A 117,428-nucleotide genomic window follows, 5' to 3' on the forward strand; every position below is an offset into this window, starting at 1 on the left:
CACCTTTGCTGATGGGATAATTATGGAGTGTTTTGCCTTTTTTTTCTCTTTTATTTTAATTTTTGTAGGTGATCTCAATATTGCACCACAACATATGACCCTCACCAACGGTCTAGCGAATGTTTCGTACTAATCATCAAAATGTGATGATGAATTTTTCGACACTTCTTTCTCTTTCTCTCTCACTGTATTTATTTCTTTCTCTCTCTCCGTCGATGTTACGCCCTTTCCGAAGCATAATGATTGTTTCCTTTTCACCATCGATCTAAAGCATAATTAATTTCATGCCAACGCGGTTTCTACCCAACCCAAGCGCGGCGACGTGACCTCCTCATTTTGCGCCCTGCCTGATGCTGTTTGACTTTTCCATTGGGCGATTACGAAAATGTAAGCTTGTAAATAAATGCACATTTAAACCACTCGCAGGTATTACATTTTTATGCACCGCACCGGGGGTGTTTTGGGGTTGGAAGGGTAACACCCTGCCGGCTGCTTAAGGAAGTAGGTCTTTCCTTTGTGACGCGGCCAGTATCCAAACACTAAACAGCGCAGTGCAGCAAACGGGTCACCGAGCATAAGTGCGAACGATAATGTACCGGGTCGGGTTCGTCGCTTGGTTGGTCTATGGAGTCGAATTAATAATTCATGCTTTCGCGCTTGCGGTGCTCGCGTGTCGCGTGTTTTGGACGATTGCGTACGCGATGGAGATTGCGCTAGCGCGAACGTACCCGTGGCTAGGGGTTGGTAAGTAGCAACATTATCACGCTATCGCGAGCTGCGATCTTGCGAGATTTCGACAGCCCAGGTATGATTCGCTTACCCGTGCGCTATGATTAGGATTGTGTTTATCACCAGACGAACCAGTTCACATTGCGGTAAATTGTTGCAGCTTTAGAAAACTGTAAGCTGGTGACCTAAATCCTTACCCTTGTTATGTTTGTTTCTTCCCGAATGCAATTTTCAGATTTTTCCATAGTTTTTACAATGTCGTTCGTTATCATTAAGTCTAATGTGAAAACTTTAATATTAGTGTAATAATAGCAATACAGTCAGGCCGTTCTTCATGAATATAGAAAAATACTTTTATACTTTAAATAATAATAAAATTAATAATGATAAAAAAATATCTTAAATAATGTCCATGTCCAAGGTCGATAGTACAACAGCATGAACTATCAAAAATGTAAAAAACAATTAAATCCTAATGATCTTGATATCAGCTTAGAAAAATTAAGTTGATTCGTCTAACTCGTTATCAACGATGAATAAAAAAAAATGAAAGCCAACATCATACCTCCAACAAACCACTACCGTAATAGGCTGGCTAAAGTGGACAATAGGCGCACCAAACTAGCTTCCATTCGTCCACATGCCCAAAAACTCCCTTTTGCCGTTTGTTTCCTTCGGTGCCCTTTCACCCCGATTAGCACGACTGGCTCGTATGCGTACACGTGTGCACACCTTGTTCCGTGTGCACCATTAGTCTTATTTGTTAGTATTTTCTCTCCATTGTGTTTTCCTACGCTTTTGTCTTTTAGATCCATTCTTAGTGTACATCTCGCCCAAAACCCTTCCCTCCCCCTCGCACCCCCCCCCCCCTCCGGCCCTTCCATTCGTAACAACAAAATAAAGAGCTTTCCCGCAACCAGGAGACCTTCCGATTTTGGTCTCTTGTGCTGGTGCTGTGTATTACTTTTTTCCCCTGCTTCACTTCTTGTGTTTTGCGTGTTCTGAGCAGTGAACGATTGCAGCAACAACCCCCAGCCACCAGGATTGTGCAATCTGCACTCGTTCAAATGTGCAGCAGGTGCAGAAAAAAAAGGCAAACGAAACAAAACCAAAAACACAAACACACGCCGAACAATTCACCACAGATTCATTGACGACGCGAGGCGGCGACAATCGAAGAACAATCTCGCACGAAAAACGCAAATGAGGTGAACGAAACGGGAGGGGAAGGGAAAGAAGGTAGGGCAGGACGGTTGTGTGGCTTTTTCCCAAAGTGTCTCCTTGAGAGAGAGAGAGAACATAAAAAAACTCAACCAACAACTGTCTTACACAGGCAACCCCCCGCAACAACAACAACAGCAACAAAGCACGCTCTCCTTCAATTGGCAGCACAGCTTGGGCGTTTACTGTGCTTTGGAGTTTTCCTTACCCTTACCGTTTAGTTTCTTTTATTTTTTTCTTTCTTTCTTTTGTTTTTTTTTTCATTCAAAATTTTCACATCAGAGTTCTTGTTTTGGAGTTTTTTTTGTTTGTTTATTACTAGCCATTGCTGGTTTTGTTTTAGGAAGGAATTCTTCTCCTCTTTAGTGTTGTGTTGGGCAGTTAAATCGTGTGCACCATGAATGCCTAAATTTACGTCCATTGTCCATAGACACAGCCGTGTGTCATCCTGTTCTGCTTAATCTTCCTTCCCCAAAAAAAAATCCCTGGAGAGAGAGAGAGAAGAGAGAGATAAAAACGATCAATTCTTAAAGGGAAGCCGATTTAAATGTGGACCACCTTAAACCGCTCAACCCGTTCGACCGATATTCCGAACAAAACACAAATCAGTTGGGTGTGGCATGCGTGAAAATGTACTAACCAAACTATACGATCGATTCGACAGATATGTGAGGTGGATGCACGTTAAAGGAGGCTATGAGAAAAGCTATCTTACGAACAAAAAAAAAGCTCAGGATGTTTGAACAAATCACACATGCATTGCATCTCACTCACACGCCTCTTTTCCTCCAATTTCCCATCCCACACAACTGATAGGTTGGAAAATGATCGCCATCAAATTTGGCTTCATTTAAAGCGAAAAAAAAACGCAAAGAAACCCCATTTTCGATCTATTCCATTTTAATTTTGTTTTATTTTTCTCACTTCTTTTTTCGTTACTGGGTGTGGAGCGTAAGGTGTTACCTGAAGGTCAGAGCCTGACCACGCCACAATTTAATGGGATGCTGTTTATTCTTCTGCATCGTTCGGATGAATGGTCGATTATCGTTTGGTTTTGATGCCGAGGTCGAGGCTGTGTCGGGTCGTGTAATGGGCGCTAAAGCGTCAATTGTTTGGCACACAAATTGATCGACCGCTATTGACACTGGCCTGGCACATGCATATACTTAAGGTTGATTGAACTGAATCAGGCTGTTATGCGCGTGTGAAACAGGTCGTTCGATTTGGATAATGGTAATGGCCATACAACAGAAGCTTCTTTGAGCTATTACACTATTTTATACGCCTAATGTATTGTTTTTATTATTGGGTCTGAGTTAACATACAGAAAATTTATCTGATAAATATTACTTCATGACCTCTCGTATAGACCCTATAACACGTATATAATGTCAAATGTCAAATAGAAGCTGTACACTACTAACAGCGTAGCAAAACCTAAACAACCTTCTTCCAATGCTACCACCTTGCTAAAAGTTCAAAGACTCTTTGTCCACCACCACCTCCCCCCGAATACCGTCTCTACTGTTACAAACTCTCACACAACAAATCAAACTAATCTATTGTTAGCTGATCCGCAAGATCACCAGCGTCAAGGTTTGGCGCAGAAATATGAATTCATTCCAAACGATTCAAACTCCCAAAATCACACTTTTAGCCTTTGTTTTGGAAGCTGCTCGACCCTCCAGAATGATTTATCGACACACTGTTCAGGGTGACACACACACACACACACAAAAGAGTCATCCCCAATGCAAGCAAAGCGCCTCCCATGATGTGAAGGCCACATCATTCCAAGGACTCGCCCGAAATGGGACATTGTATGCAATGAGCGTGTTGCAGCTTCAATACGAACGATCTTCGCCCGGAAGGATCGCGCGAAAATGGTGGTTTACCATCAAGCAAAATGGTCACCTCGTTGTGTATATTAAATTTATTAAAGTTTCGTGTATTTTTCTTCTATTTTTTTTTTTTTGCTACATTGAAATTATGCTCTTCCGTGCTGAGATCTTCTTAACGGATCTTGCGGGAGCCAGAGCAGTGTTGGAATAAATTAAAGCATTAAACATTAACGCCGCCAAAAAAAAACAAGCTTCTGAGAACCCGCATGCCTTGACCTTAGGGTGGTTAGTTTGTGTTTAAAAATTTGATTCTTTCAATATGGCGGAGTTTTGTGGTGTGTCGGCTGCATGTAATTATCAGCATTATTATTTGTGTTCTTCCCTCCACCGGGGGGACAATATTAAAATCGTTCAAGGAAGTGAATCTACGCCCCAAAACGACACACAGCTAATGGTGTGTAAATTCCCGGACATTTAACACTGCTAAAGATAATCTGTTTGATATCAAACTTTAATTGCTATTTTCCTCATCTTAAGTTGATTACTGTTTTAACTTGGTTGCTTTGTACGCATCGCTTAAGATAAATGAAGAAATTCCATTCCCATTCAAGGTCGTAATGATCGGAGACGGTAGAAAAGCACCTTCTGCTTTGAACCGAACGGGTCTTCATATGGCAGCCCGGAAGCTGCCTTCGCAATCGCCCGCAACCCAACCAGCCGAAAAATGCATTCGCTTCATAAATAAATAACACATCATCACACGTTGCGCTAGTGTAGCTCGGCGACGAAAGCACAAACAAGCAACACAACTGGGCGGCAGATTTTCGTAAATATGCTTGCTCTATTTATTCGCCATATCTTTGTGTGCGATAACGCACGTGTGTGTGTGTGTGTGTGTGTCTGTAACGAAATTAAGAAATGATCAGATATAGCAACTTTCAACTGCTAACAAATCGGTTGCCCAATCGGGTTTAACGCCTTCGCCAGGATTATTTAATTCCTACTCGTTCGATTGGCGCCTTAATTTATGCAAGCAACCTTACGAAATGGCACCATTTAAACTTTTTTCACTTCACTCGCTGTTTCGCTGACGCGTTTCGATAACTAATTGTCACCATTAATCGTGGAAGTATTACCAATTATATCATGCGTGTAAATGTGTTTTGTGTCCGTGCCGTTGTTATTCTCGCCGTTGACAGCCTTTATGTACGGCATGTTGAGGAAAAACTGCGGAAAATGCATTCATCTTTTTTCCACTACAACCAAGACCTGTGCACATTGACAGGCTTTATCCCATACATGTAAGCTCCTGTGTTCCTTCTGCACGCTCAACGTAACACGGGGTCATACCACATTTGGCCGAAAAAATTCCCATGCCCATTCCGGACACCCGGGGTGATTTGCGTTTGGTTTGGCCGCCATGTCAAACGCTAAAACAATTCGTACCGGTACCACCCAGCGCACCGAGCCGTCTCGTCTCGTAGCAGGTGGTGGTGGCGCTGCAAAATTATTGTCGCTTTTGGGGCCAATTTTTCCACCCCTCAAGTTTCCGCGCGTTTCTTCGCCGTCGTGTTCCAGTGACTGACGTAGTGTGGCAGAACAAAAATAACCACCAATGACAGTGTGAGTCGGTAACGGTGGGTGGTGGGTGTCAGTCTTTGCAGCCAGCGGACGGTGCTACTAAGACGAAGCATGAGATCTTTCGAGTGTGAGCACCTTAGCGCGGGGGAGGGAGGTTTTCCATCCACGCCGGTGGCCTGATGCTATATAGTACACCGACGCCTACGCTGCTGGTCTCATTTGAACGGTCGCAAAGTCAGCGTGAAGCGTGCTGCCGAAGGCACGCACATTAAGTTTGTTTGGTTAGTGGTTTGTTTCTTTCGGTGCACTAAAAAAGCGATTCAGTTTTGGGAGGACATTCCCTGGACAGTGTGGTTATATCCCTGTGCTCAAGTGCTTATTCAAACAAAAAACTCCCTGTCTGCGCTTCTAACAGACGTGTGTGCACTGTTGTGTTTGGTGTGTAACGTAAAAAGGATATGTGATCGATGCCGTGCTCCTGGTTCGCTTCGTAACCAAATCCGATCATCAATCAATACCGCTCGGCTGATGAAGGAATAACAAACGCGAGCCAAGAAAAAGAAAAGACATAACGCCTTGTAACGCTTCAGTTTTTCCGGCTCACAAATAAAAAGGACTTGTGGAGCGAAGAAACAGTAAATCCTTTTCAAGGGTGCAATCAAAAGCAAAACAGTGAATCGATCAACTTGGATTTAATCCTACCGTGTGTGTATGTGTGTGTATGTGTACTGTGGTGTAACGAAAGGACAAAATATTTGCGCGCTTGCGAATCCTTTTACTTCGGTTATCAATCAATCAATCCACCTACAATCAACCAAAACTAAGTGTTTGGTACAAAAGGTGACGTGCATTGGCGGTGACGGTGGTAAACAAGTGTAACCAAAACTCTCGACCGAAAAGAAACCCTCGACATTTTGGTTGACTTGGTACTTAGAGGTGCTATGTGACAAAAGTATGTGCTTGAAGGTGAACAACAAACAGCAAAGATTCTAAAGTGTAAGCGTTTTGTAACGCTTCCTAGCCGGCACCGTACACGATTGGTGGATTTGAGGCCTTTGGAAGCACTCATTACGGTGAATTAGACCAGACGAGATCCCAAACGATGGGATACACATCGCATCCCAAGGTGAGAAAAAACCCCCCGTCACCCAACCCGAACCGACGATGGAAGATGTTGCAAATACAAATGAGATTACAAATGAGGTGCGCACCGAGTGCGAAACCAGGAATCATAAACACAATCAAGCACCAACCGCCGTAAATGGTGGGTTGAGGCAACGACTCCCCGAAAAACGACACTGCATCAGTTTGCCAGTGCTCGGCTGGGCAAAAAGAAAATGATGCAAATCGTAAAGCTCGGCGCCTAAGCAAATTGGAACGTTCTCGCGGGATGTCGGGTGCTCGGTTACCAATTACCAATTGCTCGGTTTGGTCCGTTTGCTTCGCACTGAAATTAAGCTAACGCGTTACCTCTCTTTGCGAAAGGCAGAAGCGCAATGGATAGATAACGTGTAAAGTGTCGTAATGTCTACGGTACTAGAACACTATCACAGATGGTTGGTGTACTACCTCCTTCACACATACTTATACTAGCTCATACGGTGTACATTGATCTAACAGGGTTTTTGTGAGCACCTTTCTAGGGATATAGTGTCATCTTCCCGAGTTGCCCACTGATGAAACGTTTTACTTTGTTGACTTACTGTACCATGCACAAGCTGGGCGCCGTGTCGTGCGCAACTACCTCGGGGGGGGACTGTTGAATTATTACCAAATTATACACTAATTAATTAGCGGTGTGCTGGTGAGCATTAAGGCTCCCAATCTCAAGTTTACCACCTTCGGGTCGGTCCGATTAGTGAGGTTTAGACTGCAGGCCACGCGTTGCTGCACTCAAACGCATTATTTACACCGATGGTGAACCGATGCTGCAAAAGAAGCAACAAGCAGAGAGAATGGGATCGGTAAAGGCCAAACAGCAACAAAAACTAGAGCATCGGCCCATTCATCAATTTCAGTGCTCACGTGCGTGCTGGTAAAGTGAAAAGCGCAAAACAGTGAGTATCTGTCGCATGGGCGTGAAATTTTCGCGCCCACTCCCCCCCTTTTGGGGATGGCGGCATGCGAAGAGGAGGAATGGGTTTTTCTTCTCTCTTAATCTCACACTGGATGACCCAATCGAATGCAACCTCTTCCCATGCAAATGCAGCTGTTTGAAAAAGCAGATGAAGAAAACGGTACCCGTGTGAGCACGTGGAAAACCGCTCACATCGTAAAAACCCGCCGACCAGACAAAGGGTGTTTTGGGTTTTTGGGATGGGTTTTTCGTTGGGCGGCCGGCCGGAGAGGGGTGGTTTAGGTTGTTTTTTTTTTGTTGTAATTTTTGGTTAAGAAATCCGCAAACACTACGAGAGCCCTTGGATGGGGTGGTGCGTGTTGTAGGTGTCAGCGAAACTCGTGTTTTGATGTGGTCGCAGTTTCGCAAGTCACAGTCGCAGTTGCACGGTTTTTTTTGTTGTTGTTGAGCTGAGGTAATCGGTGCGTTATCATCGGTAACAGATGCGCACTTGCGTAACAGATGAGTGCCGCAAGAGGGAGGCTGGTGATGCAGGTGGGAAAGAAAATAAAAACTAAAGTAAGGCGTGTTAATGAGGATGTGCATTACCCGAATGTAAGCTGTTAGGAACCGAATGTCAATTTCTATTTCCCAGAGTATTTTTTTTTGAGTGAAATCTGTTCAAGCAATGATCTTAAGATGTAGCGGTACGTTTTAATCCCTTTTTCTTCTCCTTTTTGTATCTCGTCTCTTTTCCCTCCAGTATTGTTTCCCGAGCAAAGGTCGAGAGAGCGCCATGATAGTAGCGTTGCTGTTTGTCGCCTGCTGCACCGTGTCATATCCGTCTGTGGCGGCGATTACGACGACGGACGCGTTAGTGGAGGCAACACACACAACGCTTCCAGTAACGCTTGGTGAGCGGGAACTGGACACGACACCGGACCATTCGGTTGATTTGAGCGAAGCGGAGACAAAGGACCCAACGCAACGGTTCGAGATCATCAAGCAGATCCGCAAGGTGAACCAAGATGGATCGTATACGGTCGGGTACGAGGCTGAGGATGGTACGTTTAAGATCGAAAGTCGGGATGTGCTCGGTAACATCAAGGGTACGTACGGGTATATTGATGCGAACGGTGACATTAAGCGTGTGTCGTACGGTGGTCAACCGACCCAAACGATCCCGATGGTATCTACGCCACCGACAACCGATGAGGAGATCGTACACATACCGCCAAGGTTTAACCGTACCCAGCATCTTCTGATGCCGACCACCCGCCGGCCACCAAACTATCATCCACCGCAGCAGCTGCAGCATCATCAGCATCTGCACCACAATCCACAGCACGCCAGCACACTCCGCCCGAGCGTCATACAGACGATACCGCGCAAACGCCACGGTTACACATCGGCCTCCACCACAGCAACACCGATGACGAGTACCGCGAGCACAACGCTAGCAATGAACGGTGGTGGTAGCAGCACATCCACAACGACCACGACAACGACCACTACGGAGAGCACGGTCACATCGGCCGCGACCGAAACTGGCGGCCATTTGGCAGCATCGTTCGGTGAACCTACGGCGGCTTCGACGCACACCTCCACACTGCACACCAAACCCGGCACGCTGCTAATAATCCGTCCAACACCACTACCGTACCAGACAGGCAAGACGGCTGAACAGCTAGCCCGTCCCGAGCGGCTCGAAGCGGCCAAGTACACGCACGCACCGCCGTCGAAAAAACCCGTCCGTGGTAACTTCCTGCGCCGACAGCTTGCACCAGCGGTGAGCGAGTCCGGCGAGCAGTATGAAGCCCAACCGCAGCAAATCATCTACGGCCAGTCGGCGGCTGACGGTGAGCTGAGCAGCATCTTTGCCGGTGGGGCGAAACCACTCTACACCACCCATCCGACACCGCGCATACCAGCCGCCGTACTGGCCGCACGTCAGCGAGCCGCCCACATCCAGAGCGTACTGCAATCACAATCCACACCCGGTGCGCTGCCCGAGCGGCTCACGACGGAGCGTGTGTACGTGAAGCAACCACCCCGACCACAGGCAGCCAACGGACACCGGCACGAACCGGCTCCGATTCTCTACGAAACCTCCACCGAACCAAGCTCGGAACACAGCTACGTTACCGATGGGCCTGCGTCTTCCTCCGTGGTGCAGATACCGGCCGCCAACCGTGTACTGGCGGCAAACGAAGCCGAAGCTCATGCCGAAGAACGGCGTCCCATTTTCCGCCCGCGTCCGATTGAGTTTCGCCCACGGGACGATAGTGTCTCTCCTGCACCGGGACGGTTCCGCACACCGTACGGACTACCGCCACCGTATGCACGATCGTTTACACCACTGCCACCACCGCAGGAATCGGCGTACGGTGGCCGCGTTGCCCCCATCCCCGATGTCGACGACAAGGATCGTGAGGCGGATGAGCCACAGCACCAACACCTAAACAGCATCCTACCCTACCGACAGCAGCGTCGCCTCAACGGTGGTCTTAACCTTTCGCCGGGAGATTCCAATTACCAGCAACAGCAGCAGCAACCGCTTGGTGCGACCCAGCAACAGCAACACTCTTACCCGGTTCCGGTACCGTACAACCCGGCACAGTATTCACCGCACGTAGGTGGGCGAATTCCTTCCAATCCGTACTATTACGACATTCCACCGGAGCGTCCGCTGACGGCGCGTGACTTCGAGCGCATACTGCAGGTGCTCATCTTCCGCCATCAGCAGCAGCAGGTTGCCCAGCAGGTCTCTCGCTATCGTCTCGGTGGCGGCTATGGTGGTTACAATGGTGGATACCCGTACAATCCTTACTTCCCGGGACCATCACCGTCACCGTACGGGCTCGGTGGACCATACCTCGGCGGTGGCTACCCACAGCAACAGATCCCACGACCACCAATTCCCTTCCCGTATGGCGGTGGACCATACGATGGGCAGGGCTATCAGAATCCACTCTACAGTCCCTCGGCACCGAGTGCAAATGTGCGCGGTGGTGCAGATGGTGGCCAACCGGATGCGGACGGTGGGTACGGCACAGTGTTGCCAGCCGCAGCCCGTCGCAACGGTCAGTACTATCAGCCAGGGCTGGATGCCAGTGCCCCATCAGGAACGCTCCGATCTGCCGACTATCTGCCGCCGGAAGTACGTGAAAGTCTACTCTACCGTATGCTGATGCTCGCTATACAAGCACCCGGCTCTGGTGAGGTACTCCCATTGTCAGCACCAACCGGTCCGTCCAACCAACAGCTACCGCTTCACCATCTCCAAGGTGCATCGTCGATGCCACGACCACAAGCGCAACCAAACCACCGGGACCACCAGACCCCGGGACAAGGTCGTCCAGATGGGCAGAGTACGGTAACGGCAGCCGCCACCATGCTACCGATGTACAGCAAAAAACCCGTACGAAGTGTACAAATTCTCGGCGAAGAGTGAAACAGGACGGCACCAAGTTCCATCCATTCATCCCACCCATGCACATCCCGTGATGTACTGTAGAGCTGTTGGTTGGTATAGTGTGTGTACAAGATTAGGCTGTTAGACTAGGGTGTCCCGAACGAGTGACTTGGGTTGTGGTACAGCCGCCGCAATATGGCTGTAACCGTCCCGTTAAAAGTTTTCTCCTTGTGTAGCATTTAGTTTTTGTTGTATTTGTTTTTTTTTTTTGCTTGATGACCTATTGGCCACACCGACACCAGTAGAATAAGATGTACCAAAGTTTATTTCTCACGTCACAAAAACCACAACCGCACGAATATTAAATTAAATGCAAGGCTGTCATTCTCATGACGTGCTGCATGCTGGTTGTATTTTGCCTTTTAAACATTCCAACAATGTCGTTTTTCTTTTGCGTTTTTTGGTAACAATGAATGAAACCAGCCGAAACGAGATGATCCTTCTGCAGTCGATAAGTATTTTCCGCGATTGTATCTGCTTCTAACGTTAGGTAAAATGTGCAATCGAAAGCAACGCTGCGCTTCAAAATTGTTACAATGTTCGAGCTGCTTTCAATCAATAAAACAAAACGATCAGATTTATGTGTAAGATTTTTTTGGTTTTCTTGTTCTATTCACGGAAAAGCTCCGGTAAGTATTCCTATTCTACAGTGAGGCAGACGAACACCTGTCAGAGCCATTGCTACTTGGGAACTTTTTTTTTGCTGGGTTAGAACGGCCTGGCCGTATCAAGACTTATTTTACCACGTAGCAGGATAGTCAGTCCATGCTACGGGGGGACGGTCCGGATGGGATTTGAACCCGGTCCTGCCGTGTGGACGGGCGCCGTTCTTCACATGCACCACCGGGCCGCCCCAACTCGGGAATTTTTTTCTCGTTTCGTAAATGCTGCGATAACTTCTTTTGGCACTTGCTTTCCCAATCGATTATCACACCGTCGGTGCCCACCTTCACCCGGTTATGCACATGCCTGATAATGGCTAACAGAACGAAGAAAGGAAGAACTTGTTTATGTAGCTTATAGGAACGACCGTACGGTCAGACGATGATGTTGTGGGTGAACATTTGCTGACAATGGCCACGAATACAATTGTTGTCCGGAGCGGTTTTGCTTAACCACCCGTAAACTATCATGCTTTTCCTCCTCCTAATTGGCCTCGTAGCTGCTGGTATGTAGGATAATTGAGACTGCATGTCGTGCGTTCGGTTTGTCACTGGTTCCTTCCAAACGATAACTGCCCGGAAGCTTCTTAACTCTGCAAAAACATACTCTTCCTGTGGTAAATGGGTGGTCTTTCAACAATGACTCCTTGGGCTAGAGATGGCAACGAAGTTAGCTTCACTGCAAAGGATTTTGCCAACTTTCCCCAAGTTCCGTTTGTGGTTTGATAGAACAGCATTATATTTTTCCTAATGACAGGTACAATCTCCACCATTCGCTGAGATGCTCCTCGTTTCGTTTCTCTCCTCACCGGGGGGTTTGTGAGTGTCTGCTCAAATGAATTTTTTATTTTGATTTCCTTTCTTTGTTGGTAGAGAAATGAAACCCCAAATCGAGGTCGATGCAGGCGTATCCATACTCAACCGAATGGTCCGTTGATAAGCGTTTGTAGCCAGCACTATCGCTACTGCTGGATTCGGTAAGGGCTGTCATTTGTTTTTGTGACACGCAAATTGTATATCGTACGCACACCTGAACATTCGGTTTACCATGGATTGGTGGTTTTTGGTGCTGTGATGCTGTTTAATTGAGTTTATAGTTGCATAAAGTGGCAAATAAGCAAACTGTCATACATGTCAGTTCTTTGATTTATGGTTACGATTGCTCTACCCAACACTGGATTACTTCCTCCACTTACTCGTTGTTTGATTATTATTATTAGAGTAAAGATAATTCCGTTCTTCTCAAACCTGTGCTGGGGTAAGAGGTGGGACTTATCATCAACATCATCCAACTGCACCGAAGGATACGAAGGATCATTTATTTACGATACAAATTTCATTATGAAACTTAAAAGCTACTATTGATTTAGAATCCAAGCTAAAGTGTTGTCCTATTTCCACTTCCATTTCACAGGATTTGATAAATTGGATTTTTACTTAGGTTTCTCATGTTTTGTGGGAGTTATCGTTATTGTGATAAACCGAATATCTGCAAATTATTTCTTACTCATTTTATTCTTCATCACATCCTCAAGGATTCTTCCGTTATTGACATAACCTGCCAAGGACTTCGTGCGATTTAAAGTAAGCTTTATAAAGTTTTCCCTGCTGTTGCGAAAAGCTTCGCGAAACTAAAGCTTCGCGAAACTTAAAAGCTGTAGATCGATCGATCGTGCGATGAAGCAAAAAAGAGCGAGAGCACACTATCGAGAGTATATGTTGCGCTTCTCACTCAATTTAAATTTTGAATTCAAAAATCTCACTTATTTGTTTTGCCGTTTTTAAACAATATTAAGCATAATACAAAGTGTTGAAATTGTTACTTCAGTAGCACAGGGTATTATTTAATTATTTTGAAAGTATTATAAAGATTTTCAAGACAAACATTAAAGCAAACGTAGTTGGAAAAGCTAACGGAGTTCAACGACATCTTTGGATCAACGTACGATCGAATGGAGTAAGCGAGAGGGAGAATATAAGCTGTGCTCAAAACTCACCTTGATTTTGTGCGAATTTTGAGCATGAGAGCGAAAGAGAAAATGATCTTCGAGAAAAGTACTCAACGATTGTAAATCAAATTTCGTTATCTTATTCATCGTATACAAACATTTGATTGAAGAATATCGATCCAACAGTTATAGAAATATCATTCTGTCGCTAAATTACCTTCCGTAGTTTCATTTGCTACGCTCGTTTCTCTATCCTACACAACAGGAATGTTAAGAGCAGAGCCCAGAGCGTGTGCCGAATTCTTTCTCTCGCTCTCTTGTTTCTTTAAGCGATCTTCCAAAGAGATCGTACCCAAGCGACAAAATGATTCAAGCTCGCTCAAATGCTTTTTAACAGCGTTCATAACGACTTGTTTTTTTTTAAATGCATATTTAAACCCTTTTTAACATAAATTATAGTATATTAAGTAAATTTAAGATAAAAATTTTGATATAGTTAATGCAACAAAGTGTACAAAGTGCATTTAATAGGAGCTTACTGTTGCCTGGTTAACAGCTTGTTTGTGTATGTGAGCAAAAAACCGTCAGCTGGGAATACTTGCGTTTCTTCGCACTGTCAAGCCGTACGCGCCGCCATCTTTAGTCAGTAAGAAACGTACATCGAAACAAACGCGTCGCCATCGAAGTTTAACGGTTATCGGTTTTTGTGCAAGTGGCTCTGGTGCGATATAAGAAACCGTTGCGAGTTTAGTTTAACATATTCAAATGTTTTCTCCATCGTATGATAACTCACTTATCAAAGCGATCAGATACATCTGAGGACTGATCTACCTGGTGTGCATTGTTGTTTGAAGGAAAGCGTGCAGGAAGAAACATACCAGAGTTTTTTTCCACTTACCGTGTTTTATTTTCGGGGAAGTGTTCCAAGTGTGAAGTGATTGTATTGTATTTGCTAGCTAAGGGTGAAAAGAAGTCAAGAGCGTGTGTGTGTGTGTTTTTCCTAACGAAAGGAAATGCAATACCATGGTGGCAAAGGCAAATAATGCCGGTTCTTAAGTGGGCATTAATTGCATACTTGTAATATTACCTCCCCTTCCGAGCAAGATTAAACGCTGGGTTCGATTTCACGTTCACGCTAATTCTGATCGGAAATCGATAATTTCCCGAACCCAGTATCCTTACCTTGTGTGTTTGGTGCGATTGTGAGCGCGCGCGTGTGTGGGTGTATTTTTGTGTTATAAAAATGTTGCTATAGTGCTGTAGTGGGTGTATGAAGTCGAGATTCATATAAAAAAGGTATCCTGAAAACCCAGCATTCAACAAAGTAAAGGCAAATTACGCACGATAATTACAATCAAATGTGGTACGAATCTTACCGTAAGAACGCACCTCAGAAGATCACCGATCAATGTAGCAGTTTTCGCCCCCAAAACCCACCCCCAACAGCGCGTTCAACCTTGGGCCGTGTGTGACACCGTCAGGACTGTGATTGCCGCATGCATAGGTAAGCAAACCCTTACATTCGGGTTAGTCCAACCCGTAAACGGTGTAAATTTGCAACCCGCCCCCAAAAAAAAACCTCCCCGCACGCTTCAAAGGGCAGACTGTAAACAACAACAACCCTTGTCGGGCACACACCCTCCACGAGGCAGAAGCGTTATGTCTTTGCGCGATAAGTTACCTCTTCCACGTGAAGAGAAGGGGGTGAAGAAAAAAAACCAGAAATCCCCCTCACCATGGTTGGCCAAAGCACCAACTCCAGAACTAACTCCGCTAATTCGATAAATGTGAAAGGTTTTGCCCTTCACTTTAGGGGTGCGCTCGTGAATGCTGACGCGCAGTGGACAATCACCAACAACAGCAAAAATGGTTGATCGAGAGGAGGCTTCGCGTTTCACCCGCAATTCACTATCAAACATGCCCGAAACAAACACACACACACACACTTACAGAATTATGCAGTAGGGTGAGGGTGTAGGCTGCGTTGCGCCCGGGGGTGAAACTGGATGTATTCCTTTTTCTCATGATTATGCTAATTTTTGTCACACAGTGTATCACAACAACAGCAACGGTTCCATGGCGTCTTCCGATGATGGGCGCTACGGTGTGTTTTGGTCCCGGATTTTGGGCTGGATTTAACAGCTTAAGCAGTCGCTGCAATACCACGGATTGCTTCTTGGAGGTGGTCTTTCTTTCGCTGTATGTGTACTTCTCTCTCTCTCTCTCTCTTCGTTACCGTCTATCTGTGTGCGAATGACGGTTATTTCTGCATTTTTTAAAACCGCGTGTGCTTCTCGGTGTGTGCTGAAACTTTGTGGGGGGGGGGAGGGTGCAATGTTTTGGCCTGGCATAAAACCTGTTTTTTTCAGCCGACCGCTTGTTTCGACGTCTGCAACATGGGGATGGTTTTTTTTTTATTTTTTGTAATGCATTCGATGGTGGGGTTAATACAGCTAAGAAAGCTAAGCTGTTTGGTTCGGCTGCCGAATCAGTTTCAATGAGCCAAATGGGGAGGGGGGGGGGGGGGGGGGAAGCTAAAGAAGTATTTGTCAACAAAGAGCGCGCGCCCTTATGCATCTTAAATGTGTTTTTTTTTCAATACACCAAGAAAGAAACACTTTCTTTGACTCTTTGTAGATGTGTGGAAAGATGATTGCATTTTTCCTTTACTAAATCAGTAATATTTAAAATATAAACAAGTTTTTTTTTATTATTATGACATTTACAAAAATGGAACATAATTATTTTAAAAAACAAAAGAAAAATGCCTTACTGCGGGTTCTAGATGAAGCAATTGGTGATGAAGAAATGTACAAGGGTCGAACCTTTCCGAAACATTTCTCCTACAGCCCAGCAGCTTCACTATTGTTTCTTCATTTCCCGTGCTGGCGTTTTATTGTTTTTTCTCATTGCTCATCTGTACGGGCGATCGTTTGTTGCCAAATCGTATTGCCCGTGCCCTGTTTGGGCCTTATTTCTTCCGCTCCTTTTCTCTCCCGTCCCGACAAAACGAGATAGGAAACGAACCTTGCCGATCATACACAGTTCGCCTTATTCTCTCTGTGGGTCGGAATGTAGCAAAACAACGAAAGTTGCAGGAAAAGTAATAAAAACGACTGTGTGTGTGTGAAACGAATCATCCATGCGAAGGGTTTTCCTCTGCTGAGTGGTTTTTAAAGTTCTTAATTATGAATTCTTCTGATCGAGAGCTATATTTTTACACCCGCATCCGGGAAATTTCAGCTAGTTGATTGGTTGATGTGGGTGAAATAAGAAAAGAAGGAAGAACGAAACTAATTCAATCGGCTTTAGCATGTGTTGCCGATTTTTTTATTTGAAAGGGCTTTAAATACGTTCAATAAACAAAGAAGAAACACATACAATTGAAAATGTATGCTGGGTCGTTTATCGTGGGTGATCCATCCATTACAGTAAGAGAGAGAGAGAGAGAGAGAGAGAAAGCGAAACGCCTTATTAACTGTTCCAGCATCCTTTAATAATGTGTGTGATACCCGATCGAGATAAGACTTAAAATATAAATAGTCTTAAAATATAACTACTTTAGGTCGAGATGGATGATGTATCGAATTTACACAAGTGACATTTAATAAAAACAAACAAAATTTTGACAGTTAATTTTTATTTTATTTCAATAATACATCATTAAAAAGTGGACTAATAAACCCTATCATTCAAGTACACTTCAAACGTAACACTTCAAAAGTGTTTATAGCAGAGAACGATCTACACGATCTTGCCACACAAACGAACCTCACCAACACCAACGCAAAGCCACACGCGATCTTGACAGCACGGTGTGATCTCGTCTGATCTCACCATTTCCGTTTTACTCTCTTTCGCTTGCATGCGGTATGCTGTGCGTTTCCTTATACGTATATGGTGGCGTATCGAATCCTGTGCTTCAATGATGTGAAGAGGCTACACCGTTCATCGTCTCCGTTCTATCTCTATAAATGGAATATTATACCCAAAATAGGAATGAAGAGCAAGAACAAGCAAAAAAGGCATTTGGGAGTGGAAATGAAAGAAGAAGAAAAAAAACAATAAAATTGTGTGCCCAAAAGTTGTTGCTCCTTTTACCTGTCTGATGTGTGTGCGTGTACGAAGAGCATAAGCATCATCTATACCTGACTGCTGTCTGCGCCATTTGTGCATCATTGTCGGTTTTTCAACAGACTCACATGTTTTCAATGTTTTCGTTTGTGTTTGTGTGGCTTGTTTTTTTTTGTTGTTGTTTTTTCCCCCGTTTCACATCGAGGTTGCCCATTTATGCTAAAAAGGGGGTAATATTTATGCTTACTGCCGCACACAGTGCTGGACACGTTTGTCGTGATCGCGGTTCCGTTTGTTTATTTTTCTTGTCTTTATTTACGTTTCCATTTCTTCTTTCGTTCGTGTCTGTCTCTCTCTCTCTCTCTCTTTCTCCCTCTATCTCACTCGTTCAGTCGGATGTTATCATTCGTTTCGTCGATGATGCGGAAACGTTGTATGCGTTGCATTTCTGTTGGTTCTAAACTATAAATTGTTATGTTTAATGTTACTCCATTCGCTTTCGTCTTTAGGGTTGAACAATACGATGGAGAAAATTGAAGAGCATCACTAAACCCTTTTCTCGAACCTCGTTAATGTGTGTTTCAACAAAAACTCGGTTCGGTTGCGGCGAATGAGAATGATAAACGGAATGAAAACTGTATTATGTTTCACTTTGTCACATATTTATCGCTTACAAACGAAAGATATGGTAGCTGTGTGAAGTGGCAGCTAACGATTGGTGTTGGAACACGTGTTACTTCCGTCGGAAAACCAAAATCTTTGCCGATGGGAATTTTGACAGTTAGGCAATAAAACAACGAGGGGAGAGAAAATGCATCATTGAATTAAAAAAACCATTCCTCAGAACACATAATTGTGTATGCAGTTTTTATTTTCCCATCCACTGAAACATCTCCGCCTTAAGATTGCTTACTAGCGTTTATAAATTTTTCGCCGCAAGATAGAAATGTTTTCCTTTTTGATGTGTTTGTTTATGGAGCGTGTGAAATGAGGAAAAAAACGAACTTTCTTGCATCATAACCAAACCGATGACAAGTTTTCCATCATCCAACATGGCCGATTTTGAACCCACGCCATGTTGATTTTATTCTTGATTTAAAGTTTTATTGGAAAGCGAAAGATGAGCTATAAAAAAAAATACTCATCGTTACAGGGTTTCTCAAGGGGTCGGATAGAACGAACAGACTGTTTTGATATATATACATATCAATTGATAAAAAAATTGGTAAACGCTTTGAATGTTCAATCTTGATCCGTGTGGCATTATTAGAGTGGTGATTAGAGAAAATCGTTGATCAATTAAAAATTCTTAAATTTTCTTCTTCTTTTCTGGCACTTCAGGCGGCGTTTCTGGCTTTCCTGGACGAATACCAGACCCAGCTGTGTAAGGCGCCGATTCGACAAAACATTTTTTAATGATTCACACACTTACACTTGCTTTTTACTTAGGCGCTGCTCTGGGATTTGTCGTATACGACGAACGAGAATCGACAAGTTTTACTGATGCTCTAGGATTTGTCGTCCAACAACCGTTTGACAGTTTTTGGGGAGACAGAGAAAGGACGTCAAATCTTAAAAAAAAGAAAAATATCATCCCATCAAACTTACAAAACCAACAATAAGGCGTGCTCAAATCTGATTTCCATTGCCTAAACTTGTTAAACTGTTCGCTTTAATTAAAATTCAGGTAAAAATGATGCACATTGGAGAAATTGCGTCCAGTTTATTTCTGCTACAACAATTTGTTCTCTTTTGACCACCAAGATGCATGTATGGAAGATGTGCTTACGACATGTTTGACGGGGATTATAGAAAAAACAACAAATTGTTTTGTATGACGACAGTTGTATGACCATCAGATATACGGCCTGGCCGTCCCTACGCTGATAAATAATAATAAGCTGTATGACCATGTTTTACAGGATTTAACAGAGCACTTTCATACAACGCCATACGTTTGTTCTTGCCGTCTGTCGTTCAAAAATGTTCAAAAAATTCTCATAACTGCCGATTCTACAGTGAAAATTTCATACAAATCGTTGCAGCCGTTTAAGAGAAGTTTGCCCACTAACACCGCGACACGAGAATTTTATATATTTTAGAAATATCTAATATTGTGCAGTCGCTAAAATTGTTTGTTGCTATAAATTTGCTTACACAAGTCAATAGAGTGTGTGTCCATTTAATTCTATCTTGTGCGAAAAACCCTGTAACAAGCATAATATGGTTCTGCCATGCGATTGGAAAAATCATTCCCGTCGGGTGCGTAGGTTGGAAAATGTGTGGAAATTCTTTTTGATATTGTGGGGACACTGTGTCTGTGTGTGTGTGTCGTCTGCACAAAACAACACCAGAATGCGTTCTAGTTTTCTATTTTCAAATGCATTCCTAGCGGTGTGCGATGTATTTTTATCCATTCTAGTGCGAACCAACCGGAACGTGTGTTCCTGTGAATCAAACTGCAACGCAGCGGTGCGTATATGCGATAGGGAGGAGAGTCAAAAAAATCCAACAAATCATTTCCCAGTAATTGATTAGTTCGATAAAATGTGTTCCTATTTTAGGATGCAATAACGAGAAGAAAGGAAAACAACTCCACTTTTAATCGATGACTGTTATCGGATGATTGTAGGGGAGATGCAGGGTCCCACCCCTCCGGGGGGGGTGATAAACTTTTCCCGAGAAAACCCACCTCAATGGTATATTTATTTGATTATATCTGTACCGCTTTTGCCGTGCTAAACGATGCGCAGCAGTAGCACCCATGATAAGCATTGGTACCTATTTAAATGAGGAAATATTCCTGGTAAGGAAATATCATAAAAAAGCAAACGTTTTCCCGGGCCACACACGCGCGCGCACTCTATGGAACTGTTCAATAATGCTTTCAATTGTAATGCCCGCGGGAAATAGCCTTGCCTGGAACATTGTATTACACTAATTTTCACAGCTTTTCACGATTTTTTGCAACAAAAAAAAGAGAGCAGAAAATGTTACGCATTTCCAATGCCGGCGATGGTTTCTCATTAGTATTTTCCTCGAATTCTATCTCATCTGGAATGTTTTTCGCGACTTACCCGGCTACTGTGCGGCTACTGCTGCGTATTATGGGGAAATGGAAATTGGAAAAATAGAATTTTTGCAAGTTTTTTTTTTCTTCTCCCCCTCTAAACGGTTGTAATCTCGTCCACTCAATTTGAGCAGTGAGGCAAGAATTTTTGCACCATCTTCCCCTGGGCCCGGGAAAAATTGAACATTTAGCAGAGTGGGAGAAAAATTGAATACAAAAAAAATTGACGTTAATCGCCGCTTTGAACCATCCTGTTGCGTGCTTTTGTATGAATATTCTTTTTGTTTTTTTTTTTCGGAAAAATCCATTCGCGATTTGATACCTTAGCGGAAGATAATAGGACGCTATCTCTTGTGTCTATTGACTCCGAAAATCTCGCATGTATGGAACAGGTGGCTATATGTAGGGAAGGGGAGAGGGGGAAGAGGGGAAGGGGAGGTATATATTGGGAAGAGATCATTTTACATGATAATGATACGCTTCCTCTCATCCACTCAGGAGCCACACCCCCCCCCCCCCCCCCCCCTCTCTCTCTCGCCGGTAAACTCCACCTGAAATACAGACAAACAAATACCACTCTGAACGCGTTTGAACCTTTATGAGCTATTTCAATTATAACACCCCCCCCCCCCCTACCCCACCCATCGACCACGACGGAAACCTAACGGACCCGGGCAGGCGCTTCGAAGGAGCATTAAAAAAAACTAGCTCAAAGAAAAAAACAAAACTGTGAAGAAGCGAATTGAACGGTGTACCTGCGAACAGCGTACATTGGAAAACACAAATTTAAGCGAACGTACGGGCAAAATAACAAGCTCAACCTTGGACCAACCTGTTGGTCTATAATGCCGTGTGTGCGTGTGTGTGTGTGTTTGCAAGTTTGTGGTGGATGCCGCAAAAGCCGGCACTCTGTGCGTAACGGTGCGAGTCGGAAAATGCGAGCCGGAAAATCAGGGTCGTTGCACAAACAGGGTAGGTGGGTCGGTTGATGGCGCTTGTGCCGGGTAGTGGGTGGGTGTGAGCGGGTGAGGAGAATTTATCTAAAACGGTACATGATAAGAAATCTTGGTGGTGAGCTGTGGGAGGGAGGGGGGAGGGAAAGGGGGAGGAGATGCAAGCAAACGGACGAACGGTGGTTGAAGTAGCCATATTGGAAATAATAACATTTATTCATACGACCGCGGCCTCATCAAAATCAAGGGTGACCGGCCGGTGGTTTATAATAGGTGGGTAGAAGGGAAGCAATGAAGCGACAGATAAGGAGGAAAAAGGTGAAGCTTTCTTTTCTTTTCTTTCTTTGTTGCAATTTAGACAAGATGCACAGATCGTACGGCACTCTTGGAAAAAGGAAAGAAAGTAGCTAAAAATATATTCCCAACAATTGAAACACACGAATTGCTGTGGGAGTAAGACATGGGCGACTTCTTCCCCCGTGTACGAGGAAGATATCCTGATCCTAGCTATCGGATCGCCTAACTCCCTTAGGCGTAAGATGTCGAGCGTTGCTTGATTGCGTCATCGAGCCGGAAGAAACGACTACACTACAAATTGGTTTCATCTCTGGACACGATGGACACGGCGAACATATTGGGACAATTTTTTTTTTTCGAACCGGACCCATCATCATGACTCCGGTCTTCCGGTCATTTACGCCAACCGATAGACGAGTTTTGTTTTGCTTCTTTTTTCCCTTCTTTTTTGTTCACTCACGAAGAAAGTCTCACAGCTGGTCCGAAAGCGCAAGTCGTTGTGCCTGGTGAATTGCTGCGGTTCGCTGCCGGTAGGGGCCATTGAATGGGAGCACCAGGGAAGGCAGACATTCAAACACCAGACGACCGGTGAGTTCACACACTATCGAGAGCAACTTTCACAAAGTATGGCAAGTCGGGGTGTGAGTATCGGTTGTTGAGGTGACCGGGGCCGGTTCGCAGCAGTACGGGCAACCCGCGCACTACCGTCATCATCCCAGCATATGTGGCGATTTCACGCCTGCTTCACACCACGATCGGCCCAAGACGCCTTTTACCGAGAGTATCGCACTAGATTGCACGTGCCTTCCAATCGCTGGTTCGGTGCTTGATCCGGTTTTTAATCGCCGATGTGTGTCTCTTTTCTTTACGTGCGCGCGCGCGCGCTTTTCGCTGCTCTGCCCAGCGGAACGGGATGAGACCAATTTTTTCCATGCTCGCAGACCTGGTGGACACTTTCTAATGAATTGTCGTTTGGCCTCAGACGATCACAATTAACCATTGGCTCTCTGGTTGATAGCGTCAAACATCATCATCCGCACGATCTCGCGTGCCGAAAGACGGCAAATTGTGTAGCAAAACTCTACGGACCGATAAGCGATTGTGTACGGAGCTGGAGGGCTGGTAGCGTTCGGACTGTACAACGGTTCGTCCGTTAAAGACTGACGCGAAGCGAATATCCCAGGGCACATTGCCCAAAGTTTGCTTGTTGAAAGTGCTATTTGCCGACTTTCCCTATGATTTGGTGTTACTTCCTAAGCAACTCATCATTGTAGCAATCAGTTTTGAAATGGAAAGTCTTATCTGGTGGCTCCCTGTGAGACGTTGCTACTGAATATCTGGAGGTCACTGACAGGTTTTGGTTGCTCCTAATTAGGGACTTTGTTCTTGCCATTTAAATGTGGAAGAAGATAAGTAAACTCTAATTCCATGGTGTATCCAGTAAAATTACTCTGCAATAAAAGTGATCTCCTTCAAAATTCTTCAAAAAGTGATTCTTCGAAGATATTCAAACGCACAGTCTGAGGTTGGGAACTTGATGCTCAAACTATCCTTAAACATAGTTTATGTCCTCAAAAATCAGTCCCTACACGTTAGCAACACTTTTATCATAATGACTTGAAAGGTACGTCTGTTTGGAGTTCAACGTTTTGATGTTCTAGATATGACAGGTTCAGTTAACATTGTTTGAAGCTTACACATCACTACTCTGACGGAAGAATATACCATCAGGCTGTGCTCTGCTACAGGTTCACCCAAGATTATTAAAGTACAGCCGTATTGCAGTTCCGCATCAGAAGCCAGTGTCCTTGAAGATGTCTAGCTCCGTACCGGTACATCAAAGTCCACTGCACCGCCTTCTTGTCATATCAAATCAAATACAAAATACGTACATGTCTCGGTATGTTTTTTTTTTACCAAAATGAGCGATACCTGCAAAGCAAAAGCAAAAGAAGCCTTTTTTTAACGCTTCGACTGGCGGTGATCGGTTTCCGGTCCACTCCCATTACTCGCCCCCTTCTGATGGGGGGTAGGGGTCCCAGTGTCTTGTTTTTTGGTCGCGATTGGGTCTTTCGAAAAGCGATTTTTTGCTTTAACCTTTCCGCATAAAAACTTTTGTCACGCTAGCGGAGCACCGCCGGCGAAGGTCATGTTCAGTGGGTCGGGCCGAGCACCTTTTTGGGATGTTTTTTTGGGGGTTTTCACCGTTTCTGTTGTTTTTTGGAGAAGCAACAGTCCTACATTTAAAATGTAACCCACCTCTAGTAAAGGCTCCCGCCAAAGCCTTCAAGCTGACCAGGGCGCTCTTGTTTCAAGCTGCACGTTTGTCTCTCCCTCTTAAGTAACACCGCGAAAGGCAGTCTTTTTCGTGAAGAAGTTCAACCCAAGAGGAAAACAAATGCACACCAAAAGTCTAAACCGTGGTGAAGCAATTACTGGGAGGTCAAGGGAAACAATCGCTTGTGGTGTGCGCGTCTTACGCGAACTCTTTTGCGCGTGTTACGTGATCACATTCGTGGTGGGAGTTGTGTTTACTACGCGCGGCAAAAACCTTTGCTGGGTGGGGTGGTAATTCATTCTTTGTTGTTTTGTGTTTTGTGCGTGTGTATTTTTTTTTTTTGGTTTTGGTAAGTGTTACACCGACCAATTTCGAGAGAATTGTTGCTGTACGGTGTAGTTGGGTGGGGTGGAGAAAAAAAGGGAAATCCGAACCGTAGAAGGGTGGGTAGTGCATTGTTATTCAGGGTTGAAAGGGTTAAGAAAGAGAGCGGGATGTTGACGCGCGCATCAAAGCATAACTTACTTACTTTGCCTCCAGTCAAAAGTAACCGGTAAAGTTTTTTTTTTGATGAAAGGACGATAAAGGATGGAGCAAACGGATATGGCTGGAATAAAAGCGTCGTCCAGCGGACAGAGCTGTCAAACACAATCTAAGAAATGGGCTGATTTGAGTTGGGATTTGTTGTCTCTTTTAAAGTATTATGTAGGGGCGGCCTGATGGCGCTCCTAGTCGGCACCGGTCCACACGGCAGGACCAGGCATCAAATCCCATCCGGACCGTCCCCCCGTACCATGGACTGACTATCCAGCTACGTGGTAAAATAAGTCTCGTAAGCCTGAAATGGCCGGCATGACCTCAGAGGTCGTTACGCCAAGAAGAAGAAGAGGAAGAAAGTGTTATGTAATGTAAATACATCTTTTTAATTTTTTGAAATATGCCGTGATACGATGCCTTCAAATGGGTTTATTCTAGATCGACATCTACCAATAATAAAACTAGTGGTGACTCCCTAGATCTGTTGGCCTGATTTAATTTTAAAAATTGAACTAATATACTAGGACACTCTTTTTTATTGTCTTTAGTCTCCTTATTGGCTTTTAACAGTCTCTTTCTCAGTCTCTCGCTCTCTTTTTCTTTTCTTCTTTTTTTGCGGTTGTACACCTCTGCCTAAGTGTGAAGGAATTAGTACCGAAAACAAAACGAATTAAATTAAACTCACACTCATCAAAGAAATAAAACAACTGCAGCCATGATCGAATGGGTAGAAGGGTAAAGGGAACTTTTATAGTCTTTTCATAGCATTGGTCTAAACTTTCGTTGGTCTAATCCCTTTTGTATGGGGGGGTTGATTTTTAATGACCAAACCAACCCTTATTTAATTTTGGTTTTTATTGAAGCTATTGTTTGCAGCTAGTAGGGGCTCAAAATAAACAACAGACGCTAAACATCTTTATTTTTCCATCCTTTGTGCGTAAGTGACAAATGTTGCAAAAGCGAAGAGAAATCAAACTAATAATTTTATTTGTTAAACACACACCTCGGGTATGCATTGCACACGTTTCGGGAAAAGCTGTTTTTTCTTCAAAAGGGTCTAAAGAAAAGAAAACAAAAACAACTTCCACGAATGAGTGCCAAATGAATTTATTTTCAGCATGAGTGATGTGTTGTTTTGTTGGCGGCCCTGCGCGTTATTTCCGTGTTGGTGCGTGTTATATTTCGCGTGCAGCACGCAACCCGTCCCCGTGTTGCAAACGCGAGACATCCGCATCCATATCGTTTTGGATAGTTTCTTTTCACCCGTGTGGTTTGGAAATTCTTTCCGCCTTCTTGCAGGAGAATGCACCAGTTTGCAATTATCGCTCTATTGCCACTCATCACAGGAGATTGCTAGTTAAAGATAGGAAAGTTTAGCTTGTCGAAGCTTTCGAATGCGTTTTTTTTGGTCGTGTTATTGCTTCCTTCTTGAAGGGTAATTTTGTTTACTAATAGGTGCGGTACAGCACGTTTTAAACTTAAAATTACTAACATGATCAAACTTTTAAGTAAACATTTCTTTGTATATATTCGACATGATTTGAAACTTGGAACTGTAATGAATTATTGCGCTAATAATAATATTTATTTACAAATGAAACGGGGGGAGGGAGGATTGTAAAGTGATTTTTTTTTTCATATAACGTCATAATAGTTAAAGCTTATTATTAACTCAATAATTCATATTTTAGGGCAGTTCATCATCTGTGTTACAAAATTACTTCATTTTTATAAAGTATTACTTTCGCAAGGGTTAACTTGCTTATAGTTGATTCCACTTCCATCGGATCGATCGTGCTTGTATTGGTGCTGGATTTGAAGTGAGATAACGCATGCCTTTTGATCGGTTTATCGCTTAAGGTGTTATTGACCCTCTCTGCACCTGCTGCTGTATTCAAATTCATGTTACTCTCGTTAGCACAGGAAAGCTTGTACTTGTTCTATACTTTTGGACGAGCGGCTTATGCTGTGCGTAGCTAAAATATGGTTTTATTTTATTTAGTACGTCGCTAGACTGTGTATTCGCCTATGAATTTATTTACTCTGTCCCAATGCGCGTTGTACTTTACATTTTCATTTGCCACAAAATTTAATGTTAAACACTATTTGTTTGTTTTTTTTATAGTGTTTCTCAATACTACCTAAGCTATATAACATTCTAATAGTTTAAGTTTATTACTAATCCTATCTATTACCTAAGCATAGAAACTAAATAATTCTTATTATATGATAAATTTGTATAGTATTCATCAGCATTTCATTCTTTTAATTTTACCATTGTAATGTGTAATTCCTCTTGAATTTTGAAAAGTATTTTCCTAAATGGGTCTAGTCTTTGTTTTGTTTGTGTTTTCGTCGTGATGTTTGGAATTACGAAAACTTCTGCATCTTCGTGTAGAGTTGGTGCTGCTTTTCTATTTCTATATATTTTCTTTTTTCTATTCTAACATTTTTATATAAGTATCGTTTCACAGTTGTTTCTAAATTTCGTGTTACTTTTAAAAACAGTCCATTGGAGCTTTGATTTGTTTGGTTAAATCTTAAGTCGTTTGGTATAAACTTAGCAGCCGATTGACGAGTTTCGTTTTATAATACTACTGTGATTCTTATCATACTTTTTTATTACATTTGTTTCATATTTGTGTTTGTTCGTGTGGTCAATTTCTGTTATCGTATTATGTATCTACTATATTTGTCCATGAGACTTTGAACATGAGGCATATTTGAAAACTGTGCATATTGATGCTATATAGTTCTTCAGTTGAGTTGATCTGAAAGTTGTTTCATGATCGGTGATTATCTCTTTTGGTATCTCGTATTGTGCAAAATAATGACTAAGCTTCCTTTGATCGGCTTTTTTGTTATATGAATAAAGTAATCGGACGATGTCTTGACTGATTGGAGAAACATTGGAGCTTCTAGATCAGACATGTCAAACATACGGCCCGCGGGCCGGATCCGGCCCGCGAGGTCTTTGAATCCGGCCCGCGAAGGAAGAACGAGAACATAGATTATTATCTGGCTTGGGTGAGGTTTAGCCTTGAAAATTGAAAAATAATGTGTATATGTTGTGCAGGCACCCTTTTACACTTAAATAACACGATCTTGACTCTTTTTGTAGTCCACACCACTGTTGAATTTAATTTCCTTCCGAGTTTTCCCTCCCCTTCCGACTTGTCTTGGCCCGCAAGATAATTTTTGTTTGCAAACCGGCCCGCAAGCCAAAATGAGTTTGACATCACTGTTCTAGATCATAACAGAATGTTTTGTGTTAACGTTCACTTCTTCATTTTGCATTTCAGTAAGGCCATCGGCTACAAAGTTTGTTTTTCCTTCTCTGTATATCACTTCATATTCATAATTCTTTAATTCCCAGTGCCAGCATGGTTGTTTTGAGTTTCTATTTGATGATTTAATGAATATTTGTGGCTTATGATCAGTAATTAGTGTATATTACCTACCGTAGAGATAGTGCTTCTATATATTATGATGATTAGATTCCTATACCAAGCTCGAAATTGCCAGCAATAAAACGAGGGTGCTTCTTACATTGCAATATGTCAAACTTCAAACTTCATCATATAGTTATATTAGTTACATAGCTATGCCATGGTACAGCTATCCAGGAAGAAATATTTACCCGAAATAAACGGTCCTTACCGGGTATATATTTAATTAAAGTAGACAAATACATCTAAATTGTCTATTATATCTTCTATTTGAGGCATGGGCTATATATCATGTATAGTTTTTTCACTTAATTTTTGGTAGTCTATAACGGCTGTTATTTTTGCTGACCTAAGGCATCTGTGTGTTTTACCGATAAGTTTTACTTTAACTTATCAGATTATTTTACCAGATTTTGTATTTCTACTCTATCTATTCTATGTACTAACTTTGTTCGTGATTTACCAGCACTTCATCAACACTAAAAGCAGTTCATCAAAAAAACACTAAAACTTTGAAAATTATTCCATTGTTTTGTTGTATTCTTTTCGCAAGGGTTAACCTGCTCTTAGTCGATCGGTTCTACCTTGTTTGTATTGGTGTAGGATTTGAAGTGAGTTAACATGAATTTTGATTGGTGTATCGCTTAAGGTGTTATTGACCCTCTCTGCACCTGCTGCTGTATTCAAAGTCGTATTACTCTCGTTAGCACAGAAAAGCATGTGCTAGTTCTATACTTCTGGACGAGCGGCTTGTGCTAGATTATATACTGTGTCCCAATGCGCGATGTACTTTGCTTTTTGATTTGTCAAAGTTTTAATGTTAAACACTATTTTTTTTTATTCCAGTAAAACGACTTATTCCCGTATGGTTAACACCGCATTTGTTGACGAAATACAAGTTTCAGAAGGCATTTCCATGGGTTGGTTGAACACTATTTGATGTTTTTTTGTATAGTGTTCCTAAGGATAATTCTTCTGAAGAATTATCTGAAATAGTCGCTTCTAATGTATTGTTTCATTAGTGCCGGTTCTAACGGAAAGCGGAGTAGGTGGTCGCGTACGGCCCTGCTGATTTGGTTAAACACGAAAAAAGAAATTAAAATTAAAAAAAAAACGAGAAAGACAACTTGAACGAAGATCAGACGGCGTTACAACTTGTCGCTCCTGTTGTACGGGAAAAGAATAAAGGTTTAAAGAGAAAAAAATTGGAGCTTTTCCGAACGAGAAAGCAAAAGATTCCATCATAATATGTTCCGAGTTTGTTGCTATTCGTCATTAGAAGCTCATAACTCTATGCGCAACACAATGCAGGAAGTAAGCAAGAACCACCCAAAAGAGCAGAGTGAGCATATGAACCAAACATCTTCATTTCCTTGTGCTGTCGGTGGCACATTTACTAATTTACAAGCCACTTCCCTGACACTATCGTAGCATTATCGAAAACCCAACGGCAATTTAAATAGAGCACACGTCCCCGTATGGCGTGGGGATGTTGTCCCCTGGGGAGAAATGTTGGAGCAGACATACAACCCCTGCACATATATGCATTATGTGTAGCGGTTCGCGATGAAACATTGATGTACGATCTGCCAGCATAAGTGTAGGAGACGCTCGAAAACCGCACGCAATCCATCCACACATCCCACCCGACCCGGAAACAAAGCGATCCTGTTCGTTTTCCACAGAGAGCAAAGCGTTCATGTACTCTGTGGGGAAAAGATTTTTGGTAGAAGATGTGTGATGCGATGTAACGAATTAAATTTGAATACAAACCACATATCGATCGTCATCCAGCGTGTGTGTGTATGTGTGGATGTGTGTGCGTTAAGGTTAACGAAGGAGGATTCTATTCCGCCACAAAACGGACAACGACATCTCAGGATCACATGTACAATGTTCTGACAGACACCCAATGTCTTACGCAAAACTACAGAATGCACAATTGTGTGTCCCCCGTATTCTGGTATCCCTTCTGCTGTACCACTTTCTCCTCCTTTTTGCCCCCTCCCGCACCAAATGCTGCCACTTATTCTCAGGACATCTTCTGTACACTATCATCAGTCGCTGTTACAGTGCGTAACACAATTATACGACAAATTGCTAAATTAAAATTAGAGAATTAACTCTACGAAGTTAGAGTTGAATGACAAGTTTTGTTTTTTTTTGATGATATTTTCATCAATTTTATTTTGTTTAAAATTTATACAAAAAATCATTTTTACATATCCATATGAAGATACAGGGTTTTCCATCCGAATCCGAATCTGACGTTTGTGCAATCATATTCGACGTGTGTGTGTGTGTGAGTAATCGACCGTTGTGGTTTTCGCAAACATATGGAACTCTATTTAAAATAGTGTCCCATTAGTGACGCTTTCACATTTCTAGAAAAGGCGTCACTGATGGAACGATCACAACTCACCAAGGAAAAGGTCACACAGGGTAGGTTCGTGGCTGCTCGTACCGTACTGCTCGTAAGCGGTAATTAAATATGTAATATGCGGCGGAAACGAACATTAGCATAAAGTGGTAACGGTTTTTGCTCAAGCGTTTTGCCGTACCATAAACGAGCCCGGTTCTATGTTCCGCGTGTGTCCTTCCTTTGGTGTCCTTTTTTCCCTTTTAAATCCGTCCGTTGTAAACGGATGATGGAGCGGCTGTTAGGGGTTTGCAGTTTGCATGGAAGATCGGGCGCGGGTATGTCATCCCGGTCACATGTGGAGAGGTGAAGGCAATGTTGTCGAATTTAAATTCCTATCCCTGGGTGTCCTTCGTGTCCTCGTATGTGTGTGTGTGTGTTTATTTTTAGTTTACTTAGTCTTTTCTATCTTTCCTCTCTAGTGGTAATTGGTTTTGCAACATCTTCGAAAGGACATTTTTCCCTTCAGAAGAGCGAACAAAAACTGGAATGGCATATCCGGAACAATTTTCGGTCCGTGCACGGTGTTACCGCTCCGTACATATCCCGTGCGCCAGATTGCTTATCCCCGCCCTTTATCCTTTCGGTGCATCTTCCTTTTTAGATGCATCCGCTATTGTGTGTCAAACGCGTTCAGAAGGGGCGTCGAGGCGATGGGAAAGGAAGAAGTTGCATTACCAGCGGGAAATGTAATAAAAATAATGCTAAAGCACCCGAGACATACCACCTTCTTCACCCTTCATTCTTTCCGGACGTGGTGCATCCATCCATTCCACCCCATGTCATGTGTGCTGGGCTGCACAAACAAAAGAATGCACCACAAACAAAAAAACACGAATGGAGCTAATTTCTCAACCTCCAACGTTCCCATATTGTGCCTTTTTTCTGGGGAGGTGATATTTTGCTTCATCGTACGATGGTTTTTTTTCTCGTTTTGTTATTATTATTTTACTTCTTCGAATACCTTAAAGATGCGAGAACGAGCAGCGGGTAACGGTAAGGGCTGTCATTTTAAAGCCGGATCTCGATTTAAAAAAAAAGTTCTCTTATCCAAAGGTAGGTTTCGTCCTGTCAGAAGGAATGCTGTGCCCGCGAGGAATTTGTTCGTTCTTTTCCTCTTTTGTTCTTTTTTTTCTGCTGTTGTTGTTGTTGCTGTGATGGCATACGTATGTGAGCTTTCGTGTGAGAAACGGTGCAGCACACACCTTTTAGCGCCATCATGTTTCGAGAATTCAGGCGGTGTACACATATTTCTACCTCAAGTGTGTATCCCTTTACCGTGTACCGTACCCGGAATTTTATGGCAAAAAGAACTCTGTCAGAAGTGATTTGTATGTCAGTGTGTTTGTGTTACCATAAAAAGGAGAAACCTTTCAACACCATGTCAAACTATGTAGCAATTTCGTATCTGTTCACTGTTGTTACTTGTACCTTTTTTTTTGGGGTTTCGATAATGTTGCTAGTGCTTGTTTTCCGACACCGAAAAGCCAGGCGCAAACCACGGAAGACATTCTTTGATCCAAGTTTGGTTGGTTAAAGGTATTGGCAGTATGTCGGTATAATAAGTCGAATTGCAGGTCGAGGACTATTTTTAGCTTTTGCCTTAATTGCATGTATACTGATTCAGAATCTTAGTACCTGTTGATTCCAACAACTCCATGAAAAGTTTGAGAATGAGTCATTCGCGATTTTGACTCTACGCTGCATTTGAAGAAAACAATAGAAATTAGAACAATCTAAGGGGGAAAAAATTGAAATAAACAGATGGACTAGCTTTTATACTCTTCAGCATAGCACTAGTATGTGAACACTTCATTGACAATCTTCTATAAACAATTAAAGATCTGGGACATCCACTGGACGGGACATGGCATCTACATCATTAGTGTACGGTTCTTGAACGTAAATGATGAAAGATTATTTCTTTGAAGTCGGAAACTCTATTTATCTTGGATACCTAAGGTTTACGAATGTGGCGAAAACCTCTTAGACATATTAGAGAGTCAAATTCTTAGAAATGTAATAGGACATAGAGTCGTAAGATGAGCTTACTATTATGGTTTGGTCACGTCATTGTAATGACACCGGACGTCCCATCCCGTAAAGTTTTTTTCTTGAGGACATCCCCATGGACAGGTGGAGTGATGGATTTCGTCAGAAATAATGCTGCTTTCGCCAGAGAGAAACGTCTAACGGACAAAGTCACTCACTCAGATGTACAGCCTTACCTTGTATCACCTTATCATCTTCAGCTTCAATACCTTAAACTACATACAGTTCATAACACTAATGACAGATAGACATCAGCAACTCCGAAACCCCAAAATGCTCTGACCCACATCACTACCTGCCGACGAGTTCCTGCCGAAAGATCCCGGCAATTCAGCAACTTTCTCTATTAGTTTAATTGAATGTTTATGGGCTTATCGCACATCGTTGCGGTTAAAAATTCACTCTCACTTCCAACAGGAGCTGTGGTGCGTACGGATTACTGATTCATTTCCTAACCTTCATTACGCGCCGCTCGCTAGAAACGCGCCCGGCCGGCGTGGTATGAAATTTAATTCCAAATGGCACATTTCTGGAGAAGAAATAAAAAAGCAAGACACACACATACGAGGGGGGAAGAAATGAACAAAATCCGGCTTAATCTTGTTGGCCATTTCATTTTGGGGGCCAGCAAAACTGTCCAACCATCTCGTGCCCATAAACTCAAAGTTATCTGTCAGTGGTGAAAAGTTATCACGGAAACTGCTCCAGATGTGCGCACGGCCATGAAGGAAACCCAACTTGAATGCGTTTTGTTTTTAATCTCTCTGTCTATTTCTTTCTATCTCTCTCTCTCTTTCTTGATTTTTATGTATTATTTTCTTTCGTTCGGGATAAAAAAAAACAACCACACCGACACGTTGTGACAGTGGGATGACTTTTTTCTGGCTTTTAGTCAAGAGTATGACAAAAAAAGCGAATCTAGCGATAAAACAGTGATTTTTGGGTGCCGCTAGTTTTTCCTCCCTTCACCCACTTTAAGAGATCACATTTCACCGCTTTCGAACTGATGATTAGAGGATGAATATAGCGGGTGTGCGCACACATACACCCACAACTTCAATTAGCCGCTGCCGATTATTCCCAGATCTTTTCCTACGCCAGCGTGAGCGGGTTTTGCCGTAATAGGGAATGGGTGGTGTGGTAAGTGCCGATCGGAGTATTGGGTGGGCAGTTTTCATTTCTTTCCCAACTCCCTCATTCGGCAGTTTGTTCCGCTCGGGTTGCGGTGGCATTATGTTTTTGTACGTTTTCGGCGAAGGTAGATAATGTAGGAGATTTTGCTACGTTTCATTTTCCCTCTTTTCTTCACTGTTGTGTTTTTTTAACACAAACACATTTGTATCACACTCTTATCTCTTGCTTTGTTTTTCTTTACCTTTGTATTTACACACCCGCACATACACACATACGAGCGCACCTTGATCTACCAAATGCCAAACCAATTTTCAATATCAATGCCGATTGGTTGGGGGGTGGCCAGATGTAGGTGTATTTTTTTTTGGGGTTGGTTTTTTTTTACTTCCGCAATTTAAAATGACGGAAAGTAATGCAGAAGCTTTCAATTTGGCAAGCGATTTTTCCGAAATTTTCACCGCTCAAGCACTTAAAGTGTAGGTAATGGGGGAGAAGGTGATGAGAGTGAGGTGAAGGAGGAAATAGCAGGTGTGGGCAGTATTCTCCCACAGACTTCTAACGGAATATTGAGCAAGAAGTGGATTTAACATTTTTTTTTCTTGTTGTTGTAATAGATTAGCCTACGGGGGCAATGGACCACACAAAACAGTGGAAAGGAAATGTAGGTAGAAAAATCAAGACGCGTTAGTAACTAATTTGTGACATTAAACACGCTCAAATAACGACTTTGGTTCTTTTTTTTTGTCTTTCCCATTACGGAGTGGTTGGGTGACAAATCGTCTCTCCAGACTTCCTGTTCCCATTATCCAATTATCGACAGTGAAAGACAGTTTTTTTTTGTTTCGGTCTCTCTGGTTTGGGAAGGGGAAAAACACAGCTGCGACTGATATATACACCTCAAAGGGTGGCCTGAAGAGTAGCGGTTTATTTTTGGTTTTCTTTCATTTGTTCGCAAGTGCACCATATAAATCCAACGCCATTTGAATGTGCTTCCCGAACGGCTGTCAGCATAGGAAAGGTGGAATTTTAATTAAACAGGAAGCTAGAAAGACCGATTGGTTGAGAAAAGGGAAATAGTTTGCTTTAAATAAAAAGTAGACGGAAATCATAAAAAAGACGCTAAGAGTGGTTCTTGTGTTAAAATTTCTTTATAAAAAACTCTGTTTTGTTAGTAAGTTCTTTTGTGAGTTAATTCTGGAAGATACTGTGTGATTGAGAGCTCAAATCAGCGCAAGTCCTCAAGAAAAGTCAATTTACTTTTCGCTAATCGTCAACCAAAAACTAATCTTGTTCACAAATAATGAAAAGGTGTTGTGGATTTTTATTTAGTTTAGAGTATACAGTCTTACGCATGTTGGTCAAGTCTCAATATACCGAAGTCAGGTTTTTATCGGAAACCATTACCACTCGACACTTCTGCTAGGTGATTGGCCTGGTACTCAAATGCGCCTCAAATGAAGCTTACCGGTAACAATTAGCGGTAGGAACTCCGGTGTGGATTCATGAATCCACTCCGACTCCGACGTTTAAAAACCGGAGTATACTCCGAAGCTATTACCCCGGATTAATCCCGAGTAACTCCGGAGCAATAACTCCGGGAGTAATTACTCCGGAGTTGACTCCAAACAAATCCGGAGTTGACTCCGAATAACTCCGGAGTTGCTACCAGAATACTCCGGAGTTAACTCCGGTGCTGCGTCCAATGTTAACTCCAGAGTAATCTCCGATGTTAACTCTGGTCCAAAATCGGTTAGTGGCCGGGCGCAATTAAGTTGTTTTTCTGATTCCGGATTACTCCGACTCCGGAAACATTGGAGATTTACTCATTACTAGTAACAATATCCATCATTTTAAGGTTTTGCTTTACTATTTTATCCGGAATCTCCTAAATGCTACAGGAAAGAATGCTCAATTCAAAGTACACAGATTTGTTCTAAAGCCTTATATTTTCTTCTATTTCTCGGTGCTCACAGGTGTGTCGAAAAGGCGTACCATAATATTTATACAAAGATGTATAATTTTTGATTTAGGTGTTTAGGTGTTCAACATTCATATTTCTTACAAAAAAATCCATCTCTTTTAAGCGCTCGCTCGCTCATTAAAACGAAGATAATTTTGGGAACAATGTTTTTAGAAGGAACTTCCCGTATGTTCTGGGAGAAAACAATCGAAGAAAATACAAACACTCCCACCATCAATAGCATGTATGGTTGTTTTTTTTCCAGCTGCTGTTTGCATCACGATTATTTTCCTCCTTTTACCTGTGTCTGCTCGCTCGAGTGCACCAGATGCTTATGCTGTGCTCTCTTCCGTCCCCTTCGTTTCCCTGCTGGACGACCTAACTTTTCTATCGATTTCCATATTTTTCCTCTACTAATTCTTCGTGCTTGGCATAATTGTCAGTGTCCGATGCCGTTAGGGATGATGCACGAATTTATTATCAAAATCCACAAAACCACAAAAACGAACAAAAATAATCCCAAAAGAAGCAAAACATAAATTGTCTACTTTAAGAAACCTACCACGAAACGGTTACGGCCGCGCATTTTAAGACCCACGATACCGGTGTATGTGTGTGTATTGCTGGTAGATATGCGGAGTTTATTATTTTTTATTATATTTATTCACCTATGCAAGTAGCGATAGACACGTTTTGTTTTAGCCAAATTTTTGTAACACTCCGTCCGTTGTCGGTTCAGACGCAACCGAAACCATCGCCGTCCTCTGCTATGCGTGGCGCGATCCCGGTCACGGCACCGGCAAATGTTTCACCTTTCGTTCGTGCGCTAATCGTACAGTAAGCGTTCGCGTTATTATCTTCATCCGCACCGACGTCGGCACTGTCACGCTTCCGGCCCCGCATACTCCAGTACGAAATCCACTTATCCTCCTCCTCCTCCATCACCCCTTCCCTACCATTCTGTTTCTCCAAGTTCACTTTCCCTTCATCCTGGGACCGGATATCGGTAACTTCCGCTGCCGCTACCACCGTAACCTCTCCTGGGCGATGCGTTACGGTTTCCTCCTCACCGTTTCTATTCGTATGAAAATTCGCACCTGCGTCCGTGCCGATGGTGGTGGGGTTTTCGAAAAGTGCCATAATCGAATCTGTCACCTGTTGATGGTCGTTCCGGTGTTTCGCATCCCCAAACAGCTGTTCCACGTTCTGCGCTGAAAGCTGATTATCGGGTACTTCCGGCGGTCCAGTCGGGTTCCGGTCCGGTACGGTTTTGGGCGGGTCCCGCAACAGGTACTTGTTCGTTTGTGACTCCTCCTCGAGGTACGACTGGAATTCACGCCGGAAGTAATCGTTAATCAGCCGCCAAATGCCGGTACTGTAACCGAGGATGACGGCAATAAAGAAAAAGCTACGAAACGCAAGCAGTAGCATGATGATAGCACACACTTCTTATACTGTTTAGTGGAATTGTTTTTTTTTCTTCTGCTTATAATTGCTCCAGAATCACCAGTGTTCACACACACACAAACATATACAAATTCACAATCACTTCTAAAGTTCGCCAGACTCTTCGTCCTCGTCGTTAAACACCATCGAGCGCAGGATGCGATAGGACTGTTGCATTTGCGGCCAGGCCATCGTTACAAACACCACAATCGTGTTAGCGATCACGAACAGTTTCATCATTTCAATCCCTGCCGGTGGTAAAATGAGATAATAGGGAAAATTATATTACATGTTTCGAAGTGACAGATACGAAGAAAAAGAAAATTCTTCAATAATAAATCCAATCCAAGCTAAGATAATTTGTTGCATTTCAATATCTGAAATGACGATGATGTTTTGATTGCTTGTTGCTAAAATATATATCTGCTATAAACAATATTGCTTCCAGAATGATCTCTAGTGTTCCCATACACCAGCTCATCACAGGAACTACCTTTAGCCTGTGTAGTTGATTACGCGCCTAAAGTTATGCAACCTTCAAAACAAAACTGTCTCACAGCTAAGACCCCCCCAAACCATGAATTTTTTGTATAGCAAATATGGGCCCTTTTGTTTGTTCTTTTACCCATTTACTAAAACTATTTCTTCCTTCGCAGCTAACAAAATGGCTGCCTTACCTCTTCATCATATTCACCATCAATCGGTCAATGCATTTTTACTGTTTAGCTTTCTTGTCGTTTGCTTCTACCCCGCTTCCCCGTGCTTTCTGAGCAAATCTTTTCCCCTCGAAGGAGTTCCATTCTTGAAGCGCTTTGATTGGATTTCTTCCCTCGAAACCTTCCGCTCCGTTTTTCAGGATCCCGTCAGGACATTCTCCCGTTCCATTCATGGTCGGTTTCGGACTTTCTTGAAGAAGTCATAGCCCGGAGCATCCTTTCACTCGCAATTGTTGTGTGATATCGTGATGACAGTAGTGTTGTTATTGTTGATGGTGGTAGTGCTGCTCGATGCGAAATCCAATCAATAGCTCCCCTTTCATTTCCCCTCAACTACTCCTCCTCCCCTCCCCTTTCCAGCCTTCTTATTTTTGTATAGCCTCTCTTCTTACTTCACCCTTCCACGCGCACACTTACCTTCCTGCGATCTTAAATACTTCCCGAAGCCGGCATTCGTGTCCTCGTCCGGGTCCTGGACCGGGGCCACCTCACCCTTTGCAGCCGGTGCCGCTTTCCCCTTGCGCTGGTGTCCTGCCGCCGTGGCATTCCCCTTACGTCCCGACGTCGCCGATGGCATAATCGCAGAAGGGAGATTTTTTGTTGTCTCGCGTTTCCAATTCAACAGGCCTCCTCGTATCTTCGCTTCTTTACGCTTTGTTTTGTTTGTGTTTGCTGTGTCGGGCTTTGCCGACCCACCACCAGCTGGTCGGTACAAACACCTTTAGGGACCTTCAGGCATTAGGCAACGATATAGATATATAAGGGCAAAACGATACGGCTAAGGACTGGAAGGTGTGTTTGCGTCCGAACAAGACCAAACAGTGGAGCGTGTTTGTGTTGTGTTTTTGCCTTTATTTGTCACTCCCTGGAGGATGTGGAAGCTGGCCTCCCTCACTCCCTTTTAGGCACATTCAGCCAAACCGTGTGGCACGCGGGGTACGAATGGGAAAACAGAAAGAAATAAAAGTAAAATTAGTATTACAAGAGGAATCGTCAGTACAGCAATAAGCCATGGCGGAGATTGAAAGTTTTCCTAGCTTCTGTTCACGGATACGGGGCCATTCCTAGTGAAGAAACTTCAGGTGAGGTCTGTCTAAAAAATCCCATTGCCCAATCATATCCTGCTGGACAGCAGACGGTTTGGAAAATAGGAAGCGTAGTTGGGAGGCGGTCGAGGAGGGTTGATATTACAGCAAAAGAAAAACAAATCCTCTCATGTTTGCGATCCATCCCGTTCGCCCAAAAATTGGCACCCGCCCATCAGAATTTTTCCGGAAACACTGTCTTCAGCCAACCGACCAAGAATGGACTTGGTCTGTTATTCTCGAAAAGGATACGACGTCAGATGCGACACCGAAATGTTGATCTCCCTATTTCCAACACTCCTTCCTACCCCTTTCCCTTCATTCGCCTTTCCTCCCTCCCTGCCCTCCCCCTTGACCCTGCTCAGTCGCACACCATCCAGTGACAATAATCGTCATCGTCGTGTGACACATCGAGAGCCTGCTTAAAGGAAGCCCTTCAAACTGTCCCCCTCAATACCTCCCCCCCCCCCCCTCGACCAACTTTCTCCCTTCCAACGCGCACCATCGAAACATCCCTTGGAGCCAAAATTTAATCAATCATTCTCCCTCCGGACACAACACCGAACGTGGTGGTGGAAAAAACAGGAGTTCTGCGGGTTGTGTGGTGACGGTGCGGTGTTGGCAAATGGCAGTAGCACACAAAAACCGAAAAAGGGGTTATGTTGAACGGCTGCTGCTGTTTGGGCAATGATAACGCACCGTTCCGAACTTCTTTGCTCTTCCTGATGGGATTTCACTTAGCACGGACGGTGAAAACAGGAATGGAAAATAGCAAAAACGCTCCCCACTCGCCCGATCTCGCCCCCTCCTCCCAACCGTCCAATCCGCCCTTCTTCCATGCCAATTCAGTAGGTTTGCATCCCCGCCGGGGGTTGCTTGTTTCGTAGCAAACAACATGTACGCGCGAGATTCCTTGCCCTGTGTGGCTGTGTTTGGCTTCTGGCTCCGGATTTCATGTTTATTTATTCACAATTGAAGCTCGAAGGGGGGGGGGGGGGGTGGCACATGCAAAACGGTACCGTCGAGTAAAAAAGGAGGGGTCTTCCAACCTTGGTTTTCCTTTCCCTCTTCGTAAGAATGAAGTGGAGAAAACAAAAGTTTTGCACACTGTAAAGGAAACAGCAGTTTGCGCTCATTTCCAACTGTCCGGCCCGTAAGTGTGTATGTGTGTGTGTCGATCTTCCGGTTCCGGTAATGGTTTTCCTGCACTCGTTATCTCGCTCTCGTTTTCACCGTTGTGAGGTAGTCGAAGGTAAGCTACATATGTGCTTGGGATATAATATCATCATCACCAGTCTCGCCATTTCCGGTTCATGTGTTATGGTGTGAACGGGAAACTTTTTAAATTAACCCGTGAGGTGCAAAGGACGTCAACCCCTGTTTGCAGTTCTTATAGGTTAGGGATGGGCTAACGTAAACTATGTTACGTGTACATATACGAGTGCATTAGTGAGGTGTGATCCGGAATGGAATCGTGGATCAACTCCGACTCCGCGTATGAAAAATTTATTCCGACTCCTAGTAAATCAGAATTGACTCCGGCGAGTCCGGTCGACTCCGAGTTCGATCGAGTCCGGATGAGTCCGAATGGGTACAGATGAGTCCGATCGAATCCGAGTTGATCGGACTAAACCAGATTCAACAGGAGTCGATCCCCCCCCCCCCCCCCCCGCTCACTTCTGCCGGAGTCATTCCGACTCCGACTCCGGCTAAATTTATAATTTACCCATCACTAGGAGCATGCATTACAAAGTTTAAAAAGAAAAAGAGTACTATAAACAAATTAGAGTTCCCAATGAAAAGATTAAGCTGAGAACAAGCAATTCAACAAGTAATTGAAAATATTTCCAAAAAAATATCCTAAAAGAATAGGTAATTTTATCTTTTTTAAAGGGACTTTTTACTTTGTTTTTATAAAATATATGTAGGAGAGAAGAAAAGAATGACGATGACACGTGGGTACGTGCTATAATTGTTATAGCACGAAACGAAAAATATAGCGCTAAGGAGATGCGCCGGAAGTCGCATTGGAGCAGCGTAACGAAGCGGTCGTAAGCTAATGAACTCAAAATAAAGCATTGAACTAACCTAACCCACCACATTCCTACATATATTCCTCTTTTTTATTTATTTTTTTATTTTATAATTGTCCTGTACTTCTTTTTTATCCTCTTGTTAAGCTTAAAAAAACTAGTACGCTTTTTTAATTATGCAAATGTTTTCTTGTTTTTTGTTACAGGTAAGCAAAATATGGTATCTATTGCTGTGAAAAATATAGCCCTCAAAAAACACTTCCACGTGAAGCATCGTTCAGCAAACACTTCAGCAACATTGTGGCACCGTGTGGCAGTGTTGTCAAACCGCGGGTGGAAAAATGTTTTACAAATTGTTGGTTGATTGTGATGTTTTTTTTAAAGATGATATGTTTCCACTACCCTCGTAAGTACTGCGTGTCGTACATGCAATTAACACGCTGCCAATGGTTACAACTCACTCGAAACTCACTTGACTTCCTTTTTTTCCAGATTATAATGGTACGGGGGTTTTGTGTCACATTGCTAGCTTTACCACACACCGCAGAACGGATGTTTTGTGAACAACACGCAGCAAAAAGGGATATTGCTGTAAGATTAAATTAAGCGATTGCGTATCACCGATCTGAAGGAAGTGAGAATGTACTTTCCGTTCCCTGAACGTCCAATCAAGATCCCGGCCGATGGTGAACTGAGCTTGGCGCGTTTTGCCACACGTTTTGCCACACGGAACTGCATCGTGTAGGTAACGACGGTATACAGGGTCCCTACGTGCACACTGCAAACCTCCTTAACGAGATGATCCAGGAGGGGTGTTGGTAGTGTGGGTGTGTGTCAAGTATGCGGGGGACACCCTACAAGTGTGGGGTGCCACAAATAGTAACATTGAATGGATGGGAAGCCATTGTAAGGTCGTTCCTTCGATTGCTTTTCTGGAAAATGGCATCCTCTAGTAGTGTCATTGCGCTAGAAGCCGAACAGGAGACTAACAATAAATATGCATCCATTGGGTAGAGACACAATCACACCCACACACACACACAAGCCGGATTGTTACGATGATTGCGGTGTACTTGAGCCGGCATTCCCATATGGTTGGGCCAGTCAAACGGGTAAAGGATCAGGTACCGATCTTTACACTGCACCGATACGGAACGAGCTTTCACTCGGCGACGACGATGACGACGTACGACATCGTCATACCTCAGCACACTTTAATCCTCTTACGTAATCGGATTACATATGTCACACCGCCGCACAGGTTCCGAGACGTTTCCAACGCATCTAGGCACTCCGGACATCTACTGGGGTTAGATGTGTGTGCGACCCTTTTTCTCAAGTACACCACCGGTCACACACTGCTACGCCGCGCCTTGTCCGACCGGGTTCGCCTTGGGGCTTCGGCAAGACATATTACATACACAGCGAGATGCCAAAAACCTTCTTCAAGACGGCTGACGTACGGGTACGGTTGAAACGTAGTACACATTTTTCTTTCATTGCTTGTCAGTGATCCTACTATCACTAGCACTTCTGTTCTGTTCACCGGGAGGAGTTTTGTTTTAACAACGATGGAAATAGCCCCACCAACACCACTCTAGTACTGCCCGCAAAGAGTGAGCCAGCAGTGGGCGGGGATGAAAACCTTCCTTTTTTTGCATAACATTATCACATCGAGGGTGAATAGTGGGCCAGCTTTTGTCCCCTATCCGCTTGCTCTATCCTCCGGTCCTTTTTGGCTGGACGACCAAGGACAGGCGCCGTGTGTCGTAATAAGACAAATTGTTGATGTGTCCCTCCGGTTAGATATGTTAAGCGAACTCAACCCACTAGGGCCCACTGTACCTGTATGATGTACGGTAAGGGTTATCAATAAAAAAAAGGTAATAAACAGGATCAAGCTACAACTTTAACTGTATTAATTACCACGAGGATATATACGCTGAGTCGGTATATTGTAAATAAACTTTTTTTCCACATTCTCGGTTGTCCTCCACGCGAGCGTTCCAAGGAGTACCTGGATTCAATTTCGCGCTAAGCCGATCTTGCCAAACGTTTCTCAAGATTAAGTGCATTTCGGTGCAGTACCTTACAAGTGCTTTAAAGCAGAAGTAACTACAGCTGGCAAAGCAAAGCAACTCACCAAATCCCACTCCCAAGCAGTTCATTCGCTCGCTGTTGTGAGCGGAACATTTGTACGGTGGGAACGGGGGAAAGTTTGCCCTGTTGAAGCAAGTAACAAGCAAAACGCGAGAGTAAACGAAGTAAGGCTGTTACTATAACTGCACCTACCCCTCTGGACGCCTCTGGATGCATCGCAGCGTACGAGTGTGTACGCCGGAAAACTTAACCGACTCACCGGCCGGAGGGCACACTGGGTGCCAGACGAAAGCGAGAGCAAGTAGTATAGTGCCATAGAGTGGGTGATGGGTGACGCTAAAAGTCCCCCAGGCGAAATCGGAAAGTACGTTTTCTTGTTACGACGATGAACTTTAGTCCGTTGTGTGCCCGTCCTGTGTGTGTGTTTGTCTGTATCAGCGGAAGGAAGGAAGCGAAAAGAAAAAAAATCGTGCAAGAACAAATTAAAGCACAAGTCGTCGAAGAGAAGCAAATTCACTTTTGCAGCGAAACAAAATAAAGAAAAGGAGAAGGGAAAAAGTTCGTTTGATTCCTTTCCTGCGGGCCAGCGATTGAAGGATATGCGCACCTTATCGCGTAGGAACTGGTTTTATTTTTTTGTTTTTGGACATTTTAAAGAAACTACAAACAAAAATAGCTTCCTTTTTCGGTTTTAGTTGTTTAAGAGCTCCCGCTAAGGCACTGCCTTGGCATTTTAACGTTCCGTGGGGCTAAATCCCGAGCTAATTCATGATCGCTGTTGGATGAGTACCACCATTTTATTTGGACTCTCCAGTTCGTTTGGGGATTGGCTTTGATTCAAAGACAGGCAGTCCTCGAGATGTACGGTTTACGGTACTATACGCAGGTTTTTGAAATTGGACAGCAATGGAAGTTTATTGTACAAAATGGATTTCTCTTGTCATTACGTATTACAGTGGAGCGCCGATTATCCGGATACCTTTTATCCGGCTGTCCCATTATCCGTGCAGCTCGGAAATGACAGGTCCAAAGGCAAATTGACATATTAACTGCAAACTGGCGATGACAAGAAATAAAAACCTCAATAAGAAATGATACAATTGTTGCAAGTTCGAGCAAATAGAACAAATTTATTTTGCAAAGTGTACCTAATAAAAATAACATCCAGCTTCAACAAAAAAAGTCTACCCATTACACACTGAACACTAATATTTATCAATAAAAAGAGTTGTGCCTATTATCCCTGATATTCGCTTATCCGGCAAGTGCTGAGTCCCGATAAGCACGGATAATCGGTGTTTCACTGTAATTGATGAATCTTTGTAATAGAAATTTAAATGTACGTCAATAAAATTTGCAGCGTTTACTCGGTAGTATCTCGGTGCTTTCCTGTATATATATAGAACCAAAGGTACACCATCGACTACAGCAAACGTTCTAAAATAGCATACAGCAAAGTTTTGCCATCCATTACACGATAGACCGCTTGTACGCCAAGTTCCTTTTCCAAACGATACAGAACCACCGCGGTGTCGGAAGTGCTCAAGTTATTAATCCATCGTTAATTGACTCTTACCTAGGCGCCAGTTTTAGCTTTCCCTTTACCACCGCACCAAGTGTGGTGCACGAGCACACGTATCCGGAACAGGCAGCACAATGAGGGTCACTTTGCAAACGGTTCTTTTTCGTTTTCGTTTTACAAATCGGTTCAGCTAGTACCTTCTCCTTTCGGGGCAACCGAGGAAGAAGCGGAAGATGGAGAACATCGCACCATCTTCAAGCTGAACATAGATTTTCATAGCAAAAATGGAACATAACGGATCGGTTTGTGTGAAACAAAGTGTGAAGTGCGCACAGCGTCCGTTCGAAATTTGCGTGCTAATTGGCTGTTGTGAGCACTATGTCGGTGGATACGTGGTGCCAGATCTATTACGAGCTATGTAACGCTAGACTACCTCCACCGGCTAGTACCCTTCACTCGTTATGAAACCCTTTACTGGGCTGGGATATTATGGGTAAGGGTGCAACACTTACGGCAGTGCATCACTTTACGGTTTTATTACACCTTAAGATGTGTGGAGCGGCATTAGTTGAAGACGTTAAACTGAAGGATGTGTGTGATGTCTCGATCAAACATGGAGCTTAAAACTCACACAATTGCTAGTTTTGTACGATAAAATGCATTAACTGAAGGCTGTTGTTTGTTCAATTACGAAACCCAACAGGGCGAGAAAATAAAGGGAATCAAATAAATATTTCTTTACATGTTTGTGCAAGGTTCGATTTTACGACGATCACACGTTGACAAGAGATTTTAGATTTCGTTGTTTTGCTACCGTTAGACATTTACGATTTCGATGATAATTTTAACACCTTTGCGTTTCTAGGTGTTAGGTGTTTGAATTTGATTATTAGGTTCATGACATAGTTTTATGTACATACATATATAAATTCTACTCGTGACTAACGCTTCGATATTGCAGTGTTGGCTTACCTCTTTTCATCAGTCAGTGTTGTCAAAATTTAATTTTCCCAATATGAGATCTCGATCATCAAACCTTGCATCGTCACTAGATTGATGTCGCTTTTTGATTGTTGTAATAATCTGAGCCTACTTCGACTTATCGAAATGTGAATGGATAAAGGGTTAAAGCGTTTGTTTTCACAATTTGAATTTCTGATTCCAGTATAGGCAAGGTCTCTTAGTCACTTTTAGTTTTGGTAACTTTATTAATGATCACATGGCTTGGCAAAACGCACATTCGATACACTCGCGACTGACTCTCTATTAGCACATTTTCGACTTACCGGTTCGGCTACTTGGGGCCGACTAACTTGATCTGATGTAAGGGAAAAGATCACGGTTCTCGAATCGAAGGTAGTCTAATGTCAGACCAAGGTTTGGTTATTATGGTGGCACCTCAAGGTCGCCACAGGGTAATTATACAATCGTTTACGGTAGGACAATGCTAAATATTTCGTAGAAAGCTGGGCGAACAAATGGTACAAGCGGCACAGTTTCGAGAATGTGTTGGCCAAGTGAAATTATTATTGTTAAGGTGCTTTTTACTACTATTATATTATTTTGAAGTAATTCCTCGAAGATTTGTATTAAAATTGCTGATTGAGAATTGCAGAATGGTAGCGGCGCCGGTATCTACACCACAGACCTCAGGCCAAGACGTCTTGAGATTGTAGTGCCTCAAAAAATGGAGGTTGACATCAATACCATGTTATGCCCGCCCAGGAGAAAAGCAATAGCTGGTGAAGATGGTGATATTAAACGGAATACATGTCATGCACTCTGAAAATATTCATTTTACGAGATCGATCCTACAATGGCACATCATAGAACGAGGATTGAAGAGACGCCCAGTGTATAACAAACGGAATTTTCTAAGGCTTCCATGAATATCTTCCGAGTTTATCACCTATTTTGGCAAATGTAGTAGAATTATTGGGCGCAATTCTCACGGAGTCAAGTCCGCTTTGCAAGTTAAAGTTTTAAATAAGTTGAAAATTTTAGATAATTAAAAGGAAGCAATTCTGAGCTAACATTGCCCATGGCCAACTATAGAATCCTCAAAAAATAGGAGCTCGCGGTAACGGCTAAGGAACCACTCGATTTGATACAAAATTGTTTCAAAGGTTATTTTTTCCTTTGGTTATAGCTGGTGAGAAACACCTCATGTGCGAAACCAATTCGCATGTTCTGCCATTCATATTAGAATGACTACACACTTAATATCGTCAATGTTTGACACTACACGAAGTATTCAAAACGCTGCTTTTGATGCTTATAGCTGATTAAGTGCTACTTGGAATACAAAGGATAGTCGTAATGTATAGCTCTCCGTTTGGGGAACGCGCTTAAGGTTAGAACCCACACTAGTGATGGATAAATCCTCAATTTTCCCGGAGTCGGAATAATCCGACTACGAGACATTTCAGAGTGTACTTCAGAATCACTCGGAGTAAAGGGAGAGGGAAGGACGGAGATTACTCCTGAGTTAACTCTAGATGCCAACACCGCAGTTAGCTCCGAAGTAATCCGGTATCAACTCCGGAGTAATTCAGAGTCAACTCCGGACTACTACGGATTTTTCCTGGAGTTGAATCCGGTTTGTATACGTCGGAGTCAGAGTGGATTCATTTATCCAATCCGGAGTTCTCACCACTAACCGAGGCGCATGCATGCCGATAACAAGTCGCTATGGTCACAGGTAATGGCGATGCAATATTTGAAAAAAGATTTTCTACTCCATAGTTTACACCTTGGAGTTTAAAACATGACAACTAAAACTGATGTCGTTATTATAACTATCGATTTTATGGCCTTTTTCCTTCTCTTTCAATGGAATCCCGATTCAGCCTAAATAATATGCTGCACCATCGACGTAGCTCACGTATCATGTGTTTTTTTTGCTTCAAGGGATTAACGTTACTTATCAACACTTCGAGCCATTGATATATAACTATCGTACACGATTGATCAAATCGCAATAATCATCCACACCACATAACCCTTCATACAGGTGTGTGTGTATCGCTCTCGTTTCGCTTTTATTGCTCGTTGGGTGGTAAAATTGCTTTTTATTTTATTTCATTATGCATACCGAAGTGCCGGCCATTATTCATAACGAATTAGGGATGCCATATAAAGCATCATACGCTCGTGAGGGAAAAAATTGATAAGTGTGAGAATGAGGATAAAAGACAACAACAACCAAGAAGCAAACGAAAAGCAAAAAAAAAAGAATGCGCATAACAAAATGGCCACAATAAAGCTACTACCCCTGTATAAAGGCGTGTGCTTCATTTACAATTCCACTCACGATGCCGTGTGTTGCGGTGCTATTTTTTTTTGCGCAAAAGATCACGCTCAAAATGGAATTCGCACTGTTAAGGATTTGCACCTGTAGGATTGGTTTTTAGAGGTTGGCGGGATCAAATTCACGCACGATAAGTTTTGCGGCCAGGTGCACAATAATCGGTGCAATAAATGGAGGATGGTTTGCCCGGTGTTGGGAACCTCCGGCGCTTCCGTCATAAGATGTGTTTACGGTGGAAAACCGATCGGGGCAAAAAAGGGCCTATCCTACTGCAGCTATTCCAATGGGCAATGGAAAATCTTTCCAGCAAACTGCTTTTAAGAAGCAAAAAAAAAACATACTTTTGCATCCCGTACACACATACGGCATTGGTAGTCTTTACCATAACTTCGTGAGTGGCATTTCAAACATTCCGATTTAGAAATATTTTCGATTCACAATTTACATTCTTCAGTTTGTTTTTTTTTTGTTGTTGTTGTGCATTGTGTGATCGGGTTGTATTTTATTCCCCCATCGCACCTTCCCGATGCGTTACGGTTCTTCCGGCACTAATCCTGCCAGCGTGATTCCACTGTTCGTGAAACGATTTCTGTTAGGCGTTGTTGGTGATTTTTTTGTTGTTCGTTTGATAGATTTTTTTCACCCTTGCCGCGTTTGTTTGTATATTGGCGAAAGGGATAATAAATGCACTGCGTGAGTGTGTGTGTCCTGTCATTTCCCAGGAGTGTATGGGCTCGTATGTTCACATCGTCCGCATACTACGAAGATCGGATCTCGGTACTCGGCACATGGGATTATTGTGCTACGTGATGGAATTACAACCGAAAATTTTTGCCTCCCCTTAGTTTTCCACCTCGGATTCTGCACCTTGGTACATACATTCAGGCGTCAACGGTCGCGCACCACCAGATGATGCCGCAAACGGGATGCATCGGAGAAGAACATCCACCAAAAAAAAAAACACCCTTTTTCATGCTTCGTGCGCTTTGGCCAGCGTCCAAAATGAAGCTTTTCGTAGACGCAGCTTTAGTGTGCCGGTGGTACAAGTGCGCATGAATGAGCTACGAAGCGCGATGCTATTTTCGGTGATTGGATTGACTCCAAAGTGTGACGGCCGCTTTCTGACAGATGGACGAGGGAAATGAGCTGTAATGAAGTGTGTGCGTGTGTGTTCATTCGAATCATGCAGAACGACTGTTCGAAAAAATTGAGCAACACTCGAAACCGGATGAACATCCCTTTTCCTTTCTTTTTGTTGCTTGCAATGTCGTAACACAGTTGACATTCGTTAGAATTAAGTTTTTGCCTTTCTTTATTTTTATACATTTGCCACCTTGTTACCGATCAATCTAGCGTGCTCCAGCGGTCAATGACTGGAGCTGGAGCAAAAAGGGCGAAAGAAGAAAGGTGGTGGCAGGTGAGGGTGGGATAAAGAGGGTGGAAAAAAGGACAAAACACAAAATGGAGATGGAACGCAAGAAGCCGAAAAAAACGAACACTGCAATAAAGCAAGTAACTTCCGCTTTGGAATCGGTTTCGAAATATCTCTCATCGTTTATTCATTGATGGTTTTTGGGATAGAAGGGAACAAATGAAGAGGAGGGAAGGGGGGGCTATCCGTTGTTCCATTCATCTGTCATCGCACCAGCAGCCATAGTGCTACAGTTCATTTCCGGCAAAGCAACAGCCGGTACGGTCACATCGAATACTTCGGTATGGCGGTTATCTAGCGCAAAACCCGAGCACGATCCGACAGCGATTTTCCCCGCGCAAGCAAGCACGGGACAGAGATGGCAAGATTGCACGCACAACGAGGTAAGAATCTGCAAATACCGAAATGCGCCGGATTGATTTTGGCTAACCCTTCCGTGTGTATGCGTGTTTGAATGAAATTACTCCTTTAGCCCAATGGACGTACGACAGCTTATCCCCAGTAACGATGCGAACGATCGAATTATGTTCGGTCCCAGCGAGGGTTTTTGACGCTGTTATCAGGAGATGAATTGCAATTTTTTTAAAAGTACGTGTGGTAAAGGAAAGAGACAGAGAGCAATTTATGTTGGAAGAAGAATTTCCCTAGCGGATAGTTCCACCGCCCCCCCCCCCCTCCTATCACCTTTTCCAAGAAAAAGATGGGAGGAGGCAAGGAGAAGGGACGGACGGAGCAACACAAATGAAACCACTTGTTAGGATTGGACAGAGAGAAGCGCCGTGCGCTTGTCGCGTCACACAAATAAACAGACGCTCATTTCGCACCGGCGTCACATCAGAATGTCTCGTCCGATTTGATGCCCGTTGCCTGTACCGGCCCGTACCGACCGGTTCTACAAAGCGCGAGAGCCCCGACGAGACAAATGCACGTGCGGTTTTCGGACTTTCAGCGGACGCACGAACGCACCCGAACGTCAGCTGATACTCGAAAAGCTCTCGCAACCACAACAAAAATCCACAGTCGGATGCTGTGTGCACACGAGAGAACAGGACTCCGTTATCTGATAACGTGGTGAAGCGCGCGCGCGCGCGCACACACTGTGCATCACAGTAAATGAGAGCAAGCGAGAAAGTCAGCAAAAGCAGTTAGAATAGTTGCTCTTTCGCACACCGGGAACGCAGTACAACGTGCAGCATCCGTGTCGCTCTCTCATTTGGAGCTTTTTGACTTCCCAAATTGTTGCCATTGAATGGGACACTCTGGCGGCACTGTGAGATCCCGGCTGGATGTATAATATTTTAGGAAAAGGAAACGATAAATCTTAAATAGCACACCTATGTGCTATTTGGTTATTAGATTTAATCGGAAATGTATGAAATAGTATAAGTAATCAAATAAATTATAAAATTAAGGTTCATATTCCAAAAGCTGGGCGGTGGTGCATGTGATAAACGGCGCCGGTTCACACGGCTGGACTGGGTTCAAATCCCATCCGGATCGTCCTCCCGTATCAAGGACTGATTTTCCGGCTACGTGGTAAAATAAGTCTAGTAAGCCAGAAATGGCCGGCGTGACCTGTAAGGTCGTTAAAGCCAAGAAGAAGTTTCAAAAAACCTGTTAGAATATAGGGTAAGTACTCTAGTTTTCGGCAGCTTAGTGCAGCTATTTTGTAAAAACCAAAAAAAAACTTTTAATATTTGCAATATTTGTGCTTGAAAGAGATGTTATTTCGGTTGGTAAATTTTAGTATCTTTAGTATCTTTCTGCATTTTAATTTTCGTGGTTTTAGTGCGTTTTATGTGCAATGTTTATGAAAATGCATACATTGGTTTTGTTCCTGTTTTCGGCAGCGTAAATAAGAAACGGCAAACGTTTTAAACGATTGAAATGATTACAAAATTGAATTTTAAACACTTTTCCACTCTTCTTTTGCTAATTTTGTTGCTTAAAAGTGGTTAAAAATGTAATTTTATGCTGCCCGTTTCGCATAAAATTTTGCAATTTTGCGATTTTGCAATTTTCATGCTTGATCTAGTAGACCACGCTATCATTGCATACAAAACCACACAGTTTTGTACTGTCAAACATCATCATCTTTCGGCATGTATTCATTTTCGGCACCCTTTAAAGTGAAAAATAAATTAATTATCGTGTTTAAAAAAAATAAATTAAACATAGCATGCATTTTAGAACCATTTGATCTTTCACAAAAGTGCTTCACTAAATTTTTTATTCACTGGTTTCTTATTTCCAGTGCTTGTCGAATTATCGACTGACAGCAAATTGGACGAAAATTTCTGGCATTTTATGAACATTGAGATATCTCAGTAAATATTTGTGTAAAGGCAGTGAATCTTCGTATTTGAAGAATATCTATTGGTATTTACGTTTTAAAATAGTTTATAAATCTTTTTATAAGTTTAATACACAAGTAAAAAAAAGGTTTAATTATACTAACTGCAATTCAAGTGATAGATAGTTAGTTGTTAGGCAAAACAAATTTTTAACTCCAAAACGGATTGCAGGATGTTATGCAGACAAAGAAATGCAATATAGATTTGTAAATGATATAATCACACAATACGCGAAAATAGTAAAACACTAACACTATTGATAACAAATCTATAAAATAACGTAAAGGGCTAAGCTTTTCCCTGTCTAGATTATAGACAACTAGTTCAACAAAGTAGTCGAAAATTTGAAATTATCTTTCTGCCTAAATTATTCCGTCTAGTCACCCATAGTGGTAGATCGACACGTCCGAGTCCGAGAACAGAAAAAGAAAGCGTGCAGACAGAAACGAGCAGGACAGCATCCGTCAGCTGTAAGCAACAGCTCGTTCGTGTGCTGCCTGCGTTCTGATTAATCCGTTCCGCTTTGGTTGCCACCGTCGCAGCGCGTCGTCAGAGCGTTTTCGCAAGCCGAGCGCCGCAGTTCGGTCACCGTCAGCGAGAAAACCAGTGCTTACGAACGCAACCATTTCTTGCCCGGCCAAATCACTGTGTGTCGGATCGCACAATTCGCACAGTTCCAGTGCCAGGTGCAGGTCGTGCTTCCGTGCTGGTTCGGTTGTAATAGGTCGCGGTTACGCGGTACTGCATTGCGTCTCTGTCGTGTATTTGCGTTCAAGTTAACCAGTTTTAGAACGGTTTGGTTTTAAATTTAATTTAATCGCTTTAAGAAGGAATGCTTCTTACGCGCGAGAAGAGGATCGTGTAAGATCAGTCAAGTTAAGGCATTTATATTATTTTATACGTTGGAATCCTTACTTTTGGCATTTAAAAAATTCAATTTTATTTGTTTTATAAAAACTATTATTAATTTATTAATTTTATTATCTTAATTACCATTTCATTTACAAAAAAAATAGCAAATGATCAAGTGACCATTATTCGCGCGTGTCTGTGGTTGAAGAAGTGTTCATCAACGAGGTGGAGATTTGGACTATAGCAAAAAAAACTATAGTAAAATATGAAAAACACATTTCGATCTTCGTCTGCCGGGTCCTGTAAAACAATATCAAAAGCTGCAACTACATGAGCAGTGTGTTACCTCCGATGGTTTGCTACAATCAACCTCTCGATCGTCTTGATACCGAAAGGGACATGTCCCGTGTTTCCTGATATCCATCGTTGAATGGTTGCGCGGCACCAAAAGCACCACCGTGTTCAGATCCATGGCCGGATGGATAGGAGTACGAACTGTCGGGAATGGTTCGTTCCTTTTTCCATCGGGATATGGTGCACGGCTCAGGAGAAGTAGAAGTCAAACACACGCACCCGTGGTCGACGAAAAAAAAAACGAGACGGACTCCTGCTGTGTGAAGAGTTGCCGACGTTCGTGATAAGAATGTTTTTTTTCTTATGTGTGTGAGAAAACACATGCTAGGGAATGGAAGTTGTGTCACAATAGAATGAAAAACTGTAGGTGGTGAAGCTGTGGGTGTGTGTGATGAAGGTGGTCGTACAGGAAGCATTCGTATCCTATTCCCAACGTAGCTGTGACGCCATTTTAAACCTACAAAATTTGCAATCTATTCTCATTTTAAAACCACAAAAAATCGTCATATTAAAAAAGGCAAATCTTGTACGGTTACCTTTTTTTTGTTAGCTTCTTTCCGTGTTAAGAACGTGGTAAAAATAGACAAAAAAATGCAAGCATAAAAAAAGGTTCCCAGGAAAAAAAAGGTACTATTGTCATGCGGATTGTATACTTTCAGGTGAATTTATCACCATAATGACAAAACACCCAAAATCATGCAATCCTCATTGACAAAATTATCCTATTAAAAGTTGATTACCAGATTGTACCGTTCCGTTCACAGGGACAGTACATAATAACCTCGAGGTTTCTTAAGCTGTCTCTGCTAGATAAAAGTTGACGAATTCTAGACGAAATATTCACCAACTCCCGCCTTCCACACGCCAGTGTGAAACGTACGTTTGCCCCAATTGTATCTGCAGCATGACTGTATCAAGCAGAGCGTGAAGAGTTTTAAGAGCTTATCAAACACTTCAAACAAAAAGCGAACTGAAGCGGTTTGTTGTTGTCGACCGTTTTTGGGACACCCACCAGAAAACGGTCAACTTGGTTTTTGTGGGGTGGGTTTTTTCCCTTCCATGTTTGAAGGAGAAAAGTTTCCTCATTAATCGCACCCGAACTAAACACGGGTATGGGACAGTTTCTTAAACGCTTTTACAATTTGAAATTCGTCCGATCGTGAATGATGCGTGTGTATGTGTGTGTGTGTGTATATGTACATTTGTGAAAATTTGTACCCTTTTTGCTACGAGTTGAACATCCACTCGGTAATGGGTTAATTTGCTTTCTGGTATTATTGTTTTGCTACCAGTATTTGCAACAACCTCATATGGTTTGTTTTGTTGTTGTTGCCAGCTGGGATGGCAAGATGACACCTTTTACGAGTACAAAAAAATTAAGTGACAGACATCTTCATCGTTTTGTCCCATCGCTTGGTATACTTTCGATCGCATCGCACAACCAAGAGATCGGTCATCACTTATGCCTTATCTGGATAATTTTCGGAAAAGCACACCATCTTGTATGAGGAGTCCCTAAACTACCCTGTTTATGTAGATGTATGTATGTGTTTGTGTAGCTGAATTTTAAAAAAAATCAATCCCAACAAAAAGTCACCATTTCGAACAGGGACTTTTAAATTATCCTCTATTTTCTCTTTTTCAACAAAAAAAAACAAAATCGTAAGCTTCATCGTAGGATCCAGTTTCCGATTGTTTCTTTACTTTCCCCGGTCAAGTTATACATTCCGTGGTGTGAAGGCACAGTGCGAGCTACTGAAGAAAAGCGAAAGCTTCCGGTTCCGGTTTTTTTTTTGAGTTTGTGGACGAAACGCGAAAATGTCGAAACGATTCCCCATTCGTGTAAAGCGACACTCTTTCGTGGTGAAACAGATGCCTCACAGCGCCGTAGATGAAGCTTCAGTTTTCGTTTGGGGGGCACAATTGAAAGGCAAAAGTTTTGCCCTTTTCGCAGTGATTTTATATCAATTCACTGCCTTTACTCTTTCTTTTTATTTCCGTTTTTAGAACGGTTTTATGGGAGAGGAAAAATAGGGCGAAAAAAAATAATTTGAAATGAATTTACTTGACTTTTGCATGTACAAGATTGCTTCCATTCCGACCGGTTACAAGATCGATGCAACTGCTTGGTTTGTGTAACATTTCCCAGCGTCACTTCAGAACAACCAACTCACCGCGTAGAGCTACGTCGAGAGAAGGATGCTATTTTGGAGGTTATAAAATTCATAAATAATTTGGTACAGATGCTTCAGTACGGTATGGCAGCCCACACTCGGTTGCAGAAGCTAAATCTAACCTAGCACAGAGCGTAATCTAGTAATCCATTTCAAGTAGTACGCCTGTGTGTAGGCTGTGCCAGTGATGGATGGATGGATGAAATGGTAAAACGAGCTCCGATTAAACAAAACAGCAGCGGGCGTCTTGTAAAGGCAAAACCGTACAGCTACTGCAGTAGCCCCAAACCGTCGCTGATGCTTCACACTTGCTCGTTACGGTTGGGTGAAACATTCCTTTGATATGGTGTGCGTCGAGTAATGCCACCGAGAAGCGGGAAACAAAGACAGGGCAGGGCGCCACAGCAAGATGCGGCTGAAAGGATTCATTTAAACCGATGATGCGTCCGTTATCCTTACATGAATGCGATTATGCTTGCGATGGTGTGTGCCAGACATAAAAGCGGGCCGAAAAAGAAAAGGAAGCACGGCAAGAAGAAGAGATAGAGAGGGGAGAGTGTGCGAATGGAAGCGGAGGAAGGATGTGCTGTTAAGAGCAAGGTTAGAATATCACATTCTACCCGAAATGAATGAAACGACTCTCATCTACGCTGCCTTCCGTCGTGTTTAATCAAATCAAATCTTAGTTGGTTTTTCCAGATCAACAAGAGTGAGTGTGAGAGGGAGATAGCTTTTTTTCCTCTTAATTCTTGGAAAGCTTTCCCCATTAATTCCCTCAGGGTACGGGAGGTAGGGTGAGCTAAATGGTGAACCAAACAATCCTATCTTTTACCAACGCCAAGGGTTGCATTTCGAGTTGGTCTAGTAGTTCGCTTCCCGGATTCGCATCGCGTGTGTAACGAAATGTAATTAAATCGCCAACACTCTGCGCACCAAAACCTTCAACCTTCTAACCTGAAGCTGCACCACAGCTTTACCGGAGAGTGTTTTTTTTTTGTTAAAGAAAAAAGCTAAAAGAAAACTTTTATTTTGCTAACAAAAATACGAAATGCACCCTTAACAAATACGTAAACTTTTTTAAAATGATAATTTTGTCATACACGTTGCATACTTTTAGGCGCTTTTTTAAAAAATACCGATCGATATAGTGCACTGTTCGCTGCATTTGAAGCAAACGCCGCAAGTTATGCAATCTGGTTTAAGGGATTGCATTTAATGCCTTGCAAATGCTCTGCTCAAGCAGCCAAACACATCGGGCACCGTACAACGTGTGCAAATGCAAAACCACCCAAGGATGCCAGTATCGCATGTGTGCAATGATGCAATTTCGATACATAATTAATTGCCATTTCACAAGCAGCGGTAGAAACTACCAACTCGCAAGGAAGATTTTGCTGTCGATAATGGGGAGAGAAAATAGGAGAATGATTGTGTGGGTCTTAAAACACGCGGTAGGTGAAAAGGGATTATCGATCAAGTTGGCTTCCGGTTTTGTGAATGATTTCCGGTTGCATTTTTTTTTCTTCTCCAGTTTTCCCGTTTTGCTGTGTTTTTTTGTTGTTGTTGTCGATGGCGTGCTGGGTAGATAGTGAAAAACCCGTGCATGGGTAGCATGGTATGCCTATTAACATGCCTATTAACAATTCTTTGCCTACATTCGGGCGCCCAATGTCAGGCCTGATATGTGGGACGAACCGTACCGACAAATCAATTCATCTCCAGCTCTTTACCATCAACATGCAGCATGAGGTTATCATACGCTTCATCCTATCCCTTATTTTCTCAGATTTTACCGCTTGCGCCCGCCATGATGATTGAGTGGTAATTAAACGGAAATTTATCCGTTTGATTCCATACGGTACGAGGGAAATGAGTTTTTCGGTACAGCACAAAAAAACACACATAAACACACATATATATGTCTGTGTGTGTAAAATGTAAGAATGAAATGTTAGCGCATACACACATGTGCGTGGTATATATGAGGACCCGCAGATTGAGCGCTCGTACCCACACCCACCATGCGCCATGTTTAATCAGCAATCATCAAGAGCCATTTGCAAAAACCATTCCCTTACCATATTCTTTACGTGTAAGCGAACCAGAGTGCAAAGGCTCTCCGGCTTCCGGCGGGTAAACAATTAGGCAACTGACACAACAGACTTGGAAGGGAACGACCGTTTGCAAACGAAAATGCGAAATTGTCTCGCAAACGTCCATCTTGGGTACGTCGCACATAAGGGTGCTTTAAAATGTTTGCCACTATGCGTAGTGGAGCAATATTGGGAAATGCGTGCGAAAGAGACTATGTGCATTCCATCTCTTTTTTTTTTTCATTCTCCGCAGGTATGGTCAACAAGATGTTTTGTCTGTATTTGCTGTTTGGTTGTGGAGAATGAAGAAAAATTGGTAACGAAAAAAACACACACACACACATACACGCTCGATCGTTTGGCGATGAAGGATTGGGTGGAGAAAAAAAACAGTTTCTACCGGCTGTCAGTACCTGATCTTGCGTCTTGAAAAGATTTAAGGAATGCATGTGTATCGAAGGTGGTGTTGTGAAGTGGTTTTTGGGGCTGCGAGATGGAGTCAGAGGTATAGGAAAAGGACACTAAATTGGATGACAAACATTCTTCCCTTCTCAAAAAAAAACAATATAATACAGTGGTGTGTCCTGCCTGACGCGTTGGATGAGCTTTTTTCAGTCACTTTATTCTACTTTATCCTCTCCGGAGCTTAAATCACTCGGTTTCTTGAGGACTTTTTCTTAGTTTGTTGTTGCTCTAAATGATAGGGCCGCGTACCTTAGGGGAAATGGAGTCTGACCCAAAACTTCCCTACTCCCGCTCCCCAACCAACCCGTAACTGATAATAGACATGGAAAATAGGGATAGAAGGAAAAAAAGAACAAAATTTAGGTACCATTGCCTTTAGTTTTTCTTTCTTTTCAATCCCCCCAGCAGTAAACTATAACCCGTATGTTATTGAATATTTATTTTTTTTGTTTGCCATCTTTTTTTTCGTTTCGTTTTTTTTTATTAACGTTCGATTTCATTCACCTTTCTACACTGGATCGATTGCGGTGGAAAGCATGTAGGCAGTTCGATTTGATGCTTTCATTTTTTTGTTTGGGGTTTTTTTTGCTTGAAAAAAAAATACCAAAAATCCCTCGACCGGACAGAATCAATCGTGCACGAAAAATGCGTATTAATGTCTTGTGCCTTTCGGTTGTGCTAAAGCAAAAGAGAGGAAAGATGGTCCATGTTAAGCCAAACGGACATTTTGGGCTCGCTTAGGTGAGATTTGCTTTGTGAGCGTATTTCGCGTGTGTTGAGCCGATGGTCTAACATAGTTTAGTGTTCTGTTTGATTTGGTTTAAAGGATTCTCCGCTTTTCATCATACAGAACACCCGTCCCGGGTGGGGGAGTAAATTCATATGAATACTTTATAACATGACCAATGTGTTGTATACATAACGCATATGAAGAGAAGTCAGCAAAGATCCGAAATATGGTAATGGATAACACCGACCAATGGTTTTCACGCAGCCAACCTCTGTCATTTGGCATGTTTTATAAAAAAAAACAACAACAACACCCATCGACGAATGGAAGGGTGGGGGGAGGGGGGTTGTACTACTGCAAGAAAAAAAATCACCTAACAAAAAAAAATCCAAAGGATACTACGATATATCATACGACCGTCCTTGCGGTTGGGTTTGATACAACAATACACTGATAGTAGGCAACGTCACAGGAAAAAGGTTGTGAAACGGTAGGACTACAAAATGAGCCATTTGATTAAAGTCAACATTTGCCGGTTTGTTGATGCGACACCCAACACAATACCAAAGAAGAAAAAAAAGGAACGGGCATCGTGAATCCCCCCAACCCCAAAAACCATGTTTATTCTCTCTTACCGGTTACAACAACAACAGAAAAAAACGATAACCCATAAGCGGTGAGCCGTTAAAAAAGGTTTGCATTAGAATGTAGGAAACGCGGCTAACGTAGGTGAGGAAGCGAAAAACAGAAACGCGAGTGGAGGAAATGCTCATCACCATTAACAAATTGTGTGAGAAATTTGAATGGGGTTTTTCACATGCCCCATAGATTCGCCACCCTTCACCCTCGCCCCACCCCGTTGCTTTCCGGCAATGTTTGATGCGATACTTTTGATTCGGGAATCCCCTTTTTTCTAATGCCACGCACTGTTTGTACGGGACGGACAATAATAGGCGGGATGGATTCGGCTTGTGCAAAAAGGGCGAACCGGAACACGACCAAACAATAGGTTATTGACATACCACGCCAAAAAACGTAATGACGTCCATAATGTAGTGTGTGTGTGTGTGGTTGTGGTACGTTTATCAGGGAGGCGTGGTTTTTGGGACAAAGAAAGCAAAGCAAAAATGACAGTTCGAAATCACATTGGCATCAACCGTAAGCCTTATTAGGTCTCATGAATGCAAAAAAAAATAATTTAATAAATTTGAAAAATACATGAAACACCAGGCGTCTCCATGGAAGACAACTCCTTAGAAACATATGGAGATGCCTGGTAGCTCATGAAGCGAGGAGATTCTGCTTCTTCGAATAACGATCTTTTAGGTTCTGCCTATCATTTCTGGTTTATAAGAGATATTGTTACCACGTAGCGGAATAGTTAGGTCTTGCTACGGGGGAACGATTCGGGTGGGATTTTGGGTGAGACCAGCATAAGAAAAACAGGACGCCCTCATATGTAATGTAATCGTATTCAATACAATTTCTTGCTATCCTACAAGTTCAGTTATTATTTTGCTGCTCCCTGTACACGCTGCTAACAACTTCTAGCTAAGCAATGTTTGATGTAGTGGAGTAATGATCTAGGTGCTGCTATCGATTCTCACCGATATGTTCATTCTATTAATTAGCAATATGGGTGTTGAAGATGATAACATGTATCGGGGTTTTTGTTCAATTTCGTAAAATGAAAACGAAATGATGTAAAATAGGACTAATGCCCTCGCACTAGCTTAGCTGTTCTCGACTCCCCTCACAAAGCATTTTTTTTAGTATGCTATATATACTTTAAATTCTGAATTTAAAAAAACTACCCTTCCTTGGATAGCATCATGGCCGACACACGAGCACGCTCTCCTTCCTTTTATTGTGTTCTCTTTGTTTCGACAAATTTTACAAACTTGGCAATTTTGTCGATTTGCATCCCTTCCTACCGGTGCTGGTCGTTTTTCCGCTACCCGGCAGAAAGGCATAAGATGCTCTGTTTGGACAGCGTGGCAAAACTGGGTAGCGATGAATATGAGAGAGTCCGCCGAACGTTTCATGTAAAATATTTCCCATCGTCTAACTGCTTCCTTCCCTCCCACACCCAAAAACCAGCACACAGCTGGCCACGGCCGGGGGTCTGCATTAACTCCCACTTATCGGCAGCACCACTCGAGAAAAAGCTCGACAAGTGCTCCAGACCCCATTATTCGAACCCATCGAACGCAGGAGAAACAATGTTGTTTCTAGCTGCGCGCGTACACGACGCCAGAACGATCAGTTTACATCAAACCTTTCCCCCCTTCCTTCTTCCCCGCATCAACCCTGCCGCTATCACTCTATTCTCGAGCCAGAAAGGTTTCGAGAGGAGGGGGGCCAGGATCCCGGAAGCGGATAATCCTGAACAGGGCGAACAAAACTCAGGTCCTACCCACACCCACGCCGCAGCAAAGATGCGAGCGACGAGATACGTGTCGTGCCGGAAAATCATGATAAAGTTAACATGTTATTTTCGTAGCCATTTTTTTTTTTTTGTTTTTTTTCTGTTGCTCTCTTCTCCTCCCTTCGAGACGGGATTTTTTTTTTCTAGGGGATTGTTTGGCTCTCATTTACGCTGTTCTAAGTTTTTTTTTTGAAAAATCATATTCAGCAAAAAGCGACGTTCAAAAATTGGTGCACAAAGCATAACAGAAAAAATAGACACACACACACAGCTTTTCCATACCTTTCTGAAACCTGTGCTGTGGAGCGGTAGTCATACACACTTTTTTCAATCCATTCTACGACACCAAGTACGGTTGAAACTTTTTTTCCACGCTCGCAAGTACAAGAGTGAGACAGACAGAGAAAAGCAGGTTTAAATGAGGTTATGTGGTTGTTTTAGCTGTACGGATTGGGAAATCCCTTTCGGGAGGGCTAGCAGCAACTGGAAACCAGGATTGAAGATAAGAGAAGAATGAATTGAAAGGATGAAGCGAGGGGGTTGGTGGTGGGTGGCAAAATATCGATAAAAACCAATCGCCAAATGAAATGGATGGTAAACGGTGGATGGGAATAGCAGGGTACCATCAGCCGTTGAGTGAGTGTAAGGGATATAATCAAAAAGGGAACCAGGGAATAGATTACGACGAAATGGATATAGACAATTGACTTTTTTACACAAAAGCGATGGTGGATGGTGCAAAACCGAGGTTACTCGAAAGGTGGAAGCATTTTCATGACTTTCCAATCCTGCCACCAACCACCGGGTGGCCACCCAATCTTCCCCAACCACCCTCCCCCACCCCTCGCCCCCTCATCTCCTCCCTCACCGGTACTACTTTTGCATTTGCTGTTTGCTGAAAAGCTATTAAACCATTCGATGATGGATGGTGGTTGATACGCTCTCTGCCGGGAGATATAGAGCAATAGGTGCCGAGGCGAAAGCATCACTAGAACGACGCCCGGTCTATCTGTGTGTATGTGTGGGCGGGGATACGTGTATGTGTGTTAAGGGAATTCGGGATTGTTTTCCCATTTACTTTATTTGTCTGCGGATTCGTCGGCAAACGGGGTGGGGTGTGGGGCGGCCGTAAGTCGGTTTTGAATATTGATGCTTCTTCTTTTTTTTTATGCATCTTCTGCGTCTTCTGGGTTGCGGGGATTTTTTCGGTTTGGTGTTAGCGAGTATAAAGTGAAATGTTACATAGCTGCTGGAATGTATAGGGTGAGGAATGTACAGTAAAGTGGGTGTGTGTAACAGATGGCAGGGAAAACCCGTTTCCATTTTGTTTTTTTTTTCTTCTCCTTTTTGCTTCTTCTTTCGCTGCTTCTCTTCTTGTTTTGTTTATTGTGAAAGCTGTCGATTTGAAATCAATTTCACTTTCGTTGCAATAAAATTTAGCATCCTCTCGATTTAGCTTACTTTTACGCTTTTTACGGAAGGATTTTATGGAAGGTGGGGGGGGGGGCGGTCCGACACAGTCTTGTGCCGAGGTAGGGGATGATGATAACAAGTTGTTAACCAACTCCATAAAGCGGTAGTTATGTAACAGGTGAATTGTACCGCCGTTTTGGGTAATTGTATTATCGAAGGCGTATTTTATATGTTTTCATCAACGAAATTGCCTAAAAGTATGCAATGTGCATGACAAAAGTATTTTATTCATCATAAATAGTTTTTAGGTTTAAATTAATCAATAAGATACAGTAAAATTTTATTTGAATTTTTTTTTACGGAGTTGTTTCCTACTCCGAGCGATTTCTGTCACACTCTTAACACTTTTAAACTAGCCCAAAGGCACGCAGCATCTTAAACGGTTACAGTTATTGGCATACTAATATTCCCTAGGCTCCCTAGACCTGGTGGATGATGTCTCACATCAAGACTCACCCAACTCTACAGAACCGACACCTACACTAACCTTTCCTCCTCAGCCCTTCATCCCCTCTCTATAATAAAGCAGATCGTCGGAAAAAGCATCTCAAATTTATCACGCTCAGTTTGCAATGGTTTTCCTTTCCACTTTCGGTAAAGTAAGTTGCTTTAGCGCGAAGTTTGGAAAGTTAAGCATCCCTACCCTCACCCGCTACTGGCAATAACGTTATTGTTCTGGCCTCCCGAAATAGGACGTTATAGTATGAGAAAATCGTGCCTCATCAACCCCTTACATCCCTACACATGTTTCACTAGCAAGGGAGATTTTTCAATTATAAAATCGCACTCTTCTTGCTGCGCCCCGCTTTCTCTACCTTGTCACCCACACACACATACACATCGACAAACCGACCACATGAATCTTTTGCTAGGGAAAATTGGCGGCTAGCAGAAGGATTAAAGTTTTCCATCCATATCCCATTCTTCACGGTTGTGGCTCGTTTCACCCCTTAAAAACTTTTCCCCTCCCTTGCTGCCGCCTCTCTCGCCCCTCCATCCACTGTTTGGTATCATTCTTAGGCGGAGTAAATTGCCATTTATTGGCGGTGCCGACGTCCATCACTGAGCGCCAACCACCCATACATGCCTCCGAGACTGAATCGATCGGAGGGGTTGGGGAGGGGGAAGCTTTCCGCGCCATCACGCTACGCTAAAGTCGTGAACTGTGTATGTGAGACACAGTGAAAGATTTGGGATTTTCTCACCGTTTAAGCATGGTTTAAGCAGTGGATGTCACTTTCCATGTTAACCCGATCCACATGAAGCTCTAGGAATCGTTCCGGCTGGTTTTGCTCATTGTTCCTTGTAACTTCCTTTACAATGGGTTTTTACCCCCATAACAGGGAGGCAATAATTCCCCCCTCCCACCCTGGTTACGGTACGGTAGTAGTTTTAATGCTAACATAATATTTGTGTTTCGTGTCTGGGAGAGTGTGTTTTTTTCTCTTTCATCCTGTCTCTCTCTCTCTCACACACACACATTCTTTTCTTCTCCGCCGATGAAAGTTTCTATGTAGAAGTTGCTTATTCTGCTTACTTTCACACTCACACACACAGATTGTCTTCCGTTTCTAGGTTAACAAAATCTTCCAAATCTTTTCCTCGTCCACTGTCTTGCTCTCTGTCTCTCAGCAACAGTCTCTAGAAAGGTTCCCGATGCCAATAATAATATAATCTAACCGGTCCCGTGTGCTTTGGTAGTAAAACGAAATGAAAACATTGGAGAGCAAAACGATGGGGGTTTGGGGGTGATAGTGGGACAAAGATGATGAAACGATTAAGCAGATTGGGAAACCATTATTTCCGGACCCGCTAATCGTTTCCCCTTTTACCAGGTGTAGGTACACAAAAACAAGGTTAAACAAAGGGAAACGGGACTGTGACAGTACGAAATCGATACGAACGACATCCGTTCAGTTTTACTCCATTTTACCTTCCCAATCTTAATGGGTTTATCAACCGATTTTCCCCCTTTTGTTGTGCATTAAACGGCACTTGTCGGTGCGTGTGTTTATTCGTTTAATTAATTTATCGTTCCGTGCAAGTGAAGAAGAAGCTAGTACGTTGTCTTCCGGTGTGCGGTGTCACAAAAGGGTCCAGCGTGCCATCCGCACGGTTCTAGGTGAATGACTTACAGCAATACATTGCCCGTTGGACAAACATTGTTTGCATATTGGTGTGTGTGCGCATGTATGTGAGAGAAAGAGTGGAGAGAAAATATACCCAACACGTAAGGACTAGGTTTGAGCTGTGTTAGTGTGTGAGTGTGTGCGTGTATAAGGAGTCCTGTAGCTCCTTCCGCCCGTTTCCCCTAAACCCCGTTCGGCTGTACCACCTTCTCAACGCTATGAAAAATCAGCTGGAACAACAATAAAGGAAAAAAAAGGAAGTAACGCAACAAGACAACAACAAGACATCAACAATAACAACAACAAAAAAAAGGAAAAACCGAAACGCAAACATAAATCCACCGGTCGTTACCGAGTGCGCCTAAAAGTATGCAGCTGATGACATTCAACTCACTGCTCATGTTTGACATCGTGTTCATCTTTTTCCTGTTCCTGGTCGGCGTCACCTGCCTGGTGTACTATCTGCCGCCCCGCGAGCTTACACCGCACGACGCGTCCACCCAGCCGCAACAGCCCTCGTCCTGTTCGGGGTTTCCTTCGCCTGCCTCGGGTGGACCCCTGGTACGTGGTTGCGCTTCCACCGCTAGGCGTATATCCGGCGAGGGCGGTACACCCATCATACTGGTCGGTGTACGAAGTGAAGCAGAACAGCAACAACAACAACATCAACAACAGCAACAACAGCAGCAACAAAACCAACAACAACAAGAATCAGAACAGGAAGACTGGTCGCCAACAGCAGGGAGGCGATACGGTCGCGTTCTGACAGCTGACAGTGTTCGAGCTGATCCCGACCTGGTGGATGCTCCCGCCACCCAGCTCTACCCTTATCCGCTCCGTATGGGAATGGGCGGCCGTACCGATAGATGCCAACTGGAGCGACCGGATGAGCAGGAGGTACTACTGTTCGACTGCACCCTGGAGGATCTCATTGCGCTGCGGCGGATGGCAACGCTCGGTGGTGAAATGCGACCAGGGTCGGGGTCGGAACCGTGCCGTAACTGCTGCTGCCAGTACCAGCCGAGCGTTGACCGATGGTCGTCGCCACCGAACGTACCGCTTCCACCGTCACCACCGCCCAGAATCATTCGGCGCGGTGAACTGCACTACCCAGTGGAGGAAGGTGATGACGAAGAGGAGGAAGACGAGGAAGAGGGTGATCGCGTTGAGTACGTACGGATCGAAATCGAACGGAGCACTAGCGGCAAATGTAATGCCACCAACGGCACCGAACCGTCGATGCCGGCCTGCTGCTACGTCCGGGCGAAGAATACCGACATCAGGGCGTGCAGTGGACCGATTCACGATGTGTAGAGGAGGTAGGTGCGTGTTTGTGTCGTGACTATTGGGTCGCATATTTAATGCCATGTGGTTGTTGGTTTTTTTTTCTTTGAGCTTGGTTAGAAATTTGCATGCATTTGAATATTATCCGTAAAAAAGAACCTCCTGTACCCGTTTGATTAGAACCATTTTGTGGTGTGATTTTTTTTTTGGGAGAGATATTCTCTTGGGTTCTGCTCCAAGTTGCGATTAATATGAGTTCTTATTTCGCTAGACTTTGAACGTTTCCATTTCGAGAAATTCGGGAATCAATTTCGGGGATAAACTCCAAGCTATGTGAAGGAGTCGTGCATTTCCTGTATTGTGGGTTCGGAGAGATTCGTAAATGTTAGTGTTGAATGGGGTGGCCCGATGGTGCATGTGATAAACGGCGCCAGTCCACACGGCCGGACCGGGTTCAAATCCCATCCGGATCGTCCCCCCGTAGCAAGGACTGACTATCCGGCTACGTGGTAAAAATAAGTCTAGTAAGCCAGAAATGGCCGGCGTGACCTGTAAGGTCGTTAAAGCCAAGAAGAGAGAGAGAGAGAGAGAGAGTGTTGAATCTTTTGAAAAGAGTCATTCATATGAATTTTCAGTGTAGAGTCATGCAAATCATGAACCGACTCCCAAAATATTAATCAATTTCCAAAAATTCAAATGAATCCACAAAGATTCATGAATCCTTATTGATTCGCTGACCGAGGGTGGAGGGGTAACCACATAAATAATTGGGCTGTCCCGAAACTCTAAAGATTCATAATTCAATGAGGATTCATGAATCTTCAGAATAGAGATTCAGAGTCATTCATTCAGCTCAAAGATTCTTTCAGATTCAAAAATCTGAATTAGATTCACTCAACACTAGTTAATTCAATAAAGGTAAACAATGTTCTTGGTTAACGGCGATACAAATGTTGCAAACCCGTAAATAGTGCTACAAGATAGCTCCGAAAATCTGAAGAAATATACGGGAAAAATTGGAAGACAAATAGCTGGAAAATATCCCTAAGAAGTTGGGAGTCAAAGACATCCAGGGTAATTCAAAAACTTCGGAGTACTCTGGAGCAGTTAGGGCCACCGAAATTTACTTTAGATTTCTCTCGAAGTCTTCTTGCTTAGAATTCGTGAAACCATTTTCAGGGTGGCCACTCAACCGGGAAATCGGGAAAACCGGGAATTAGCCGGGATTTTTTTTAAACCGGGAAAAACCGGGAAAACACCAGGAATTTCTCCGGAAAACCGGGAAAATTATTCTTTCCTAATGTTTCCAGTCCTAGTGCATGTCACTATCTTTATGTCAAACCTAGACATGTATTTTTAGATTTTTTCGATTCTTTTGATGCATAGTTCGGAACATGAGTGCCCTAAAATAGATCCAAACTCAAGGAAAGGACGGACTAGACTAACAAGCAGAGTTTTTATACGAACAGGATCATTGAATTCGTTAGTCATTTTACGAACTAAATCAAAAGTCCTATCGGTCTTACTTATTATGTTTTCATAGTGATTTCGAAAAGTAATCTTGTCATCTAACAGAACGCCAAGATCACGGACCCTATCAGCACCTTGTATCATTTACTTTCATTTAACATTTTTAGGATGTTAATGTTATACCTATTGTGTTTAGTTTTGATTAAACTTATTCAAATACTCATAATTCCCAAATTCCCATTTCTTTTAAAATGGTGTCAACTTTGAAATACCAAAACATGTAAACTGCTTATACTAACTTGAAACCAGAAGATTTTATTTAATTTTTTATTAGATTAATGCATTTATTAGATTATTAGATTAATGCATCGAAATTGAATCACGTATGAACAAGTTACAAGCCTCTAAAGTTGCAGAGAAACCCGATTGTGGTTTACACACATGAACGTAATTTCTGGAGCCCTAAGGAGAAATGAGCAATCGAAATCGGTTTGTCTACCCAAGCAGCCATTTGCATGGAATTGAGTTAAATGATATATGATAAAAAACTTCGGTATTAAACTACCGCGCAATGTGTATTTACAACCGAGAAACTAAATGTAGCGAACCGCCAAAAACCGGGAAAAACTTGGAAAAAACCGGGAGAAAACCGGGAAAAAACCGGGAATCTAAAATTCTGATTTGAGTGGCCACCCTGCATTTTGGATATCCTGTTCTTATTTCCAAGTATTCAACTACCATTAATATTTGTTTCTTTTTTATTTTATAATTTAACATATTCTCGGCTGAATAGATCCATACAAACGCTGACAGCGTTTGTAGAAAAACAACATGCAAGAAATAAATTGCGTTAATTATAATATAATTTCATGTTTTCAATTGCATTACTTTAGGCGTTTTATATTGCACACTGTTTGTCTTGTTAACAGCCACTACAAGCGCCTAAAACAATGCAATCGGAATGACAATATCATGTTGTAATGAAGTTATTAACAGCACATTTTTCATTCCTCTATCGTGACAACGGAAATTCGTCGTAAGAATGAAATTTGAAGGACACAAAATGTGTACCAAAGCGGCAAAGTGTGCCCCAAGAGCAAGGCGCACGAATTTGGTCGGATAGCATTTAATTAAAATGCCAAATTTCATTCACTGCAGGAACAAGCTATGTATTATGTTACAATGGTGCTCGCTGCAAATAAGTACCAGCGAAGTTAGAAGAGTGTGTAGAGCGAGAGAGAGACGGAGAGGGGAAGATGAGTGTCATCAACACCAGTTTCAGTTTTAGAAGTGCAACGGTTTTGGGTACATAGTCGCGTTTGTTGCTGCTCTCTATTGTTGTAGCACGTTGCGTTACTTTGGTAACAACGGAACGCGCTTTTCGCAACTAACTAGTGCGAATTACGGAGTGCGCTCATTCTCGAATGATTTCCTCCCGAGTACGAGATTAATGATGATTAATTGCAGTGGAGATAGTGAAGGGAGCGTGATGTAGAATGCAGTATCGGGCGCAACACCAACTGGCCGAACGATGTTGGCCTGTGTGAGTGTGTTTGTCCGTCGCAAGGAAAGAAGGGTGAGATATCGCGGCGAAGGAAGCGAGTGTACGGTGAACGGAAATGAAGGATCGGTAATGTGTCAGTCGGCCAGCATACAGCATTTGTCACGTGTCATCCGCAAACGGCGCGCGTCCAAGAATTGTGTGTGATGGAGACGCCCGGTGGCGCATTCAACACCGATGGAGGCGCCTGGTGCCGTTACCGTCTAGGAAGAGCAAACTGCGCGCGAAGCGCGTCATTATGGAAGTAATTAGGTTTCGCGTGGATGATGTTTTTTCCCTCGTTTTTTTGTCTCTTCCTCTTCTCTCGCTACATACTTGCTAATAGACGAACGTTTCGAACGGTAATGAAGAGTTTTTTGTGCTGCCGGGTTAGTGGAGTAGATTTTAGAAGGTTGCGAAACGAAAGTGCAGTTGCGGTGCGAGGGGATGCGAGTGGAAGTAATGTGCATGTTTTGCCACTTTACCGAACAGGTGCACACATTCTGGGTGTGCTGTGCTCCGTAAGACAACATAATGGTTTCACAACACCGAACCACTTAAGCGCAAAATGAAGGAATGGTATTATAAAACATCAACTATTGGCCGAGGTTGAAGAAAACCAGAGCTGGCAAATGGCAGCCATGGTGATAATGGGTGTTTTATTCAAACCCATTCAGGACCCCGGGCTGTGAAGGTCAGGTTCGTTGGAGAGAATATCTAACTAAATTCACATTTCCGTTTGCCGTGGGCGTGGGTGATCAGGTGGTAATGAAATCATCTGCCAACGGAAGCGATGTCAGCCATTTTTTGTTGCCTTTAATGGATCACAATGAACGGAAATGAATGTACGTGGGATGTGAAAATGCGATGCACAAGTGCACCGGAAGATTGCACAATTTACTTGTTTGCTTTCGAACCACGGCGAAGGAAGGATCGCATGATGACAAGAAACTGTGTCGCCACCGCGTTTGTTATTTTCATTATCATTATTTATAATTTCGCATTATGACGGCAAGACGTGGCAAGATGAAGCCAACCAAATGAAAGGGATTTACAGATGACATGCTGTCAGATTTTAACGTACTAAATGACGGCAAAGTGGTACTATGTTGCAGGCATCAGAAAATGCCCGAACTAAGGAAACTTGTTCACCAGTGTTAATTATTTCGTTACTACAGGTAGTAAGTGTTGCGAGAAAAAAAAACTTCGTATTATTTTTTTTGTTGCTCTTTTTTTGAGATTTTTCTTTGTTGGCAAAAACACACAAAATGGGCTTTCATATACTGATGCTGGTGAAATGAGGTTTTTCGACAAAGACAGTTGCAATCCAATTAAATCGCAAACCACACTACTGTGTGCGGGTGGACTATGCATGCAAAATGGTGCGAGCCGAAAATTTGATCACTTTGATTCAATTAAACCACAAACGTTGGAAGTAAGTGGTGCGGTTGGTGTGAGTAGTTTGATGTGGTAGTGACAAATTAATTATTTTCTTGCTGATTTTTTTTTCTGCGAAGTATGGTTCAGGCGTAGTGGTATACTATTTTTTTCTGAGGATAATAACATTAAAACGCTTCAAACGTGAAGGATAAGTGACGTTTCACTGCATTTTGTATGAAATATTATTACAGCGTTTCTCAGATGATTTTGTAACGTCATCGTCATTTTTTCGAATGGCTTTATATGAAATGGTAAACACATTTGGATGACATTGTACTGCAGTGAGTTCTACGAGCCCTACAAGTAGGGCATGTACGGTTTATTATATTGCTATCACATGATTTGACATTCGTAACTGATGAAATTGTACACAAGTTTTGCAGCGCTCCAGAAAGTGTGCAACCTGCAGGTATAAACGCTTGCAGGGATTTGCAATGTCATCCAGATTTGTTTACCTTTTCATATAAAGCCATTGGAAAAAATGTTGATGACATTACCAAATCATTTGAGACACACTGTATTTCTTTATTAAAATACAGTAGAGCGCCGATTATCCGGGTACCTTTTATCCGGCTGTCCCATTATCCGTGCAGCTCAGAAATGACAGTTCCGAAGGAGGATTGACATAAGAAATGCAAAATCGATGATGGTAAGAAATAAAAGCTTTAATAGGGAATGATATAATTTACTAAAAATTCGGAAAAAAGGACAGATTTACTTTGGAAATTGTAAATAAGAAAATTAACATCTAGCTTTATACAAAAGTCAACTCATTACACACTAGACACTAATATTTATCAATAAAAATAGTTGTGCCTATTATTCGTGATATTCGCTTATCCGGCAAGTGCTGAGTCCCGATGAGCACGGATAATCGGCCTTCCACTGTATTAATATAGTAGCGATACACTGGTGTTAGATGAATAGTCATTATGTTTAAATAAAAAAATTAAAAGCCTAATTCTCAGAAATCAATACAATGACAAGTAATGAAATTATAGTGCCGCAAGTAATCTCGTCCCCCGGTGAATTAGCTCTGGACCGAAGGAGATTATTTTATGAGGTTCAAAATTGGCATGAAAAATTATTATTTTAAGCATAAAGTATCGCTAATATTCATCATAATTTCTTCATAATTCAGCATAATTCAACATAATTAATTGAAGGTTCACTCAGACTAGTGATGGGCACTATTCCGTTTTCGGAATCGTATTTGGTCCCAGATCCGAACCGATTAGATCGGGACCGATTACCAATTCTGAATCCGATTTCGATTCCGAATCTGATTCCGATTCCTGAACCGATTCCGAATCCGATTTCGGAACCGATTCCGGAAGCAATTCCGTATCTGATTCCGAATCCGATTCCGGAAGCAATTCCGAATGCGATTGTGGAACCGATTTCGAAACCGATTCAAAATCCGATTCCGAAACCGATTTGAACCTACTATGCTGAATCGATTCCGGAAAATTTGGAGCGCTTCGGAATCGATTCCTACCAAAAAAGCCATTTTGCCCATCACTAATTTAGCCTCGTAAACAACAAAAAAACTTCATCCAACACTCAATAACTCATAATTAATGCAATATAATGTATTTAAGTTGTGCAAAAATTCCGTTTAAAATACTTACCGATATTCATTCGTTAAATTCATCATCATCTACCTCCGTACATAAGTTGTCCGACTGTAATTTTCAGCCATCATTTGTTCACACACCAAGAGCAAACAAAGAGGGTTTGCAAAAAGATCACCCCCCTTCCGGCAGTAGTAAGTCGCACACTCAATCGGATAACTCCCACGCCCACACGGCTGTGTATAAATCCTTTTTTTTGTGTGCCTCCGCGTTTTCCCGGGATTTTCGCCGCGAACACCGCACCCGGATCGTTCTCATTAATTTTAGATTAACTTTTTGAGCGTTGATTTTGTTTCGGTTTTCGATTCGATTTGTGTGCCCATTCCGAGGCTGTGTGCAGGCTTAATGGTTTGGCACGTCGTTGTATTTGTGCGTCGACATATGCGGTTAGGCGCGCTTTTCATTTCCCATCCTACCGATTCTTCCCTTCTGCTTATTGCGTTCATCCTCCTTTTCGGGTTTGGTTTGCGATGTACTAAAAGGATCAACTTCGTCCCAAGCGCTTTTTTCCTCTTCTAGTGGTCTATTGAACTCCGGATGCTTTTGACTGATCTTACCTTACTTCAATCTCTAACCTCACTTCTGTGGTGGTAGCGAACTGTCGATCGGGTATCAATTTCCAGTCCAAGTATACTCAAAGTAAAGAAATTATTTCATGTTTTTCCTGTTTTTGAGGAAATACGTTTAAAAAAATCCTAAAAAAACGTACAAGACCGAATGAAGCAATGCTTTTTTCACTCGATAGTAGAGCTTGGCTATTCTTCTATTACTAAATAAAGAAAAAAGAGCAGGAAAAAAGGTCTCAAAAGCATTAGCATTTACAAGTAAAAATGCCTTTCTGGGAACAAATAATGACAGTAGAGGGATCCCGCAGCGAGATAACCAAACCGAGCGACACAATTAATAAAGGTAATTCGGAAAGTTAAGGTCAATCGTCCGGGAGGAGCGTAAAGGTGAATTTCAAAAGAGACATGGGAGCGCAAAAAATTCTAATCAAATGTCAGATTGTACGAAACGTAGGGTACGTTAATTTGAAGCGTTGTCGGCTGTACAAACGAATCGCGTAGTTTGAAATATCTTTCCAATGTTTTCACGATTAGACGGAATTTATCTTCCGGTGGCGCATTTTTCTACTACGACCAAAAGTTTCGTCCTTAAGCAGGATTGTTTGGAATGCAAAAACGAAAAAGAAAGAAAAAACAAAACCCAACAAACCAACAATTTCTTGATTTGCTAAAGAAGCGGAATGGGATAGCAAAAACGAATGAGAAAAGCTGGCAATAGCAGACCGCTTAAAACCCCGGTGTACCAATTTGACCCTTTCCCTGTTGATCCGCCAGGTAATGAACAGGTTTAATTCGATTGCAAAACCCTTTCACCCTTTGGTTCCAGCCGGTCCGTGAACTTCATCCTTCATTCGGTCGCGTTTAACACGGTTTGATGTGTGTCTCGTTGCGTTCGAGCTCGATTAAAGCTGCCAACTTTGATTGACGTGAAATATTAAATAAAGCGACGCTTCGTACCATTTCAGTTCGGGACCGGAATAAATTTTGTGAAGTAAAGAGATGGCCAAACAAAACAATAAAAAAAAAACAGAAAATGAACATGGTTTAGTGAAAATATTCGTATCGGTATTATTTGATGCTAATTTTATTTTTTTTTCTTCTTCTATTTTTCTATTTGCCAGAATGTATACACAGCCATCGTCTCTGTTGGTGTGGTCATCGTTAGTGTCATCGTCGTCGTTATCGTCATCACCGTCGAAAGGAGCAAACCAGCTGAGCGGAGCAGCACAGCAGCATTTACACCAGAATCAAAACTATCAAGCCTCTACGGAGCCATCAGGAGCAACACCAACGGCCGGTGCATCATCGTCATCTGTCACACTGCTCTCGGTCACATTCGCAACCGGTACGACAACATCAGCAACAACGGTATCCTTTTCATCTGGTAATACGACGCTGGTGCAAGGTGAACAGTCAATTGAAACGACCAACGCATTAACATCTGCAGACAGTACGAGGGTTGCAAACAGCATGTCAACAACTGTTGCAAGTAGCAACAACAACAACAACAACAACAACAACAACAACAGCAACAATCACACTAGCAGCAACATTATACCGACCGAGAGTGATAGTAGTGATCCCGGAAACGGTCCGGAACGGGTGGAAGCGAAGGAACCAGTACAGGACGACATGCCACAAGCTGCGACGGAGCAGGCGGCGGTTGCGGAGGCAAAAGCCGACATAGCAACCGGTAGCACTCAGTCAGCAACATCAGCAGCAGCAACAGCACCACCACCAACGTATGGTGCCTACACTAACAATACTTTACCGCGGGGGCCTTATCTTCAGTATAAGTATAACAACATTAGTAGTGTTCCGTGCAACCAGGACAATAACGAACATCAACAACCGCAAACGCAGCAGCTTATACTACACCAGCATCATCATCCACTGGCTCAGCAGCATCATCCACATGCATCCGCACAACAGCAAACGCAACCGTATCGGCAACAGCATCATCATCACACTTACAGCAACCATCAACAACAATCGCAACAACAGCAGCAACAGCAACATCATCAGCAACTGTCGCAACAGCATCGGCAACCGTTGCGTAGCAGTGACGTGCTGGAAATGATTTCACGTTTTAAACGCACCCAGCCGGCCAGTGAAGTGGAGCAGCAGCAGGGAGATGCAGCAGACGATACAATGGCACGCACAAAGGATTATCAACGTGTGATGCACCGCCAACAACAGTACACTGCACGACAGCACGACTATCAACGGGCGGCTGATGCGTTGTCGTTGGTAAATCAGGACGAGCAAGGATGGGAACGGCGGGACACGCTTGCGTACAGTGGGATGAACGAACCGAACCAACGCCATCCGGTTGCTGAGGGGGGTTTTCATCAACAGCAATGGCGTCAGTCGCAGCACCATGAGCGGGATGGTAACAACGGCGGTGCTTACGCAAGCAAGGAAAGAACCATCCAGCAGCGCCATGCCAGCAACGTATCGCAGCAACAGCTGCACTACAAGGATAGTGCAACCGTTGCGCAACAGCAGCACCATCACCACCACCATCAACACCACTATCAACATCCATCAACAACGGCAACGGTCGGCCATCAACCGTCGTCGGACGGTGGTGGGAGCGAATACTTTCGCCCAGCAACACCGGCCATCGGTAGTGCGGTTTCGCTCACGAACGTAATCAGCTTGAAGCGGCCGAGCCAGGCGGAGGGATGGGCACTGCTCTGCCAATCGGTGCAAGCGCTGCAGGACCTTTTTCTTGGAGGTAAGTGAATGTCACTGTCGAAAAACGCCCACTGTGAGATGGAAACGACCCGCGCTCACCCATGCTTACTCACACATGCAGGGCACGACCCGTTTGCCGGAGTGCGCAACAAAAGGCAAAGGATATCAATTAATTAGCTACCAGATAACTTTTACCTGTTCGCCTTTACCGTACCGAAAGCTGTCGAGCGTTTTAATTGACAACGCAATGAGCTTTAAGCGTGTTTTGCTTTGTTTCGTGCCGGTTGCGCCCCCGCTCTTTGCCGGTAATTGATGCGTTTCCTGTGTATACGTGTGTGTGTGTGTACGTTCATTCACCGTACCCATGCCGATAATGAAGATGGATCTCAGGTGTCGTTATACTTGCGAGAAAACTCGGTTTGACACAAAGGATCAGGACACGGCGCACTTCAAAAACTTGTAATTAAATCAAGTGTAGCTTCAACCTGTGTCACTGCCTGTGTTGCCACCGCCCTCCCTCCCACCGCTCCGTTCGTCCCCCTCCCCCTCCTTCCGTGTATGCTAAAGCGTAGGTGTGCGCGTGTGCCTTGCTGCACCGTAAAGGAAAGCAGCTCGTGCATCCGGCTTCTCTTTGTAAATCATTAAAACATCGATCATTTTCATACCATTTTCTTCTTCGTTTTGTTTTTTGCTTGTTATGGTTGATGGCACAAAAAAGGACAAAAAGCAGCAAAAGAAAAGAAAAAACCAAATCCGCCATTAAACTGCTTCTGCCCACCTGTGTGTGTGCACTGTATCTTCCTGCCAAAAAGGGAATAGAAGGACCACCGCCGCTTAAGGTTAGATTTTTCGCTTTGGCACACATAGTACTCTTCCGCCCCCTCCGCCCTTTTTGTCCACGGTACGCCATCTTCCCCTCTTTCGAACGCATCTTGATTGACGAGGAAATGAAAATTCCAGCCTAACCATATCACACGTTCCACCATTTTGTGCTCCGTTTTGTCTAAAAGTCCCTTCCCCTCCCCCAGCCACCTCCTTAAGTCCAGACATTTGTCCTACACAATCTTGTGTCCCACTTGTGACGGATAAGAGGAAGGTAGGGAAGCCTTAACTGTGTTCGCAAATTTAATTTCTTTTCCCGAATCTCACGCAAAGGAATCCTTCCGTCTGGTCTGGAGATCGGCCTGTCTCAGTGCCTTACCGCTGAGCTTCTTATAAAGTTTTCTATATGTTTTTCTTTTTGGGACAGGTTGGTCCCATCGGTCTGCGGTCGAAGTTTGGGTTTTGTGGTTTAGGATTAGGAGTTGGGTTGGGAAATTCAAGTACTACACAATAATCGTAAAAGATAGAATACAGGGTGTACCCAAAAAAAAAAAGAAAGAAAAGAAAGCGAGAGATAGTTTTATTTTTCCGCTATATCATGTTCTCCGTTTCAACCGCGATTTATTATCACACACACCAACCCGACTAAGGTGAATTTTTTTGGGGGGAGTAGCGGCGGAGGAGCAGGCGTGAGAACCAATGACGGACGCTCCGGGCCTATTTCCACTTCGCACATCGCACTTTCTCGGACATGACCAAAAACGTTCAAACTTCTTTCTACGCTTTTGCAGGGCCGCGTGCCAAATGTTTTCCCCTCCTCGGCATTTTTTCCCAGCTTTTCCAGCTTGTGCGCTTTTCCGACGCCACTTTCCAACTTGGTACTTTGCACTGTACCATTTAGCACGTTCTGGGTGTAACGAATCTGAACCGACATGTTCCCTTCCCCGCACACCTCTCCCTTATGAATCTTTTTTTTCCCCCATTCAACTTCTGTGTTGGGTTCAAAAAAAAATGGAAACTCCCGCTAGCCCCGGTGTACTTGCGTGAAGCTGCTTGATCGAAGCAACTTTTTTCTTCATATCCGATATAAACATTCACGTGTGTTGGAGTGTGTGTATTTCTCACCGGAATTAAAGCGGGACCGCAACTTTCCATCGCTGTATGTGTGTGTGTGAGTGTGTATTTTTCTGCTTGATTTGTTTCCTCCGTGCTGGTGCCCCCATTCCATTATTTCTTAAACCTTGTGTTTTATCTGTTTCTCTCATACTTTGTTGTTTCTTTTTTGCATTATGCGCACTTAATTTGGGAGCTTGCTATCATTGTTTTTTTTTTGTTTCTTCCTTCGGTCTCCCGTTTTAGTTGTTTCAGTTTTTTTTGTGCGCGCTATATTTCCATTTCTGGTGCGGTGTGTGTTAACGTCTTTAGCGTCGTTCGCAGGCACAACCACGCGGTTTTGCTGTTACGTTCATCTGCAGCGGACAGCGAAATATTACATAATAGATTAAAGCTGAAAATTATCTCGCATTTCGCCCGTTCACTCTTTCTCCCTCCCTCCCTCTCTCTCTCTCTCTCTCTCTCTTACGCCGCTTCGTGAAGCGATACGATTTTGTGTCCGGCCTAGAATTGGCTCGAGATTGTGGAATTTCACCTAATGATGATGCCGCTTTTTGGATACGAACAAATTGGGCTGTTTGTTCGCCATTTATTCGGGTGTGTATAGCCGTGCGCGCGCGTGTGTGTTTGATTGTGGTTGGTCTGTCCTTTAGCATATCACCCAGCCGCCCACCCCCCCCCCCCCCTCTTTATTACAGGTTTTATTTCTAAAAGACGGGAAATTACGGCTGGAAGTGGGGGTCCATAAAGCATGACCACTCAAGCGGTTAATGGGCCTTTCCAGTTGCTGTTTAACCTGCCCCTGTTCACATTTCGTTTTTTTTCGGTGTATTTCTTTTTTTTTTGAGTATCTTTTAGTGTTTCCCTAGCCCAAAAAAAGAAACGCCGGTTCCTCTCACCGTACCGCCGAATGCCGGGTGGCGATGAAAACGAGATAAACACAGACCATTTAAATGAAGCAATGAGCGTGTAGCGAAGCATCCTTTTTCCTTTTCCATTTGCTTCCTCTCTGTTTTGCCAGCAATACGATCACAAAGTCGGTTCAAGTTTCGTCTAAAATTTTTTTTTTCATCTCTCCAAATCCACCACCCTTTTTGCTGCCTGCCTTTCGTGTGCAGGACTTCGCCCCGTGTTGTTTACCTTTCAGAAAATGGAATCCGTGGATTGGATTCGGTTGGTTTGCGACTTGCGCTAAGCTGCCGCCGCTTAAACCGCGTTTAATAATCCTTCCCTGCAGGGTCACCGTCACCTGTTGCAATAACACGGGTAAGGCTGTGTTTTTTTTGTTGTTGTTATTGCTTTTTCTCTAAGGTTGAGAAATAGAAATCCTTCCGCCGGTTGTTTGATCTTGTCGAATTGCCGTATCCATCTTCACGTTGGCAAACGACAAACTAAATGCGCGGAATGGTTAGGAACGTTTGGGAAAAAGGGGTATGAAAGGGCGTTGTGTTATTATTTGCTCTTGTCCTTTGCCGAATTGAAATCGAATTATGCGTAAACTCGCCGTACTGGGTGAAACCGATTGAAAGCCTAAAGTTTGCTGCGGCTACTTTTAGTAAACCACCGGGCGTCTCCATCGAACCAGTTGAAACGTACCGGGCGTCTCCATCGCCAAGTGGTCGAGCAAGCACCAGGCGCCTCCATTGCGTGAACGTGGTTTCAATTTTCGGTACCGCTTTGAAATAGCAAATGCGTCTCCTTCACCACCGTTCCTGCTTTGTGCCACGTGTCACCCGAGCCTTGTTCCGTTTCGGGTTTTGCGATTAATTTTCTCCTCTTGCCCGCGCAAAGTGAAACTCTGCTGGGAATAGTGTCGTACCCTGTAACAGTGGGGTTTTAAGGTTAAACGGTTACAAAAGGTGAAACTGGCTGGTTCGAACGGAGGGATGGCAAAGATCACGCAATACCAATCACGGGGTATACGCGTTCGTGCCGACACACCACGTACACGTTAAGTACCAGGTTAACTATACATTCCCATTCACCCGTACTGCCAGAGGACAGGACGCACAGTGTAAATAGACTAGGAGCTTGTAGATGAAACTCTTGAAGCACAAAGCGCCTCAAATGGGAGACGACATGTCACGAAGAAATCTATTGTTCGTTCTGCTGGCAGGTAGAGTAGGTAGCAAGGAATAGAGGAACAAGCAAAAAAAAAGCACTACACTCAAGGCAGCGGTAGTAATACGCTTGCTAGCTATCAGCAAAAATTGCGTCTATCGTGTCACGCGTGGGTATTATGTACACCTCGATGCGTTTGTCGTGGCGAAGGACGTTAAAGCGAAGGATCGGTTTGCGGTCACTTTTAGAAATATGATTACGTCATGATGATCCTTGATCCAACGAATCCCTCTCTCTCCCTCACGCGCGTGTAATTTTAATGTTTCGGTCAATCTTCAAATCAAATAAATCTCTTCTAACATACACACACACACACGCATACTGCACGGTCGTTTCGTCACGTGTGCTACTGTTGAGACACCTCGGAAAAACCAACGAATACCCGGTGGCTCTGACCGGGTTTGCCGGACGAATGTGTGTTTGCTTAGGTCCGTGCAGAAATTTGTTCTTCATTTGCTTCGCTTCTCCGCACGGTTCTTGAATGCCACCGGGGCAAAAATCCTCTCCCAGACCAACCTCCCCCTTCCCCACCCTCCTTGGACTTTCAATTACAAATTCCACCAACAAACGCACACATATACACGGGGCACTAGAAGGCACAGCAGTAGATCAGAAGCGCATACGGAACGTTGTAGCAGTGTTGGGTTGGTATTAATCGAAAAATAAACCACTACAAACCCCGCCTTAATCTTGCCTGCTTCTCCAGAGCTGTACGACGGTTCCGTACGCGGTTTGTGCGTGTGACGGACGCACTGGATTTGAAGGTTCATTAATCATACCGGCCACTGTTTATAGAGGAGCCGCGTCCGAGTGTGCCGACCTCCAAATGATGTGTGTGTGTCGAGTTTAAGATGGTGATGTATAGCCGAAAAATGTAATTATACATCTCGGTGTCTCAAGTTTTTTTTTTAAACACTCCATGGCACTTATCCGGTTTTTTTTTTGGTTTATTTATGAGCCAGCTAGTGTTACTATATCTTCCTAAATTTTCTTCTTTTGACACTTTTGTCCTTTTGCTGACCGGCAAAAACTTTAATCGAAACAAGCAAGACAGGTATAACTCGTTGGAAGAGTTGAATTTGGTTTGAAGACAAAACCCGGCAGCCATCAAACATAACTCACTACATACTCAACCCACAACAAACGCACCCTTTTGTGCTCGTTCACGTTCTTCCTTTTCTCTTTTTTTGGCGTATCGAAATCCTCACCGTGCGGAAAAGCAAAATTCCCAGAAGCTGAATATTTTATCCGCAGATTCGCCGCTACTGTTTCGTGCACACACTTGCGATGCCTCACCTCGGTCTCGGTTTCGCTGCGCCAGATTGTATCGACAAACCCCCGGTTAAGGGTGAAGCAACGTCTTTCATCTGGCAGCCAACGCCACACTTCCTGCCGACAGGTTAATCGATTGCAATCGTTTACCACAAACCGAACAGAAGTCGTACCCAAGGGGTCGTACCGTTTGGAAGTCAATCTAAAACCGTCGATAAACAATAACTGGGCGCCTCCATTTCACTCGGTTTCCACCATTGTGCACAATTTTTAATGAGCAAGCTGGTAACTTGTTAAACTTTGTTTCTCATTATTGTCAACTAGTAACAGTATCTCGACCGCATAGAACTAGAGAGCGAGAAAAAAGCTACATTTGCTTTGTATTGCATAACTTCAGGCGTTTTTTTCAAAACCCCTGTTCTGCTTGTTATTACAGTGCTTCAACTCATGATTATTGTGTGCCAACCAATGTACTATGCTCATTATAACGGTTACGCATTCGAAGCGTAGTTTTCTATCGATAGTTTACAGAAGAAAAACAATTATGATTGCAAATGCCGTGGCTGGTCGATCGGATAGAACGCGCCAACCACGAACAAACAAACGGACAAACAAATACTTTCACCTTGTCAGTTTCTCCATGTTGTGCTGTGTTTGTCCAGGTGTGCTGAGCAAAAATGTATTTGAAACTAAGAGCAATTGCGCACCGGGCACAATAATGAGGAACGATGCGCAATGGAGTTCAGTTTTGCAAATTTTTGCTCGTTTCCTTTCCGTAGGAAAGAAAAGCATTCAAACTAAACCGAAGGGATAGATAGGGTGAAACATGAACCCTAACCAACTTGTCATCCGTCCCTTTCCCTCCGTTTCGCCCCTTCGTTTTTCTACCAATCGATGGGAAGAAAATTACGCTCACTTCACTCATGGTAACCGGTGGCACTGTGAACGATACGGTAATGTTCATTCAGTACAAGGTGACAAGTCGCGCCCTATCGAACCCGGGGAAACAATCATTCTTCAACGCTGCTGCTGTGGACCGTTATCGACGCCACTCGTTGTCAACCTCATCATCTGCGGTACTAAACTGCAGCCCGAGAATGACACAAATGGTATGCTTTGCAACAGTGTGTTCCTTGCTCACCATGCAAATATTGTTGCAAGTATGATCACAGGGTGCATACGAACGAAGAGCGAGAAAGCGAGAAAACAGGAAAAACAAAGAAAGTAAAATATGACTGTGATCTTATGCAGCAGCTTGTGTATGGATCCTTCCAACTAGTGATGGGCGGGTCGACCCGAACCTACTGGGTTGGAGCCATCCATAAGCGATTCCGACCCGTGGGTGCAGCAGGTTCGGATAGGACTCGGATCGATGTAGGTTCAGTAGGTCCAGTAGGTGCAACGATACCGGTAGTTGCTAGTGATGTGCGCTCCGGAATGAAGCTGGTAGGTTCGTTCCGTTCCTTAAGATGAACGATCGGAGCTAGGTTCAAAATTTTGAACCTGCTAGGTTCGAAATTATGAACCTGCTAGGTTTACAGAACTTGTATAGAATAGGTGTACATTTCCGTTCCAATTACGAGTTACATCTAGAGAGCATCTAAAACTAATCCCCACCTCCAACTCCGCCCGCGCTATAAATTCAATTTCATCCGCCATTACGACCACCCCCCCCCCGTCGCGATCAATTCAATTTCATCTGCCATTAGGACTTACCAGAACCAGAAACCGATTAACCTACCAGTTCCGTTCCGTTCCGTTCCTTTTCAAAAAGAACCCAGTTCCGTTCCGTTCCTATTTGTTTCCAATTTTCCCATCACTACTAGATGCAAGTCACTCCTACCAGTGTGTGCAGAGAGTTCGGAACGGACTCGGATCAAAGTAGGTTCAGTAGGTTCAGGAGGTGCAAGCTACCATAAGCAACTCCGACCCGTGGATGCAATGAATTCGGAACGGACTCGGGTCGATGTAGATTCAGTAGGTTCAGGAGGTGCAAGCTACCATAAGTGACTCCGACCCGTGGGTGCAAAGAGTTCGGAACGGACTCGGGTCGATGTAGGTTCAGTAGGTCCAGGAGGTGCAAACTACCATAAGCGACTCCGACCTCTAGGTGCTGCGAGTTCGGGTCGGAACTATTGACCCTACTTATATTTACGGATCGGCCCGAACCGTATGACCCATTACTACTTCCAACCCATCCATCAGGATTCACCTCTTCTGCGGGATGGTCCTTGGTGGGTATCTTTATTAGTGAACGAAAAATAATTTCAACTCCAACAAAAAAAACTATTTAAAGTTTATTTCATTTGCTACATCCATTGCAAACGGTTAAGTCTAAAATACTTAGTAAACTTAGTACTGGTATCACATTTGCCTGGAGATATGCAATCGGCACAACAAAATGTGTTACATTTATTTATGTAAGAGCTTTTCTACTTCCTAAACTAAACCGTCAGAAGAACCTCGTCAAATGGGTTGCTTCACCATAAAAGAACACTACAAATGCAGCGTACACGACGTAAAAGATGTTTTATTTTTCTTCTGCTGTCATCATTTTTGAAAAAAAAAACGCACAGTGCACAACTAGCGTAGGATGTTGGCTATTCGTTTTATTCCAACCACGAATGGAAACGCGGTTATGCAAAAGCGCCAAAAACGAAAAAAAAAACATCCGTTACCGGCAATCGGGTATCGGGTATATTAAATCAACGCTTGAATTGTTTGTACAACCCAACGAGTGCGCGCGCCTTTAGCTAGCGAGAGAAGCAACGGGCAAATCAAACAATTCGGTTTTGTTATTTGACGAACACAACACCAAGCCCGGGCACGGTACCCGGCACATAAATGCGTTGGCCTCATTTTACCTCTCCCCTCCTTCTCTCCCTCGCTCCTCAAACTACCATCTCTCTGTCCTATCCTAGCGTTGCTTGTTCAACAATTTTTGTTGTTGTTGTTGTTTCAAACATTTCTCTTCAGTTCATTTTCAATCCTTCCAGGCAGATGGGAAAATGTCAACCCTCGCAATACACAGGCAAGATAGTGCATCACTATCTCTTTGCTAAACGAAAAGATGGAGGAATACAAAAAAAACGCACCCCCCCACATAGGCAGAAACAAAAAGGGGGGGATTGCGGGGGTGGGTAAATAAAATGGGAAAAGTCTTTTTCCAAGCTGCATCCTTTTGCGGTTCAATTCACGCTTGTCAGCATTCGCTGCTGGCGCAGCGTGGAATGACGCGGTTTCCGCCCCAAACTCCCCTTCCTCACGTCACCCCCTCATCATTCCCAATTTTTACTTCCTTACCATTCATCATTGTTGAAGGGAAATCTTCTGGGTGGTTGGAAGGAAAGCTTTGCACGGGTGAGAAGGAAGGGGAGGGGGAGGGAAGGGGGGGATGGGCGGACGGTACAAGGAATTGCACAACGCGCAAAAGACACACGGACGTGCACCGGCTGGCGCAAGGACGCGAACGTGCACGCCAAGGACGACAACGACGGCGATGCTGTTGTCTCTCAATCATTTCACCAAAGCCTTGCACACCGTGCACACAACAATAGTTCCAGGCAGTTTTTATGCTGATTGTGATTTCGAACCTTTATACACACAGCCACGCGCAAACGGCATAAATATAGAAGAGTAGGGAGAAAGGGGGGGCGGGGGAGAGGGTTGGGGTTGGAATGGCGGGAAAAAAAAGATGAAGTATACTACTCACTGTCACTGGCAGCAGTTACCAATTTGACGCGTAACGCTTGACGGCAGGGTAACGTTTAGAGAGTGGAGCAAAAGGTCTTAAAAACGGATACATGAAAATATGATTCCACCATCGTTAAAAGCGGGGGAGAGTGGGGGGTAGGGGGGGGAGGTTGCACCCTTTCCGCACTGTTGCACATTGTTCTCCGAAACCACACCAACACACACACACACATACATATATATAGATCCTTACAACATTCAAGCGCTAAATTACACATGTTGTGTGAAGAAGTTCCTTTCAATTTCGTCCCTAACCCCATCCTCGTGGCGGTGCGGTGTGGCTGATTTGATTTGATTATTTATTTCTCATTTTGTTAGTGTGTGTGTGTATGGGTGTGTTTTTCTTTCCTCATTTTTGCAACCGAACGCCAGCTAAGCAACAGTTGAATTTTGCTCCCTAAATTTTCCACCCACTTTCCCTCCTCCTTTCTACCCCGCTTTTGTCGTAAGTACGTGGGAATATTATTTTCCCAACCCCACCTCCCCCTCCCTCTTTTTTTTTCGTCATCGCCGCTTTTCGATTGTTCGAAGTAATTTCAATCTTTCATTCGTTTAGTATGAAAAAGCACGTGAGAAGTACTGGTACAGGATATGCCCTAGGTACTATTAAAACACTCGCCATACACACACACACAGAAAAAGAGAAACACCCACAGATACGTTTTCCCTAGACGGTGCTACCAAAGCAACAAATATTCATTATGTTAATCAAGAGGTAGCAGCCGCAACATTATCATCGCAGCAACCAACGCTTGCCCAAAATGAGACAGACAAGCGGGAAATATTTTCCGGGAAAATCAAGTACAGAGGGTTCAGTGAGGAAAAAACCCTTGATGCGAGAGGGGGGGGGGGGGGGGGGGAGGTTGTTGGAGGAACGAATTTAACGAACTTTACCGTGTCTATTGTTAAACCGTGAAGTAGCAGGAAACAGAATTATAATCCCAACCCACACCACACAAATCACCCGCCTTCCTCCCCTATTCCCCTTAACCACCAAGGGTTGGTAACCCCCTGGTCACCCTTCATCCGGATATTGGCACTTCCTTCACCGTGCTTTCCCACCTGTGCGATGTGAGTTTTCTTTTCTGTATACCGAGAGAGAGAGATAGAGAGAGGAAGAGAGAGAGAGAGAGAGAAAACCAAAACAAAAAGCTAACACCCAGAATGAAAGAGACAGGGGACCAATAATCGGGTTTCGAGATAAAGTGGAACAAAAACCGAAAAAGAAGTTTGCGCTCAAGATTTTCCACTTATTTGCCTTTTGATTCATTCCCCCTACCGCTCTCTCTTCCCTTCCTTTTTTAGCTTCTCCTCCCTTAAAAAGTCTCGTACGTTCCCATCAATAGGAAGGAAGGGACATAAGAACAACAGTAAAAATAAAAGAAAATGAGTAGACCGACATTTCATTCTCATTTCTTTTCTTACTCTCGTTACACACACAGGCACACAAACACAAAATCATGATAAATAATAATATTTGTTACACGTTTCCCTCCCCCCTTTCCAATCCACTTCGCTTTCTTCTCCGCTTGGTTTTCTTTCTCCTTCTCGCCCCCACACGCATTCTCGCCAATGCTTTTGTTGTATTTTTTTTTGCCTCTCCTTTTTCTGTCCGTGTATACCATTCGATCATTCAGGTCTTTGGCATTCATTTATCTTCTTTGTGTCCCGCATACGAAGCGAACACGACAGTTGCAAATAAAAGAATGTGAAAAATAAAAGCGCGAGGATTAAATGGAAGAAAATATCCCAAGTGCCTTATTTGCTTACGGGCACTTTCCCACCCCTCCCCCCCCCCCTCCTCATTTTGTCGAATGGCGGTGAAGCTTTTTCTCCATTTGCTTTTGTAACGTTTTGTTGCAAATCTGCTGCGCGAGGTTGATTTCTTGCATTCCTGGTTTTTTTTTCATCTCACTCGCACACTGTTATCCTTATGTTTCTTTGCTGTAAAGTTTTATGAATGTACAAATTTTTACTTCGCTTGTTTCATGGAAAAGAAGAATGGCAAAATGTCTAACTTTTCATCGCATTTCCCACTTTAAAGAACAACAATTTTCTTTCCTATTTTTTTTTTTCACATAATTCCTCTTCATGGCTTTTTCTCCTTAAAACATAAAAAGTCTCCTTTAAACAAAAAAAAATAAAAAAAACCTTTAAATTAAACCATACAGTTGCAAAAGTTTATTATACTATATAAGTCAATTTCCGGATTTCTACAAATACAAAAAGGGAAACCAGTTTCATGAATGGTTTCAATGTCTTCAAATATTTGCTTGTTAAACCGATGACGCACAAACAACAAAAGCTCAATTGCATTCGTGAGCTTAACCTCAAATGTTTGTGCAGTCGAAAAGTTTTTTTTCCTATTTGCAGGTAGCTAGAGATAAAGATAAGATAAGATCAAACGAATTCTCTTAAACCCCCCACACCAACCCCTCCTTTCCCCCCTTTTCCCTCTCTCTCGTTCAATCTCTGCAAACTTTTCGTATTGTTTGTGTTTGTGGGGAAGATTAAGAGGAAAAGCTGAACCGTTTTGCCGTTCGTGGTTCCGAACATCCTTCAGAAACCGAGAAACAGATTGAGTATTGGGAAAGGTAAATTCTACGAACACCATATATCCTTGACGGCGCAGGCCAGGCATGCGATTTTGGGCCGGGTCTAACAAGCTCATTAAGGTTCGTCGCTTGGTCCGTCGCTTACGTCCGCCAAGGGTGAGCTTTCGCTAATTAATTCAATTAATTAACGTCAAGCGCAGTGCGAGCGCAATGTGCCCCGTTCTACCCGTGTGTACCTTCCTTCCGCCCCGTTTCTGTGCCTTTAGAGCGAAACACCGACAATCGAGAAAACGCCGATACGTGCGCACACCTACCACAACCGTCTCAGGCGAGAAAATCAAGCGAAAGATCAGACACAGTACAGTTATCGCAAAGTGACGCACAGTGACTGTCCGGAAAAATTTAGACATTCTACTCTGTTTGCGAATTAAACAATTCTGGGAAAATAGTAGAAAGCAACAAGTACGAAGAAATATTAAATGACGCCATGTTTTTTTTTATTCGATGTAATTGAGGTTCCCCGCTTGTATAAAGTCGTTTATTTTTAGTGTGCTTAAATTAAATTTCCTGGCAGGTTTGTTGAAGTTTCATATGGCACAATATGAAAATGGGGATTAAGATATATTTTCACTGTTCTAACTCATTGTATTTTTAGTAGAATACAACAGCAGCATCAAATAAAAACAAAAAAGACATTTAGAAATACAAAAACACACTCACACGTGTCTGAATACCATACGGAAGCGAATATATCTTACTCAATTCTATTAATTATCATTAAGCGCCCAAGGACATCCTCCGTACGTCCTTCTCCGTGCACTGTCGGCAGCATTGTTGATAGAGCGCTGTGTTTTACGTACACCAGTAACTAAAATTGTTCGTTTACTTACCTTTGCTTTCCGTTTTTCTTCCCTACCACATCCCACAGAAACACCATCAATCAGCAAAGTTCGACCGTTGATAACACCCGCCAGTCTGCAGGTCAGCTCACGAGGCCGCGTCGTCTTTAGTATCGTGCCAGCGACAGGTGGGCAGCAGCACCAAACGCACGAAACGTCAGCGGGACAAGAGGCACCGGACGCTACCGAGGAACCTTTCCTATCGCCCGAGTACATCAATTCACTCGGCAAAACCATCCAGTTCAGTGAATCCGATGTCGAAAAGGTAAGTAACGTGGTTACGAGGATGCGGAAAAATGGGGGAGGGGGGGGGGGGGCGGGGTGGAGAAGCATGGAAATGAACGCAACACTAACCTGTTGCAGGGAAAAGCATGAGGTTGAGAGCAATTTTTTTTTATTCGCCATTTTGATGCGATGCATTTTGAAGAACAGTTCAGCAATCCATTTAAACGTAGCGCAACGGCGTAGCAGAGAACAAGGGAAGAACAAGGCGAATGAAGAGGAGGAAAACAACCCGCAATGCGCGCTGTTAGGGTGATTGTTTTCAGCGGTAAAATCTCGCTCTCATCCAATACAATAACAATAATTGCATTTCAATTCAATTCGTTTTTTTTTTGTTTTGCCTTTTTTATGCTGCTTGTCGCTTGTTTTCCATTTGCAAGCGTACCGTTCAAGGTGACAAGAGTCGCAGTGGTAGGAAAGCTGTCCAATCATGTCCGTCATCCATCATCCAGCAGGAGCATCGGCTTCGAAACGCTTTCGGTTAAAGCCAGCAATAGTAATGGACATTCGATTAAAATTTTGTCCGATTTTCTGTTTTTCTGTTTTTTACACTTTTTTTGTTGTTGTTGTGTATGATCGTCCGGTCCGAACACTAATTCGACACGATTTGACATAAGACTTGTCAAAAAAAAGTGACAGCAACGGTATTGTCCGTGCTGTCCTGCCAATAAACCAATCACTTTTCCTTAATCGAGTCACTGCGCACTGCAAGTTTGAAATTTTTATCGGAAGCTGTCTTTCAATCATGACGCTTATTCTCTTTTCTGTTACTGTCTCTCTCTCTCTCTTTGTAGATGTGGATTTACTCGCTCGGTGTGACACTGCAGCGCACTGTGTCATCGTTTGCCGTCAACCATCAGCAGCATCAGCACCGACAGCAACAGCAGCAGGAATACGATGGAGCCCTTCATCTGCAGACCGAGGATACGCTCACACCGCTCGATCACGTCGTGTTGGCGATGTGCGAAGCGAACCTATACCAACGTGCCAGCTTGATGTTTCTGCTCGATGTAAGTGCTGCCAATGAGCGGTGAACGTTACATATTTCTCCAGCTTCCATTACAAAAAAAGAATTCAACATGTTGAGAAACCCTGCAAAATGGAGACGACGCTTGACTAATTTCCTGCAGGAAGTATTCCACTTCCAGGCTTGAGCTTGATCTACCCTTATTGTTCGATTATGTTTACCCATCCGGGGGAGCGATACATTAGACCAACGGATAGAATGTGTTCCGCTGTACCGTCTCTACCGGGTATCGGGGAATACGCAAACTAATAAGCAACATTCCGCATACTCCGAGTCTGCTAATAACTTCGTACACTACACGGAAATATGCCACCTTACACTACGAAGCACTATCGCGCACAGCTTAACACGAAGCTAAACATATCCGTGGTGAGACATTCTTCCCTCGCCTGTACGTTCAAATGCACCAAAGCTGCAAACGCTGCAGCTGCAGCTTGCCAAACATCTCAACACATTCCAATGTGTTTGAGTGAAGAATGCTGTCGAAATGGTAAAATTGTTGTGTGTTTTTACCGATACCAGGATGTGCCGGAACTCGTTCGTTTGGATAGTCAACATTTTGGAGAAGGGGGGGAAAACGTTAAAGAGTTCCTTCTATCACTATCATATAGAAGACGTGGGCGAAAGATGGCAGTGGAGCAATCTTTTGGTGTTTTGATAAATGGCGGAATGTTAGCAGAGTGCAAAACATCCATATCCGGCCGAATAGCTAGTCCCGAACTGAAGATGTACCTAGTGTCTATATTTTTGGACCGTGCTCAAGAAAACGGGCTAAAAGTTAAACATGTTGCCCACTCAGTTATGCACAACTGGTTTACTAATTAATTCTTTTAGGAGCAAAAGGAGCAAATATTGAGCTTCTGTTTTTTTTTTTTTGCTATTTAAAATGCCTTCCTGACACGCCATGTAGCCTAGCGTGGGCACCATGCACCCACGTAGAAGCTGATCACAATTACAGAGTGGCTAATTTTGTGTTCGTTAAATTTCATTAAAAATTCGTCATTAGTACATGGTGGGAAATGAGCTGTTTTCGCTCATTTTCTCTCTCTTGTTTTTTTTTCTTTTTCGTCATACATTCAACAGGCCGTCCTTTCAAAAAAGGAGATCTAAAAGAAAATATTCATTTACAGTACCACCTTGCTCACATGTTACTGCAGCTAACGTTCGATTGTGAAATTTTTCGTAATCAGCATAATAATAACAACAAAATTCACAGCAATTACGGAAAAGCAAAAACATTCTCCTTCTACCCTGATCCCCACCCCCTCATCATGTCTTACCCCCGCGTCCCCGCGGTCAATGCACTTTTCAGCATCAGCAATATTAAACCGTTCCGTTTCTTTGACCGTAGGGAAGGACTCGCAGGCCGGTGTATACATTTTCGAAATTAGCCTTGTACCACATTGAACATTTCATTCACTACCTCCGTTTCTCGCCCTTTCGCGCTGCCCTTATTCAAAATTGTAAGGGAAACCAATTGTACGAGATGAGCGAAAAAGGAACGAGCGAGAAAAGGAACACATACAAATGCGCGTTGGAAACAATAAGCAAAAAATCCGCCCTCCCCCTCCTCCCCACACCCCCCCAAAATGGAGGTCATTTTGTGCCTGGGCACTGATGAATCAAATGGACGCATTTCAATGCGGTCCGCGGCCGTTAATTAAAAACTTTAATTTAGTTTCGCACTCGTTTTCGGTTTTTGGTTGTCGGCCCACACACACACACACACACACACACACACACACACACAAAATGAAGTCAAAGGCGCGATAGAAATTTCTGCATGTCAAATCCATCAAAGGATGGAGGAAAAGCGGGAAAAAGGGGAAACAAGAAAGGAGTGGGGGGTGAGACTTTTCCGTTCAGGATGATGGTTCCAATCAAATGTGTCTCCCATTTTCATTTCGATTGTTCGAGAGTTCGATTTGCTCTACTTCCTTTTTTTTATTTGAAAAAAAACACAGGAAGGGGACGTGCATGCATACAATGCAAAGTGGCATTTTTCCCGTGTATAAATTAGAAATTCGCTTGAAAATGTCAACTCATACCGAATGGAAAATATAAAACCCATAGCAAACTTAATAAAATGACACCGGTTAGAGAAAAAAAGGAAAAACAATAACATGACAAAGAGAGTTGTAAAATATACGCTGAATTGATTTTAGCTCGTTTGATGTTACTCTGTGTGTGTGTTTTTTTTTTTATTTTACCCTTCTAACATACACAACAGGGGAGGCTTTTTCATAGCAAAAAACAATGAAAAGCTATCATGGCCGACGGTATCGCCTATGTACGCAGCACACAAGGTTACAATTTTAAAACGTACGGAAACGATCGCAACGGAACGCTAAATATTACTTTTTTCCCTTCCCCGGAAAACACATGCATGACTCCATAACATGCAACACTTGTCACACGGGTTGGGAAAATTTAGTGACAGATTTATTTCCCGCTAGATCTCCTCTTTCTCTCTCTCTCTCTCTATCTCTTTCTCTCTCTTTTTTCTCTCTCTTTCTATCTATCTATCCCAACAAAACAATACGAACCCAACACTCGTTCACACTTAATCCTGTTTGAATGTAGCAAAACTTTTTTGGGAAAAATTATGCGTTTTCCGTTGAATTTTTGTTTTCTTTCGTTCTCCGGCACCCAAAATATGACTGGGAAAATGCATTTGGCATGATGATGATGATATAAAGCGCACCAGCACGGTACTTTCGGGCTGTGCCATTGTAGTCGCCATTGATAAGATATTCGTTTGGAAAATGCACCACCACCACCACGTTATCGTTGTGGGCAGGGGGAAAACCATTTTAAGCACTAAACAATAGGGCTCGCATGAAAACAAAAGAAAGCGGGAAAAATTGGTGAATTGGCCTCCATCGAATGCGTTCGATCCAGTTACCCAATCCCATGTGTGTGTGTGTGTGTGTATGTTGGAAAATTGATTCATACTTTACAAACCCTCTTCTCCCTGCCCCGTTTTCTAAAGTCTTTTTTCCATCGGAAAAAAAAGAAAAAAAGCCACATCGATTGGCCACTGGCCAGAAAAACAGAAAACAAGGCGGGCATTTTCTTCTTCTACGGGAAAACCTCGTCTGTCGTTCATACTGGCATGCACACACACACACATAAACACCCACGTATCGGAAAATCATTTTCCACTTCATAAGGTTTCACTTTTCACTTTGAGCCTGGCTGTTGTTTTTCCACCTTTTTCCTTCCCTCCCAACCGAACACCCCCTCTCTCTCCGTTGAGGTGTGGGGGTCTGTGGTTTATCGGGCTAAGCCCGAGCGAGGCAAGGTTCTCGCTTTGGTCACTTCCCCCTCCCCCCCCCTTCCCACCCCATTCGCCATCTCGCCTCCATCCCCATCCTTTCTTTACATTCCTCTCACACTCGTAACACAGCACCACTGAAACTGATTTATTGTTTCCCATGGCTTCCTAAGTTTGCGCCTCATAGGACCATGCCTCGGAACGTTTGCTTCGAATGTCAAATAGCGTTACCCAGTGTGTATGCATGTATATATATGGGTGTGTGTGTGTGTATGTGAATATAGGATCGCTTTTCCAGCAGTTACCAGCTCGATATTTCCGGACACTTCTGGAAGAGGCTGTCGAAGCATTTGAACGCTAAAAAAAGAGAGAGAGAGATAGAGAGAGAAGGATATAGCGTACAGAAGGGAAAGAAATAGTTTTCCCTGTAGTGGTGTGAGGAACGGGTGGATGTTAGAATTGTACGAAACCGGCCGAAGTATGGTGGTTCGAGGTTAGTTTCAAATATAATAAATAACTTCCAATTGAATAGGAAGTGTTCTGTGCACGAAAAATGGTACCTCTTGCAAGCTGGTGCATGAACAGGAAGGAAGGAAAGGGAGAGAATGGAGTTGCTTGAACATCGGGACGTGTTTTGCAATCATGGCCGGCAAGTATCGCCCGTTAATCCTTTGTGGGAACGGCAATTTTAGCACACACATTCCTGAACCCGCATGGTAAGAAGAGTAGTTTTCCCCCTTCTAGGACCCCCCCCCCCCCCCCCCCAATCGTTTTTCCCCTCCATTTTGGAAGAAGTTTTCGTCATTTTTTTCTCTCTTCATTTCATGCCGTTAAAGGGAAATGTGAAAGAGGTCGGTTTTTTTCCACGAACATCGTTCTCTATAACCCGGTACCGGTGTGGTTGCCCGCCAATATGTTTCTACTTCAAATGAGATGTGTTGCCGGTCCGTCGATGAATCCATTTTTCATGTGAACGATTTCTGGCCGCCTTACCTTTTTGGGACAGAGCACCCAAGTAAGGACCAATCAGCATTAAAGAGAGTGACCTTACTACCCGTCCTCCTGCTCCCTTAATACATCCTGATGGACAACCAAACATGGAAAAGCTATATCCCAACGACATCGTGCAGTTTTTTTCTTCCATTGCCACACAATCCAAAACTGACTAAAATTATGAGTCAAGTTCTCAGTCCCGCTCGGGAAACACCATTCAACAACTTATTGCTTTCCTTTTTTTTTTGCTCGATTTTCGACCACGGGTTCACTAAAATGGAAGAATAACGACCTGAACAATAACGAGAGATACAAGATGGCAAGGAAGCGAAACAAAAAAAAAAGAAGCGTTTTGTCCCCGTAATCGGGCTGCCACTCACGTGCTGGGCGTTTTCTTTGACCCTTTCCCCCCGCGCGACTGGTGCTGATCCCGCGGCATCACATTAAAAACGTTTAATTTTCCTTCCCACACACAACCATTTTTCCCATCAAATGGATGGCGAAACCATTTGCGAACCTTTGGCGCACGGCCTGCTCCATCAGCTGACAGTGCCGTGACAAATACGCGCGCTCTTCGAACGAATACAAATGGTGGTAACACGCGGCCTTTTGTGTGTGTGTATGTGTTCTGTGGAAATTGATGGCCTGTTGATGATGTAGCGCCACCCAAAACCGCACAGCACAACTCGAAGGACTAAAATGGGAGAAATTGAACAACCCCTTCTTAAACTTACAGTGCTGAAGTTGAAGTGGAATTTCCATTTATCTTACTTTTGTGCCTTTTGTGAATTAGAAAAATAACAAACAAGGACGAAGAAAGGAGAACGGTGTGAAGAAGTGAAAGAAAGTTAGGAAAACAAAATGGTCACCATGAAGTAATTCATGTTGATTGTTACTGAAAAAGTAATACGGTTTGCCTGTTGTCACATAACCCAGGGCAAGGGAAGGATGTGCGGAATGGCAGATGTGTGTGATGGAGTGGAGAGTTCAACATGTTGCTGCGTAATCTTCTAACCATCCGCAAAAGACCAATCAACCCTCACCTTCTCGCGGCAAGAGGAAGCTTTTTTTTCTTTCCCTGTACTAAGAAAAATGGAGGAAAACACAAACTGTGTTGGCTGTCACATTTTCACAGAAAATTTGACAGCTATTACCTTACGGTCCGAACCGAACGGGTCCGTTCTTTGTGTATCACTTTACTTTCCCCCAACAAATACGAAGCCACAACGCTATCCTTAAGAATGTGGGAGCAGGAGGGGGGGCGGAGGATAGAGGGTGGAATGGAAAAGGGTTATGGCTCATCTTGTTCTTGATTAATGATCGGAAAATGCAAATCACAACCCATTCAACAAAAAAAGAGAAATACAAAAACCTTTCCACAACTTTCAAAGCTTGCTTGGTTGACTGTCTACCCGGGTGGGAGAAAGAGAGCTCCTGAAGGAGACAGAGTGTGGGGTCCTTTGGTGTGGGTTCGGTTTTCCTTTCCAATTTCCCGCAGCTAATCGTAAAACGATCATCCTTTAATCTAATCCTCGTTGGCGCAACAGTTCTTCGATGGTGCAAACGAGATGAATGAAGACTTTTGAAGTGGGTGGGCCGAGCGTGAGTGAAAAGACGCATGAATAAGATATTGCTCCCCAAACATACACACAGGAGGGCGTCATCTGTCCATTTTTTCGATTGTTTTTTTTTCTTCTTTCTTTGGGCGACACACAAAGACAAAAAAACAAGAAAACGAAAAAGAAACATATTTGTCTTGAGGCATTTTGAACAAGTCTGCCGCTCGGTTTGGATGTTATTTTGGTTTGATACGCCTTTTTGAACAGTTGGAATGTGTCTAGTTTGTTACTCCTACTTTATTGTTGGTGGTGAGTAAAATTCTTACCCTATCCTTCCATTTCTAGGATGAGTAAGTTTTATTTAGGAGTACCTTCAGTTCGAACCTTAATCTTCTAGCTTCAGTTCTAGTAAAAATAGCAGGAACTCAATTTAGTATCAGAACGCGTGTGCTGGTGACAGGCTGTTACAATTTTTGCCTTCTTTTCTTACACCTGTTACACAGGTACCGTAGTCTTATTCTAGGAATTTTCTTCCCAAGTGCCTTCTAATGATGGAGAAATACTCAATTTCACCCGGAGTTGGATCATTCCGGAGTTAACTCCGAAGTAACTCCAGAGTGACTCTGGCATTATTAACGACGGGGAGGGGGTGCTGTAACGGGAATGGGGGGTGGGGGGAGTGCGCCCGCCCAGTGACCTAAGTTGAATCCGAAGTTAAAATCGGAGATTACTCCGTAGTTAACTCAGGATTCAGCTCCGGCGACAACTTCGGAGTAATTCGATATCAACTCCGGATTACTCCAGAATAAGCTCCGGATTTTTCCCGGAGTTGAATCCGAATTTAAAATCGGAGATTACTCCGGAATTAACTCTCCAGAGTTAACTCCAGAGTTCAACTCCAGAGTCAGCTTCGAAGTAATCCGGTATCAACTCCAGAGTAATTCGGAGTAAACTCCAGAATAAGCTCCGAATTTATCTTGGTGTTGAATCCGGTGTTTATACGTCGGAGTCGGAGTTCCCATCACTAGTGCCATCACAATCTGTTTTTCTTATATACGTGCATATACCTGTCACTAAGTAGTTCCTAAACAACAGGACAATTCGGTTAAGAATCATCAGCAGTAACTATCGGAAATAGGTCACCTAATGCACCGTACACATCGCCCTGTGCTTCCCGCAGTGCCTGCACAATCGTAGCCTCCGTCAGCTGTTCGAAATCGTTTACCTCGCCGACGGACACGAACCCGCACAGTTCGAGAAACGCGGCATTGAACGAACAGGCGACCTTATTAACGCACTGCTTCGACCGGGGAAACACAAACGCACGTATTTCTACACCGTGCTGCAGATGGTCCCAGGTCCAGAAAAGGTTATGTGCCATCTTACGGTCCAGCAGTGTATCGATCAGCTTCTGCAATCCGCTACAAACACGCTCAAGGTCACGGGCTGGATCACGCAGTACGAAACAATAACCTTGGGCGGGAACATGGTCCGGTAAGCGATACAGCAGCGGCATACCACGTACCGCTATCAGCTCCTGAGGATGAAGAATGGGGAAATTAGTTTAGGAATTGATGCTCTATTGCGTTTATCGTTCGGTGGTCTTATATACCGTACGCTGCACGTAGAGATCCGTATCGATGCGAAGCAGATGTAGATGGAGATGATTGACGGAGGCCTGTGCACCGGGACTGTTGTAACCGATCCGGTAGCGGCGGTCCGGCAGGCGTAGCAATAGCTCGAACGCCACACGTATCCCTTCCGGTGTGAGTAGCTGCGAATGGGAACCCTGTCGGTTCGGTACCACCAGCGAATGGTACACCGTCACCGGACTGTTGTTGATCAGTACCGTTGTCGGGAATGGACAGAACAGTTCCAGCTGTATCTCGGCTGGATCTACACGGTTAAAGTTGAACCGGGATGCGTCGAAGGGTGCATCCAGCAGAAATGCATGCGGCTGCCGACGTTCTGTCAGTCGTTCCCGGTTAAGCTGGCAGTGGCAAAGAATTATTTAGGTTCGTGGATTGAAGAAGGACCAAAAAGCGTTTAACAGCTTACCAAAATGAGAAAACCAAACTTTCCGTCAGCCACTCGCTCACGTTCGATGTTAAGATGGTAGCGAAAGCCGACACCGGCATCATGTCTTTCGGACCAGGTTGTTTCTAACAGACGCTGTAATTGGGGATCAGCACATGCATCTTCCAGTGAGCTGGACAGTGTGTATGTAGGACACGTCTTCAACATGCTATGAGTCACAGTTTAAACACACAGCTTTCGAGTAACCCTGTATGCAAAGAACGTTAGAGAATTACTGAGATACTGAGTTACTGTATTACTGAGAATAGGTTAATTTGATACTACACAAGGTTGCTATACGTTGTTGAATTTTCTTCGACATCATCATTTTTCCAATAGAAGCTTTGAAGTATTGATTATTTTTTAACACAATGCTCGTTTCAGATCATATCGGACTACTGCAAGAACCATCATCTGTACAAGCCGTTTTCCCACATGCTGATCGACCTGTTCCGTGAGGTTGTCTCATCAGCGGAACCAAATCGCCCATCGCCCATCGGACAACCTCCGGAGCTGAAAATCAAGCGTTCGATCGAGTCGTTCGAAGAGCAGAAGTACGTTGAAAGCTTTACAATGAAATCATTTTCTTTTTTCCTTCTTTTACTATAGAAGAATCGTTTAAAAATCTCATTTCACCTCCACAGAAGCGACACCGATTCGGGTCGTTCGTCTGACCATGGTGAGTTGCTGGAGGTGCACCGGAAAAAGGAACCGCCAGGTGTCCGGATGCAGCTAAACGCAGCTGGTCAACAGCAACAGCAGCAAAGCTATGGCCCAGTCGTCTGCTCCAGTGAAGATTACCGCGAGTACGGCCAAACCACGGCAGCAACACTGCTAAAGGTAAAACGGCCACCAACGGTTAACAATCCGGCCGAGCAGAGGTTCTGCTCGTTGCCGAGACCACCCTACGACAGGCATCAGCAGCAACCCGGTACGCTGGTTCCCGAACCGTATCCCAACTACCACACCATCTCCTACACCAAGAGTGTGCCGCGGCCGACTGACAGCACCGGACAGCAACCGGAACAGCAGCCCCAGGGCGTTACGGTACGGCGGCGACACAATGCGGAACTGCTGGCGGCCCGAAGAAGAGCCGACTACCGCCGGAACACCATCGACGTAACGATGGTGGAGGTAAAGATGGCGGAAGCGGCAGCAGAACGTCAACAGCATGCAGTGCACCACCAGCAATCATCCTATCTGACCGGCCCGGGCCGATTGATCCCGTCCAAGTCGATCAATCATCTGGCGAGTCTTGCCAGTGGTGGATGTGATGCATCCGCTCCACTCGACCAGAGCAGCTTCAATGCCACCTCTATGCCCAGTGAGTAGTGAGCAACAAAAACCCCCGGTACAGCAATAAAAAACTCTTTCTTTCTATTGTCCAGATCTCGGTATACCGCTGACGACGACGGTTTCGATCGCCACGCAGACCGCTCAGTGCAATAGTCGAAAGCAGCCGGAACTTACCCACACAAACGATGGTATCGAACCGGCAACAACCCACAAGGGACCGGAGTTCATTGTAAATTCCCACTCAGCACCAAAGTCTATTGATCTCACCGACGCAAAGGTACGGTTCCTCGTGTGCTTTGTTTTGTCGAAACGAAAAAGTAACCAAACACTTGTTTTTGCACCCTTTTTGATACCTTACTTATAGACACAGCATCGCAGAATTGTAACGATTCTACTGCTAAACGGTACCAAAGTGAACGTCACGTGCAATCCAACGACCACACTCGCCCGCCACATCTTTGAAGCGATTCTACGGCTGGAAGGATTGGGCGAAAACTTCTTCCTCGGACTGTGCGCCCTTATCGGTGGCGATTTCGTCTTTCTGCCGCTTGATCTTAAGATCTATAAGGTAACAGGCAAAGCAAACGGTATCAAATCCCTTCATTAACGAGCATCCTAGTTTAACAAGCAAAATCACATTTTTTGACGAATATGTCTCCGTACGCTTTACGTACATGTCGTTTCGCGTGAACAAAGACAGAGCGAGAGCAGAGAATATTTTTATTACAATATAACTTAATTTTATCAGGTTGATAAACGATTTATGTGTGGAACAGACTATTTTGTTTTTCATATAAATTGTATCGAAAAGATCCTTTCGTGCAACGACTTTATATGGACATTATATGGACGATAACAAGGTTTAAACTCGTTAAAAGAGGTTTAACTACGAGCATTCTCTCCTTCTCACTAATACTAATTTGGTTTTATTGCAGGTGGCGCCACAAATATGGATCAACACGTCCAAAAAGTCCACACCAATGGTGGAAAACGTTGTGTTTATGTTGTACGTGCGAATTAAATTTTTCCTGCCCACGTTACGTGGTGTAAGGTAAGTGAAGAAATTTTACTGTTGTTTGCAGTGAACATCAGAATCTAATTTTTCCCCCGTTACTTATCGACCGAATATTTCCGTTTACAGCTGTGTCGAGTCGCGGCATCTACTGTATCTACAGCTGCGTAAAAGCATCCTCGAGCGGCAAATACTGTGCGCCGAGGATGATCTGATCGCGCTCGGTGGGTTAGCGTTACAGTCCGAGATTGGCAGCTTCAAAGAGCACGTAAGAATCATGTTTTAACAGTGACAAAAGAAAAGCGATTATCTAATAACTGCTTCCATGTTTCTCGTCTATCAACTGTTTGTAGATGAAGTACTCGGAATATTTCACCATCTCGCACTACCTTCCGGAGGAGGTGTACCGAAAGAAACGCGAACTGGCACGCTATCTGCGCAATGCTCACTTTCACAAGCGTGGTCTACACCAGCGCGAAGCGGAACACAACTTCATCCGGTACGTGCAGGAGCTGAAGGAGTACGGGCTTCATCTGTACAGTGCGTCCTGGGCAACCGGCGAAGGTATGACGCTCGACGTGTACGTCGCCATTTCGCTCGCGGGTGTTGCCATCTTCGAGCGTAACGTGCGTTATCAGCCACGTGCCAGCCAGGAGCAGCAGGAGTGCCGTAACGGCAAGAACAGCTTCATGCGCCATCTGTACGCATTTTTCGATTGGCTCGAGATCGAAAACATTTGCTTCTCGAAGCATGCATTCTGTGTCGTGGTCCGGCGCAGCGAAACGCTCGGTTCGAAGAGTGACAAAAATCTGGTGAAGTACAAGCTGCGTATGGATGGTAGAAAGTACGTCGTAAAATCTCGTGTTTTTTTGTATTCTATCACCACAATTCCACCTAACATTCTTCTTTCTTTCACATTTTTCACTTTCGATGGTGTTTGTAGGAGCTATTTTGCCTTCAACCTAGCGTCAGAACATCACAAATTTTACATGAAGTTACGCAACTCGTTCATCTCGATAAAAACGCTTGCCAGCGAGCTGAACATCCCGATCGAGCAGCAGTCAAACGGTGGCATCGCCACAGCAACGGATGAGGATGGTCGCAAGAAGCGAACCGTAAGCGAACTGATAGACGCTAACCGTCCATCACCGGATCCGGCCGGGTTCGATGCGAAAAATATCGAAAAGATTGACAAACCATTCAAGACGACCGGATTGCGGGTACGCAATCTGAAAAAATCGATGCTCAACGATAACCGGTTGGCCCGACTACGTCAGCGCTTTCTGCTCAAGCGCTCGAAATCAACCGTCGAGCAGGGTAGTGCCGGTACGTCCGCACTGAATCTCACGGTGGAGATTACCAACCAGCAGAACCAGAACAAGGAGAATGAAAACCCATTTCTCGGCGATGAACTAGAGACAGTGGATGGTGGTGGCATTCACACAACTGTTTCTTCTCCCGGTGCTAGCGACCTGACACAATCGGGCACCACACTTCGGTCGCACCAATCGGGCAGTAGTTCATCGTACGGATACGAACAGCAACAACAGCAGCTACTATCACCGGAGGATTCACCGAAAACCACACACAGTATGAACCGCAACAAGGTAAAGATGGGCACGAAGGTGTTTTCGGCCCAGTTTTTGAACAAATCGTTCGATAATCTTGCTGCTGCCGCGGGTGGTACTGGTGCAATGCACGGCTTAACCGGTGCGGTCTCCTTCCAAAACGTGGCAAACATTAGCCGCAGCAGTAGCGGCTTTCTGCTGCACGAGGACGAAGGCGAAACGGTTGAGGGAACGCACAGCAACGCACATCAACCGCCACCATCACATCAGCTGATCGAAAGCAGTGTTGATGAGGTGCTATCGGTCAAGAGCAGTATGGGTTCGGTTTACTTTATGGAAAAGATCGACGAACAATCCGTTGGCGGAAGTGCCGAAACGTTACTCTCCCCGAAAGCGTGTGTCATACGTGAGTGCGATGGGAACGGAATGGAATACGTTTTTGTTCCAATGCAACACAATTTACAAACTTCCATTCATCTTTTCGATCATTGCAGAATCAAGCATCCGCAGTGAAAGCTGCCAGTTCGAGCTTCCGATGACGGACGAAACAATTTCCGATACGCTGCTGGAGAAGTTTAACAACATTAGCCAGTGTGGCGGTGCGTCAAACGATCGCATCCTGGCAACGGTGCTCATCGTGAAGGATGCCGTCATCGGTATGGAGCACGAGATGGGTCCCAGCCAGCGGCAGTTTTTATCGCGCAGCCAGGAATCGATTGCCCTGCCAGGCAAGTGGTCACTAACAGCGTCCAGCATCGCCAACACCACCCACGGTGATGAATTTGACGAACGTTTCCCGTACGCCACGATGGGTGTGCGGAAAAGAAACCGTGAGCAGCACGGCAACACCGCCACGAGATACACGCTCGGCATTAGCATCGTGCAAGGGAACGACAATAATGTGTACGTGAAGGATCTTGCACCCAACGGACCAGGAGCACGCAATGGTGTACGAGTGGGCGATCAGGTAACGTTAATATTTTCTTTTGCGTAATATAAGTTTTTACAAGTCAATTTTAAATGTTTATTAAATGCATTACAAACGATTTAAAGGTATAAAGTTTTTAGGCTTGGGCAATTCGGTTCTTTCTCATGAACGTGAGCGAACCAGTTCTTTCAATTAAATGAACTGAGCGTGAATCGCGATTCATTCACGACCTAGTAATACATGACGTTCTTAAATTCGACGGGTAGAGGTCGCTCATTCATTGAACGACCTATTTTGAACTGTTGAACTGAAGAACTGGCGAGAAGACCGATCTTTCGACGAAATTCGACGGACAGGTCGCTCATTGATTGAACGACCTACTGTGAACTGAAGAACTGTTATACCTTGATCAAATGAACGTAGATCGTTTGTTCTTTGCAATGAACTGAACGAACCGTACAATTCTGATTCTTTAAGAACACCTCTAGTCTTCTTCTTCTTGGCTTAACGACCATACAGGTCACGCCGGCCATTTCTGGCTTACTAGACTTATTTTACCACGTAGCCGGATAGTCAGTCCTTGCTACGGGGGAACGATCCGAATGGGATTTGAACCCGGTCCTGCCGTGTGGACCGGCGCCGTTTATCACATGCACCACCGGACCGCCCCCACACCTCTAGTACAAACATTAAAAATTGACTTTTTAAACTCTGCAAGATAGTCATCCCATACAGACATCCCCTTAAAAAGGTTTTTTTTTGTATACAGATCATTGCAGTGAACGGGAAATCATTGCTTAACCTACCGTACACCGAGTCGCTGAGCATACTGCAGCAAACAGGCCGAACGGTTGAGCTTGTACTGTCACAAATCTTTCAACGGTCACAACCATCACCACCGGTAGAGGAACAGCAGCAACAACAACTTCAACAGCCGCGTCCACCGACCGTAACCAAGTCGAACAGTCTGTACATTAAGAATGGTAGTCGATCAGCTACTAACACGCCCCTGCTGGATTCGCACCAGCAAACCTTACCACCGCCTCCGAGCTACACGAAACATTACGAGGATGGTGACCGACTGGCCAAATTTTACTCCCAACATCCCCAACAGCACACACATCAACGTAAACAGCATGTGGAAGGAATCGGTGATGGAGCCACTGTCCAACGGACCGGGGGTGACAGTGTGAGCCAGCGGTACACGAAAAACGTCGCCGATATTCTCCGTACGCGTAATCGAATTGCGCTTGCCGAACGGAGTCAGCAAACTTCCCAACAGCAACAACAACCACCTCCCGCATACGCTGGCCTCAGTGCCTCGAAAAGCATGCCCGACTTACCGAAGGTATGTGCGCTAAAGCTTAAAAGCTTTTACTTTTAAAAACTCCACACGGTTCTGATCAACCCGTTTCGACCTTTAAAATTTCGCAGATTCTTCAGGCGTACAGCAAACAACCGCCAACGTTCGGTGGTATACTGCTGCCGGCAGGTGTGGTTGGTCCGGTGCGGAACAGCACACGACTAGGATCATCGGTGAAGCTCCCGGGACACCAGTGTACAACAATGTCCCGCAAGTATACCGGCCCGACAAAGTATCCCGTGACACCGGCGAAGGACACGTTCAAAACTACCGTCGGTCCCATCCGGACGCAGCTGTCCCTCTCTAACGCTTCCGAGGACGAGCAGGTGTTCATCTAATCTTAATCCAAGTGCACAAATCCAGATGAAACATAAAGCAGACAGATAGAAGATTAGATAAATCGAGAGAGAGAGAGAGAGAGAGAGAGAGAGAGAGAAAGAGATTGAGAAAGAGAGAGAGAGAGAAAGAATGAGGAAAAGACGTAGTATGTCTTTCCCTTTCCTATTATATGAATGTCCTTAATTATGTTTATCGTTGTATTATTGTGTCGATTATTGTTTCTTCTTTCTCCCTCATTTCTCTCTATATCTCTCTCTCAATCTTGTCCGTGTGCCGTGTGTTGTGTGTGTATGTGTGTTTGCTTGTATGCTTTCGTTTAATAGATAGATACAGAAAATAAGGATAACGACACGCGCGAAAGGAACAACAACCCGCAAATAAACCAATATACCAAAATCCCCAAAACTTCTTGAAGCTCAGGGTCGCTTGCCACATTAAAGAAAGGCGTCCAAACATATATATACACGTATATGGCACAACAGCCAGCAAGTAGCTTTAGTAACCTTTCCTTTTTGCAGAAGACAGTGTTAATGTCCCACCCGGTTACTAGAAAGAAAGGCCTAGTAAATAAAAAAAATCAAACGAAGGCAAGCCAGATAGAGCATAACAAAAAAAGCAAAAGAGTATAGCGCAGTTTGAAGGCAGTTACTGTTCTGTTTTGTTACTGTAACGTTTTTGAGGTTGCGTAGCAGTAGTACGCGTCGTGTCGCATTGTGTAAGCAGCATTAGCCCGTTCTCTAGCTCGTTTCGCGTTTCCATTTGGACTTTTTTTTTGTTTTTTGTTATTGACGATAAGGCTTCTCCGTGTGCGTTTTTATGTTGTTATTGCTGTTGTTGTAGACGCCTACACACAATCAGGGTTGATCAGGGGCATTATTGTCTATAAAGCCGATAAATAGAATAGTCAGACATTGGAACAACAGCAACAATGAGCTAATACGTCAGCCAAATTTATGTTGGCTAATATTCACAATTTAATATGAGCTGCACGCTGCTGAAGCCTGCAATTACGGCTTGCCAACTATACTTACAGCGACACTCACAACATGTTTGCTATAGTTTGGTGCGCAAACAAGCAAAGTGAAAACCTCCGGAGATACCTATCATCTGTACGATTGAGATGTAGGCGCAAAAAACACGTCTTTAGTTCTTCCAGCGACCAACACCATTTACCCTGCTCCGTTCGTTCGTTCATGCGTAGCTTTAAGACCAGATGCTTCCTATTGAATTTAATGTAGCCACCAGTTAAGTTAAATCTGTGGATCTTCCAGAACTTGAAAAGGAACAAAACAAATCTAGATAGAAAAGAGAAATAATATTCATACGGTTTATCAATGTTACATGTGTTTGTGTATGTATGTGTGTGTGTATGTATGTATTTTATGTTGTTATGTCTATATGCAACCATGTTTGTTATGTCCGTTTCTAGCACTTGTCGCATTCACCTTCGAACCAGCTCATCACCTAAATTCCTCGGACCACCAGCTTTCCAGCTTTTCAGCTACGCAACTCCTCTGTTTCTCTCGACACCTGGTGATAACGTACTTTCATTAAGGCTACATATGTAGCGCACGCGCCCACGTTAATTTAATTAGGCTGTTCAAAGTTTGAGTTTCGATGCAGAACTCCACCAGTGGACGCGGGTGCGAATGGTTCCGATGTGGAGTCGGATTTCGTATCACAGTATCAAAACACACTGCACTGATGGAAGTTGAGAGAGGGGTCAAGCAAGGCGTGAAAAGTTTAGGTTCAATTAAACTATAGAACCAGTAGTGTGAGTGGACGAGAACTCCCTGGCGGACATGATCCAATCGGTATCGAATGGTTCTTGGAGGAGCACGCACGCCAACGGTATTTGAGCAATTGAACGACAGCTTTACAATATGGATTTCTTTAAAAGTAAGGGCCTTTTTCCGGTGTGTAGCTGGTGTAGTCTAGTTTTTGCTACCTACCGCTATCTCTCTGTACGATTTATGTGTCTGCACATTCTTAACCACTCTGAACAAGCATGTGTGTTAGCGTTTATGTGCGTTGTTATAACAAACACCTGCCACCGTGCGTGTCACCCTTGTATTTCAGGTGTGTTGCCACCGTTGCCGAAATTGCCCAAGTTGAAAAAACTACGCCAATGGAATGGTGGCTCACTGTTGAGTCTCAACCAGTTCCCAAATCTGCCCGCAGCATTCAATCTTGGTAGTGGTGGTGGAGGTGTTCCATCCGCATCCACCAGTACTGCAGCAGCAAACAGTGCTAGTTCGGTACCACGTGGTGATTTCGCACGCCAGCAACATCATCCTGCTCCACCGCGCAAACAGCAGCACATACGCCATTCGTCCGACATTTCGATCATCTCGGCGGCGGTAAGCAGTAGAACACCGGCCGATTACAGCCACCGGGACAATCTCGGTCTGTACGCGCTCAAGTGTGATCGTAGTGCGGCTAAGCGAGGCATTCTGTTGAATCTGCCACGGAAGATAACGCAGGCGGTCGGTGGCTCGGAACCGTCCGGTGTTCCGCCACCGGCAACAATGGTGCATGAAAAATTTTCCCCCTGCAAGCGACGTCCGGTCATCGTCGCTAGTGAGCTGCCGGTGATTAAACCACCCCCGAGAAGAAGAAAACGTCCGCCAGCAAACGAACAGCGGATGAATCAACCGAGACCAGGCCAACAGCAACCGGAGGACATGGATTTGAGCCGATGGCAGAAGAACAGCAGCGAGTTGTTTCGTATCGTGGAACGTGAGTCGGCTAGTGCGGCACGTGCTAGATCAGCTGGAGGTGTTGGTTTGATGCTGACGAAGAAACCGCATCGGGCTGTGCCACCGAAGAGAAATCCACTTTTTGACGGACCAACAACATCCAGCAGCGACGGTGCTGTGGTAGAGCTGGTGGAACAAGTGAAGGCCCAATCGGTCGACAATCTGCTGGCGATGCGATATCATCGCCGCCGCCGGGGAGCATTTGCCGAGCCGGAAAGAGCGCGGGAAGAGAGTGACAGTGAATCGGATCGACAGGCACAATCGTTGCGCATCCATCAACACCATCACCACATTCATCACCGGCGTACATCGTCGGCTGTAAATGGAAAAGTCACTCCATCCGTTGCTACTGATCAACCTATGACCCATCAACTGGTCAATGCACCGCAGCGTAACATACAACTAACGTCGGGTGCAATCTCACTACCGACAACGGCACCGGTCGGCACACCGTCACATCCCTTCCCACTGGATCGTGCGTGCGACTTTTCCATCGACAACAATTCTGACGAGATTGAGGTACGGTTCCGGAAGGGTTACAGTACGGACGAGAGTAGCGAAACGGTCACCAACGTGGCAGTGAAGCTGGATGACACAGAGCGTAGGTCTACCAATCCGGATAACTTGCCTCTACCGCCACGTGTAGTGCAATTACGGCGCACCGACACGGGATCAGCGAATCGGGCAAAAGTGGCCGGATCACCTAGCCGTATGGTGCCAAAAACCGAACCGGATGCAACCGGTGTACAAACCGATGCATCCACAGTTCGACAGTTCGTACCGCTTGCCGAGGTACTGCGGAAATCGATCGACAGTGCGGAACTAAAGCGTAAATGGATTAATGACTTTCTATCGCAAGGCAGTGAAACGAATGGTCCAGAGGAGGGACCAATGCCAAAATTCGGTGGCAGCAATGCGGTTGAACCGTTCGTACCACAGCTGGACATTGTGCAGCGTATGGACCGTCAGCTGGAAGAGCTGGAAGGAGTGGATTGCCCATCGGCGAACACCCGGCGACAGGGTTCGAACGGTAGTGTCGATATATTCCGCAAGACGAACTGTGATTTCGACGAATTTGATGAACTGTTTACATCGGCCGAACGCACGGAACAGTCCGGTGGACGAAAAACAGTGAAGCTAAGCGAACAGATCACGTACATCGATCGCAGCAGCACCACCAGCAATCTATGCTTCTCCTCCTCTTCCTTCTCGTGTGCGAGTATGGAGGATGGAAAGCCATCGTTACCATCATCAGCACCACCATCATTACCACCTCCTCCTCCTCCTCCTCCTCCTCCACCTCCGCCGCCGCTTCCACCACCACCTCATCTACCGACTCCAGCAAATGGAGGAAAGGTATGTATGGACGATGGTAGACGCGGCAAACGGCAACCTTCTGGTGAGAGAAAATCAATCGCACACAGCGAACCACCCGGACGTTGTTTAACCGGATATAAAAGTACGGTCAAAATTCAGGATTACAGCAGTAAGCATCTGCAACGTGTACGGTACCTTTCATCGCCATCACCGTCACGCAGCTCGGTAGTAGAACTGCACACCCAGGATAACCATCGGCTGACCGATTCTGGCAGCGAAACCGATCCGAACACCGATAATGGTCAGCAACGGAATGTAAACAATAATGTAGTGCTTCCTTTAAATGTCCGCAATAATGCGAATAGTTACGTACGTGCCGATGAGTTTTCTGCTTCCAATAGCAAGCGACAACAGCAAGGACATGATGTGTCATTGCGCACCGACAATGATCAGAACCGGCAGATACACTTGGTGGGTGAGCAACATGAATACAGCAACCGAACCCAGCAAGATGTGGCAAAGTCTAACGCTATTGCACCACTGCCCCATCCGGGGAGTTCGGAAAACCTGCCAGAGGTAATTGGTAGTCGCTCCTCTGTTTATCTTATCATTCTATCCTGTTTTCATTAGACTCTAACGTAACGTGGTGTCTTTCGGTTTATGTCGCATTCCAGATTAAACACTGCGCAGCCGAGCAACGTCGACCAAACCACGACGTGAAACCGGATCGTCAACCAGAGCCAACCGGCAACATTCGCATCAGAAGTGTTCTACCGGACTACAGTGAATACTATAACGAGGAGGGTGTCATTATTATATGAAATCGAACGATAAACTGCAGCGTGTACAATTAACCGAACAATTTACTCACCTATAAACCAACCGCAAAAACAAAACCGCGCGCAGTATATACAATTCATTATGCATAGAAGGCATCTTAAAACGTACTTACATTTTCCACACAGACACACAACACAGCGAAGCTAGAAACGAAAATAATAATCTATACTGATTGGTAAAAACAAATACAACAACTGATCAAATACATAGATAAGCAAAATGTAGCACTGCTGAATGTGTTTTGATGGTGAGAAATGTTTAGTTGATTTAATTTTGGTACAGGCATTGTAAAACATTTAAAATAATTCGCCAATCACCCTATATTGAGCGGAGAACAGCGGAGGATTTACATGGTATACAGCGAATTTACATGATTTACATGAACCGCTGCTGGACAGCAGAGGATTTGCATTGATATTCACATGATGATCCACCCTGTAAATATTGATATGGAGTTTTCTTTAAAAAAAAACCATAATTAAATAAGCAGTTCCAAATTCTAAACGATATAATTTTTCAACAATTTTATTCTATTCTTGCAACACAATTTACATTAAATTTTCTTAATTTTACATTACACCGTACCCAGATTGCTATAGCACATATTAAACCAAGATGACCACCTTGTGTGCGTTTCCTGCCAAACGTCAAACAGGCCGGAAACGCTCGGTGCGTTTGCCTGTCGTCGCTGCGTTTACATCGTTTCGCGCTGTCAATGTCATCAACCAACTGCCGTGCTTTCGTTCTTTCTCTTCCGGGCAGTGTACCGAACCGTATTGACACATTTCGCCAAGGTAAAAATCGACCGAATAATTCCACGAAATCTCGCATTAATTGTGCTTAATAACATGTATCCAAGCGTGCACTGTGCTTGTGCGTGTACTTTCGCTAAACTTTTTCGGCCAATTTTTCGATCGCAAGCGCGAAAAGTGGTGTTTGTTTCGTGAACAGCCTGCCACCAGTTTGGGGGAAGCGTTGAATGCTTCGGAACCGTATCGGTCGTGTGTGCGTGTTTACGTGCGTGTATCCGGTTGTTAGATTTGCTGGAGTGTCCCCGGAGTGTTTTTTTGTTGTTGGAACGCACCCGTTTGTTTGTGTTCGCAGTGAAAAATTGTCCGAAAAAGCAAGGCACACTACTATCGCTTGAACAGGTTACTCATCCTGTGTACGTTTTTTCTCTTGTTCTTCCCCTATCACTGTTCGTTGCAGATGTTCATGCCAAAAGCGCATCGCGTCGCCATCTACGAGTACCTCTTCAAGGAGGGTGTGCTGGTAGCGCAGAAAGATTTCTACGCCCCGAAGCATCCAGAGCTGGAGAACATCCCGAACCTGCATGTCATCAAGACGATGCAGTCGCTCAAGTCGAAGAACTTCGTGAAGGAGCAGTTCGCCTGGCGCCATTACTATTGGTATCTGACCAACGAGGGTATTGAGTATTTGCGTGCGTACCTGCATCTGCCGGCAGAAATCGTGCCGTCGACGCTGAAGCGAGCGGCCCGTTCGGAACCACAGCGCGCCCGCACCCAAGCTGGTCCCCGTCCGGAAGGTCCGAAGAGTGGCGAGGATCGTCAGGCGTACCGGCGCATGCAGCAGGCGGCTCCGGCCGATAAGAAGGGTGATGTCGGTGTTGGTACCGGCGAGCTAGAATACGTAAGTTTCGCTTAATTGTACTAACTACAACTCTTTACCAAGCTTTACTTACCCTCTTATACCTGTTTTGCGTTTTGTTGGCCGTTTTCAGCGTGGTGGATTCGGTCGTGGTAACCGTATGTGAATGTGCGCGGTGATCACAACACACAACACCCAACAACAATCAATCGTCGGTTAGTTCGTCTTTGCTGTAATCGCGTCGAAGGATATACTGTTTGAAACTGCTCGGTGCGCATAATGCGATTGAATGTCGAGCAGGACGTGATGGTGGCGGTTAACTAAAGCTTAACACTACCGAGAGCGTCTTATACAAGTGCACGATAATTTTTTTTTTGTTGCGATTGCAATTCATTTTGTTTTCATGTAAAGACAAACAAGAAAACGTTCTTCGATTAATAAAAGGCAAGACGAACTGGTACATCTAACTGTTCATAGTATTTTGTTCCTACGGGATCACGTTACGTTTCCTCTCTCGCACGCGAACAAGTGCCTTTTCGTTGCAAAAATGACAGGGGAATTGTCTTCCATCAAAGTCGTTGCATCTTCAATCAATCCACCACACAAATCAACTCGACTGACTGAATCTATCGGTAAATATGTATCCACCCTTACCTAAACAAAATCATCCGCGTTGAGTACTGATTCTGAACAAACTGTTCAATTGATGTGAAAATTGCATTGACTGACGTGAACACTGTGATATTGTTCTGCACTGGTCTATTCTGGTTCGTTGTTGAATATCGAATCAATTTTATCGGGGTAGAACAATACAACCAACACATTATATTATTTTATTAATCGTAAAGCGGATGAAACCGATGCATGCCCCGAACACTAATGAGCTGTACAAAGTCGCAACGCAAACTGTCAACTCCAACGCATGGGTCCGTTGGATCCTTTATTATCCGTCAAACGATCCTGGTTTTACTAATCTTAATCAATCTGCTCCTGCTCCTGTTATGTTCTTTTTATTTGTTTAAATCGATCAAGAGTATATCATCAGTTTCCTATCTTATGATATGTGGTGACGGTTTATATTTAAGAAGAAAAACCTCAGCTTCGGAGCCGCTGTCACCTCCTGCTGAAAGGAAAGATTCCTACCACAACGTTTTCATCCGGCAAACGATGCTGATTTTACTAATCCTAATCAATCTGCTCCTGCTCGTATTTGTTTTTTTTTAATTGTTTAAATCGAACAAAAGTATACCATCATAATATCAGATTCCTATCTTATGATATGTGGTGAAGGTTAATATTTATGAAGAAAATCCTCAGCTACGGAGTCGCTGTCACCCCCTGCTGAAAGGAAAGATTCCTACCACCTATTTTTATCCGGCAAACGATTAATGATGATGATGCTGGTTTTACAAATCCTAATCAGTCCGCTCGCCTTTCATATATGTTTCATATCTTGTTATATGTGGTGAAGGTTAATATTTAAAAAAAAAAACGGGGCCTCAACTTCGGAGACGCGTCATTCGGAATCGGAAGATGCCGACGATACGTACAAACGGTGCAAATCTTCGGCACATAGTGTACTCTCCGTATCGTCCGTATCAGAATCCGAATCGTCCGTATACGAATCCGAATCGTCCGTATACGAATCCGTATCGTACGTATAAGAATACGTAGAGTCCGTATAATAATCGGTATTCGTATCAGAATCGTCAGATTGCTCACCGGAAACCGACATCTACATGAAGCAGGAAAAAAATAGTAAAAAAAAAATCAGCAAATATTAACAAAGCTTTCTTACAGCAAAACTCACGTTATCCGGCTCAGCTTGAACGTGCTGCTCTTCTGGCTGGAACCGCTCATCTTCCGAATTGGAACCGCTAGATGAACTGGATGCAAATTCTTCCGGCATCCAGCTTGAAACACGGAGCCGTTTCTTTGCTGCCGCCGTAGTGCTAGCAAACACGGGCTTTTCCTTTGCCGGTACGATCTCCAAAAACACTTTGCGAAAAACAGGTTTAGCGTTTGGCGCGCTTTTACCGGGAACCAGGGAAGGATTTTCCTTCTCCTTCACAGGAGCCGTCTTAGGCTCATCTGATAATTTTATGTATGCTAACTTTTTCACCAATTCGTCTGCCGGTCGCTTGCGACCATTGCGATGTTCTCCATTACCGCTCTGATTACTGTTATCTTGCTTCGATGCCATTGCAGGTCTGTATTTTTACAAAGTAATTAAAAAGCAATGAAAAAAGGAACACAATTAATGAAAAACTACGTTCTCTAACTATTCTAAGAACCGGACGTCATTTTATTCACCACCAAACCATACACTCACCAGAGGACAAAAGCCACCCGGTTACAAATTCCAAGGAAACGCGACTGCTAACTAGATCACGCTGTGACCGTAAAAAGCAAATGCTAGATGCTGCGCGCGCCTGCATGCTGCTGACAACGCCGCTGAAACTGCTGTAAACTCAAGTCAGATAGCCCAAGCGGCTTTTTCCTACCGTGTTCACTTGGTGTGAAACATTCAGCGTAGTTCATATTAAGATTCAATGATACTAGAACATGGAACAGCGTGAAAAATGAATCGATATTGTAAAAAGTAGAATATGTTAACAAAGGTAATAATGGGCTGTGAAGGAGTGAAAACAAAAAGGACTTAAGTCGGCACGACATTTAATGTTTTTGGATGAATGAGATTTGCTACAAATATTTTATAATTACATTTCCTCCGTTCTGAAATTGATACTTTGATAGAAATTACCGTTCCAATCTTTATGTATGTTTTGTCTTCAGTAGAGGGATATTATGAAAACAGATATTTATTTTAGTAAAAACCAAATAATAAGGAGGATGGAAATCAATACAATGTAGAAGGAAGAGCGTTTAGATAGGACTATTAGGAGCCATTCAGCGTTTAGATAGGACTAAGGAAGAACTAAGGGATCAGGAACCGTAAGATGGAAATGAAAAGAAGATAAGAATGAAAGTGAAAACGAAAATGATCGAAGTTCACGACAGATGTGACAAATGAAAAGTTCATAGAGTGCGATTGAGTAGATGAATTAGGCTAGCCTATGAGAGTGTCTATGCTTCAGAATTTACGAATCCAAATACATGCCAGCGGGTTGTGTAGGAAGGAGGTTGATAACTAGGGTCCAAGATATTCCGGAATGTGAAACGCATGAACACATTTTGTATTCATTTAAGTCTTCGACGATATTTAAGAGAGAGAGAGAGAAAGGGGAGTATAGTGATTATACTACGCTAGATAATTTAAATTTATTAACTTTTGGTCAATTATTTATGTACAATTTTTATCGTAACAGAGCAGCGTGAAGAGGAAGAATTGTAATGAATTAGGACGAGAAAATAAGGAGACAATTTTAAAATTATCGGCAATCATTGGAACAGTCAGACGAAATGCGCAATATGCGGAAATATCCTTAACAATCAAATCTGCATCGAAATCGATTTGATAGATAGAATATTCACGTGTAACGTACCCTTCATCTTCAGCACATCAGCGGAACAAATGAACACGGTAGGAAAAGTCGCTTGGGCTTTCTGGCTTGGTTTTTGCGGAAATTCAGCGCATTCACCAACTCTACTTGACAGCAAGATTGGAGCAGCAGCAGCCATTCTCGTTCTAACAGTTGAAGTGAGCTGGTTAGCAATCTCGTTTCCTTGGAATTTGTAACCCAGGTAGCCTCTGCTCTCTCTCTCTCTGGTAAGTTAAGTTTGGTGTGGCGTCCCTGCAGCCATCTTAGAATAATTGGGGAAGGTGGTTTTTTCCATTAATTTTGTTCCATTTTCATTGCTTTTGTAAAACACGTTGTAAAAGTATAGAACCTACGATGGAACCGAACGGAGGAAAGGATCAGAACAATGGCAAAGGTGAGCAGCCACCTAACGAGTTTCTACAAACACTCGTTGCTTTCTTGATCGCCAAAAACCGGGCGGAAGCGGAGCATAATCGGGCGGTTTTGACGACCGTGCGTGACCAGTTAGATAGATTTTTGCGGCGCGCATCTAACGCAATAACCGGTTTCACTTACCCACCGGGAAGTGATGCTGCTGCTCCGGAACAAGAAACCAACCAGGAGCCTGAAGCGGAAGTAAAGACGAATGAGGATGATCCGGTCGCGTCCACCGGGGGACGCCGTGACTCGGCGGATTCGATGGACTTGACTGACATGAAATCCGAAGTGTACGACCTTTCCGGTATTTTCATGGAACGTTCGGAAAACGTAAGTGTTACATGAACGAAAATTGAGACAATGTGCGGCGATTTACAATAGTTCTTTTTTCTTTTCTTTTTTTTTGTTCATCCAGAATTCCGACAAATCGGACGATCATTAAAAGGGCGTTCGATTTTTTTGTTTTTTCCCAATTTAGAAAAGCTACACGAAGCCGAGCAGAGTTTCACCGGAAACATGTATGCGGTACAATTGTAATGAGTGGATAATAAATAATTTCGCGAATTTACAAAAATATTTCACTTGCTTGGTTTGTTCTTCCGCGGCTGGTTAACAATGTAAGGGTCCGTTGTAGAACATAATAGGTAAGTTTTAAGTTTCTTTGGTTAATGTAATATTCGTTGGATTGAGAAAAAGGCTCGATTGAAAGAAATAAACTTCGCATTTCACCATCTCTATCGTCTTCGGTTTATTTGTACATACAGTCGGTTGCTTACAACTGTTATTTCTAAGGTTATCTTCTACGGCATGGTTGCAGTAAGGACGCCGAACACCCTTTACTAATAAATATACATCGTTTCTTATCGCAAACTTCTTCAAAATTCATAAAAAAGTAATGCTTATGTGGATGTTTTGTGAGGGAAAAATGCTAATGCGCTTTATCTAGCGGATAGAGAGTTACATGAGTTCGATAAATAATCACGCAATAATTGAATGAACTGAAAGCACAATATTACGCATAATTATCGTGCTGAAGTATGAAACGTAAATGTTTAAATGAGCGCGAAACCGTTCCCCCCCCCCCCACTAATTTGCTCTACGCTTAATGGATACTTTGCCCCGGCGCAAGTGGGTCAGAAAGATGCGCACCTTCTGACCATCGGTTGTCTTCTTTACACAGATTGCCTCAACACCGATCGCGGATATGTTGGCGGCAAAGCGTGAAATGTCCCGTCCCTCCACGTGTACCGCTTGGCCGCGGTGGAACCAGCGCCGCTCGTACCACAGCTTGCCGTCCTCGATTCGCGTATCCGCTAGCGGTTGCTGGCTCGATTGTCCACCGGATCCTTGACCCTATTGTGGGTTAAAAACAGAAAATGATTTAATAACGATACATCTGTACATACAGCCCCACACACATGAATACTTACGGTGGATGTTGTTCCGCCAGCGTAGCCCTCCGTCTGGGAACCATTTTGATCGGCCGAACTGGACAGCGTGCTGGAAGCAGCACCGCCCGCCCTGCCCTGTGAGGTGGAACCACCGCTTCCGCTCGCTCCCTCATTTATAGCGTGATGTGCCGTACGGCTGGCTGAGCTTGGTTTGCTGCGTGAAATCAGCTTCAAATCGTGCTCAATCTCCTTATCGTCCAGCAGAAACGTTATCTGATTCGTTGTGGGTTTGCGACGTTTTTCCGGCACCGGCAGTGGTTCATTCGGTCGACGCCGCAGCTTCCGGGTTACCGTTGGCTTCACGTCAATCGAGTCCCCGTTCAGCTCCATCGAGGTGAACTCGTGTTCAATAATTTTCTTCTGGTCCTCGAGATCAGCAATCACGTTTTCAATCAGCTCGGCCTTCTTTTCTTCGTACTCCTTCTCCGCAGCGGCCTTCTCCAGGATGCAATCACGCTCGGCGCACGCCAGCAGGTAATCACGCTCCACCTCGTTCAACAGCAAACGGTCGTCCAGCTCGTTTTGCAAACCCTCCACAATCTTCAAGTATTCCGGATGTTTGCGCTGCTTGCACAATTCCAGCTGGCCCAACAGATTGGCGAGCTTGTCCTGGTACATTTGCTCCTTAATTTCAAGCCGTTCTTCTACGCTGTGCTCGTTTTCGCTCGCTTCGTCCGTATCTTTGAAAGAAGCAAAATCAATCAAATAATTTTCCATCCTGAACCACCGAAAGCGCAACGCTGTTTACCTTCCGCGCTGTCACAACCGCGTTTCCCATCACCGCTATCTAGATCATTTTCCCGATCTATCGCCATGTATATGTTGAACCTACACTCCATTTCGAAAAACTTTACCGCCATAAGCAGTCCCTATCCCTACCAAACAAACCCGGAGCCCGGGTAAGAAATTCTATGAAAAAGTTATCGAACGACACACTAACACAATAGAATTCATTGTTCTGTTTACGTCCTTTTTCGTCGCGAGGCAGACGTGTTGCTTACAATACCATGCAAAGTTTCACAGAATTTGGCCTGTATAGCCAAACCCTATTTCTGTTTTTCACTTTCCTTTTGCTTTTCTTATTTCATACGAAAAGACATGTATTTATTTACTTCGTATCCCTGAAAACGACAGCTTTGCTGTCTGAAAATTGAAAGATCCAATGTTTTCGGTACAGCCAGTCCCCACAATACGCGGTTGTTTCATTTTCAACATATTTTGAACTAAATTACATATTATTTTTTAGAGATTTTTTTTTATATTATTTGATATTTACTTATTACGGCATTTAGCCGTTTTGTGTTTTTTAGCGAAATGTTTGTAAAAAAAATATAAAAAGTCGAAATTATGAAAATTCTTAATATTTTTAATGAATTTAAATTTAACGTGGAGCGGCCCAGTGGTGTATGTGATAAACGGCGCTGGCCCACACGACGGGACCGGGGATCCAATCCCATCCGGATCGTCTCCCCGTAGGGAGGGGGGCTGACTATCCTGCTGCATGGTAAAAAAAGGGCTAAAGTCTGAAACACGACCCCCCCCCCCCCCCCCACTCACGGTAACTCATCTGCGTGTCAATTTTTCGTACAGGGTGGTTCGGAGACTATGCAATGTGGCCTGAATTTGATTTTTTTACAATTACTATTAAATTGTAAGGAGGTTTTCGCATAGTGAAAAGTGATTTATTCATCGAGGAACCAAGTTCCATACGCTGTTTGTGAAACCGTAAAATTTTCCTCATTTTTGGCCCAACTTTGGGCTAAAGCCTGAAACACGACCCCCCCCACTCACGGTCACTCATCTGCGTGTCAATTTTTCGTACAGGGTGGTTCGGAGACTATGCAATGTGGTCTGAATTTGATTTTTTTTTTACAATTACTATTAAATTGTAAAGAGGTTTTCGCATAGTGAAAAGTGATTTATTCATCGAGGAACCAAGTTCCATACGCTGTTTGTGAAACCGTAAAATTTTCCTCATTTTTGGCCCAACTTTGCCCCATAGCTCCGCCGGTATCCAAGATATCGCCACACTTTCTTCTGGCCATGGCTAGATGGCACTTGTGGCTAGATTTCTTCCATGCACCACTAATCGCTACCATGTCTGTGGCCGGAGCTATTCGCGAATGCTCCAACGGATCGCCAATCTTTGACCTGTGGTCGATAGATGGCACCAATTGCTACATTTTCTTCTTCGACGGCCATGCCCTCAGG

At 43.8% G+C, this 117,428-nt stretch overlaps 10 protein-coding genes across 15 annotated transcripts; 5 read left to right on the top strand and 5 right to left on the bottom strand.

Annotated features, from left to right (window-relative positions):
* The first annotated feature begins 5,581 nt into the window (after positions 1–5,581).
* LOC125761865 (uncharacterized) lies at positions 5,582–11,752 on the top strand. The gene is made up of 2 exons (XM_049423422.1): positions 5,582–6,498; positions 8,192–11,752. The coding sequence occupies exons 1-2, from the start codon at positions 6,475–6,477 to the stop codon at positions 10,880–10,882; spliced, it is 2,715 nt and encodes a 904-aa protein (XP_049279379.1). The 5' UTR covers positions 5,582–6,474; the 3' UTR covers positions 10,883–11,752.
* Positions 11,753–14,135: 2,383 nt separating this feature from the next.
* On the top strand, positions 14,136–104,640 carry LOC125767322 (uncharacterized). Of its 2 annotated transcripts, none has more exons than XM_049433799.1 (15): positions 14,136–15,018; positions 73,489–75,107; positions 87,632–87,867; positions 88,679–88,894; positions 97,201–97,370; positions 97,461–98,140; positions 98,205–98,389; positions 98,477–98,680; positions 99,048–99,163; positions 99,254–99,392; positions 99,478–99,968; positions 100,068–101,098; positions 101,187–101,659; positions 102,390–102,968; positions 103,055–104,640. In XM_049433799.1, exons 1-15 carry the CDS (start codon positions 15,011–15,013, stop codon positions 103,319–103,321), a joined length of 6,414 nt encoding a protein of 2,137 aa, XP_049289756.1. In that variant the 5' UTR covers positions 14,136–15,010; the 3' UTR covers positions 103,322–104,640. The 2 variants fall into 2 exon arrangements, with proteins under 2 accessions (XP_049289756.1, XP_049289763.1); XM_049433806.1 differs by lacking the exon at positions 14,136–15,018 and adding an exon at positions 65,661–65,752.
* Positions 35,705–37,170, bottom strand: LOC125767422 (uncharacterized). The gene has a single exon (XM_049433976.1). The coding sequence runs from the start codon at positions 37,166–37,168 to the stop codon at positions 36,473–36,475; it is 696 nt and encodes a 231-aa protein (XP_049289933.1). The 5' UTR covers positions 37,169–37,170; the 3' UTR covers positions 35,705–36,472.
* LOC125767446 (uncharacterized) lies at positions 37,272–41,704 on the bottom strand. 2 transcript variants are annotated; one of them, XM_049434060.1, is made up of 3 exons: positions 41,490–41,704; positions 38,317–38,797; positions 37,272–37,431 (listed from the first exon to the last, which is right to left on the bottom strand). In XM_049434060.1, exons 2-3 carry the CDS (start codon positions 38,474–38,476, stop codon positions 37,289–37,291), a joined length of 303 nt encoding a protein of 100 aa, XP_049290017.1. In that variant the 5' UTR covers positions 38,477–38,797; positions 41,490–41,704; the 3' UTR covers positions 37,272–37,288. The 2 variants fall into 2 exon arrangements, with proteins under 2 accessions (XP_049290017.1, XP_049290009.1); XM_049434052.1 differs by having other exon boundaries at positions 41,479–41,704.
* On the bottom strand, positions 95,018–97,024 carry LOC125767407 (GDP-D-glucose phosphorylase 1). Its single transcript, XM_049433958.1, has 3 exons — positions 96,799–97,024; positions 96,353–96,730; positions 95,018–96,277 (listed from the first exon to the last, which is right to left on the bottom strand). Exons 1-3 carry the CDS (start codon positions 96,982–96,984, stop codon positions 95,846–95,848), a joined length of 996 nt encoding a protein of 331 aa, XP_049289915.1. The 5' UTR covers positions 96,985–97,024; the 3' UTR covers positions 95,018–95,845.
* Positions 104,641–104,772: 132 nt separating the features above from the next.
* Positions 104,773–108,270, top strand: LOC125767336 (uncharacterized). Of its 2 annotated transcripts, XM_049433826.1 has the most exons (3): positions 104,773–105,221; positions 105,402–107,974; positions 108,073–108,270. In XM_049433826.1, the coding sequence occupies exons 1-3, from the start codon at positions 105,206–105,208 to the stop codon at positions 108,217–108,219; spliced, it is 2,736 nt and encodes a 911-aa protein (XP_049289783.1). In that variant the 5' UTR covers positions 104,773–105,205; the 3' UTR covers positions 108,220–108,270. The 2 variants fall into 2 exon arrangements, with proteins under 2 accessions (XP_049289783.1, XP_049289775.1); XM_049433818.1 differs by having other exon boundaries at positions 104,773–107,974.
* A 655-nt stretch (positions 108,271–108,925) lies between these two features.
* LOC125767429 (40S ribosomal protein S10b-like) lies at positions 108,926–110,306 on the top strand. Its single transcript, XM_049434005.1, has 3 exons — positions 108,926–109,032; positions 109,448–109,888; positions 109,980–110,306. Exons 2-3 carry the CDS (start codon positions 109,448–109,450, stop codon positions 110,010–110,012), a joined length of 474 nt encoding a protein of 157 aa, XP_049289962.1. The 5' UTR covers positions 108,926–109,032; the 3' UTR covers positions 110,013–110,306.
* A 365-nt stretch (positions 110,307–110,671) lies between these two features.
* On the bottom strand, positions 110,672–112,049 carry LOC125767428 (uncharacterized). The gene is made up of 2 exons (XM_049433990.1): positions 111,657–112,049; positions 110,672–111,581 (listed from the first exon to the last, which is right to left on the bottom strand). The coding sequence occupies exons 1-2, from the start codon at positions 112,047–112,049 to the stop codon at positions 111,363–111,365; spliced, it is 612 nt and encodes a 203-aa protein (XP_049289947.1). The 3' UTR covers positions 110,672–111,362.
* Positions 111,938–114,342, top strand: LOC125767432 (uncharacterized). 3 transcript variants are annotated; one of them, XM_049434021.1, is made up of 3 exons: positions 111,938–112,054; positions 112,138–114,096; positions 114,182–114,342. In XM_049434021.1, the coding sequence occupies exons 2-3, from the start codon at positions 113,704–113,706 to the stop codon at positions 114,206–114,208; spliced, it is 420 nt and encodes a 139-aa protein (XP_049289978.1). In that variant the 5' UTR covers positions 111,938–112,054; positions 112,138–113,703; the 3' UTR covers positions 114,209–114,342. The 3 variants fall into 3 exon arrangements, with proteins under 3 accessions (XP_049289978.1, XP_049289996.1, XP_049289988.1); XM_049434039.1 differs by lacking the exon at positions 111,938–112,054 and having other exon boundaries at positions 112,146–113,576; positions 113,691–114,096; XM_049434031.1 differs by lacking the exon at positions 111,938–112,054 and having other exon boundaries at positions 112,146–113,576; positions 113,696–114,096.
* Positions 114,343–114,483: 141 nt separating this feature from the next.
* LOC125767385 (sin3 histone deacetylase corepressor complex component SDS3-like) lies at positions 114,484–116,431 on the bottom strand. The gene is made up of 3 exons (XM_049433898.1): positions 115,966–116,431; positions 115,197–115,897; positions 114,484–115,119 (listed from the first exon to the last, which is right to left on the bottom strand). The coding sequence occupies exons 1-3, from the start codon at positions 116,075–116,077 to the stop codon at positions 114,853–114,855; spliced, it is 1,080 nt and encodes a 359-aa protein (XP_049289855.1). The 5' UTR covers positions 116,078–116,431; the 3' UTR covers positions 114,484–114,852.
* Positions 116,432–117,428: the final 997 nt, after the last annotated feature.

This window comes from Anopheles funestus, chromosome X (assembly GCF_943734845.2).
Source record: "Anopheles funestus chromosome X, idAnoFuneDA-416_04, whole genome shotgun sequence".
Lineage (NCBI taxonomy): Eukaryota > Metazoa > Arthropoda > Insecta > Diptera > Culicidae > Anopheles > Anopheles funestus.

Bases quoted from the DNA above. Each gene is read 5' to 3' on its own strand.
- LOC125767428 (XM_049433990.1), bottom strand. From the start codon at position 112,049: ATGGCATCGAAGCAAGATAACAGTAATCAGAGCGGTAATGGAGAACAT. The intron at 111,582-111,656 runs GTGAGTTTTGCT...TGCTTCATGTAG, and splicing joins TTCAAGCTGAGCCGGATAAC to ATGTCGGTTTCCGGTGAGCA.
- LOC125767407 (XM_049433958.1), bottom strand. From the start codon at position 96,984: ATGTTGAAGACGTGTCCTACATACACACTGTCCAGCTCACTGGAAGAT. The intron at 96,731-96,798 runs GTAAGCTGTTAA...TGCCACTGCCAG, and splicing joins AGTTTGGTTTTCTCATTTTG to CTTAACCGGGAACGACTGAC. The intron at 96,278-96,352 runs GTATATAAGACC...CTTCATCCTCAG, and splicing joins ATCTCTACGTGCAGCGTACG to GAGCTGATAGCGGTACGTGG.
- LOC125767422 (XM_049433976.1), bottom strand. From the start codon at position 37,168: ATGCTACTGCTTGCGTTTCGTAGCTTTTTCTTTATTGCCGTCATCCTC.
- LOC125767432 (XM_049434021.1), top strand. From the start codon at position 113,704: ATGGAACCGAACGGAGGAAAGGATCAGAACAATGGCAAAGGTGAGCAG. The intron at 114,097-114,181 runs GTAAGTGTTACA...TTGTTCATCCAG, and splicing joins TCATGGAACGTTCGGAAAAC to AATTCCGACAAATCGGACGA.
- LOC125767446 (XM_049434060.1), bottom strand. From the start codon at position 38,476: ATGCCATCGGCGACGTCGGGACGTAAGGGGAATGCCACGGCGGCAGGA. The intron at 37,432-38,316 runs GTAAGTGTGCGC...TACCACCGGCAG, and splicing joins GTATTTAAGATCGCAGGAAG to GGATTGAAATGATGAAACTG.
- LOC125761865 (XM_049423422.1), top strand. From the start codon at position 6,475: ATGGGATACACATCGCATCCCAAG. The intron at 6,499-8,191 runs GTGAGAAAAAAC...TTTTCCCTCCAG, and splicing joins GATACACATCGCATCCCAAG to TATTGTTTCCCGAGCAAAGG.
- LOC125767429 (XM_049434005.1), top strand. From the start codon at position 109,448: ATGTTCATGCCAAAAGCGCATCGCGTCGCCATCTACGAGTACCTCTTC. The intron at 109,889-109,979 runs GTAAGTTTCGCT...GGCCGTTTTCAG, and splicing joins GTACCGGCGAGCTAGAATAC to CGTGGTGGATTCGGTCGTGG.
- LOC125767322 (XM_049433799.1), top strand. The intron at 99,969-100,067 runs GTACGTCGTAAA...TGGTGTTTGTAG, and splicing joins CTGCGTATGGATGGTAGAAA to GAGCTATTTTGCCTTCAACC. The intron at 102,969-103,054 runs GTATGTGCGCTA...AAAATTTCGCAG, and splicing joins GCATGCCCGACTTACCGAAG to ATTCTTCAGGCGTACAGCAA.
- LOC125767385 (XM_049433898.1), bottom strand. From the start codon at position 116,077: ATGGCGGTAAAGTTTTTCGAAATGGAGTGTAGGTTCAACATATACATG. The intron at 115,898-115,965 runs GTAAACAGCGTT...CTTCTTTCAAAG, and splicing joins CGGTTGTGACAGCGCGGAAG to ATACGGACGAAGCGAGCGAA. The intron at 115,120-115,196 runs GTAAGTATTCAT...AACCCACAATAG, and splicing joins CTGGCGGAACAACATCCACC to GGTCAAGGATCCGGTGGACA.
- LOC125767336 (XM_049433818.1), top strand. From the start codon at position 105,206: ATGGATTTCTTTAAAAGTAAGGGCCTTTTTCCGGTGTGTAGCTGGTGT. The intron at 107,975-108,072 runs GTAATTGGTAGT...GTCGCATTCCAG, and splicing joins GTTCGGAAAACCTGCCAGAG to ATTAAACACTGCGCAGCCGA.